This window comes from Rousettus aegyptiacus, unplaced genomic scaffold (genome assembly GCF_014176215.1).
Source record: "Rousettus aegyptiacus isolate mRouAeg1 unplaced genomic scaffold, mRouAeg1.p scaffold_m13_p_3, whole genome shotgun sequence".
Taxonomy (NCBI): Eukaryota; Metazoa; Chordata; class Mammalia; order Chiroptera; family Pteropodidae; genus Rousettus; species Rousettus aegyptiacus.
Window position 1 is genome coordinate 87,395,996 of NW_023416306.1, and position 144,179 is coordinate 87,540,174.

Sequence of the window (144,179 nt, forward strand, 5' to 3'; positions counted from 1 at the left end):
ACACCTAAATTTTGATGCAATCTCTTAATATTGTCAAATATCCAGTGTTCGAATTTGGAATTATCTTTTAAATATCACAAAATCAAAGTTAAATGACTTTGAATATGACCCAAATAAGGACCACACTTTGCTGCTGTTTGATATGGCTCTTAAAATTTCTTTAGATCCATAGGTTCTACTTTCATCATGTTTTTCTTCTTTTTCAGTTTATTTGTTAAAGAAACCAAGATATTTGTCCTGTAGAGTTTTCCACTATATGGATTTTGCTAATTGCATATCACAGTGCACTTCAAAATGTTTCTCTGTCATCTGTAGTTTGACTTAGAAGGTTAATAAGATACAGATACAAATGTTTTGGCAAGACTACTTTGTAAGTAGTGGGTATATTCTTCTACTTGCAAGCACGAAGTATCTGGTTGTCTCATATTATGGTTAACAGCCTTTGATGCCCAATGCCTGGATCCATTAAGTTATCAGAAGTTGTGAAACATTCTAATTATATAGCATTCCTTTTTCATTTATTAGGTGGAATACTTCTATAGAAAGAAACATTCTTAATTTACTATTGAATTTTACAGTGGTAATTTTTATAGAGGAAATAAAATAAATACTTGTTTTTTTCTCTTAAATTACCTATGTTTAAAATAACATTGCTTTACTAGTGTCCTTAAATTATGAACAATTATTTTCCATTGTTAGGAACTCATAGATTTGAACATATTTTACCTGCTTCAACCTGTTACAATTACTTTTCTTAACAATGTTGAAGAAATCGTTTCATCTTTGCTAGTGTGAGCTAGACTGAACCCAGAGAACTTTTGACAAGATTCAAAATTCCTTTACATTTAGAAGCTGTCAATTAGCATTCTATTATAAGAAGTCCTCTTGTCTACCTTTTATCTATTCATTTATCTATTTATGATGCTATATACTAATGAATTTTTATATTTCTCAAATTGTCCCAGATTTGGCTAATAGGTGTCACTTAACAACTATGTGTTGAGTCCTTATAATATGCCTCTGTTGTTGTCATTATTATTATTATTACTTAACATCTCCGTACTTTCTGGAATAACCAAGTTTTTAAGCTCATGTTGTGCCTACTCGGATCCAGCTTTGGAGTTTCATTTTATCGAATCGGAACAAATTTGACACCATAATCTGATAAGTACATTATTAGAAAGTGAAATTAGAAGTAAATCTCTGCTATGTATGTAGATGAAAAAATCCTTAACAGCATACTTAGATATTGAATTCAGCAATAGTTCTTGGTAACTAAGAATGGTGATTGCAAGAGAGCTACTTATCTCCAAAATTTTTCTCTCCAAATAAAAAGTGCACAGTTCTTTTTTATTCCTGATAATATCACAAGTGAAAAATAAATTTATGTAAAACTATGCCCATAGTACAATTCAAAGACAAAGAACACTGGAATTATAAATAACTGTAAATAAAAAGAGATAACATCACCAAACTCCAGTGCAGGACCCCTACTTTGACCCAGGAGCAAGGCTTTGTAGTAAGCAGAGTCAGAATGAGAAAACTGTGGGGAAGACATAAGAGGAAGACTAATCAGAGGAGCCTAAAGATGATTTTCAATAAGCACTGAAAATATTAAATCCATTCTAAATCTGAAAATACTGGCAATATGTCTGGGCAGATCAAGGCAGATAATCTAGAGAGAATAAATTTTTGAAGTATATATGATTTAAAGGAGGAGGTACTTTTTAAAGGGGTAAATGTGATTTAGAAGGGCAGATATCATTTTAAAGGATAGGAGAGACTTAAAAGGGATATTTCAAAAGGCACAGCTTCTGGGGGAGAAAAAAAGCAAAAAGGAAGGTAGAAGCCTTTCGGCAATAGGATGGTGAAGGAAAAAAAAGAATAAAAAGGTGATTATAGAGTTCTAGAAGGCAAACTGATCCGTAAAATCACAATACTTTCCCTACCAACCAACAACAAGCAAAAAAAACCTGGATTGTGCTATTTTGACTAAAGAGAGAAGGTGTTTATCGATCATTGTTTGGTAACATGGATAAACTTTGTCTAACCCTACATTGCAACTTTTTTTTTATCTTAATAGTTTTTTAATTATTTATTTAACATTTAGGTTTATAATCATTTTGAGTCAATTTTATATAAAGTGTTGAGTTCAGGTTGAGATTTAGTTATTTGTTCGTTTGCATATGGTAATCATCAAACAGCTTCTCTTTGCATTATGTCTAGGTTTTATAGTTTCTTTCAGTGGAAGAGACAGTGCAAAATTGCTTACTTTATGTTACTCAGAACTTTCAATATTCTCTTTAATAAAGAAACAAATTGAAGTAAAATAAAATTCATAAAGAAATATAAACATGTAAGAATAACCAAAAAAGGTGTCATCATAAAGATAGCGACACAGATTATTCTCAACTTCAGTTTCCCTCACAAGGAGACCAACTAGCAATTATCCAAAGACAAGAAACTCTTGTAAAACCCCCATAACCAGAAGTGAAGCCGAAGCACTTGCCTGGACCACCAAGACAAAGAAGAACCATGATAGAGGGGAAGAGAAATGGTTTCAGTTTGACTTCATCACCTCTCCCCAATACTGACACAATACCGCATATATGGGAGGTAGTGGGGGCTGGACTCTGGGAGTCAGACATGGACGAACAGTGGGACAGGACTTATAGCACATAGAACTCAGATCTCGGTGGACCAAATTTCTGCTTGCAACAGCAACCCAACAGAAATCCTAGCCACTGGCTCAGCTCATCTGCAAAGCTGAGCTGGTAGTCCCACTTAGTGAGGGAACTTTGTTAGTAGTTCGAACTGACTTGGGTCCCTAGTCAATGATCCACACTGGCTGTGGAGCCCATTTAGTTCTCTGCTAGTTAATATCTCCACTCAATTGCTGCAGATAACCTGCAGTCCTTCCCCACTGGGAAGCATGGTAACAAATGTCAGGCATCCAAAGAACACATTCTCTGGCCAGCCTGGCTAGGGAAGCAAATTTAAAACACTGCCCAACTTCTGAGTATTCTCTCCAGTTTTACCTAACCAAGAAGCCTGGTTAGAGAACACAAGTAGCTGTAGAGCACACACTACAGCCCCACTGGGGCAGGGAGCTAAGCCAGCAACCCTGCTCAACTGCTGAGCATGATTTCTGTCCCCTCACCCCCTATAAAGGGAATCTTAACAATGGCCCAGGTTATCCTCCTCAGAGACCAGTTTAGAACACTGAACTATAACTAATCCCAGTCTAAGGTCTTGCCCCATTGTTGAACACAGGCTGAGGCCTCACTCAAGCAGTGTGCATAGGCAGTGACTTTGCCCAATTATAGAGTATAGCCTGTGGCACCATCTGACCAGGATAGTGACCCTGTCCAATCTCAGAGCACAGTCTCCAGTCCCGCTCAACTGAAAGATACAGATGGAGGCCATGCCTGACCAGAAAGCTGGGTCAGTAGTCTAACCCAACAACAGAGTACAACTACTTGCCTTCCTGATCTTGAAGTCCAGCCTGCCATGCCCCCTAACTTCATGACACAGGATGCAATCCCTACTGAACTCAGAGCACATCCCTCTCTGAGCACTAAGAAACATTAGGTAAAAAGTAAGATCTCAAATATACAAACAAACTTTACACATAGAAGAACTGAAAAAAAAAAACAAGGAATGAAATAAGCTCAAAGTTAGGAGAAGGAAGGAAATATTAAAGATGAGAACAAAATTAAATGATATAGAGAAGAGAAAAATAACAAAAAGACATAACAATGAGAGTTGGTTCTTTGAAAAGATAAACAAAATTATCAAACCTTAGCCAGAATACCCAAGAAAAAAGAGAAAGTACTCAAGTAAATAGACAATATGACTGATAGTAAAGAAATACAAAGGATTGTAGAGACTATAAAAAAAATTATAAAACAACAAGTATATAACCTATAAGAGCTAAATTCCTAGAAATATACAACTTATAAGAAAAATAGAAAATAGAACAATAATGAGTAAATAGATTGAGTAGTAGTCACAATCACAGAATGAAAAAGTCCGGGACAGATGGTTTCATTGGTGAATTCTACCAAATATTTAAAGAAGAATAAATGCCAATCCTTCTCACATTGTGCCAAAAAAAAAAAAAAAAAAAATAGTTGAAGAGCCAGAAACACTCCCGAACACATTTAGTGAGGCCAGCATTACTCTGATACCAGATAAGAAAACTGAAAGAAAACTGCATGCCAATATCCCTGATGAACATACATGAAAAAGTCTCAACAAAATACTAACAAAGTGGAATCAACAACACATTAAGAGAATTGTACACCATGATAAAGTGGGATTTATCACTGGGATGCAAAGATGGTTCAATATATCCAAATCAATACATGAGATACACCACATTGTAAAAATAAAGATAAACGTCATATGATCACCCAGTAGATTCAGAATAAGCATAATAAACACCCTTAACAAATTGAATATAAAAGAAATGTACCTCAACATAATAAACTCTGTAATAAATATATGATAAGCCCACCGCTAACAATATACACATTGGTAAAAAGCTGAAAGCTTTTCTGCTAAGATTCGGTGCAAGAAAAAATTTACCGCTCTTACCACTCCTATTCAACATAGTACTGGACATCAGACAGGAAAAATAAATTAAAAATATCCAAATTAGATAGGAAGAATTAAAATGTATCTGTTTGTAGATTACACGATCTTAGAAAACCCTAAAGACTCCACCAAAAAAACTGTTAGAACTAGTAACCAAATTTAATAAAGTTGCAGGATATTAAAAATCAACATACAAAAATCAGTAGCATTTCTATAGATTAACAACAAAATTTCTGAAAAACAAATAAAGAAAATAATTCCATGTATAATATAATCAAAAATAATAAAATACTTAGAAATAAATTTAACCAAGTAGGTGAAAGATCTGTACATTGAAAATGAGAAGAAATTCTTGAAAGAATTTGAAGTCTCAAATAAATGAAAGATACTCTTTGTTCATCAATTAGAAGAATCAATATGATAAAAATGTCTACACTACTTAAAGCCATCTACAGATTTAGTGCAATTCCTATCAATATTTCAATGACTTTTTTATAAAAATAGAAAAACAGTTTTAAAATTTTTATGGACATAAGAGACATTGAATAGCCCAGAAATCTTGAGAAAGATGAAGAAAGCTGGAGGCATAATACTTCGTAACTTCGAATTGTATGACAAAACTATAGTAATACAACCACAAGGTACTGGCATGAAAACAGACACAAAGACCAAAGGAACAGAATTTATTCATATGTGGTTAGTTAATATTTGATAAAAATTTCAAGAATACATAGTGAGAAGAGAACAATAATGAATGGTGTTAGAAAAACTGGTACACACATGCAAAAGAACAAAACTAGACTTCTATATTACGCCATTCAAAAATCAACCTGAACTAAAGATTTAAATGTATGACCAAAGCCATAAAACTCCTAGAAGAAAATCTCTTTGACATAGGTCTTGACAATAATTTTTTGGATTTGACAGCAAAAGACAACCAAAGCAAAAATAAACAAGAGGGACTATATCAAACAAAAAAGCTTCTGCATAACAACAGAAATTCAATAAAATTAATAGACAACCTAAAGAGTGAAGAAAATATTTGCAAACTGTATTTTATAGGAGGTTCATATAAACATATATAAGGAATTCATACAACTAAATAGATAAAAACAAATACAATTAAATATGGGTAGAGAAAATGAATAGATATTTTTCAAGAAAGATATACAAATGGCCAACAGGCACATAAAAAAGATGCTCAACATCACTAATCATCATTTAAATGCAAATCAAAACAATAATGAGATATCACCTTACACCTGTTAAAATGGCTGTTAAAAAAAAAAGTAATAACAAGTGTTGGTGAGGATGTGGAGAAAAGGCAAATCTTGTGAGAAGGTAAGCTGGTACAGCCACAATAGGAAATAGTATGGAGTTTCTTGAAAAAGTAAACAAGAGCTATTGTATGATCCAGGATTCTCACTTCTAGATATATATTGAAAGGAGATATATATTCCTGTGTTCACTGCAGCATTATTCGCAATAACCAAAGTATGGAAACAACCCAAGTGTCTGTTTATAGATAAATGTATACACACACACTATCTCTCTCTCATAAATACACACACTGTACTATTATTTAGCCATTACAAAGAAGGAAATACTGCCATTTGCACTAAAATGGATGGACCTTGATTTGAGGCCATTGTGTATAATAAGTCAGAGAAAGACAAACACTGTTTGGTCTTATTTATCTGTGCAACCTAAAATAACCGAACTCATAGAAACATAGAGTAGATTGGTGGTTGACAGGGACAAAGTGGGAGGGTGGAGGTGGGAAAATGGGTGAAGATAGTCAAAGAGTACAAACTTCTAGTCGTAAATGAATACGTTCTGATGATACAAAGTACTACATGGTGGCTAAAGTTAACAACACTGTATAGTATATTTGGAATCTGCTAAGAGAGTAGATCCTAAAATTTTTCGCCATGCACATAAGAAATATACTAACTATGTGAAGTGATGGATGTGTTAACTAACATTATTATGGAAATCAGTTCACTAAATATATGTATATATCAAATCATTACCCTGTATATCTCAAACTTATACAATGCTGTATACCAATTATATCTCAGTACAGTTGAGAGGAAAAAAAAACCCTGACTTTCAGACCTAAACATTTTTTTAAATTAAATAAATAAATAAAAATAAAGCAACACTAAAAATCGTTTTTTTAAAAAAAGAATAATCAAATTTTCAAAAAAGAAATTTGTGAGAGAGGGCTTTCTCTACAGACATTATAGAAAAAACATCATTGGAATAAAATAGAAACTCCAGAAATGAACCTTGAAACATACAGATATTTAGTATATGATAAAGGTGGTATCCTGTCGGGGGACATTTTGAGGAAAACAAGACTGTTTATTAATCAGAATGTTTTTGCAAAGTTGGCCAGCTGTGCAGTCTGCTGACTCAGGAGGAAGCGCACCTGGTGTGGGGGCAGGAAACAGAATGTTTTTTGAATAGCTACAGAGTTTCAGTGATTGGTTGTTATTTAGAGGTTTTGCTGTTTACGCACTCAGTAGGGTATAAGTATGCATTGCAAAATAAACTCGAGGCCACTCAGTATTGACTTGGGGCCCTCTCGAATCTATCTCTTGTCTCTGTCTTTTTCTCAATCTTCACTCCCCACCTCGGGTGCTGTTTGACCTAGGCTGGCTGGCTCCGGCAGTATCCTAAACCACTGAGGTCAAGATAATCTTTTTATACATAATGTCGAAACAATTGTACAAGCATGTAGGTATTTGACACCACACATAAAAATAAACTCTAATTAGGGATCTCAAAGTAAGAATAAAACCATGCAAATACTAAAAGGAATCTGAGTGTATTAATATTTAAACATGGTATAGTAACACTTCTAAAATATGACAAAAAATAAGAGGAACAAAAGAGTGATGAATTTGATTACATTAAAATGCATGGCAAAATTCATCATAAACAAAAAGACAAAATTGACAAACTAGTAGATTTTATTCACAACCTATACCACATGTGGAAGGCTAACAATGTTTTACTAAAAGAACTCCGAAAAGTTGAAGGACAGAATTTCTATCAAGATGATGAAGCACATAAATGCTGTGCTCATCTTCTCTCATGACCACATCAAAATTACAATTGAAGTACTAAACAATCATCACTGAGAATTGCCTGAAGTCTAGTTGAACATAACTCTAACACTAAAGATGCACAGAAGAAGCCACCTTGAGACTGGTGGGAAGGATGGAGATACAAAACAGGTTGGTCCTCCCCACATAAGTGATGGTTAAAAACATGAAGGGATATCTCAATAGCTGAGATCTTTCCTGAGAAGTAAGAGGTCCCAGTCCCACACTGGGCCCTCCAGCCCAGAAGTCTAGTGCCAGGAATTGAAATCTCCACAACTTCAGGCAGTGAAAACTGGCAGAGATTGTGGCTGAGTTATACAGAAGGCAGCTGAATTCCAAGCACTCCTCTTAAAGGGCCTGCATACAAATTTACTCTCTGATGAATTCACTCGCTCTGAGCTTCAGTGCTGGAGCAGCAGCTTGAAAGGTACTGCAGGCAAATGGGAAGGAAATGAATTGTCTGGCTTCAGGGTGAGGGATGAAGGGACAGCTTTCTCCCAGATAGAAGTGCTGGTAATGGGCATTGTCTCTTTGGTTAGTCTTCCCTGCTCCTGGTGTGCAGACACAGAAGGTTGCCATATCTGAGTCTCCATCAAATTGGCTAACACTGGTTACCCTGCCCTAGTGATTCCCTGTAACCATGTCCCGCCCAACTTACTGTCCTACCCAACACGCTTATAGTGGCTTTTCCATACAAACAGCTTGTCTTGGCTTATGCTATAGACTTTCCTAAAATCTCTCAAAAATCACAAAATCCAAACAAGCAGCATCTGGCTACAATATGCTCTGTACTTCTTGCTGAGCAACCACAAACCTAGCACTAGTGGAAACTGGCCTTGGTAGTGGTTTGGCCTCTTGAGACACCTCCAAACCCAGCATGGGTGATGATCATCTGCGGATTGCTTGGTTTTTCATACCAGGTGATTCCAGGCTGGGCACAGGATTCAGCTAAACTTAGCCTGTGGTAGGGCCCTTCTTGGGAGGCACCCAAGCTGGCATGTTTTGGACTAGCTGGGGTACCATCCAGAGTCATATCCAAAGATGACACACCCAAAAGGCAGACTAAACAGGCACCAGAGCCCTGTTAGAGGAAATTCTGCTCCATGGGGTCATTCCCTGCATAACAGCTTCTTCACTGTAGCCATGAGCCAGTCCTCACAACCAATAAGCCTGAAGATAATCCCTCCTACTGACATTTAAAAAGCAACCAAGGGTCAACTACAACAAGAGGGCATACTACCTATTTAAGGGACACATCTGGAGGACCTGGGTTAGGTGCCCAGGTAGACTGAGCGCCACAGGATACCTACTACATAAAGGCACTCTACTAAGACCTGGAGACCTAGCCATTTTACCAATACATAGAAACAAACACAGGGAGGCAGCCAAAATGAGGAGACAGAGACATGTCTTAGATGAAAGAACAGAACAAAGCTCCAGAAGAAGAACTAAACAAAATGGAGGAAAGCAATCTACCAGATGCAGTTTAAAACGCTGGTTATAAAGATGTTCAATAAACTTAGGGAAAGAGTAGATGAACTCAGTGAAAACATTAATAAAAAGATAGAAAACATGAAAATGGAGATGGAAAACAAAATAAGGAGCCAGTCAGAAATGAATAAAAGAATACCTGAGATGAAGAGTACATTAGAGAGAATCAATGGAGTGGATTAAAAAAAGCATCAAATCAGCAATATCAATGATAGGGTAGCAGAGGACACCCAATCGGAGTAGCAAAAAGAAAAATATTCCAAAAAAAATGAGGATTGTTTAAGAAGCCTCCAGGACAACATCAAGCATAACAACATTCACATCATAGGGCTACCAGAAGGAGAAGAGAAAGAGCAAGGAATTGAAAATCTATTTCAATGTTGGAAAATTTCCTAACTTTCCTATTTTCTTTAAGGAAATAGACATACAACCACAGAAAATTCAGAGAGTCCCAAACAAGATGAACCCAAAGAGGACCACACCAAGACATATCATAATTAAAATGTCAAAGGTTAAATACAAAGAGAGAATCTTAAAAGCAGCAGGAGAAAAGCAGTTATGAACAAGGGAGCTCCCATAAGACTGTCAGCTGATTTTTCAACAGAACCTTTGTAAGCCAGAAAAGTTTGGCATGAAATATGCAAAGTGATGAAAAGCAAGAATTTACAACCAAGATTACTCTTTGCAATAAAGCTATCATTTAGAATCAAAGGACAAAGAACTCTTCCAAGATAAGAAAAAGCTAAAGGGATTCATCACCACCAAACCAGTATTGCAAGAAATGTTAGAAAGACTTATTTAAGGAGAAGGAAAAAAGTTTAAAAGGTCAAAAATATAAATAATAAAATGGTGGTAATTTCATATCTATCAACAATCACTTTAAATTTAAATGAATTTAATCCTATAATCAAGTGAAAGGGTAGCTAAATGGATAAGAAAACAAAACCTTACAAATGTTATCTACAAGAAAGTCACTTTACATTGAAAGTCACACACAGATTGAATAGAAAGGAATGGAAAAGGTATTTCATGAAAATGGAAAAAAAAAGTTAGGTTAGTAATACTTACACCAGACAAAATAGACTTTACAACAAAGGCTATAATAAGAGATAAAGAAGAATCCAGTAATTTCACTACTGGATATCTGAAGAAACCCAAAACACTACTTCAAAGAAACATGTGAATCTATATGTTTATTGAAGCATTATTTACAACACCCAAAGCAACCTTGGTGTCCATCGATGGATGAAATGGATAAAGAAGAGGTGGTATGTATATACAATGGAACATTACACAGTCATAAATAAGAGAATGAAATCTTACCATTTGAAACAACATGGTTGAAATATAAGACTATGAGACAGAATAAGATTACTTAGGAAAAGAATACAGATAGAGGACACCTAGAATGACTGAACACTGGAGTATTTATTTAAATGTTAGGAAGAGAAAAAGAAAATAGGATGTGTAATTGAAGAGAAGCCAGTTGATAAGAAAATTATGTATATCTTTTGTTCTTTTTCCATTTTAACGTCAAGCAATAGCTCAAAAGTGAGTCTTTAAATTACAAGACGTAAGAAGCTGCTAATAAATAATCTATTGAGAAGTTTATTTTTCAAGCTAGGTAGCTCATTATTATTTTGTATCATTTAAACAAACAACCATTATCATTTTGGGTTGAATTAATAATTCTAAATAGTAACTAAAATTAATTTGTATAATATCTAGATTACAGCTTCTACAATGTTATGTATCAACTCTTCACTATTTGTTCTACACACATTATTCTCTATGAGTAATTAAGTGACTTTTAGAACCATTTAGGAAATAGTTACCTTCTCTCTGCTGCAAAGAATCATGAAAATGCAGCTTTTTAAAGTAAAATATTTTTTCTGGAGCATAAAAAATCACAAAAGATCATGACTTACTAAAGAAAATATTTTAATTGATAAATGGTCATTTTTAAAACTATTCAAAGCAGATATTAAGTGAGGAATATAAAAACCCTAAACAACGTTTAATCTATGCTGTTGCATACTTGGTGGCCTATGTTAAAATGCAATGGCAATAAAGAGTCAGCTGTGTTTGACACACTATTTAGAGTAACTATAGAGAGTAGTGGAACATTTACTGTTTTTAATCATTAGCTTGAAATGATTGATCAGCAGTGTTACTGGAGTGCTAGTCATTTAAATATAAAAGTACTTTGAAGTTACTAATTTTAGAAAGAAATAATTGAGTAAACAGCCAAGTTAATCATCATGGATGTCTTAGTATCAAGACAGGCAATTTGTAATTTTGAAAAACAGTAGTATGAAGGAAAAAAGAAATCTCATCAAGTTAATGTGATTTGTTTCCTGAAATGTTATTTAAGTGGAAACTAAATTTGAGTCATTCTGACATAGATTGAGTAGAGCAAATAAAAGAAGGTTGACTTACTTCCAATTGTGAAGACAGTTGTCATTTGTACTTGTCCTTTCAGAAAGCAATTTATCTCTTCAGAAGAGTGTCTTCATATACATCATCTATTAGTATTTATAATAATCAAACCATGTATATTGAAAGGCTTGGATATTTTTACATCCAATGTTTTCTTGCTGTTATATTTAGATTGAAAAGTAAGATCAGGGAAAGTGAAATATTCCATCCGATGGTCAAAGAATTAGAGAAAGATTAGGTAAGTTAAAAATCAAAGTTTTAGTAATCTTTAAAATACTTTAAGATAGTTGTAGTTCTCCCCTGAGAACTTCTGTGATTTTCAAGAGTGAAGATCCACAGAGTTTCTAAACTTTGTGTAGATTTTCAAAAAAATTATCTCAAAATAGTTAGAATTCTTCTCACTTTAGAAGTTTTATCTCTACTTTTCGTGTAATTTTTCTCCATTTTAGGACCTGCCTTGCTTTCATGTTGTACCTATTAATGTTTAGTAAGAAAGGAAATTTTTATTGCATTGTTAACAACTTTCTTATATGACTATTCCTTAGAGTTGTTGGAATAATAAATTCTTAGAGGAGTTGGAATAAAAAAATTCTTACCCTAAATGAATATAACATTTCACAATTAGATTAGAGGAATACTAGACTATGTAACAGTAAACCCAAAACCAGATTGTAATTTTCAAGAGATGTTAATATAGTGAAATTGCTCATGCATAGAATGCTTTTTTAATGGAATAACAGGTTAGAGAAGCAAGTATAATTCAGATGGCATAGTTTGGAATGAGAGTGGGAGTTCCCAAAATATCTTAAAACATGGATAATGTCAAAATGTTTTAGAACTTTCACACAAAAATAGCTTCATTAATAGATAGTCTTGTTACACTAAAGTGTTGCTAAAAAGTTGAACATTGTTATATGAGTTTGTATTGAATTAAGCTAAAATATACTCGGAAACTAGTAAAGGTATTCCAAGTGAAATATGTTAATTTTTTCTAATGACAATGTCTGGAGCATTTGTAAGAATTTGAGGGCTCTTTTTAACACCAAGTACACCTAACACTCTCACCCCAAAATATCCACCTTTGCACCGCAAGTTTATGGCTCAGTAGTCAGAACACTGTTTTAGAAGCAATGCACATTGATACAAGGTATGATTATAAATGGCTGGTAAATAAATCGCTGATGGAAGAACAGGTTGTTAACATTTTAAACTCTTGAGAGGTAGAGCTAATATAGGTAGTCCTTATGTTATAAGAATATTGTTTTAATGAAGTATATTTTAAAATACTGCATAACTTGAAAATCATCTTCTCATGGAAACGACAGTTATTAGGGTTTTACACAGGCAATTTCACTTATGTATCTTTGAGACAATTTATTTCTAAAATTTCACTTGGGTGGCCAGAAGCACACCATTCCCTTCAGGAGAATAGCTAATCATCAATTTTGGTAACTATGAAAAGAGTAGGTTATAGAGGATTTTATCTATATATGTAGATGATTTTATATAATATATTTGTGTGTGTGTGTGTGTGTGTGTGTGTGTGTACGCATACTGTGGCCGGTAACTTGTTTCATTAATATTTGCATAACAAGAGACAACCTTCTATTCACTCCCTTGGAGTTTTATACTGCACATGTCTGTGGGGTAGGTGTAAGAGGTCATGTGTTTGTATCATAAACTCTCTGTGTTTCAAAGTGTTCTTAATTGTTCTTTGTTCCTTCAGTCAGTGAAGTATAAATAGTTTTACCAAGTGTATACAGAAGAATGTTTATTAAAGGAAGCATGTACCATGAGGGATGAGAGCCTCTGACACTATAGATTTAAATCTTCTGGTTTTCCAATGTATAACATGCATTCATGGTGAAATATTTCTGCTGGTGCATTTTAATTCGGATAAGAAGGCAGACAGCCTATGGAAGTTAAGACAGAGTTCATTGTCCATAGAATTTTACATTTGGCCTTTGTCCTGAGTTTTCCAGCAAGGTCTCTCATTAATATCAATTTTCCTGACAGCTTTCATGATGTAGACACATTAATACTAGGAACTGGACAGTGATCACTGACATAAACTACTGAACTGCTGTCAGAGAGCAGCGACTTCAGATCATTACAGAGGATTTAATGTAGTGAAGAAAATTAACCTCATCAAGAATTTAGCTTGTGTACGAAGTAAGAAATATATTTATTACTTCCTAGTAAAATGATTTGGGAGAGAACATGCTTTCATGGTTCTAACTGAATAGTGATCAGCAAAACATAGGATTTCCCCCATAGTTTCAACTAATGTGTGACTCCAGGCAAATTATTTTCTCAATTCCTTCTTTAATATCCCATCACCAGCAAGATATATCATGATAATTTAAAATAATGCATGTTATCATTGATAAGACATCTCACCTTGAGTCTGAGACTTAATGATGCATTTTCTTTCAAAGACTTCTGGTGAACATCATTTCATTCTTAAATCAAAAATAAGGATTTCTAAATATTCTATGAACATAAAAATGTAGCAATATATGAAATAGCTTTCAATTTCCATTTTGTAAGTGTTCTTCATTGTTCAACAACTTTTAATAATGTATGCAAATATATTCTTAGGTTTCTTATGATAACAACACTGAAGTCCAACCTGCTGACCCCTAGATCTATTCTCATTAGATGGGCTCGGCATTCTCTGACCGTAGGAAGAGGTCAGGAGCTACATCTATGATACAAGCTACTATAATTACTAGAATTTTAAGCCCAGTCACAGATCTCCCCAGTTCTATCTTTTCACATTTGAAGATCCCTCTAACAGACATACTGACACTAGAGGTAGTGAGGCAACGTGGATTTGGGACAATTGATTTTTTGGCACTAAGAACAACTAAGTCAGTAGGATAAAAAACAGGTTCTATCAGTTACCAATTTCACCCATAACCTAAAACGTGCTTAGAATTTCAATTTCCACCTTCTGTATGAACTCCTACCCAGATCTTTTTCTCAGATGAAGCTGCCAAGATAATGTGTTCTGCTTCACCTCTGGTTACTTAAATGGGGACTTTTCTTTTATAATTGTATTGACATGAGGAGAGGGTCACACTATCGAATATCAAGAGTGCCTATGTGAAGTGTAGTGATCACCAAGGCATTGCTTCCTTTATCAATGAGGTTCATCTCACTTATGACTGAACATAAGCAGAAACATTTTAAAAACCTCTTTGTATCTCTTATGTCTAGTAATATTTTCTTGACCAAGGCATTCATTGACTAGACTTGACAATCGTGGCTGTCTTTTCAACCAGGCCTATTCACTCAAAATTTCTAGATTTTCATTATTTTAATATAAAAGTAAAAGTATTCTCAATCTCACTAAACTTAGAAAGATCTTTGACCAAATGCAATTATTATTGTAATTCTGATAAATCAAAATAATACTTTCATATTTTCCTTAAAGAAGAATTATTCTTATATAAAACAATGAAATAGAATACAAAAACAAAATTCTCTTCCACATTCTATAGGTCCCATCAATTAATATCCATCGAAAGAATGTTATAATTTATTTGATTTATACTAACATCGTACCAAGTATATCTTCAAACTCGTTGCATTACCCAAAAGCTTACTTTTAGGTCTTAGGATTCTAACTGGGGACTGGAAAAAAATCGATTGCAATTTCCTTGCCCTAAGTATTATATTGCTGGTGAATTTCCACTCTTATAAGTTCTAAAAAAGAAAATAATTGTATAGCTTACCCAACTTACATAAAAAATATTTTTAAAAATTCAACATTTAAATTTATTAGAATTGTTCTGAAAATCAACTTCTATTCACTGAATGACTAAAAAGTCCAATCAGTAACTCTTTTCATTTATTCTTATACATAAAAAGCAAGACTTTATGGATAAGTATGTTTTATAAATTAAAGAGATATTTCATATTTTGAATTATCATTAAATAAAATAAAATTTATGCATTAAAGTAGTGATAATAGTTATAATAATAACTACCTCCTAATAAACTACCTGCATTTTCCATTTTGTAAATAATAGGTAAAATACATTTATACAACTCATTTTTTAAGATAGTTTCTTTAACATTTTTAGTTGTTGAATTAAGACTATGGAAATGGATCAACCACTACTCAGCTTAGAGTAACGAAGATAAATGTTAAATTGTCACCTTATAATAACAAAAATATTAAGACGTGTTTAATTTGATGTCTCTAGTCATTTTCTTATTGAGTGTACAGCGGACGGATACAACAATCTTTCTCAGTCAGAAAGGCATCAACATCCTTTAACCTAATTTTAACAGGGAGACTTACATGCGCTCAGGCCAGAGTAAAATCTACTATTCTGTACATGAGAAAACTGAGAAAAAGAGCAACACTAACACAAACAGATAAAGGATATTGACTACTCCCTTATCCATGCTGCTGTTCTTTTGTCGGCGAGAAGTATAATCAGGAGCAAGGCAAAGCAGAACACAGGGCTGGGTAGTAGATGTCGTGAAGAGCAACGTTAGTGGAAAGACGTGCCCTTGATAGTAGAAAAAAGGATGTTTTTGTGTTCTTTCATGCTTTCTAAGGGTTTGCTGCCTAAGGCACAACAACAGTTGTATTATTATACATGTCAAGTCAAAAATTGTATGTGTAGGAGGGTGTCCTGGGAGTAGGAACAAGAGTCATGCTCAGCATGAAAAAGACTTAAATAGGATTTGTGAGGACTGCTTCTCATTTGAGCTTCTCCCTGCTGTTAAAAAGTAAAATGATATTGTCTTTTGACAGGTGACGAACATAGATGCAGGTAAAAAAATGAAAGAGAAGCACAAAAAATGTCTTCCCCTTTCCACCTAAGGAGGTCTTTTATAGTATCCTGAGCTTATGATGAGATGAATTAAAATGTATTTGAATAATAGAATTTGAGAGTTGTTTTAAGGATAACACAATTAAAGATAGAAATCATCATGTTAAATACATATATTTATATATGTTCAGAAATATATATGTGGAAATATATGTACTTTTATGTCTATAGACACTTGGAAATATATATGTATATATATTCATACACATAAATACATGTGTGTGTATATATAAATTTATATTTATACAAAGAAATTGAAATTGTTTGGAGCAAAATAAGTTTGGCAGAATTTATTTCTTGTCTATCTAGTCTGTGAATTGCCTAAACTACAGATCACAGTAAATACACTTTGGTCATGATGGAGATTTAGCTCTTTTGGGATTTGTTCACTTCATAGCAGTTGAATCTGAAAGCTGGCATTGTGAGACTAGTGTAGAGATTCAAGAAAAATAGATATGAGCCACATTAATCATATCTTTCCTTGCGAATGGTTTCCCATTGCAATTAGAATAAAATCAGTCCAGAAAGTCCTATATGGTCTTGTTCTCTCTGCAGTCTCCACTTGCTCCTTCTTTTCCTGCTCCACACTTTCGTATCTGTTTTCTCTTGCTCTTCCTGCCCTAGTCACATTGGCTTTTTCTCCCTTCAAACGGGCCATGGCCATTCTCTCCACCTAGAAGCTCTTCTTCAGATCTGGGCATGTCTGCCTCCCTGCCATTCACTTCTTATCTTCAATAGCACTTCCTCCAGGAAGGCTTCTTGCATGTCCTACCTAAAATTCCTCCATACCTGTCCCCTCTCTATGTATAACCTTGTTTTATTTTCTAAATAGCACGTGTCCCTGTCTGAGAGGTTTTTTTCCTTATTGTTCATTGTCTAATTTCCTGCACTCTCAGTTTTACATGTGAGCTCCATGAGGGAAAAGTTTAGCTTATTTGTTTACCACAGCTCTGTCATAGTGTGAACCTTCAAATTAATGAGGAGGCAGAGATTTAATCATGTACATATCTGATATTTGCTATAAAAATTAGGCCCTAATAGAATTTATTATTTTTGAATAAAGAAATTCATAGAAATAAAATGGTTAAATGTAGCAGAATAATGGAATGATTTCATAAAGCTATAGTAAATATGTAATTTTACACAAGTCTTTTCAAATAAGATGTGATATTTTAACATATTTCAAACTAGCCTACAAATTATTCCTTGCTATTTCAACTCAACATAACTTTTTAGCTATTATCAATTTATCTACATATTTTTTAGAATTATTTCAAAAAAGTTTTGTTTCCCCATCCCCTATTCCAAAAGAAATTGATAAGGTGCACTTGTCACATTAAAGATGCCTAAGAAAATAAATGATTGACCTAATGATTTTGATTTTAAAGCAAAAAACAATAGGATGATATTATGCACAAATGTTTTTAACTGGATAAATGCGATTAGCTTTTCCAGAAGCAAATTTTAACATTTGCTTGGTTTATTTCCATATCAGATTGTTTAACCATGTCTGTTCTAGGCCCAGTTAAAAGGCATGAATGATAAATTTATGGCAGTTATCTTTAACCCCTTGTTCTCATTCACTTGGTCTAATTACAACAGATCCCTTCCCTGACTCTTGAACTCCAATTTGCCCCCAATACATTCCTCATTCCTTGAATATAATCCAGTCTCCTCAATGACTTCAGTGATGCAGGGTTGATCATATCTGTCCCCTTAGTACTATAAATTAATTGTCCCTGTCATTCCAAGGACAAATTCTTTATTGTAATGCAAAATCTCTTCAAGATTTGAACTTCTCTCTCTCTCAGGCCCTACTTCAAGCCATATTATTTTAATGACGCTTCTGTTCCTTGTCTCTATATATCTGAATGTGTTGTTTATTCTGCCTGAAACATTCCACTAATTCTTAACACCCCCAGATTCATATAACTAACTCCTAGTCATCATTGAAGCTTCAGATCTCCTTATCTTTTCTTTTGAGCAACTTTCTCTGAGCCCTATAAAGACTCTCACTATCTGTACATCCCCTTATCATAGCACACATTTTTTTTTAATTGCCAGTTTACTTGTCTGTTTGCATCACTGGACTTTGAAATCCTTGTGGAAAAGAGACTTTGCCATATATTTTATTTCCCTAGCACAGTAATTGAAACATGATAGATGGTTAATAATATATATTTTAAATAAATTAGTAAATATATCACAAGAAGATAAATCAATCAATTAAAAACTTAAAATTAAATATGATAGCCTTTAAGCTCCATGAAGATAGATGACATTTTATCTGGTTCACTGTATCCATTGGATCTAGCACAGATCTGGCACATAAATTGAATTCAATAAATATGGGTTAAATAAATGGACAAACTAAATTAACATTAGGCAATACATAGCTATGGTTATGCAGTTCAAGTGATTCTTTCTATGGAAAGTCTACCCATTCGAATAATAACAAAATGGCTTAAAATGAAACTCTGGATCCAGGGCTAAATGATGTCTCTAAAACTCATTCACATTTTCTAAAAAATGTAAGGTTTTCTGAAGACTAAGGAAGGCAGTTGACATAGTGTCCAGCATGCATTCTGACATCCAATAAGTGGTTAATGAATATAAGGTGTTCCCAGTGCTATTTCTACTACCATTCCTGCTTTTCCTCCTCTTCCTCCTCTTTTTTCCTGCATTGCTAGATGAAGGAGAGATACTTAAAAATGATAAGGATAAAGAAGAAACCATGTTTTAGTATGTACAATAGCAAAATGATACATTTGCTTAACTTCTCAGTTATTGTTAATTTAATGTCCACTTGACTGGGTTAAAGAAGGTTCAGAAAGCTTGTAAAACATTATTTCTGGCTGTGTCTGTGAAGGTGTTTCTGGAAGAGATTAGCATATGAATTGGTAGATTTTAAAGATCACCTTTATCAATATGGATAGATATCACCTTTATCAATATGGATAGATATCTTTGAGGGCTGATTAGAACAAAAAGGCAGGGAAAAGGCAAATTTGCTCTCTGCTTGAGCTGGTACTCCCTTTTTGTCCTGCCCTTGGACAATGATGCTCCTGATTTTTGGGCCTTTGGACTCAGACTGGATTGTGTACCATTGGCTCCTTAGTTCTTGAGCCTTTAGTTTTGGACTGGAACTAGACCACGAGCTTCCCTGGGCCTGCAGCTTGCAGATGGCAGATCGTGGGGCCTCTCAGCCTCCATAATCATGTGAGCCAATCCCTTATGATAAACTTCTATATATTTATATATAGTCTATCGGTTTTCTTTCTCTAGAGACCTCTGACGAATACAGTTATTAAAGCATAACCCTAAACACCAAATGAGTAATGTTTCCACAAAGTCTGAAATAGTGGAAAATCCTCTGTTACATCATTGAATTTTTATATATAAACAAATAATAATATATTGAAATTAGTATATTTGTAGTACACCTTTATAATAACATTAATTTCAGCCAAATGCATATTCTAAGAGAAATTTAATTGTAAATAATCAGCGATAATAGTAAATATTGAGACTATAAAATCATATGCCCATATGAATATAAATTATCAGGCCACACGCATATCAGCAATGAGATTCAAGAACTCTCAAGTAGTATGTTTGTTGCTTCCAGCCTCAAATTCATGACATTAATTTTCTAATTGAACATGTTTGTCTCACTGTATTTTTTGTTGCTACAATCTGATTTGGCACTAAACTAGTTCAAATTGTTTTATGTTTTCAGCCTTTTGATTCATTGATATGCATTATACAACACACTCTTTTTCTTTCTAGCACAAGCAGATAGGAAATTCTTCATTTGTATTCCATACAGTTTGGGTAGCAATCTGGATTTTCTGTCAACGTTCCATGTTAATATGTTCAGAAGACTCATTCTTCAGAATGCTGGAGATATTTATAGACCTGACTGGCAAGAAGGGCTGATGTGACTTTTCTGGTGTTCTAACAATCATTTGCAGTACTTACAAATGACTCATTTCATAAGTACCCCACCATCACAGAAGCTGATTGTTCATTATATTCACACGGTGATGATAATAAATAGCCTGTATATAAAGATGAACACAAACTTCGCTGCACTCATGTAGATTGCACTATAGTACTTTAAAACAACTAACTTTGAATTGCTAACACTGTTTTTGTGTGACCCTCCCCATTCTGGCAAAAATAGTTCATCTTCCCCTAATTCCCTACCATGATTTATATGACTTCTTTATGCTGGGAAAGAAAACTGCAAGATTAAGAAAGGAGTTGGAAAAAAACCTTAAGCTAGAACTTAGGTTTTTTAAATGGGAAATAATAAAGTTCTATAACCTAGAAGGTAAGTGAGTGGTGGGGAGGGAATGGAGTCGGGTGACTTTGAACCCTCAAAAAGTCCATCACATATATTCATTTTTATTTCTGTATATGGAAGTTGACTGTCATGGATTTGCTATGCCAAAGAAAGAGCAAGAACTTCTTAGCTATCACTTTTTCTTCTTCTCTCTGTGTTTTCTTTCTCCCTTATACCCAACTCCTTAACTTTCTACTAGTGCCTTCACATGGCTCTATTTAGAAAAATATTTTCCCTTTTTCTTTATTAGACAACTTTCAATGATTTTTTGAAGAACAAACTTTCCTAACTCTTTTTTTTATACTGATATCAAGGAAATCTAAGAAACTATGATAGTGAAAAAATATAACTTCTAGTTTCGAATAAGATGTCAGAAACCAGAACAGTGTTTTTACCAAAAATAAAAATAAAAAAATAAAAAAGAGGAAACATATCACAAGTATATGAAACTTTAAGATTAATATATAAGCTACATTATGGTAACATAAATATAATACTCGACATAGCAGAACATAAAATAGGTAAGCAGATGATAGACTTGATAAACATTCTCAGAAAAGAGAGAAAAAGCTTTAAAGGTGAAATTTATAGGGAAAAAAGTAATACCTGAGAGAAAAGACATGTATTTTAAAACCAAGAATATTTGAAGTCTCTGAAAGAGAGAATCAAACAAATGAAAGAGTTTAAGGTATAGTATGACAAAGCTTTCCTTATCTAAAAAAAAAGTCTGAAACCAGCACAGAATTTTATAAAAAGAAGTCTGTGCTTATATACGTATTTATAAGTAAATTTTTAAAAGCAAGAAGTTCATGCTTCTATATATATTATTTCAAAACAAAGAAATAATCCAATAATTCTTCAAGCATGCAAAGAAAAATGAACATTTGATTGTATCAAAGAAATTTTGCCTAGAAAAAAAAAAAAGCCAAACTGATTGAAGACTGATTAATCACATTAAAAGCCAGAAGAGAATGAGTAACCTTTAATATTTAGAAAGATTGAGCTGGTATTGAAGTCACGATGTAGCTTATATGTGAACAAACAAAAAGGTATTTTTAGATGTGCAAGTATTCAGAAAACTAATTATGATTTCTTCTTAATAAAATATTTGACTCCTTGTATGTTATTAGGTTCTAGAATAATGAATCAAAATATTCTTCATTTTATAAATTTGACAACTAATTTATATTATAGAGAAGAAACTCAATATTGGAAAACAATAACTAAAAAAAAGCTAGGCACAAAGAAGGAAAACATAAAATATGGAAATAAGAAGTAGGGTTACAACTTTAGATAAATAACATTCTTTGAAATGCGGTATGTGCGTGCGTGTGTGTGTGTGTGTGTGTGTGTGTGTGTGATTGTATGTGATTGTGTGTGTGTGTGTGTGTATACATACATACATATATATATGCTAAATACTTGGGGTTCTGTTTGGCAAACTGGTTCTCGCTTCTTTGGTCTTTTTCAACCATGATCTAGACTAGGGTTGTTCTTCGTTCATTCTGTCTGTTAGCTCTCATCAACTTGCTGTTTTCCATAAATTGGTTGAAAAGTTTAGTCCATTAGTGCAACACATTCTCATTCTCTTCATTGCAACTGATTTATTTTGTACACTTTTGTTCTGGAGAGATCAGATAAATAGGAAACATTTCCATTTGTCAATTTGTCAGCTATTAAAAACAAACTAGGGCCCTATTCTTCATTCATAAAAGCAGATTCTTTTCTTTGTGTATGAATTTGCAGTTAATTGCAGTAAATGAAATTGACATGTATTTAAGAGGTTGAAGTTTTAATAGAAATCTAAACATTTATCATTGAACAATCCATTTCACCTCTTTTTTTAATTTTTCAAATATTTTACAAATAAGTACGAATTTCTATCAGCACACTTACAGCAAGTGCCAGAGCTTTCTCTCCAGTTATACATGCTACACTGATAGAAATTATGTTTTAAAAATATTTTAGTCATACTTCAAATTTAAATTGTTTCTGTATTTAAAATGAGCCAGGGCTTAGCCATTTTACATGTTTTTCAAAATCAATGAAAGGAGCGACTTCATCTTTTGCAATCTTATCTACATCACATTTATTTAACTATAACACTTTCCCCTAAGCAGGTTTCATAAGATCTGTATACTCAAATATGTTATTTCATGGCAATCAGAACTCTTGGGGTTTAGCCATAGTTTTCCAATCTCTGGGTGGCTTGGGCATGTCTCAGCCTCTCCATGCTACAGTTATCTAATTTATAAAATGAAGAACATAAAGTAAATGATTTGTTAGGTCTTTTTCTTGTGTACTTTTCCCCAACATTTAAGAAAGTAGTTTGGCAAGTGTAACAATTTTTGAATACCGTTATGAACAAATTTATTATGATTTAATCAACAATAGACTAGTTTAATGAGTATATGTGATCATGTTAAGAAAATTCTGTAAGAAGCATAACTCAAATTAAAATTGAAATCATAGGAAAGAGACAATAAGAGATTAAAAATAATCTAAGAAATGGACTGCCCAGAAATAAAGATTAGATTCCAGCTTTGCTTCTGGAGTTGATTGGCAAAGATAAGAGATATTGCCAAGGGAAAGCAAATCCTATTACACTTCATCTTCTTAATTATTTTATTCTATTAAAAAATATGTATGCATTCCAGAACTCCATTGAATTCAAAATTAAAATGTTATATACATGGAAGTCATAATGTAAAGATATTTTAGCAGGATAATATTATAAACCTCTGCATTGGTTGTTTAGGAAAGAAATAAATTTTCCCTTCCTCTTGTTTCAGGACTGTTTCACTCCTCAAACATAGCATGGACATATTTTCTTCTTAAAGAAACATTTTAAATGACATATTTGTGTCTCAGTACCTGAATTTGGGGTCCAAGAATATGTAGTCTCTAAGAGGTAAAGGCTTTCATTTCAAATCTACTCCAAAGTGATTTGGTGTTATTATACCTTTAGGTACAATTGTTCTTTTTATTCTGTAAAAATTATGTTTAGATCTTTAAGAAATAAAAATTTAGTTTGAGAAGTCTAGCTTCTAGACCTGATGTGCCTCTGGGATATGGTCACATAGTTATAAGTTATAAGCAGAATTGTATTCTTTTAGTGAGTGCTTCTTAAGAAAAGAAAATAATTTTCAATCTAATAAAAGCATAAAGATGTCTGTGCCTAAAAATTAGAAGCTTTGTGTTCTCATTGAGTTGCAGAAGGTTGAGGTGCGAGAAGTTGCTAACATAATATAAGAAGCAGAAGACCAACAACTCAATGAGCGTGATAATTAATTTTATGCATCAACTTGACTGGGCCTCGGGTGCTGAGATTTTGGGTTAAACATTATTTTAGATGGGTATGTGAGGATTTTTCTAAATGAGATAGATGTTTGAATCTGTAAACTGACTAAAGAAGATTGCTCTCTTAAATGTGAGTGGGCCTCATTCAATCCATTGAAGTCCAAATACAACAAAAGTCTGAGAAAGAATTAGCTCTTTCTTCCTGAAGGTCTTCAAGCTAGGAGATCAGTCTTCTTCTGTCTTCAGACTTGGATTAGAATTTATACTGTCAGTTTTCCTGGTTCTTGCAGATTTGAAGACTTATCAACTTTTATAATTGTGTAAGCCAATTCCTTATAATAAAGGTCTTTACACACACACACACACACACACACACACACACACACCTATTGGTTATGTTCCTCTGGAGGTTCCTGACTAATACAGAACACTTTGTACCGGAGGACTTCCTCTAGACCTCAAGTGACAAAATTGAGAAGAGACCCATTCTCTTATATTTGTACAAAACTTTTCACCACCCGGGCATTCATGTTAGTGGTAGTCTTGGGAAATTGGGAACCTTCCTTCTTGGTATTCTAACAGAGGACAATGGAGAGAGTACCGGATACCTAATAGCTTGACGAAGAGGCCTGGTCAGAAATATTTAAGTGGATTGTTACAGAGATACAAATTCAGGGACTCAATAATAACTGGAAGTCACTTAGAAGGCTACCTGAATCTACGTGTAGTCTTAGTAATTTTTATTATTAAAGTACAAATTTAATGGGACTTAAATGGATTATCTTTGGACATAATAGTTACACTTTATATTTTTGAACTTGGGTGACTAATTGCCTAACTTATTTCATCCAAAATGTGTGTGGCCTCCTACCTTTTCTCTGTCATTGGTACAACCATCCAAAATACTCCCAGTGATCTTACCCACACTGAAAATGATTGAGAATTTCTACTTTTAGATACATAATTTTATTGAGTAGCCAAGTGAAGGAGGCAAATTGTCTTTGGTTAACAAAATGAAAAGGAAGAAAAAAATGTCATTTTACTTATTTTGGATAGAGACAAATATTACAGAACATTATTTTTACCAAGATGTTTTTTTCACCCACTACAAATGTAGCAAGTTAATCCAAAATGCTTCCTCATTAGGAATAAAGCAATTAAAAATAACTATAACTGCATAACTGTGCCACTGTTTTTAGATGCCTAATTACAGAATCTGTTCAGGGTGATACAAATGTCAGCTCATTAGAACACAGTTTTTATTATTTGAAATAGGCTACAACCAATATAAAGGTGCCATCTTAAAGTTATTCATTTTTTTATGACAGGACATTTGACTAAATTATTATTTCCAAGTCCTTAAATATACATTGATACAAATTTTGGATGAGGCTTATTCCTTACCAGAGCAATGTGAAGGTAAGAAGAAAAACTAAATCTAAGTTATGCCAAAGTGGTTACTAGAATGAGTTCAAATGCATACTTTAAGAAAAATTAACATATGCCATCATTTTACAAAGACCTAAGTTCTCTTTTACCTTATCTACATAATTTGAAGTTTTGCTGGTGCTGGGTAGTATTTCAATTAGGCAGCGATTTTCTCTCACTGTGATTCTTCTAGTATCTTTGACTATTTGTACTTAGTGAGGATGAGTATATTGAGCACATATACTCAGGAAAGGAAAATTGCATATTGTTTTATCTGGAACAAACATGACACATACCTCAGTGATTTTGAGGGCCCATCAGTAAACCTGGAAGGCCATGCAGATGATAGACCCTGACACTTGTTTTATCCTGGCAGAGGCACTGACAGCAATTCTTATAACTGTGTGGTGTTCAATATTGATTCCAACAAACGCTTTCATATTTTTCTCATCATAACCATGAGTGCATTAGTTCATTGAAGTATGTATGAACCTATCTGTTTGTGTTTAGTTTGACAGATCAACTTCAGAATTTCTGTGGAAATTATTTGTTGCCAAGCAGTCTGGTTTCTAATCCTCATCTTTCCAAAAGAGCTGAGGAACCTACAGCAAATCCCTCTCCCACTCTGGATGTTGGTTTTCTCCATTGTAAAATCAGACTTTACTTATAATGGTTTCTACATTCCCTCCCAGTGTAGACATTTGACAATGATGATTTTAAGAATTCGGTCTCTCCCAGATGTCAAAAGAATTGTGTTTCCCTTTTGAACGTATTAAAGTGACTTGTGCTCCTACTCTCCTCTTTAATTTGCTACATCTGAAGAGCAGAGGTCCTCACTCCTTCCCAATCAGAGGGAGCTCTGCATGCTCTGTAGAACAAGAGGATTTTGTTTTCATGGCATTGGTACCAGAGACTAAATATCCTCTGGCCATTTATAATAGCTAGGAGAAGGAGTGAGTCATATTAGGATTCTATCTCAAAGTGACTAATGAGCTCTGCTAGATTATCAAATGGGATTTTTTTCCGCTTTGCTAGAATTGATGTCATAGCCCAAAGCTGAAGACAAAATTACTATGTACCCCACAGACTAAGGTGAAAACTCCATGAGCAGGTGAGATCAGCCCATTTTCTTCAGGGTTAATTAAGAGGCATAATAACTCAGTGCTTTGCTCCTGCCTCCACCCTCAAGCTAATGTAAGAAGATTCCCAAGAATGTTACCAGCCTTGTAGGGAGTGCAGGGTCCATAGATGATAGGCCTAAAGCCAAGTGACTCCCAAAAAATCACTTGCCAAGACTAAGTATACTTTCAGAAAGTGACATCGGTATTCTTGTTCTCCAGCTTACTGCTTACTGAGCTTCAGAATCTGCTGACTTGGCATCCAGATTCAGAGCTAAAGGTAAGGAAATTATTTTTAAGATTATTTTTTGAGCTTGGCATTATGGTTTTATAATTTATTAATGCTTCTCCTTACTGTGGGGAAGAAAATTATGGTATATATTTGAACTAAGGAACAGTATTCACCTCTGATGTTGGGATTTCTGAACAAGGTAGGACTATTGAAGCAGACTGTGTCACAGTGCTAGAAGTGGAAGTGGTTTTCATATGCCTGGGAGGAAAAAATAGTAGGTCATTTACTCTTTGTGTCTGGTGCCAAGTTGAAGGTGAACAGAAGCTTCAGTTGTCCCTGTGATTTCTCAACTAAGATCAGTGGGCTTACCAGAGAGGAGAGGCTAAGGGCAGCTACGGAGCTAAGTAAAGGCATGACCAACTTGTTGGTGTATATACCAAGGGCCTCTCACTGAATAAACAAGAGTGCTAAAGATAAATAAGAGCGGATTAAATCAGAAAGGTCTTTACTGGTATGTCTGAAGAAGTTGACTTGACCTAGCACCTCTCTCTGCTCCTTTAAGCCCTCCTCTGCACAGAAAAAAGAGAGGGAAGAAGTGTCCTAAATCCAGAACTAGTCCTTTATTATTTCTGAGAACCACAACCAAGGATGTAGCCTGACTTCAGGTAGGGGGAAAGATCAAACTTTGAACTGAGTTGAGAATAAAGTTTTAAAAATAAAAATAACCAAATCTTTATATGCAAATTTTTATACAAAAAGAACCAAATAACTACTGAAATGAGCTATTCTATTAACACAAGGTAACAGAAATTTTGGAATGGAGCAAGATATCTTGATGCATTCACAGCTGAAAGGAGGATTCTTCAGAATATAGTTAAAAATGGTTATTTTTAAAAATCAAATTTATGCTGTTAAGAGTTACTATTCCTTCAAAATTCTGGAAAAGACCAAGCCTTTCTCTTCACTCAGTGTGGGGCACATATGAAATGGAACTCACTACTTTGGCTTTAAGCCACAGAATATATTTTTAATTTCTCAATTTTTCACAGCTGCTCCAAAATTCTCTTAAGCCAAAAAACTCAAAGAGAAAGGTGAGTATGCATGAGACACAAACCATTGATTAAGTCATGGTACAATTTCTTATTTTTAATCCTAAATTCATAGATAAATAATACTTTCAGTTTTCTAGAAATCTACTTTCATTTCCAATGTTTTTTTTTTTTTTTTTCTGGCAAGTATACAAATGTACTTGGTCTGTGACCAGTTTTGGAATAGCAGGTCTCACATATCAGGGAGCTCACTCAAGAACTCATTGTTTTGTTCTTGATTATACTTGAATTTTAGAAGTGAATTCTGTTTCATTCTCATGCTAATGTTACACAGACTAAGGTCTGTATACTTACAGCTCATGCTTACCACCAGTACACTGTGACTCATTACTTGGTATTTTTAAAGAACATCTTTGGCCAAATATAACATAACTCACTGGTCCCCATGGGAAATAGGATTCAGGATATAGAGACTGCTTCTTTAATCAATACAGGATCTCCCATGCAACATTAACATCTAAAGATTATAAAAGGAAAAATCAGAAGTAAGAAAGTTACTATCTAAAAGATAGAAAAATCTTGGTAGAAACTTATTAACTAAAATTGGATACTCGGACAAGCTGTGAAATTGAATATAGGTGAGAAAAAAATATATTTTAAACTAGATCAGCTGTATTAATATACTTTTAATCATCAGATCTGAATGAAATAATTAATCTTGAAAAATTATCTTAAAACGAAAACACTTCTAGGCATTGTGGTTGTCAAAACCTACACTGAGTCAACTGAATTTTTTCATAGCTCAGAGGTTAAATTTAAATCTCAGTTCTGCCTTTTTCTAGCTGTCTAAATTTGAGCTTAGTTTCATTTCTTTCTAAATTATCTTCAAATCATTTACTACAGAATATGGCACATAGAAAATACTCGACAAAATTAGTTGTAAATATTAGATTGGTAACTCAATAATATATGATTTTAATAGATGTCAATATTCACCTACACATAACCTGAATATAGGTTTCTTTCATGCTGTGCTTGTGTGTGTGATCTGTGGCTTCGATTAATTTTTTGAAGACTACTTAGTCATAGATGGATACAAGTCCTATCATTTTAAAGAGGATTGAATTACTTATATTTTGTACAAGCTCCTAACACATTACAGTGCTTTCAGAAGAATATTGTTGAGAATTCAGAGCGTTACGTGTAAAAGGCCATTTGAAATAGAAGTACATTAATGTTCATGCTATAAACATTGTAAGCAATTATAGAAAATTTGTTTTCTCTGTATTTCTGACATTACGCCATTGGCATCTATATCCCTGGGTTATTACTAATCCAGTAATAATAGAACTCCTGTGCATCCTATTGCTATTAAGTGAACAGACTATGAAACAATTGGTTGGTTGAGAAATCATAGAAAGCAATAGCAGCCTCAAAATGTACTTTGTCTCTGTTGTTAAGGTTGAGGCTAAATGGCTGTAAAAAGAGACCTAAAATTTCAGTGATTTAAACAAGAAAAGGCCATTTATTCCTCTCTCAAGTAACTATTAGAAAGGATGCATGTCAGCCCAGGTGGGAGGCTTGATCATTCTATAATCATGGCTTTTGTATGTGAACCCATGGAGACTGGTCCAATTTCCATCTCATACCCAGAAGAAGGAGGAAATAACCAGAGAAGAATGCAGTCCTTCCGAGGACAATTTCTCCATTTGGGACATGTCATTTCACAGATGTTCTGAGGACCAAAACTTGGGCACATGTAGCCACACAATATGGCCTTTTAGCTTGGTGCTTAGTGATACTACCATTGAAGACAGAGATGATAGAAATGTCAGCTTAAAATTCATGTCCAAATAACTCTAGAGTTATGGTTACATTCTCAAAGAACTGATTGAAAACAAGACAGATTGGAAAGTTACTGAGTTTTCAAACACAGTATATTACCAACCATGCCAGAAAGTTGGCATGTAAAAGCCAATAATTCCACCTCTAAAATAATCTCAGGCCCCAATCCCACAAAATCAAAGTCTGAAATGTAATATAATAAAAACAATACTGCACAATGTCTAAGTAATATGTAAAATGTGAAAAAATAGAAAAAGATTTATCCAGGTGGAAAATCTAAGATTACAAAGGACAATGAACAAAAATTCCTCCTTCAGATCAGCACTTGGGTCTTAAAAAGAAATTTAACTCCATGTCCATGGCAGGAAGGCCTTATGGTTCTGCTCTGTATGTTATTAGGCAATAATAACTGTTCAAAGCCTTCTCTTATCTAAAGAAGAAAGCTATTTTGTTTTATTTTTATTTGTTTTGTTTTGCTTCTCTCTTTGTTTTGGTGGTCATTCTGTTTCTTCTCTATCAAACATCACTGAATGTTAATTTTTAATTATTTATAAATCACTGGACCAGGAGACAAATCCAGACATGAGAGTGAGGGAGGCTGTGACCGACTCAGATTTGAGGATGACGTGGCCTCTTGACCAGCACAGAACTGCTTAACTCTGGAAAGTTATACTGAAGATGAGTGGATATGTGTCTTGAATAAACTACTGTGTTTGGAGATCTCTTTATCATGACAGTTGAGTCTATGCCTAATTGTTACAGTCTCCATGTTATATGCCAACAGTCTGAAAATATGGCCCCTGGGCTAAATCCAATCTGACACTTATTTTCGTAAACAGACTTCCTTGGAACACAGCCATGCCCATTCATTTAAGTACTTTCATGGCTTTTTTTATGTTTCATGTGCAGAGTTGAGTAGTTTGTTAATAGAGTATTGGCCTTTTAAATCTAAAATATCTTTTCTTCGATGCTTTACAGAAAAAGTTTGCTGACCCCTGCTTGAAACTCTGAAAAATGTAAATTAATGGGGAAAAAATATAAATACGATGGCTAAAATAGCTATTTCCCTGAGTCATGAAAATCTGTGTATCTCCTTTTCAAAGGTTTCTGGCAGAAAAGTGAAGAAAGAGAGCAAGAGCAAGAAGAGAGAGTAGGACAGGGAGAAAGCTTTGTACTCTTCTTGAAGTGAAACAATGAGTTTAGTTAGTTTAATTAATATTTTATTAAATGCAATTCAATATTAATTAATATTTATTGTCTTTAATTAAATATCAATATTTAATTAATATTTTTCTTTATTACTGCCAAGGTCCTAGATTTGCCTAGGCTTTGGCTTTCTTTGCTACTTCAGGAGAGAAAATGATCTCAGAGTCCCATGCCATGTATAAACTTTAGCATTTTCCAGGAGTGAACAACTTTGACAAATCCTAATGCTCAGGGGAAATTTTCCAGGTAAATGGAAATAATTTCCCTTACTCCAGGAGCCTACCTCCTCTTTATTATTTTTATAGTCCTCTTAGTATTCAGCATAATCTGGGAAACTTTTCTTCAATCACCCAGGAACCTTTCTAGGAACCATTGCTATATCTTGATTTGAGCCTATTGAAGCATATTGAATCTAGCCTCTTTTAAATTTTTTTTTGCCTAAACTTTTACTTATCTCTCTATGGCCTTCATCCAATGGAGCTGTATATCTGGTAGCACACATGACCTTAAATCATCATAATCATAATCAATTTGACTCTTTTTATCATACACAGCATTGCTTCCAATTCATTTTTATTATTTCAGTTACTTACCTATCACTTTAAGAAAATCTTGCCATCTGACCACTTTATAAAGCCAATTTAATAGGGACCACTTAATAAAGCCAATTTGATAGGTACTGTACTATGTTAAATTCAATAAAATATTCACTTTGTCCTTTCAAATTATTGTTGTATACCTAATGTAACTGAGAGGATAGTCAGGGGGAGTAAACTTCAATAAGCTTATTGAAAGCCTTAAAGTTTAATCCTCATTAGCACTTGGGAATAATTGCTTCTCTATATTACTGGGAAATGCTTGGATTTGGTTGCCTTCTTGGCAAGGTGGTTAAGCTAATGATATCTTATGCTGGGCTCTTTCAAAGATAATGAATACATTCTCTTAATGTTTTTAACATTTAATTCGATCACTGATAAACATAATCCTCTACTGAATTTTTATTTAAATAGATAGTGCTACACCGTCTACATTGTCTTCTGATACAGTTGTATGTCTCCAGGCAAGATGCCTTAGTTTATCTAATAATAGCTGAAACTTTTCATCAAACAGTATCAAAAAGAATATGTTAACATTAGTAAGCGTAAAGAAAATTAATACATAATAACTGAATATAAACCAGGTTATATTGAATCAAAATATATTGAATCCTTTTTCAAACCAAAAGAAAGCTATTTTTTGGTATTTTTCAAAAATTTTTAGCATATAATATTCAATTATATGATAATACATCCTATAAACTCAAACTGATTTAATATACATTTTGGACAATTTTTGCATATGACGTATTTTAACAAAAATATTTTAGATTTGACTCCTTAAAGCATAATACATTAGTATTTGAGTAAGAGTTTGATTTTTATAAGTAATTAACATATTTATTTTTTTCAAAAAAGATTTTATGACCAAAATAGATAAGAGCCAATGGTTATCAGAAATAATAATCTAAAATATATCAAAATAGCTTATTCACATTTTGACACTTGTCCTTTGAGACAAAACTGTATAAATATGAATTTTATTTAATTCATATTAGGCTGTATATGTAGCTATGCTCTATGCTTTTTGTATTTCTACATGATTAACTTTTTGTGTAAATTAAAACAGATATGATGTATTTTCTTTCTTTTATTTCACACTGAGCTAAATGTGATACACAAACCACCTTACTTATGTAAATATTATGAACAGCCAACATTGGTGAGGTTAAGAAAATCTACAGCTGATGAGTAATAGAGATGGGATCAAACCAGTTCATCAGATGACAGCATCTGTATTCATAACCACTACTTGTTTCTTCTAGCTTACAATTCAATATTCCTTTTTTCTTATTGAAGTATAACTGACATACTATATTTTATTACTTTTAGGTGTACAATATAGAGGTTTGACATTTATATACCTTATGAAGTGATCACCATGGTAAATCTAGCACCCATCTAGGACCATACATAGTTATTACAATGTTATTGACTATGTTTCCTATGCTTTACTTTATAGTCCCATAACTATTTTTATAACTAGCAATATATACTTCTTAGTCCCTTTGACCTTTTTTCCCTGTCTCCCACCCCTCTTCCATCTATCAGTTTTTCTCTGTATTTATGAGTTTATTTCTATTTTATTTTATTTTAGATTCCACATAAAAGTGAAATCATAGGTATTTGCCTTTCTCTGCTTGACTTATTTCACTTCGCATAATACCCTCTAGGTCCATCTATGTCGTCTCAAATGTCAAGATCTCATTCTTTTTTATGGCTGAGTAATATTACATTGCACAACATACCACTGCCTCTTTATCTATTCGTATCAGTACCATACTGTTTTGATTAAGATAGCTTTGGAGTTCCATTCAAGGTGGCATATAGCATAGAGGCTTTGTGCACCTCCTCTTGCAACCACACCAAAATCATGATGAAACCATGTACCAAAGAGCAAGCAGAGTCGCCTGGGATCTGGATGAAGAGAAGCCCTACAACAAGGGAGAGAAATAAGAAATCACCTTAAAATGGTAAGAGGGGCCAGAGATGCTAGACTGCCTAGTCCACTTGGGCTGAGTGAGACAGAGGTTATGGCAGCTGCAGCTGAGAGGTGCAGATTTTCCTCTTAAAGGGGCTGTGACTGCAACTGGACTTTCACAGTGACAAACTTACTTTCTCTGATTTCCGGCTCTGGAGTGGCAGCTTGGGGGCACCAAGGACATAAAGGGGAACACTGATATGTAGGGCTTCGAGGTGAGGGACAGAGGGGCAGCTTTCTTTTGGACAGAAGTGCTGGCAGTATTCATTGATCCTTGGTTGAGCTCTCCCTCTTCCTAGGGTGCAGACACAGGCAACGCCATACCTGAGTTATCATCAAACTGGATAACAGAAGTCATTCTACCCAGAGGATACCCTGAAGCTTCACCCCTCCCAAATTGGGGTCCTACTCAAGCCACATCCAGTGGTGTCCTCGGAATTCCCTGTGCACCTTACTGAGCAGCTCCAAGCCTCACCTTGGTAGCAGCCAGCCTTGGTTTCTGACATGGCCTCTTAAAATGATTATAAGCATAGCATGGGTGGTAGCCAGCTGTGGATTGCTTGCTGACTCTTACCAGGTAACCCTGGAGGGGCACAGACTGTAGCACTGGGTCTCACAAAGCCACTCTAAGACTGGGAAATTTAGGAGCTTTATATTGTACATAGAATCACACAGAAAAAGACAGCCAAAATGAGAGACAATAAGAATGTCCCACAGGAAAAAACAAAACAGCTCCCCCCCCCCCAAAAAAAAATCTAAACAAAGTGGAGTCAAGAAATCTAGCAGATTCAGAGTTCATAACACTGGTTATAAGAATGCTCAATGAACTTAGGGGAGGGGTAGATGAGCTCAGTGAGAACTTTAGCAAAGAGATAAACATAAAAATAGAGATGGAAATTATAATAGAGAACCAGTCAGAAATTAAGAATACAATATTTGAGATGAAGAGCACATTAGAATCAACAGAGTAGACGAAGAGGAGGATCAAGTCACTGATATAGAGGATGAAGTACCGGAGGATACCCAATCAGAACAACAAGAAAAAGAATCCCCCAAATGAAGATAATTTAAGAAGACTACGTAATAACATCAAGCTTAACTACAGAAGAGAGAGACCAAGAAGTTGAAAACCTGTTTGAAGAAGTAATGATGGGAAACTTCTCTAACCTGGTGAAGGAAATAGACATAGAACCCCAGGAAGCTCAGAGAGTCCTCAAAAGATGAACTCAAAGAGACCCACAGAGAGAAACAACACAATTAAAATACCAAAGATTAAATACAAAGAGAGAATCTTAAAAGCAGCAAGAGAAAAGGGAGCTTCCATAAGACTGTCAGCCGATTTCTCAAAAGAAACTTTTTAAGTCAGAAGGGCTTGGCATAAAATATTCAAAGTGATGAAAACTCAGTATCTACAACCAAGATTACTTTATTTAGCAAAACTGTCATTTAGAATTGAAGGACAGATAAAGAACTTCCCAGACAAGAAAAAGCTAAAGGATTTCATCGCCACTGAGGCAATGTTACAGAAACTTCTTCAAGAAGAAGAAAAAATATGTATCAAAAATATGAATAAAGAATGGCAATAACTACATATCTATCAACAAGTTCTTCAAATGAAAAAGAATTAAGTGCTCCAATCACAAAATAGGGTGGTCGAGTGGACAAGAAAACAAAAACCATTACATATGATATTATAAGAGACTCACTTCAGATTAAAAGACAAACACAGACTAAAAGTAAAGGGATGGAAAAAGATATTGCATGATGGACCTAGAGGGTATTGTGCTGAATGGAGTAAGTTGGATAGAGGAAGACAAATGCCATATGATTTCACATACATGTGGAATCTAAAGAACAAAATAATAATAATAAAAAATACATAGAAGCAAACTCATAGATACTGAGAACACTTTGAGAGTCACCAGAGGGGAGGGAGTTGCGGCAGGGCGGGGGTGGGGAGGTGTTGATGAAAAAGGGGAAAGGGATTAAGAAGTACAAATGGGTAGTCACAAAATGGTCATAGAGATACAAAGTATAGCATAAGAAATACAGTCAATAATATTGTAATAAATATGTATGAGGCAGAAGGATAATAGGGTTAATGGATGATTACTTTTGAGTTATATAAATCTCTAATCACTATACTGTACACCTGAAACTAATATAATATTGTATCCCAACTATAATTGAAAATAAGAAAATATCAAAAAAGAGATAGTTTTGTAGTATAGTATGAAAACAGGAAGTATGACATCTCCAGATTTGTTTTTCTTTCTCAAGATTGCTTTTGCTAGTCTAGGTCTTTTGTAATCCCATACAAATATTAGGATTACTTGTTTTAGTTCTGTGAATACCACTAACATTTTGATAGGAAATGCACTGAATCTGTAGATTGCTTTCTGTAGTATGAACATTTTACAATATTAATTCTTTCAATCTGTAATCACAGTATATTTTTCTTTTATTTGTGTTATCGTCAATTTTTTTTCATTCATGTCTTATAGTTTTCATGTATAGGTCTTTTACCTGTTTGGTTAAATTTATTACCAGTTATTATTCTTTTTGATACAGTTGTAAATGGTATTTTCTTAATTTCTTTCTGCTAATTTTTTATTAGTATACAAAAGTGAAACAGATTTCCGTATACTAATTTTATCTTGCATCTTTACTGAATTTGTTTATTAGTTCTAATTGTTTTTGGTGGAGTCTTTAGAGTTTTCCACATATAGTAACGTCATCTGCAAATAATGACACTTTTATTTCTTTTTTTTTCATTTGAATGCCTTTATTTTGTTTGTTTCTTGTTTGATTGATGTACCTAGGACTACTAATACTATGTTGAATCAAAGTGGCAAGAGTAGATGGGGGGGGGGTAGGAGTGGGGATGGGGGGGATGGGGATACAAAGTGGCAAGAGTGGACATTCTTGTCTTGTTCCTGATCTTAGAGAAAAAGCTTTTAGCTTTTCATTGTTAAGTATGATGTTAACTGTGGCCTTTATTATATTAAGGTATGTTTTCTCTATACCTATTTTGTTGAAAGATTTTATTACAAATTGGTGTTGAATTTTGTCAAATATTTTTTCTGCATCTATTGATATATGATTTTTTTGCTTTGTTTTGTTAATATGGTGTATCATGTTGATCGGTTTCTGGATTTTAAACTAGCCTTGCATCCTTGGAACAACTCCCACTCAATCATGGTATATGATCTTTTTAATGTATTGTTTAATTTGATTTGCTAATATATTGCTGAGGATTTTTACATCTATGTCTATCAGGGATATTAGCTTGTAACTTTTTTTTTTTTGTAGTGTTGTCTAGTTTTGTTTTCAGGGTAATTCTGGCTTCTTCAAATGAGTTTGGAAGTGTTCCTCCTCTACAATGTTTTCACTAGTTTGAGGAGGATACATATTAACTCTTCTCTAAATGTTTGGTAGAATTAACCTGTGAAGCCGTCTGGTCCTGGACTTTTGTTTGTTGGTAGCTTTTAAATTACTAATTTGATTTTATTAAAGATCTAATTGGTCTTTTTAGATTTTCTATTTCTTCCCGATTCAGTCTTAGGAGGTTGTATGTTTTTAGAAATTTATTCATGAGATTCATGAGCTAATATGAACAATCTGTTGACATATAATTGTTCATATTAGCTCATGAATCTCATATTTCTGTGGTGGTGGTTGCAACTTCTCTTTCTGTTTTATTTATTTGATCACACTCTTTCTTAATTATTGATGAGTCTGGCTAATGGTTTGTCAATTTTGTTTATTTTTTCAAAGAACCAGTGTTAATTTTATTGATCTTTTCCTTTGTTTTATTTTACTTATTTCAGTTCTGATATTTATTACTTTCCTTCATTTACTAACTTTGGGCTTTGTAAGATTTTTCTGTTTTAAATTCCTTTGTCAGCTAAGATCATTTTGCCTCTTGAGGTAGCCCTGAATTACTACAAATTTTCCTTTTAGAACTGCTTTTGCTGCATTCTATAGATTTGAGGATGTTATGTAGATTTGGGGGTGTTATGTTTCTATTTTCATTTGTCTCAAAGTATTTTTTGTTTTCCTCTTTAATTTCTCCATTGACCCATCGATTATTTAGTAGCATGTTGTTTAGCCTCTACATATTTGATGTTTGTGTTTTTACCAGTTTTCTTTAAGTAATTGATTTGTAGTTTCTTACTGTTTTGGTTAGAATAGATGCTTGATTTGGTTTTGATCTTCTAAAATTTATTGAGACTTGTTTTGTGGCCTAATATATAATCTATTCCGGAGAATATTTTATGTACACTTGAAAAGAATGTGTATTCTGCTATTTTGAATACATACACACACATACATTTAGTCTAATGTTTCTTTATCGATTTTGTTTGGGTGATCTATCCATTGATGTAAGTACAGTGTTAAAATCCTTTACTATTATTGTTAAACTGTCAATTTCTCCTTTTATATTTATTCATATTTGCTTTATGTATCTAGGTGCTCCTATTTCTAGGTCTAGTGAGTCTGTGTGTGAGCCCTTTAAGGGAAGATTTTCCTTTTCCTATAGTTCTATAGTTCCCGGATATATTCTCTCTTGGTTTTCAAAGGCAAGTGTTTCTGAGTACATCTCTCCTGGGCAGGTTCTAAGGGTTGGGACGCCTTATGTGGAGTTTAAATCCCTTGTTTCTCAGAGAAAAGTTGCATATCTTTGAAATACCTCTGGATGGTGATCCAGGTAGGGTATGTTTTCCTCTTAGCGGGAGAGCATCTCTGCCTTTCCTACCATTCTTCATGCTGACGATTTTTGTGGAGGCTCAGTGCATTCAGTGTCCAAATCCCCTTCAAAGGGAATTATTCCATATGTAGTTGTAGATTTCTTGAGTCCATAAGAAGAGATGATATTAAGATCTTCTACACAATCATCTTTAACTTCTTTATTATATATTTCTTTAATTTTAATCTTAACTTGGATATTTTTTACATTATTAAAAGTTGAGATAAATTAATGAATATATTACCGCATAGATACTTGCTCATTTTCCTTTTTTGTCAAATGTTTTCTTGCTCGTATATTAGTTTGTATAATTTTTACATAATACCAAAAGTGGAATTATTAATATTAAACATTGATAAGATTCTTTACTTAGGATTTAAGAATGTAATGCCCTAACAAGTAACCTGGACCTGTTACTAGTATTTCTGGCATGATCCCTTAAAATATAGACAAAATGACGACCTTTTGGCATATATATTTTTTTGCAATATTTATCTAGCATCTGATTTAATATATTGGCTGCAAAGGGCAATTTCCAAGATTTCCACTTTATTCTTTCTATAATAGTGGCTCTTATTCTAAATGTACAGGAAATTCTTACAAAAACATCTCTGCTAAAAACGAGGTCAAATTACTGTATCTTGAACTATTGACCATTAAAAGGCATAGCAGTATGTGGGCTTCTATGGAATTTGAAAAGCATATAGCACATGGTAATATTGTTTCCATCAATTATCAGATGAACTGGAAATTTGGCAATTTTGGTGAGATTCCAAAAAAGAGAGCTTATCTAGTTAGGTCCAAGTGCTGGTGTAAGATCACATGTAATTTTATAAGAAAAATTCCATGTTTAATGAGGATTTTGTAATCTCTGACAAAATCCAACTGGAGAGTCACAGAACAGACTTTCCAAGTTCTTGAAAAGACTAGGACTTTTTAAAGAGAAAACTATTCGCTACGTGAAAGCTACTTTTGGGCATACTACTAAACACAAATTGATACTGAAAATCTGACCATTAGACAAATGACGGTGTGTTCAAAGCCACTCATCATAAAATGGATATTTTCAGATCCACCAAATAATCATTTTAGGCAGGAGCATCAACGATCTGTTATAAAATTGTGCCATGAGAATAGGACCCAAGCACTTAAAGGGCGGCCAAGAAAATTTTATAAAAAATTGATTCAGAACTCTATTATTTCTGCTGCAATGATCTCTCTTCCATTACTTAAATCATTGGCCTCATGGAGAAAAACTTACTAAGAAGAGATATGTCCTGCTACAAGAATATACATGGGTTACTAGGTAGTGCAAATGCCTGGTTGGTCAGGATCCAGAGGAACAAAACTAAAATATTAAAGAAAAGAGGTTCTAGAGTAGAGGCATTTCGATAGACCTATTATAGAGGATCCAATGCAGAAGGGCTTCCAACAGAAGGGTGGGTATATGACATATTCTAGTGGATGGTAGACATACTCTATGTCAAGCTATACCAAATGCTTGTGAAATGAACTCATATTTGTAAAGATGGAGACTATGCATGCAGCCAAAAGCATGTGTTTTTTCTCATCAATGCTGACCTAATTACTGTTGTATTTGATGGTTCATTAGCAGTGAGCCCTAAAGGAGAACAACAAGCTATTTAATGGAAAGACAAATACATTAGATTCTATCCACTCTAACATGGGCTCCAATTTTCCTTGTTGAAACCAGTGCCGCACTCCAAACATGAATTTCTTTTCCTACTCCAGTGTTTCTTCAGTCACCTCTATTCAAAGAATTACAAAAATGACTGATATACTGACATGGAATCTCACATAATTCAGCCTCAAACAAAAGGAATCATTTTATAGTGAAGTATGTGCAATAACGGTCACAGGTCTAAATGATCCACTCTTTTAGCTACATATCAAATTATCAGAAAATATCTGGGCTAAGAAATGTATCATTTCTTGCACTTGTTACTTATTATATGAGTATTTAATTTATTTGTAAAAAGAATAAGTAAAAAATGATAGTTGACAAAAAATACATGAACTTATTCATCGTAATTGTTTAACTGCAGAAAAAAAGATTTTTGTGGACCATCAGAGATGACAGAAATGTGTTAGAGCAATATGAAAGTGCTGAAATCCATTAGTATTCAATTTGGAATACTAATTAATTCAAATCTATTTGTTGCAATATAAATGCAATTATGCAGAGAGAATTTATGCACAATTCTAATATTTTTTAAATGTCATAAAATGTTTTTGAACATGATTAAATTAATCAAATTAGAAAGGCAAGCAATGTCTTTTATGTTAATGCAGGGTTAATTACATTAAATGGAACAATAACTTTTTACTTAGAACAGCACAGTCCACCTAAAAGACAAGTAAATGATGAATGATATAAATGCTAGGAATTTTGATGAAATTTACACGACATTTTGCTAGTTTATTGAAATACACATATCTTGAAACTTTAAGCTGTATATAACTCCGTATAAATTTTTTACTCTGATAAGCATAAATTTTTTATAAAGCACATTGTTACTTTTTATTTTATGCAACATTAATAATAGATTTACATGGCAACATAGAAGCTATTCATGGTTACTTGCAGACTATGGGTGGCGACATACAATACTAGACAACAGAAACTAGAGCTGGGAAGTAGACCAGATATAAAAGGGTCTTACAGGTACATTAGATTAAGTAGTTCAATGGGCAAGCCCAGAAAAAACAATTGAGGGCAGAAGGTAATAACACACTTACTCAACACTCAGAAATGAAAAACACTGGAGAAGTAGCAAAATTAATAAGAGGATAGTGTTGTTAGTGTGATATTGGCAGGGTTTGAGGAGAAGATGGCAGAATTGGAAGAGATGGCAGTGTTTGAGAAGAATGTTGCAAAACATTCAAGTGGAAAAGTCCAATAAATGACCTGATATATACATCTGAAGTTTAGCTGAGATGTTTCAGATGACAATCAGTATGTAAAAGACAATTGAAGCAAGAGGAGACAGTGGAGTTCGGGAAGAATAATCAAAGCAAGAAGGGAAGATTAACTAGGTGTAAGAGTACCAATATGTAAAGGGATAATAGGGGAGGAAGAATTATCCACAAAGGAGACTGAATAGGATAAGACAGAGAAATTGGGGGTAGGGGGATGCGGATTAGAAGCATGGGGTATCAAGAAGGATAAAGTTGTATATTTTTCAGCCACTGCTTAAAGGATAAGACATATATAAAGTGATAAACTATGTGGTGAATATAGAACATTGGTAATATTGGCAAAAAGAAATTTAGTGAAGCACAGTGAACATGGCAGTGGGAAAACAGTAGAATAAGATCTTTAAAATACTGAAAGAAGAAATGGGAAGATATTCTGTATTCTTGGATTGGAAGAATCAACATAATTAAAATGTTATACATTTAATTATACAGATTTAATGCAATCCCCATCAAAATCTCATTGATATTTTTTAAAGAAATGAAAAAAAAATCATCAGATTTGTATGGAAGCAGAAAAGATCCCAAATCACCAAAGCCATCCTGAGAAAAAAGAACAAGGCTAGAGACCTCACTCTGCCCAACTTCAAAGTATACTACAGAGTGACAGTAATCAAACAGCATGGTATTGGCAGAAAAATAGACACATGGACCAGTGATACAGAATAAAGAGTCTAAAGAAAACCCATGTTTATATGGACAAATAATTTTCAATAAAAGAGCCAAAAATGTACAATGGAACGAGGAAAGCTTCTTCGATAAATGGTCCTGGGAAAACTGGAAAACCACTTGCAAAAGAATAAAACTAGACTGTTGTCTATCACCACACATCAAAATTAACTCGAAATGGATTAAGGACCTGAATATAAGACTTGAAACAATAAATTGCATAGAAGAAAACATAGGAACTAAACTCATGGACCTCGGACTTAAAGAAGATTTTATAAATTTGACCTCAAAGGCAAGAGAAGTAAAAGCAAAAATAAATGAATGTGACTACATCAAACTAAAAACCTTCTGCTTAGCAAAAGAAACCTTCAGCAAAGTAAAGAGATAACCATCTAAATAGGAAAATATATTTTCAAGAAATGCTTTCAATAAATGCCTAATATCCAAAATATACAAAGAACTCATACAACTCAATAACAATAACAATGACAATAACAACAAAAACAATCCAGTCAAAAAATGGGCAGAGGACGTGAACAGACTCTTCTATGAAGACATGCAAATGACCAACAAACATATGAAATGATGCTCAACATCACTACCTATTAGGGAAATGCAAAGCAAAACTACAATGAGATACCATCTCACACCTGTTAGAATAGCTGTTCTCAACAGAACAAGTAATAACAAATGTTGGAGAGGATGCGGAGGAAAAGGAACCCAAATTGGTACAGCCACTATGGAAAACAGTATGGAAGTTCCTCGTAAAACTAAGAATTGATCTACCATATGATCCAGCAATCCCTCTACTGGGTATTTACCCCCCAAAACTTGAAAACATATATCCAAAAAGATATTTGCGCATAGATGTTCATAGCCACATTATTCATGGTGGCCAGGACATGGAAGTAACTAAAGTGTCCTATGATAGATGATTGGCTAAAGAAGCTGTGGTAAATATATACAATGAAATATTACTTAGCCATAAGAAGAGATGAAATATTGCCATTTGCAACCACATAGATGGACCTTGAGATAATCATGCTAAACGAAATAAGCCAGATAGAAAAAGTTGAAAATCACATAATATCACTTGTATGTGGTATATAAACCTAAAAGCAACAAACAAACATGACAAACAAACAGAGATTCATGGACATGGACAATAGATTAGTGGCTACCAGAGGGTGGGAGGTGGGGAGAATATATGTGTGTTTACGTACTGCATTGTGTGTTCATCATTCATAGTTAGATTTATATATATACATGTATATATATGTATATATCTATATTTCTATATCTATTTCTATATATCTATATATGCCTTACTTTTGAATTGTGCACTTGAAACTTATTGGATTTCATTAACCAATGTCACCATATAAATAAATAAAATACTGAAAGAAAAAAGAAAATCTAAAATTTATACCCTTTGTATTATTTTTCAAAAATGAAGATGAAATACACACATTTTAAGACATATAAAATTTGAAAGAATTTATCAAAAGCATATCTTCACCACAAAAAAATAAATGTTTAAGAATAGCTTGTCAGGCAGAAGCATAGAAATGTCAGAAAGAAATATGTATCTACACAAAGAAAGGGCGATCTCTAGAAATGGTAGTTAATGTTTTAGCCATTGCAGTCCTAGGTTTTTACTCAAGAGAAAGAAAGTGTACGTCTATAGAAAGACTTATACAGAAGTATTTAGTGCATTTTTCTTTGTAACACTCCTAACCTGTAAGCATTCCCATGTTTATCAACAGACAAGTGGGTAAACAACCTGTAGTATGGAACACCACACAGAAATACAAAGAAATAAGCTAGTGATGCATATACATCAGCATAAATGAATCTCAAAATAATTATTCCAAGTAAAAAAAAATTAGGTGATAAAGAGTACAGACTATAAAGTTTCATTTTTACAAACTCTATAAAAATTGAACTAATCTATAGTACAGGAAACAAATTAGTAGTTGTTCCAAAGCCCTGCATTATTAATTTCAACATTGTATAAAGAATCATAAAAAAAAATTAGCAGGTAAACACATATGCACCAACAAAGAGCTAAAACAGTTGTCTAGCTGAAAGATGCCTTATAATTTTAATAGAGTAAAAATTTGAATTTCAAAGCCCAAAAGAAAAGAAGAAGACTTCCATAAGAAAAGTTTCTGTGATAAAATGGGGAATTATACACAACATCCAAAGAAAAGAATGATTAAAACAATTATTTGGCTACAATACATACTTTGTAAAATGATTAAATCATGTTCAGATATAGGCATTGAAGTCTTGATTGTGATATTACTCTTATTATAAACAGAATTTTACTTATTTCATGGTTAGAAGCACTTTTGATTCACTTCTTTCACTGTCTATGCTGGTTAATCAAAGAGACTTTAAAATGATTTTTCTTTCTCATTCTTTTTCCATGGCACTGAAATCTGCATGTATATCAAATGGGAAAGTTGTGTCTCTCTAATTAAAAAGTTATACTTGTAAAGGTATCAGGAAGTGTGTAGTGAGAATGTAATTTCTTTAAATAGGTCTTATGTAAAATGTATCTTACATAAAATGAGGTGGCTGCCCCATTACTTAGCATTTTTTATTCACAGATAATAAATAATAAAACAATATTCTTTCCATCCAATTTTCGAACATTTATGTGATGGAGCAGGTTTATTTTTAGATGCTTGCTTATTAGTGCAATAAAGTGTAAACATTATATACCATTTTGTGGTTTACTAATTCCTTCAATGAGATTCAGGGCAGGCACTATGACTTTGAATCACAAAATTATGTTCATTAACAAACACACAGTATGTCAAAGTCCCTTTCATACTGATATCTGACCATTTCCCGAGTTTTTCATGCACAAGAAACTTTTAATTGATAAAATGACTTTTGACTTCTTCACTTCCCAGTTGCTCTTACTTGTTTTTGACAAAGCGGTTTAATAACCACCTTCAGGTGAGCTCAGCTGTGTCTGTAATGAATTTACTGGTCTCTGTAGGGATGAATCACATGATGCACAAAGATTATAGAAATTAGCCAACATATTACCAGTCATTTTTGCATCCTGGAATAGCAACAAAAAGGCTAGAGTGAGTATTAACATTCTTGTGTTCCAGAGACTCATGGCATGGCTAGTTTCACAGCTGGTGTCCCCCTTCCCTCACACTCACATAAATACACACCAACAATAAACATAGAAAGAACAGAAAGAAGATAATGCACATGCTATTTTTTTTTCAAGAAGGGTGGGGGGGGGGGGATGAAAAGAAATACCAAGCTATCAACTTTTCTGTCAAATCCAGTCAAACTCTACTGTTAGAATTTCTTCTGTATTTATTTAATAGATTACCTTCTTCACTAAAATAAGACCAGGTACAAGTTATTCTGGAAAGGAAGTTTGGTGAGATTTTGGGTTTCAATGTATTTAACAAATTAAAGCAATTTTAAAAAAGATTTTACACAAAGTAAAAATTCTGACATACAATGAATAAAATTCCTTTTAAAATGCATTTTATTTATTTTTTAAATTAATTTTTATGATGACATTGGTTAATGAAATCAATAAGTTTCTGTTGTACACTTTAACAGTAAGGCATATTTATATTTACACTGTGTATTCTCTTCCCATAGTTAGATTTCTTTATGTCACCACATATTTGACCCCCTTTACCCTGTCTACCTTCTCCCTCTGCCACCCTCACCTCTCTGGTAAACACTAGTTTATATTCCATGTCCATGAGTCTCTATTTGTTTGTCCTGTCATTTGTTGCTTTTAGGTTTATATCCCACATATAAGTGATATCATGTGTTTTCAACTTTTTTTGTCTGGTTTATTTCGCTTAGCATGATTACCTTGAGTTCCATTCATGTCGTCACTAATGGCAGTATTTCATCTCTTCTTATGGCTGAGCAGTATTCCATTGTATATATGTACCACAGCTTCTTTAGCCAATCATCTATCATAGGACACTTTAGTTACTTACACGTCCTGGCCACCATGAATAATGTGGCTATGAACATCTATGCGCAAATATCTTTTCAGATATATGTTTTCAAGTCTTTGGGATAAATACTCAGTAGAGAGATTGCTGGATCATATGGTAGATCAATTCTTAGTTTTATGAGGAACCTCCATACTGTTTTCCATAGTGGCTGTAGCAATTTGCAGTCCCATCAGCAGTGTATGAGGGTTCCTTTTCCTCCGCATCCTCTCCAACATTTGTTATTACTTGTCCTGTTGATGATAGCTATTCTATCAGGTGAGAGGTGGTATCTCATTGTGGTTTTGACTTGCACTTCCCTAATAACTGGTGATGATGAACTAAAGTGCATTTGAGAGCACTACATGGTACAGAGGAGAATTCTCAGAAACTCAAAATTTCACTCATGTAGATAAATACCTATCAACTTTATGAAATCACCAGAAAACCTGGACATATTACTTTGAAATTATGAAGGAAGGTTGAAGTTCATGGAGCTTTTGGAAAAACTCAAGCGAAGTACTTTTTGATGCCAAAACAATAAAAATGAGAATGTCAAGGTTATATTGAAAATTAGTTTTGATTACAAAATATTTGGAAATGTAGTAATGGAAATGTGTAGTGCATTGCTATCTCACTGTGAATCTTAGTATTCAAAATTCTATGACTCATTCAGTTTTACATCTTAGAATACCTATTTTAATGAAATAATAGTAATCACTACTAAGTATGTTTCTATTATTTTTTCTGTTGAGTAGTAATCTAATATAATATGAATTTTTTAAAGTACAAATGTTTTTTTCAGATGAAATTATCTCTCATGTAAATGTTTGTTTATACCAAATGTTGTTTGCATACTTATAACAAGGTTACATGAGTACTATATTGCTATTTTTTACTAATGAATTTTGAATAATGGTATTTTAAATCATAAGGAAATATCAACACAGCACTAAATCAGTCTACCAATGTCTCTATTAAATTAGAAGTGTTATATTCTATTTGTCTCACCATCCTCCCTAAATCAATTCCTGAATAAAATGTACTAAGTTATTAAATCAATAGTTTGAAAAAGCACATCTCCAGATAAAACAGTGCAAGTGATGACAAGAGTAAATAAATCTCATTATATCTTTGATATAAAATTTTCTCTAAGGCCAGTAAGACATACGTAAATGACTAATTGCTTTTATTAAACAAAGATATTTAATAATTTAAGAGACTTACAAACATTATTTTATCCCTAACAGATAGATAGTAAAGCAGAGAGAAATTCAATTTCTGTATTTTCACCATCTTGGGAAGTACTGCAAGAAAAAATTCCAAATATTTGAATGTGCACACATTTTGACTAAATAGCTGTGTACTATTGGGCTGCAGGAATAAAGCAGAGAGCCAAGAAAAAATACTTGTATAGATTGTAAAAAATAACAGTTTTTCAAGTCCGAGTACTAAAAAAATATCTGCTTCAAATAGATCTTTCCAAAGATACATTACATGAAGATCAAGTTGTTGTTTTTTTAATGTCAGTGTATATATAGAGAATAGATACTCTATTAAATATTTATGAAAAAAAATTGTCACACATTTCTAGTGGAAGAGAATTATTTTATAATACACAAATCTGCAAAAATATGTGTACACATTGATCTATTAATTTCACCCTCTGTATATTTATCTTAAGAAAATAATCTTCGCTATGTACAAACCATTACCTATGAGAATGTAAATTTTAAGTACTTCAAATGCCAAATATAGTACTGGTTAAATAATGTGATGTATTTATACAGTAAAATACTGTGAGACTGAAAAATGATGTGAAAGGTTTTTATTAAGACAAATATGTTAAAAAATATTGTTAATTGAAAAAATATAACAATATTTATTTCCTTATATTTGAAGTTGTTACAAATTAAATAATAACAGAAACATATATTGAATTATTTTCTAGCAGAAAATTAACTGCCCTTTTTACTTAGCTATCCCTCTACCCAAATCCTCAGGATTAATTTCAGGAATTCCCTGGGGGGAAATCATAGGATCTCATCCGAACCACAACTGATTGATCCAGGCAGCCAGTCTGGACCTAGTACATTTTTCTCAAAATACCTTCTGAGAGAAAAAAAAATTATCTATAATAAATGTGTAAACTCATAATATGTCAGAAATAATATCTGCTATATAATCTGGAAAGTAGTGAAAGATATTCTGTAGAGAAGGAGATTGACAATGAATAAAGATCAGAGGTTGAGCAGAAGAACTTGCAGCATTACAGTCTGTGAACCTAGCCCATGTCTGAGCCCTAACTGCAGTCTTGAGTTTAACTCAATAAAAACCTAGTATTCATATAATAAACTCTTCATTTTAGCTTATGTTACCTTCAGTGAATTTCTATTGCATGTCAATGAACATGTTCTCTGCAAAATTTCTGAACAGATATTCATTCAAATGTTAATAATGGTTATTAATGTGTAGTGGAATAATAGGCATTTTTTCTTATTATACGTTTCCACAATTGCAAAATTGTAGAAAGTCATTTATTATTTTGCACATAATATTACTGAAGTTTAGAAATTTAAATGTATAAAATATTTAGATATTTTTGAAGAAATGTAAATTTATAGAATAATGATGGAAAACACTTATTTATCAGAAAACTTAAAATGTTTTTTAAAACTTGGTATATAGAATTATGCACCATATAAAAGTTTAATCAACTATGAACTACATATGTGATGATGGTCCCATAGATTATAATCTGAAACATTAAGCTGAAAAATTCCTACAACCTAGTGACATTATTGCCATCCTAACATCTTGGTGCAATTCATTACTTATGTGTTTGTGGTGTTGCTCTTGTAAACAAACCTACTGCACTGCGAGTTGTGTAAAAAGTAAGCACATATAGTTATGTATAATACATAATATAAGATAATAGTAAATGACTGTGTTACAGGTTTACATATTTACAAAATCATACTTTTCATTGTTATTTTTGAATGTACTCTTTCTATTTATATACAAAAAAAGTTTGTGCTGCATTGAGCCTCATACACCTTGTGTTTGCATCTTGTTTGTATTATTTTCTCTTGTGCTTTCATATATTTTTTCAATTTTTATATGCCATAATCTTATATTTTTCACTAGTGTCATTTTAAAATTGGGACAAATATACTTTGCCATAAATCATATAAAAAATCCTGAAGGCAGAGAGAGGGAAAGAGACAGACACGGAGACAGAGATGAGAGACAAAGAAAGGCAGAGAAATGAAGCAAGGAAAAAAGGGCAATGAATGGAAATAGCTTCTCTCAGACTTTTGGACACATGCATTGATTCTGTGTGATATATACAGAGAACACTTAAATTCCATTAGGAATATGGAAAAAATGAATTTGTTATTTTAAGTAAAGAAGATGTGATCATTTCTTTCATCAGTATACTAAGGTATTTTCATTGTACACAAATGAAGAATTTATTTCCACCATATACAATTATATTCTCAAAGTAGTCATGAAAAGAAAACTAGTTATAATTTTCAGCATTTACTAGAAAACAAATTAACCCTACAAAATACTATTTCAATTCCACTTCTATGTCTCTGCTAATGGATTATGTGATTATGTAGGAGGCTGCACAATGAAGCTTTCAGCTGCTACATGTTTTAAAAATCCATTTTTAAGATTAAAAAGCTATAGAACTGAAATATATTTGTTTATGTGTCAAAAATAGTGGTACACTTATAAACAAGAGGAGAATTTTATAGATATATTAAAACAAAAATTATTCTTTCTGTAATTTCTAAATTAATGTTATTCTCACTTTATAGAATGATAAAAATATTAAAACTATTATATTCTAGAGATGAAAATTTCCTGATGTAACCTAGGAACTGGCAGCAAATCCTAACAAAAAAAACAAAATAAAATTTTGTCTAGTGATTTTCTTGAGATTAAGAGGTACATTGAAAAACCTAGATATCCATTAATCTCTGATTAGAAATGTACTTATTGAATTTTTTTCCCTTTAAAGTAATTTGTTTTGAGAAAAATATATCTACTATTCTTGACATGAATTCAATCTACTCTTTTTTTAGATACAATGTGACAGTAGGGATTTACTGTGAACATCAGCTAAATCCATTTGCCTATTTTGCAAACACTCTTTTATTCTCCATAACCATGAGAGGTAAGACACTTATTTTATGTTAATGAACTTCTCAATCTATCTTCTGTTGTAAAACAGTGTATTGTTCCTATGAGATGAAGCAATGAGTATATTCAATAAAGTTGCAGTGTATGCAAATTATGTAGATCAGATAACAAATGCATGATGCTGATTAAGTATCTCTCCACATAGTATCTAAATATTTAAAATTTGTAAAAAGCATGCTGGCACACAGAAAACTGCTAATGCATATCTTTTCTAAAATTTCACTATTCCGAGCAATGAGAAAAAGCTTAGCAAATCCCTTGACTCACCTCTATCTATGCTGCATATTTCAATAAAGAGATGGCTTAAGAATTAATATTTACAATCAAAATATTATAACTGCATTTTCAAATAAGAAATGGTACTCTTTTTTTTTTTTTTTTTTTTTTTTTTTACCATTTTTTCTGAGTCATAGGAGCCATATTTTCAAAACTTTTTCCAAAAGTTTATTGAAATATAAATTTTTCTCTTTGGAACATGTCTCCTTATCATTGTCATTCCTGAACTATTGCTCCTCACATTTATTCATTCTCACCAGAAATTTGTTGAATTTAGTTTAATTTAATAGAAATATGTTGGGGTTCCACTGTTACGGATTCTACTGAAGTAATGTAATTTTCAGCAATCATTCATGCACCTTCTATAAGCCCAACTCATAATTGTGTGCATACTTTGTTTTCATTTTGTTAAGGATGACAAAATAATGTTTTATTCTAACATTAAAAAAACTAAATCTTGGTCATATAAAATAATTTTTTAAAAAAATCTATATACCTCATCATAAATGCTCCCCTTATATAATTGTATTTGATTTGGTATGACATTTCAAAATCAAGATTTATTTTGCCATGTAAACTTAATCTTTGCCTGTTTTCACACAGCCACTTCCCTTCTGTCTCCATGCCTCCTCTTCTCTCTTATAAGGGAAGCAGTTACATTGGATTAAGGGCCCACTCTACTCCAATATAACCTTGTTTTGGCTTGATTACTTCTGCAAATACTAACTGTACAAACAGTTAGAACTTCAACATATATATTTTAGGGAATAATATCTAATTCATAAGACCTTCCATGACACCACAAAATTCATAAATTTTCTCACCTATGGCCGATTATAAAAGAGAAAGCAGCTATCAGGAAGGAGTTAAAAATCAATCAGCTAATATTTTAACATATAGTTAAAGGCCAAACGTGAACTGATATTTCAAAGGGGAGTAATTATGGCCCCAGAGACAAGAGCAGTTCACACTTTTCCATGACTCTCTAATGAGTGTTCATGAAAAAATTTAGGGAATAAAAGAATTCAGATGAAAGCTTCCTCTTGGATTTGCCCGTAGGAGTTGACCAGCAGCTATTGGGAGAAAGGCACAAAGTGCACATGTTTTCTTTTAACTTTCTTTCCTAAAGAAGCAAAAACAGTAAACCACTGAGGGAAAGCCATCATTTTGTTTCATCCTAAGGACTAGACAATGACCCTCCACACCTCTACTCCACACAGAAGTTAGGAAACATCCTGGGATCAGGATCTACACTGCCACCAAGCAGAGGCCTTTTCCTGTTGACCTCAGGAGGAATGGGAAAATCTTGTTCCAAACCAGCTACAGATGGACTGAGTATGGCTGTCATGGGGAGGAGGAGAAGATATGCTGAGAAAGTCCTACATAGTATACCCAGGTATAAAGGGCATGCCCAAGGCTGAGGCTGGACAAGGACAACAGAAAGTTATTCTGACTTTATACTTGGCTAACACCAAGTAACAAGCAATAATACTCACTAATGGAGAAGAGCCAGAAATCTTTGACAGATATATAGACACCTGAAAATTGAAAGTGGAGCATAAACACTAGGAATCACTTTCTGGAACCCAGGTCCTACTCTAAGTACGAGGTAATAGATGCTCACCACTGGATGACTGAAAACTGTAGTGCGCTAAAGATAATGATAGCAATAATGGTACCCAAACAGAGATCATCTCCTAACTAGATCGATACAAGTTCCTGCACTAATACTCTAATAGGAGAGGAGATATATAAATACTAATTTACCTCATTCTTTACTGTCCTATGTTTAATGTCTTGCATGAAATCAAAATTATGAGACATGCATAAAATAAAAATTAAGACAAAAAACCATTATTAAGGGATAAACAGATTTGAAGCTGATTCAGATGTTGGAATAATCTCAGAGGAAAATTAAAATAACAACGAATATATTAATAGATCTAGCAGAAAGGACATCAAGTTTAAGAGTAGAGAAAAGGAAACTAAGAAAGACTCAAATGGAAATGTCAGAAATGAAAAATAAAAAATATCGATAATAAGAATATCAACTGTGATCACACATAATTGGTGAGTACCTTGAACAGGAAGACATTCACAGAAGGACATCCTGTGGTTTATTGTAAATATTGCTTTCAGGGTCCAAATATCCTGAGAAATATGGTCCTTTATGGCTCTCCTTGGCAAATTGTCCCTGCAAACTAATCCAGGACACTGATAAATTATCACATTTTCACAGAAAAATTGGACTTAACTCCTTCTAAGTCTTTATGATTTTATAAAACTTATCAAAGCTAGATGTCAGTTTTTCCAATGAACAACCGATCAAATAAATGCTGTTTAACTGATTGATTTTATATGTATATGTATGTGTGTTTACATATATGTTTATAGGCATACAGACATATATATTATGGAAGAGAATTCTCCAGTCCTAGTCAAACCTTAATGCGATCCTGAGAGATAACTTAAAACAGAACCAACCAGCTGAGTCCCTTCAGACTTTTAGAAATTATTTGAGTTTGTAAATATTTATTGCTTTAAGTCACTAAATTTTAGATTGCAGTAATTTGTTCTTCAGCAATTGAAAACCAACAGCCCAGCAAACCTACACATATATCACCACCCAATCAATATCAATTATACTTTACTTTCTTAATATGTATAGAAAGTGTTAGCTGTCAGGTCATTTTACATGTCCTTGACTTCATCCCTGAGAGCCTAGCCAGGTGCTGTGCTAGATCTGGTTCTAAGCTTGACAGTAAAATTTTTTGCTCAATACTCAATCTTTAGTAACTACTAGTCTTTTTCATTGATAGCATGATACTGTAGCCAGACTCTTTTAGCATGTTGAATTACTTCTTTTTTTTCTGGCTAATATCCTTCCTTTCTCAAGACAATTACATCATTTTTTTTTTAACTGGAGGTTATATGTCAAATCTATCTTTTCATATCACCAACAATTATTGCTGTAGAATGCATTACCTTAGAAGCACCTATGTATCTAGGCTAAACAGATATTAAATTGTGTATTTTCTTTATTTGACCCCCAATAAGTCTTTGAATAAGAACTATATCTCATTTAATTTTGTATCCTCATGTCTACTACCAACTACTTTCCTCTCTCTCTCTCCCCACCCCTTTTCTTCCTTCCTTCCTTCCTTCCTTCCTTCCTTCCTTCCTTCCTTCCTCCCTCCCTCCCTCCCTCCCTCCCTCTCTCTCTCTTCTGTCTCCCTTCCTCCCTCTCTCTCCCTCCCTCCCTCTCCCTTCCTTCTTCCCCCTTCCTACCTCTCTCTCCTTCCCTCCCTCTCTCCCTCCTTTCCTCCCTCACTCCCTCCTCTCTCTCTCTCTTTCCTTCTTTCTTTTTCTTATTTTCTTTCCACATTCATTCAGGATATATTTGAGAATAGTTTGGTAGTCCCTGAGTTCCTCATGATTACAGCTAATGGAGGAAATTAAGTAATAAACAATTATGTAAATAAATATATCACTTTAAAATATGAAAAAGTTAAAGATAATGGACAGAAGTATGTAATAAAGAAAAAGAGAGAATATGTAGGACCTATTAGATGGAGTGACAGGAAAACCTGTCTGAGGAGGGGATATTTAAATAGACTTCTGAAGAGAGATTATAATTAGAACAAACAAGAAGCCAGAGAGAGAAGCCAGAGATGAAAAAGGATACTATGACTGCAGATTAAAGAGTGATCTCCTTAAAGATCACTAAAATAACCTATTGATTAAGCTGTCCTTGTAGATTAATTACTTTGTGAAGAGAGACACCAACCTTAACAGATCTTTCATAGCACCTCTGAAGGGCCAGGTTAATGACAAGATATATTTGATATTATTATGGTCTGATTTAAGGCAGAACTTTCAATGTGGGGTTTATTATCATGGACAAAGTTCCTTTCATGAAAATTTAAGGTTAATGAAAATAGAGAGTTGAGAGTTTGAAATGAACAAAGAATAAACAATTGTTTGATAAACACAGCTGAGTGAACATCACTCTGATGAAAGAATCCTTTACCCTAGTAAGGTCAAGTTGAGTAACCTGTTTTTTAGTTCTAGAAGTTCTTGACACATAAAGCTATTTTTCTTCCAAGACAAGGACTCCCTGGATAGTAAAATCATGTTTATGAAGCCAGACTTTATTTTTTTGTCTTTTTAAGCTGTGTAGCTTTTGTCTAGATGGTTTCAATTTTCACTATGAGTTAAGATTGCAAAACAGTAAAAGGCCAGATTCTATAAAACACTCCATAGAGCATGGTGAGGAATATATGTCTAGTGCACGAAAACATCATTGCGGTGTTTTAATGTTAATGGTGAACCTGCTTGCATTCTACAAAGATTATTCTAGCTTTTGGGTAGAGAATAGATCAAAAAGTGAATAAGAAAACAAATGTGGCATTTTGCCTTCAGTTTAGCTCTATACTAGGTAGAATACATTAAGTTTCTCAATCTATAAGAGTTCCATATTTCTGAAATGTATTTCTAACAGCCCTACATTTCAGGATAAACTCAGAGAAGCAGAATTTTCCAAAAGCCATCTTGAATTAAAATCCTTCATAAATAGCAGGAATCAAGACTTACCAAAACCATATTCAATCAGAATTATTCACTGACTTGAAATAATTAGAGATAGACTTCATTGCTGACTTCATTGGCTGTTTCTGCATGCAAGACTTAGTTTTCCCTTTTAAGTATAGTTTCCCTGTGTGAAATCGATCACTCACTCCCTCATTATTCCAAACCTGTTTGTGAGAAATTTTTTTTTTTGCTGGTTTAACAATAGAAAGAGAAATGGGACAGCAAATTGAGAGGTTATTATAATTGTATAGGCAAAATAACTATGATGGTTTGGACTACTTTGGAGGAAAGGTAATGGAAAGAAATGAATGCAGTATGCCAGACACTAAAGGGTTTATTGTGGGACTTTAATTCTAACATTATCTCCTCTGTCCATAGATTAATGAATGTAAGAAATATTAGAAATGAGCCTGAAATAATGCAGAAATCACCATTCTCTTTTTATTCTATTCAATTTTTACAATGAGCAAGTTTACAAGTGTGAAAGTTTTCATTCACATCATCACAGCCAATATACTTGTGTGGTCCTGAAGTACGACTTCGATTCTTCTACTTGCTCTTGCCTCCAGCTATGGAAAGAAAGAACACTGAGTTTCCCATTCTTGTGGTTGTCACAGAAAGGCAGGATGGCCACTTCATGAGGATATTGCTCAATGAAACATTGAAGTTCTAATGCCTCAAATATTATAATAAACTACAGTAAAGTAAAAATACTTAAAAAATCACCCTTCTCAAAATTCATAATATCTTTTCCTCCCATTTATTTGTTATTATAGAGTTTAAAACAGATGGGGTAGTGTGACCTGAAGGCCAAATTAACTTTGTGAAATCCAAGATTGGTATTGATTATGTCTATGCCAGTAGCTAGGAACTGTAGAAATAACTCCAAATAGCGGTAAAGACAGAGGGTGTTGTTGAGCTACTGCCAGAGGCTGGTCGCCAGTCCAAATGTCCTGGTGTGTCACCATCTGGCACAAATGTTAAAGGTTGCCAACCCCTTAAGTTATAGCAATCATATGTATCAGCAGGTTTTCTGTCTTCTCTGATAGCCAACAGATTGGTTCAATGCTACATTTTATTAAAATATGGTGCTGAGATACTTTATAAAATAATTTGTTTTATTGTCCTTGAAATTAACCCTCATGTAGATAGTAAGTAAATGCCTTTGTAAAGTGTAAAGGAAGTATTATTGTTGCCTTTTTGTAATGATGAAATTGCTTATTATCAGTAAGAAGTACAGCTTTGTTGGAAGAAACTTAAAAAAAAAACATTTTTTTCCAATAACATTTTTTCTTTTTAATAAATTGTCATTTATAAGATTAAATTAATGTGTTATTATATGCTTATAGGCATATAAAGAAGAGCCATTGTCAACATTACTGAAATAAATTTCTGACCATTTTTTTTATTTGATGGAAGACCTACTTTGAAATTTTGATAATTATATTGAAATAACTGTTAAAATAAATGTTTTGTTTTCTCACAAAGAATAAAAAAAATATCCTGGAATTACAATATTCAAGGGATTCATCTTTATGAATGTAAAATGAACTCAAAAAGATTTATGGTAAATAATTAATTAGAAATGAGGCTTTTTTCCTATGATTTTAAAAGGCACTACTTAATTTTCTTATAAAAATGATAGAATTAGAGTTAGTGACATTTAATCTATTAAATACAAAATGTTTTTGCCATTGCCCAATGTCAATATGAATATATGTACTTTATCATAAAAATGATGATTATCCTCAAACACATATTTCTTTGGCATATAAAGTAATGTCATTGAAGACAAAGTCAAAATTTATAATGCAAGATTTAAAAACACAAAGACAAAAAATAAAATTGGTAAAGAGGAAATAATGATCTTTTCATAGCAATTCTTCTAAAGGCTCAAGGACTAAAGATAGAATGAGTTCACTTCATTCTTAAAATAAAAGTCTTTGGGGATTAGCTGAAAATTATTTCTTGGGTCTCTGGAAATAGACCTGAAATTAATAAGAAGTCTTTATAGTACCTGAATTGTGAGCATGTATAACATCAATACTCCAACAAGATAATGAAAAAGAATAGAGCATATTAATATAAAGAAAGCTTCTAGTTATCAACTTGGTAAGATAAAATAGTAATAATTTACATTTGTCTTCTAGTTTTCGACTGTCAAATATTTTCCCAGATATCTCCCCAAATCTGAAATTCTAAAGAGTAAACACAATCATCTTAAGAATAAAGGAGAAAAGTTTAAATTAAATATAATTCACTTAAAAATTATCAGTGTGTACAATTATGAACTAGAAGATTTAGCAAAAGAAGATTCCCATCAAAATTATTCTCCCTAAAAATGTTTTAATAGGAAAATTTCCAGATGTACTTTTCTCTGCCATGAGTACCTTCATCGTATCACATTCCACTGATGGGGAGTTGGAATAATTTGGGATATTTTAATAATTTTTTCCTATTTTTAGTTCTATATATAATATTAATATTTATTAAACTATACATTTTAAATATTAAGAAACATATCTCATATAAATCAACTAGTTAAAATTTATTCAGATAATTAAATGATGGAGACAATGTGAGATATACAATTTAATAAATAAAGAGCTGTTAGTATATGATTGCTATATAAGATACAAAACTGATCAAGTCCATAATCTATAACCATTGGAATTACCTCTTCCACTTGAAAAAATTTAATTGCTTTACTGGGGAAAACTCTATAAATTAGCATATAGAATTATCAAGTCTGGACTGATTTAGTAAACAATGCTATGCATAAGTCATTCTCCTAGGTAATCCTTGAGTTATTTTCAATATAAAACACTGAAAAACACCTTTTCCATTAAATTTTGATTTTTTAAAATTTTATATCACTTTGTGATCATAAATAATCTCCAGAGATTATTCTTGTTCACAAAATAAATTTGTGGATTTAGCTTCGACCTGATTATTTACATAGGTTTTAGAAGACTATTCATCAGTCGGATGAGGCTTCTTGAGTTTGCTCTGGAAATCCAGAGCCATTCAGTACTGAGCAAGAACAAATGACAAATAATTAACTTCTATCTGAAAATTTTGGCACCAAATCTCATATTGGGTTTGGAAAAGCTTCTCTTATTTGCTCTTCCTTTCCAAAGCTATAAAACTAACCTCAAAACATTTCCCTACCAGATTTCATGTGCAGTACTCATAAATTTGGATAAATTTCTCTTTTTTTTTTGAGGTTCTCCAGATATGCTGACATCATTTAACCTGCCAGGAAATCACTTCTTTTACCACTTGTGAAAATATGTCTTTGCAAACCAGGTAATAAGCCAATTTAGTGACATTTTGACAATTTGAGCCAATTTAGTGACATTTTCATATGCCACATGCCAAAGCATTTTACAAAACACAGGTGAGTATGGGCTCAAAGTGTCAACTCTACATATGAAGTCAACCATTATTTTAATAGTGGTATTGACATGCCTGATTAAATGAGAATCATTCTCAATTGTGACACTTCAGATATGGCCTTGGTTATGTAATCAATTTGTCCAATCACATGCTGGTAAATAGGAAGACAGATTTTTATTGAATGGATGTAAATGACTATATTGCGCTAAGATGTAAGGAGTTAATCTTATTTAACTTCGTTAACTTAAATAACTTAGTTAAATAAATTAAATCTTATTTAATCTTAGTTAAAATTATTTAACACTTGAAACAATTCAAAACAATTTGTTTCTGAGTTCAGGCAAGAGGAAGAAGGGGGTCAGTGACAATCAGATACCATTAAAAATGTTTTATCTCAGTTTAAGATACATAGTCTACTAAATTGAGTACTAGAGGTAGTGACTTCTTTATATATCCATAAAAATAGAATGTTAAAATGTTATAATATTTTAATAACCACGGGCATAACCACAAATTCCACTGGGCAGTTATTCAGTCCTGGGTACTTAATTCTGCTAGATTGTGGGTCAGCAGTGTGTTTTTATTGAGTACATTTGCTTCTGGACAATAAAGAAATTTGAATATATTAGCTTAGCCAACTGATACAGTCTAAAAACTGCCTAAGCCATGTCAGTTTGAAAGCCTGAATATAACAATTGGTTTTCTGAAGTATCAGTATTTCTTAAGTACTTAACGCTATTCTTTCCAAAGCACATCATGATTGCCCTTTTACTGTTAAATACAAAAATTCTAGATGCAGCTTATAACAGAGCCTTCAGGCTATCATCACTGGCAAGCAAAGGCCTGTTTGACAATGATACTAAATGGCTGTGGTCAATTTATTATACTTGCCAACAATATCAGAACATGGAAGAGTAAAATTTTTATTGGGATAAAGTATATAAGCTATTTATAAGGATTTGATCAATGTTTCCCATAGGCATAAGAACAAATGATTGAGTTCAAAGTCATTGACAAATCTTTGAGATATTTGTAGAGAAATATTTCTATTAATGATATTTTAACTCTACAGTCTTAATGTAGGGTAGTCTAAGCATCTTTTCTGGTTTGACAATTCCTATGCAAATCTTAAATTGTATTTAGCTAATTAAAAAATATGAAGGATAACAAACAAATATATTTCTAGTATCTGTTTTATAAAGTGAAAAAGCAGTATTATGTGATTTCTTAGCAGCTTTCTGGGAAACATAAAAGATTTTTTAGGTGTAAACATTTTCCTTATTATTTTTATTTTTATTTTTTCTTGAATGGAGGGCCTGACCATGGTACAGTAAAATCAAGATTTACCATAAGATATTTGGTCACTAAATTAAGATAGGAACATAGATGCCTAGGCAACAAATTTTAAGGTAACTTAGCTCTTCCACATGGGAGGAAACTTAGTTCTATTTTTAACAATGAAGGGCATGATAAAATTATCTCAAAAATATAAAATCATTGTAGTATGCCACAGAATCTCTTCTATTTCTGGGCACATTGCACAGAAGGTAAAAAAAATGATCATTTATCATTTTAATAGCGAGAAAGCCAAATTCCAGTTTGGCATTAATATTTGGCAGTTAATGCTTTGTAGCATTTTAAAAATAAATACATCAAACTGAGCCAACTTCAGCAAAAATATTTATACAACCCTTTGTGTCTTTACAGACCCAGTATTTGCAGATATTTTAAATGAAGACAAGTAAAAAATCACCTTTCTGTGTGCAATTGCAAACATTTTTATAATTATTAACGATTTGTTTTTCACTATCCTCTTTCAAATTGTGGAATAATCAAATGTTTTAAGACTATCTCTCCATATATTGATTTTTAAAAAGAACATGTTATTACTTTGTCTACACATTCATGCTTCTTAATCACTATTTTTCCTAGGATAATCTCAACTATTCATATCAATTATAACTTTAAAAAAAGAAATTATCAATTTCAGAGAAAAATTCTTGGTGGTGGTTCATTGAGAAATGTCTATCACATTCAAGCACCTTACCAAATAATTAAAATACATAAATATGAATATGTATACTACAAGTTACTATTGCCACACATATTTTAAAGTATATTTTTAAGGTAAAACAATTAACATCTTCATTAAGATAGTCCAAAGGTATAGTCTCTTGAAACATAAAAATAGAAGTAAAATATTTGTTCAAAATTATGCTTAGTAATCAGTTTTAGTATTTACTACTGAAAAATTAAACAGAATTTAAAGAATATTTGTATATTAACTTTAATATCTACTCACATTTTTAGGTTATTTAAAATCTTAGGAATAATGTTTGAGCTAACACACAACAAATATATATATATACTGCTATAAAAATGTTTATCAAAATTGTTATTTAATTTTGTAGAACACTAATTTACTTTTTTAAATTCTTAAATATTATTAGATGAGTAATGCCAACTTATATGGTAAGTAAGCCAATATAAGACCTTTAAGAAATTGCAATAAAAGAGGATACTTTATTATAAAACAAACTTAAATCTTATAAAAATGAAATGTATTATTGTGTTATACTTAATAATAAAGAAGATAAAATATATAATGCTTCCAGAGAGAAGGAGAAAGCATATGGCTTCAAAGCTACAGCTTTAGCCCCAAATAAAAGCTAAACCTAATCAAGACCTTCCAGTAGAAACAAATACACAAAGGAAAATAAACACAAACTAGATTTTCTGTAATTTTTCATGTGACAAAAGGATTGGTCTCCATTATTTATCTGATAGAGATGACCAAATGGTCAATTATAATAACTCAGTGTCCATCCATGGTTCCCACTAATGGAAAACAACTTTTGAGTCTGCATAAATCAGAAACAAACTAACAAGAAACACAATCTCAGTAAAAAAAAAAAAAAAAAAAAAAAAAAAAAAATCCTTGGGGTTCCCAGTCATTAAAATTAAAGCTTTTTAATGAATACAGTTATTAATTTTATTAGTGATAAAGATCTCTTACGTATTAATCTTTACATGCAGTTTTTCCCCTTCTTTATTAAAATAGAATAGACAGTTGCTTGTATTTACATCATACAATTCAATGTGGTTTTTTTTTTTCAATTATAGTTGGCATACAATAATATACCAGTTTCAGTTGTATAGCATAACGATCAGAGATCCACATAACTTGCAAAGTGTTCAACCCCACTAAATCTAGTACTCCTCTTCCCCCTTACATATTTATTACAACATTATTAACCATCTTCCCCATGCTACACTCTGCATCTCCATGTCTATTCTCCAACTATCCATCTGTACCTCTTAATCTTTTGGCCTTTTTTTGTCTCCCCAACTCCCCTCTCATCTAGTATCCCTCCAAATATTCTTTGTATCTTTGAGTTTATTTCCACTTTTGTTGTTGTTGTTTATTTTGTTCTTTAAATTACACATGTATGCGAAATTATGCTATATTTGTCTTTCTCTATCCAATCCATTTCATTCAGCGCAATACCCTCTAGGTCTATCAAGGTAATATTTTTTTTTCCATTTCTTCCTTTTAGTTTGTTTGTGTCTTTTAATCTGAAGTGAATCTCTTGCAGGCAACATATGTAGAGGTATTGTTCTCATCCATTTAGCCACTCTATCTTTTGGTTGGGGCATTTAATTCTTTTCCATTTGAGGTGCTTGTTGATAGAAATGTAGTTATCAGCACTCTTTATTCCTGTTTTCGATACATATTCTTTCATCTTAAAGAAGTTCCTCCAACATTTCTTGTAATACTGGTTTTGTGGAGATAAACTCCTTTAGCTTATTTGTCTGGGAAGCTCTTCTATCTGTCCTTCAACTCTAAACGATAGTTTTGCTGGATAAAGTATTCCCAGGTTGTAGATCCTAGGTTTTCATCATGTTGAATATTTTGTGACACATTCTTCTGCCTAGTTGTTTTCTGAGAAATCAGCTGCCAGTTTTATAGGTGCTCCCTTGTAGGTAACTATTTGTTTTTCTCTTACTACTTTTAAGATTCTCTTTTCATATTTAACCTTTGGCATTTTAATTAAGATGTGTCTTGGTGTGGGCCTCTTTAGGTTCCTGGTTTTGGGGACTCTCTGAGCTTCCTAAGGTTTTATGTCCCTTTTCTCAACCTATTTTTTTATGTCACTTTTCTTGACCTATTTTTTTTTTTTTTTTTCCAAATAGCTCTTCAATGTCTTGTTTACCTTCTGGCATCCTTATGACATGGATATTTTTACCTTTAATAGTGTCCCAGAGGCTCCTTAAATTATTAGTATAGTCTTGGCTTCTTTTCTTTTGCCATTCTTATTAAGTGTCCTTGGCTTTCCCATCCTCTATATAGGTCATTTGATCATCTTCTTTATTCACTTTGTTTATTCTATTTAACACACTTCTCATCTCAGATAATGTGTTCTTCAGTTCTAACTGGTTCCCTTTTATGTCTATTTCCAATTTTATATTTTTTATCTCTTTGTTAAAGTTCTCACTGAATTCATCTACACTTGCCATATATTCATTATCTTTATATCCAGTATTTTGAACTCTGCATCTGTTAGATTGCTTGACTCCATTATTTATAGATCTCTGTTCCATTCTCTCAAACAATTTCTGCTTCTTTGTCTTCCCATTTTGGCTGCCTTTCCACGTCCATTTCTACATACTAAGCAAAACTCTTAAACATCCCAGTCTTATTAGTGCAGCTTTGTGTGGTAGGTGTTCAGTGACACAGTCTGAGAGGAGTTCAGCTTCAGGCCAGGTTTAGCCCAGCCTGTGCCCCTCTGGGACCGCCTGTTAAAATTCACCAAGCAATCCACAGATGTGCTTATAGTTACCTCAAAATGCCATACCAGAAACCGAGGCCAGCTGCCACCAGTGTGAGTCTAGGTGCTTGCTCAGCAAGGGGCACCTAAGTGAGGACACACCTGGATGTGGCTTGGGTGGGGCTGTGAATTGGTGTAGGCAGGGTTTAAGGGAATCCTCTGGGTGGAAAGACCTCTGTTATCCAGTTTGATGAGGTCTCCAGTATGGCAGAGCTGAGTCTGCTCACTCGGTCAAGGGAGTGCTTGAAAGAAGAATAGATACCTCTCATACTTTTGTACAGAACCAATCTAACCTTGGCCCTTGCACCAACAATTCAATTTCCACTGTAAGTCCCCTGGTGACCCTTGCACAGCCAAACCAGTGTTGATGTTCAAAGCAAACAGATCCATCACCACAAAAGTCTGCTTGCAGATGCATTCCCTTTAAGAGGCTTCTGCTGCTGCAGCAGCCTCTGTCCCACTCTACTGCTCAGGTAGGGCAGCCTCATGTCTTTGCCTCATCTTACCTTCTGCTGTGGCAGGGTGATTTCTTAGATTTCTCTCTAGCTGTATGGCTTGCTCATCTAGATTCCAGGCTATTTTCCTTGTTGATTGCTCCTTGTTTCCATCACAACTTTGATTTGGTCATCAGAGGGGCAAACAGAGCCTCTATCATGTACACCATTTTTTTTTCCAAAAGCAAAATTAAAGTTTTATTGTACTTAGATTTTACTTTAGAAGCAAAGAAAAGATGTGCTCAAGCTTAAATAGTCCTGTAAGTATATACGCTTCTCTAGCAAGGCATTTTACTTGGCCCCATCAGGTAGGCACACTTGCATATTTCAGTAGATGACCTACCAAAGTACCAAACTCTAATTATTAAGATTAGACTCCCGTGTAAATATAAAATGAATGTATTTCACATTTTTTAACTTATTAATTAATGAAGTGAGCCAGATGATATTAAAACTGGTCTAAAGAGTATTTAAGAATTTTATATAGATGATAGAAAAAGACAGATAAATTTAATAAAAATAGAAAGAAAGAAAGAAAGAAAGAAAGAAAGAAAGAAAGAAAGAAAGAAAGAAAGAAAGGAAGAAGAAAGAAAAAGAGAAAAAAGGAAGGAATGATTACTTAATGCATTGCTGTCTTTAAATTTTTTTAAAAAAGAAAGATAATAAGGTATCTGAATCGGATATAAATTGAGTTTTTGAAAGATTTTGTTTCTAAGCCACAGAGCTTTGGCCATGTATTTCTGATAGTACTATTGTTCCCTGATAACCCCTACCTGAATTGCAGGCTTAATTGTAAAATGGAAGCATTAAGAGGGTAACCTGGACAATTCATTCTTATTTCAGTGCAGGAAAAATATATAACCAATGGTTTGTATCGGTGTCAATTTTATTGAATCACTTAAGGATTCCCCACATAAGGGGATTTTTAAATTACATATAAGCTAGTTAAAGAGTTTATTAATATGATCAGATATATTTTTGCCAGTTCATAATGCTTTGTCCCCGTTTTCACTCTTGGGGAAAAAAGTTTCTTGAAACTGAAGATGTTTGATGTAAGAATAACAGATTTAAGCTCTTGCCTTTGTCCTTTATGGTGATAATAGAAAGGATAGAAAACCTGGTTTGGCATTGTTTCATTTATCAGTTAGGACCAAGTGAGACAGTTTTTTATTTTAGGTGTGAAGAACAATTTAAGAAGAATGCATTGACTTTTTTGCTACATACACTTTATTCAGTAGACCAACAAATCTCACTTTCCACCTTTAAAAGAGACATTAAGTAGCTTGGAGTATATCAATGGGCAGTATCTAGCAGCCTCTATCTTCTCTTGGTCATTCTTCAGTAAATATTCCGAGTATTTACCTCATGAAAGACACCGTGAAAAATGAGAATCTGTGATAGCAGTTTTCTTAGACTTGTCTGAGAGGTTCTGTTGTCCTTCAAACAGAGCTTAACGAAGGGCTTTACTGAAGCTGGCCTGGTACAATAAGTACCCTTTAGCCATAGGGATTTAATCATACTTATTTACATCTAATTAGATTTTCTCATTATCCTATTTTCTCAAATGGAAAATTCACCTTAACCAGATAGATAGGAAACCTTGGAAGAGCATTGGAAGAACCCTCAGATAATTTTTCAAGCCTTCTCAAGGACAGGTAGGTACTCAAAATATTACCATGGTATTTAAGAAAAATACAGTAAAGGAAAAACAGAAGACTGTCCTCTACAGTAATAAAGAATCTATGCTTGTGTATATATTTATTATAAGAACAACTTTAAAATAGAGAATGAGAGCATCTTAATATACATATTTACTATGATAACCACAGTCATCCGAGGCCCATTACAATATTTATTGTTTGTATTAGTGTCCTATTGCTTCTAATTAAAAAGGTACCCAAAGTTGGTGGGTTAAAACAATATCAATTTATTATCTTAATAGTTCTGGAGGTCAGAAGTCTAAAATGAGTCAGCAGGGTTGCATTCCTTTGACGCTTCTAGGAAAGAATCTGCCTCCTTGCCTTTTCCAACATCTAGAGGTTGCCTGCGTTTCTCTGGCTTTTGGCACTTTCTTCATCTGCAAAGCTGGGAGAGTAACATTTTCAAATTTCTCTCTCATTTCTGCCTCCACTTTTAAGGACCCTTGCAACTACATTAAGCACACCTAGATAATCCAGGATAATATTCCCATCTCAAGATATTTAATTTACTCACATTTGCAAAAGTCCATTTTTCCATATAAGGTAATAAATTCAGACAGCACTGGGCATCTTTGGGAAGACTCTTTTTTTTGTCTTCCACACTAGTCTCTCATCAATTGCTTCTCAACAACATATACGGATGATAGTTTTGTGTAAATAGATCATGTTTTTTATTGCTACTTTGATGCTCACCTTAATATACTCACTGGCATACAAATTTTGTCATACGTAAACTTTGTTGGGAAGTAAAGAAAGAAAAAAAGGAATTATCAAAATATGCAAGAGACCTCAGAGTGAAAAGAGTTAAGGGTGAAAAAGGATGAAAATTGCTTTGATAAACCAATTTTGGGTCACAAATATAGCTAAGGTAATAAATTATTAGTGTAATGTTTTCACTCCAATTTCTAAACTTTTTTTTTAATGTTTCCCTTTGCTGCATAGCAAACTATTTAATGACTTAAAACACCATGCATTTATTTAATAGGTTGCATGATCAAGTGTCTGGGAAAAGTTAGTGTGGTCCTCTGCTCAGGGTTGGATGAAGCTACAATCAAGGTATCATCTGGGATGTGTTCTTATCTGGTGGCTTCCCTGTTGGAAAACTTATTACTATGTTCATTTAGATAATTGGCAGAATACATTTCCTTGTGGCTATACGACTTAGGGTGCTTGATTCTTTCTTTGTTTCTTTCTTTGTTTCTTTGTTTCTTTGTTTCTTTGTTTGTTTGTTTGTTTCTTTCTTTCTTTCTTTCTTTCTTTCTTTCTTTCTTTCTTTCTTTCTTTCTTTTCTTTTCTTTTCTTTATCATCTTTGGGTGTCTGCCACATAGATGTACAGTTCTTTTAAATAATGTAACATAATTTTTAAAGAACTTTTATAGCTGATGCTATCACATAGTTAAAGATAAGAGGGCACACAGAGAAAATATTGACACCATAGTTAAAGGCGTGGGGTATTGAGTTTTCAGTAATTTGGTTATTAACAATCCTCATCAATCTATGGTAAAGTGCACTTGATTCTCAATAGTATTATTCTTTTGTTATCAATACAGTCATTTGTTCAAATAATGCTATTGAGTACTTAATTATAGGCCAACTATCAAATGTTAAAACATGGACATGAGTACAATAAGTGTCACTACTGTCAAAAGTTGAGTCTGCTAAAATACATAAAGATATAATTATAATGCAATGTAATAAATATTGTAATGGTGTTTTGTGCTGGCATAAAGGAGGGAAATATTAAACACTTTGGTGTCAAGAAAGGCCTCACTGGAAAAGTTTATCGTTTACTGGGCTGAGTTCTTAAGGATAAATTCTATAAAGATTAGGAAAAATTTATAGTGCGGTGATAAAACTTTAAGCTGAGCAGAGAGAACAGGATACCAGTAACATGAGAGCAAGTTATACATTGGGATCCCCAAGACTGAGATAAGGAATTTTGAGTAGGTATATTACTTAGGAGGTGGTTCTGAGATCCAGAAGCAAGGGACTAGAATGAGAAAAATGATATAAGGAGGCAGTGATTAAATAACTGCTGTAAGAAATAGGAGTTTGATTCTGCCAGGATCCTCTTAGCAAAGAATAGAATGCCTCCATGCATTGTCTACATTGTCTATGGGCTCAGGGGGCTGCGTGGGGGAATATTTCTCTCCTGCCTTTCTGATGCCAGTGATTAAAAGTTGCTCAAGGGCTCTTTAGACACCCTCAATTTATGACTGTTCTTGCTTGTGACCTAAGGTGGGACCCATGACACCTAATAAAGTACTGGAGTAAAACAGATGTCATTTATGATTAATTGATAACAGTGTCAGAAGTATTCCCACAACACTGTACAGGCATCTGCAGGTAAAATTGAAGATGGGGCAAGGTATATAAAGTGGGGCACAAGAGGTGTCTACTACTGAGATTAAAACAATAATGTGCGTTCAGGAATTTATAGTAATTTTATATAGCCGAAGCACTATATAGATAGAAATAGTATAAGAGAACAATTTTCAGTGGTAGTGCAGTAAGATATAAAGATATAGGTAATTTGGCCAAAAGAAAAGATCATAGAACTAGGAATTGATAAAGGGGTTAAAAAATACCTCATAATTTCACTAATTTACCAATATTGACATACTAATTCCCTTCAGTATACTTTAATATATATGTTTCTTGATTAGTTCTAAATATATCATTATAATGGATTATTATATTATTCTAAAGGTATATATAATACATATACATGCCATGTAAAAATATTGTTATGTTAACATTTAAAACAAAAATTTTGTCTCTCAAAATTGATCAAAACCATCAAAAAGTACTAGTATTAATTTTTGAGAATTCATGTAATCACAATAGCCAATATATGGAAACAACCTGAATGGCCATCAATGGATGAATGTATAAAGAGAATATGTATATATATAGATAGTATTCAACCTTAGAAAAGAGAGAAATCCTGCTGTATATAACAGTATGGATGTTTCTGTAGGACTTTATTCTAAGTGAAATATACCAGTCACAGGAGGATAAATGCAGAATGATACCACTTACATAAGGTATCTAAAATAGTTAAACTCATAGAAATAGACAGTAAAATGGTGGTTGCCAGGGATGGGAGGAAGGAAAATAAGGAGTTGCTGTTCATTGGATATAAAGTTTCATTTATGCGAAATCAATAAGTTCTAGAGATATGCTGTGTCTGTAGCTTATAATGCTGTACACTTGAAAATTTGTTAAGAAGGTAGATCTTATGTATAGTGTTTGTACCACAACAACAAAAAAGCAATTTATGTAATCATGCCTTGTGATTAGAAATTAAGAATATACTCAATACCACATATTTTAGATGATAAGATATAAAAGGTGACATGCCTACAAAACATATCTATGCCATTTTAACTTTTAGTAATCTCCAAAACTCTTGAGAGAAAAATTTTTGTTTTGTTGTTGCTATTACTATTGTTTTTCTGAGTCTAAGAGTAAATGAAATCCTGGTAAATTTGCAAGGTATGTAAGATGTATCTAAGGAATTACAGAAATCAAGTCCTATCAGCCTAACATAATTCTTTATTAGTACATGATTAAATCTGTATAGTGTTTCATTGATTACCTGCTGTGCAGGCAGCAAAGGCTCAGTGTTTATTGAATGCAGATTTATGATTGGAGATGAGTAGTGAACCTAAGAGATAGAGTGTTTTTTAATAGTATTGGTATTTGAATTTCATATGTCCTCAGTTTAAACAAGGGCAGTGATATATCACCAAGACTTTTATTGGTGAGGCTCAGCATTTTCCAGGGCAAATAAATGAAAAGCAGTTACAATGTCAGGCTGAAATAAAACATTGATTCCCATTTAGCAGATTTCATGTATAAGACACCTGACTATTTGCCTAAATGCTTCCTTTTCCAGCCAGTCATTTAATTTTCCTTTTCAAACCTAGGTTCACCACCTGTGTACTTGTGCATACAATTAGAAGTTTACTTGAATTGTAAACTACCCCTTTAAAAAAGAATAATTCAAATTGTATTATAATACTTAGTTCCAAAAGCCTACTGTATTAGTTGTCTAGGGCTTTCATAACAAAGAACTGCAGACTAAGTGGCTTTAACAATAGAAATTCTTTGCTTATAAATGGCTATCTTCTCACCATATCTTCACATTGTCTTCCTTGTGCATGTTGGTGTCTTTTATAAGGACATCAGTCATATTAGATTAGAGCCAATTGCAATGATTATATTTAACCTTAATTATCCCTTTAAGGATCATATCTCAAAAATCACATTCAGAGATACTGGGGGCTAGGACTTCAAAATATGAATTGTGTGGGAGGGCCAAGTTCAGCCTTTATCAGCTACCCTCTCTCAGTTGCTGCTCAATCCTATCAACTGTAAGTGTTTCATATTTCCTATAAATTAAAGAATCCACAACTCAGGAAGCTGATCCTGTAGGAAATTCTGCTTCCTTTAAATCAGTTAATACATAAATGTGAAAAATGGCCAGAGGGAGAAAAAAATAAAGGAAGTTATTGAATACTTTTTCAAAGGCTTCCAAAATACAAGAACTTCCCAAATATTACTAAACTGATCTACCCACCCAATTGGTTCCAACCATGATGATTAACTTCTGTAAAAGTTTTCCACAAGGAGCAGATTAAAATTTTTAAATGATACCTGACATTTTATATTAAGGAAATAGCACAAGTTATTTATCAAATTGTGTAGTTGTTTTTCAGTAAATAAACTATTCTTGAATATTGTGAAAGAGAAATGTTAAATTAGTAAATGAAGCCATAGGATTTTACAATGTCCAAAGTATGTTTAAAGAAATTACAGAGTATAATGGGAAAAATAAAAATGATATTTGGGAAAAATGAAAATTATAAAGGCAATCAAATTGGCTTTATAAACTTTGAAAGCTGATGGCAATTACACTCAGAATCTCCTAAATGCCTGTTAATAATTCAGCGTCTATCTTTTCTCCCTATATTCAAAAAATCTGCAAGTTCCTGAGGACAAATCAGTACATCTAAGTATTTTTAAATTTGTTTCTTCCCTATCCTATTTCAATATATTGCATAGATTTCTTTGCAATATAAAATTCCTTTGCTCAAAATTTGCTTTTGGGCAAAATTCTCCATGGATAATTTTTTTAATATAAAAGTTTTCCATCACAGCCACTTTTAATGGAAGCAGTAAAGACACATGGAGAACTTAAAAATAGAATACTGAAACTTTCTTTTATACTATTTAATTAAGTACTTTTCTTGAAATATTGGAGTAATTATTTTGATCTACCCCTGAAAAGAAAGCCAATGGTGTTCTGCCTCTATTTTCTGCTGTCATTTTGCTGTTAAAGCTAAATTTTGAACTTTCATAACACATTGAATATCAGAAATTGAAAACAACAGCATGGGTACAAACACCTTTGAACATCAAATTTAAATAATAATAATAATAATAAAAAACAGTGAATTAAAGACACATTTACTAATTGTTATAGGCAAGGAGTTTCCTTAACATATTTGTCATTCTATGTATATTTGTGTCTTTGAATTTTCAAAACATCTGTAGGCTTATCATCCTTAGGTGGAGCCTAAGGTGTTTATATTTTTTCATATTTCTTGTCTTTGGTGGTTTTAACTGAGTACATTACCTGACCTCTGGGACTCAAGAATGAATTATCAATTATCTTCTAATAATTTTTGTACTTCACATATCTCTGCGGTTACAAAATTAACTGGTCATAAATGGATAAATTATTTATCTTATTTTAAATTTTAAAGATTGATCCAAGAAGTATTGCAAGATTCTCTGAGAATTCATATTATGGAAATTTTACAAAACCTATAATGGCAGAGAACATTAAGTCACAAAATTGCAGCTTAGCCTGAGGATAATCTTTATGAAGTCTAGTAATGTAAAACTATATTTCTGAAAATATGATGCTTTGAGTGACAAATGGAACTTTCTCTTCTTATTTTCACTGTTTATGACACAATAATCCAATATATAACCATGTAATATTGTGTACACTGTTATCAGGCTGGAAAAAACCACTTCTACTTTAAGAAAATTGTGTCACTTAAAATATGGAAACTGATTAGCAAAAACTATGACTTTCAAAGTACATTTCAATCATATTGCTGTTATATTTATAACTTGCTCATTCATATATATTCATTATTTCTCCTTAAAATGTATTTCTGTGATTTTTTAAATAATGTGTTAAATAGATGAGAACAGACAAAAAATGCATTGATTATGTTAACATCATTATTTGAATTTTTAACTCTAATTAAAAACATTACTTCTAGGGAAATATTTATTTAAACCCACATTTTATGATATTGCATATTAACATTCTAGATATAATTTTATTGCAGTATTATTTGTAACACTTATTTTATTACATACCTTTTGTGTAACTTTTAATCAAAGAACTATAATTCTAAGGTTCAAATATCTGAACATGTATTACTGCTCCCCCACTGTTTATTTATATCTATTGCTCAATCTAGGATAAGGAGCTTACTATTGCTAAGGTAGATTCTTTTTCTTCTGATTAAGAATGAAAGTTCTTCTGCAAATTAAGCTAAAATTGGCTTATCTAAATTCATAACCATTGATTTAATGCCTCTCCATATAAATGTATTAGGTATCTGAAATCCCCTAAAGTTGTTTTCATATTACTTTATAATCTTTTTATTATAACTAATATTTATTGAACATCTGAACCAGATCTTCAAAAATTTAAAGATGGAGTAGACACAGAACTTGATCTCTAGAAATTTAAAATTATAGTAAATTAATAATAACCACTCCTTACCCCTATATTTTTTCTTTCTTAGTTTCTTATTCAGGAAAAAAATATCCTGATCAATGGTTTTTGAGGTCTAGATATCCTACTCCCAATTAGTATATTAATGCCTGGTTAATTTTCCCTCCCTTCATCCATCCTCTTTCCTTTTTCTTCATTGTTTCCTCCCTCCCTCCTTCCCTCCATCACTCCTTCCCTCCCTTCCTTCTTTCTTTCCTTCCTTCCTTCCTTCCTTCCTTCCTTCCTTCCTTCCTTCCTTCCTTCCTTCCTTCCTTCCTTCTTTCCTTCTTCTTTCCCTCTCTTCTTCGCTCCCTTCTATCTTTTTTTTCCTTTCCTGTCCTTTTAATTTTCTTTCAACCAATTAATTGCTATTCATTGGGATGAATTAATTTATTATTTACCATTTCATTTTCTTCATGGATCACACAATGATACTGATTTTACCAATTATATTCAATCAAGATGTGATAGTTTTCCTATTTTTAAATTTTTTTCTTGAGCTTTCCCAATTAAAAATAATATATATTAAAAATACAGAAAAATAGATCTCATTTATATCAACAAAATTGCATTTACATCCCTCAAATTAAGACATGCAAATGAATTAAAACTTGTTTCTACACATTTGTGATAATACGTGGAAAATAAATAAATATGATTGTAGTAACCTTTATATAGTCAGAGAAACACATTTATAAAAATACCTTAATATTATTTTTCAAATTAGTATTACATATTTTCAAGTAATTGACTAATATAATGTAATTTTCTTTTATTGCTCAATATTCTTGGCATTTTCTTAGTAAGTTTGCATAGCTATATTTCTGACTATAGTTACCAGTGAAAGATTGAAACTTTAGTATTAACCTTATTATAAAGAAAGTTTAGGAAAATATATATGAATATAGAAGAGTACCCATGTCCTTCAACTGTGGTAATGAACTGAGGAAGAGCGAAGTATGCTAATATCAGACTATGCTAGTCCTTTGAATACTGCTTAGATAGGACTTTTCATTGTGGCTGATCAGCACAATGGCTCCAGGAAGACCATCCTGATGAGACTGCTATTTGACTGTATGTTCCAAATTACAAATTGCATCCTACATAAAATTCTTTCTCCTTTCTTAGGTTCAGATCAATTTGGTTTGATAATGCCGCACGCATCATTCTGCACAATTCTGCTAATCCCTCTTTCACAGGTATAAGAAATTGGAATATCTCAATAAATAACTGAAAAAAATGAAAGGATTTGCCATTTAAGATGTCTTAAATTTTAGGAAACTAAATCTATATTAAAATAAATTAATAATTTACAGGATATGAAAATAAATTACTTTGAAGACTAGCAAAGCTAGTTTGCCCTGCTTTTCTTAGAGTTTGCAGAAAAATGAGAAAGTCTCATCCTAAGGGAAAACCAAGAATGAACTTACTCTCAGTTGAGGTCTTCTCTGTTCTACAAACTTTTTCTTTATGAAGTGAAAGAGAAAAGTGAAACAACAAATAGTAAGTTTTCATTTTAGAAAACCGTTTGTGGTCCTGGCATAAAGAAACTTGTCTGCTGTATTTCAACCTTTGTTAGAAGTAAGAATACTTACTAGACTTGCAAGGTTGTAAGCTTGCTTCTGCAGTGTCCCTGCTCTGTCCAAGGACACACCCTCCTCTGGAGCCACTAGCCCAAGATAAGCTCAGCTAAGCTAAACATAGAAAAAGCATAATGTTTATTCTCGAGAGGAGACTAAATATACTTTCTCCCCATCTCCCACACTTCTCTTTTTCCTTTTGTGACTTTAAATGCATTTTTTAATGTGTCACATATAAACTAGCATCCCAATACAGTGTACTAGAAATTTTCCTAATCAATAAAAACAACAACAAAAAAATCACTTTCATTGCACAATCTTCAAGAAACAAGGCCCCACAAGAATATATTTGCATGTTAGAAAAATGTGAAGTTCAGCAGTATTGTTAAATAATAACTGATTAACCACAGTTATGACACTTTTGGAATTACATGAAGATAGTTTTAACCTCAATATTATTTATATGTCATTGTTTGATCAGCGGTAAGATCACCAATTTTGAAACATATTTATATAGATAGGTACTTTTCTCAAAACTCTGGATAATCATGCTATTTATATGTTTTTTGGGAAATAATGAACTGACTTTAACAGGGCTTTTTGAATACAAATATTCTAATGTGGTGCTCCTCGAAGTAAACATGTCCCACAACTCATTAGTACTGTTCACTCTACCCTGCTAGGCCAAAGTTGACTGAGATTTAATATTTAACTAAGAAGTCTGATGAACAATTATTAATATTTAAGTATCAGGGTGGCTTTTTGAAATATCTGTCTTTATATTTTATTAATAATCGTTGTGGAGCTCTGGATTCTGATGTAGAAAGCTTCACTCTGACATGAAGACAAATGTTAATAATTGTGGTTCAACTTACTGTGCTGTTGTTTTCAATGAGTTTGCCGTTGGAAAATCTGTGTAGCAGTTTGATTTTAGTGTCCTTTTCTATATTCTTGGATTATGGAACATGTTTTGTACTTTCTGGGTAATAAGATTGTATTTAACAAGGGCTTCCTGAGGATAGTATCTTAAGTTGTGAATAATGACACAGGGCCGGTTGGTGTAGAAGATATTTGTATTCAGGCCAGAGGTCTTTGCATTCTGTTTAAATTATAATAGATAAGCAGCTTCCTACTCTGCCCATTTCAATATTTGCAGGTTTTCTCTTGAATGCTAAAAGTACTTATAAGGTCTTCTCTACTAATTTTTTTTTAATTTGCATGTTTATATATGATTCCATTAAAAGTTGGAAATAATACTCTTCCTTTAAAATAAAAGTTTCATGTCAAGTATTATAGCAAAAGAAATTTTTTTAAGTTTCACCTAAAATAAACTGATGATAAGGTTTACCTAAAACTCAGCATGATTCATGGTCATATTGAAAATAGTCCACATGACAATATGACACATGTTAAGTACAATTATTAAAATACACTTAAGTATTTTTAAAGTTAAAAAAAGAAAATGTTTTGTCATAGAATACAGAGATCTCAAGTTCAAAACTAATATGACCATTATCACACTACTGGACATATACTTTCTTTTCTCATTTTTAAACTAATTTAACAGTGCAATATGTATGTGTGTGTGTGTATGCCTTACTGTTAAATTGTATACCTGAAATTTACTGTATTTTGTTAACCAATGTCACCATATCAACTATATATATATATTTAATACATGTAAAATTAATAAATAAAGTTGCAATAACAATTCTGTGTTTTTATGCGAATTTGTAAAGAAGCAGAAAACTTGACTGATAGCTTTAGAAAGCAGAATAATCAGTTATTACCTCCTGCCATTTGGTTCAATAAAGTTGGCATGCATTAGCGGTAGAAGATGCAGACAGAGTTAAATGCAGAGAAGTCCATGTTACCCATTTCTGGTGAATTGCCTTTCTTGGTAAAGAAGTTAACAAAAAAGGGTAGAAAATTCACTTTTTTTTTCTTTACTTGTCTACCTATGAGCACTAAATAAATATATGGGTTCAAAGAATGCAGAGAACATTTAGGGATTAAATATTTAGTAACTTAAAAACATTGAAAGAGTCTTATTATGGCAGGCTCAAATGCCAGCTGGGTGGTTCTACAGCAAAGCCAAAAAAGGGACAGATTTGGGAAACAATCATAATCATAGAAGAGGGAACCTAGTGAAAAGCAGATTTCTGAAAGAGCAATTGAAAAATAATTTATACTGAGGATGGTAGGAAATGAGGCCAGGGCTAGGCTCTAAAATAAGATCTCAGAGGAACATTCATGCCAGTTCTGCACCTGCCTATCCCTAGCCATCCTGCATGCACCAGTGCCCAAGGGAGATGCTTCTGTAAGCAAGTCCAAAAGACATCATCCTCCATTGCAGGTTTGTGGTTACAAACCTTTCTTAGCTTGGAACATCTGTGGTGATGAAATAAAGAAGAAAGGAACATTTTCTCTCATATATCAAAGAAATACTTCATGACAATAGTTTGCAGGGACCACTGGGAAATATGGCAGAGTTGGTGTCACACCAAATGGACTGTTGCCTGTCTACTAGGGTTAATGCTAAGACTGGTTTTGACAGTTGAAATAATAACACTTTAAGAATGAGTCAATATTAAAAAAATATGTTATCCCCGTTGTGTAACAGAGTTTGGTGCCTGGCTAGGAATAGTGTTGAGAGCAAGAATAATTTCACTATAGGGCCGACACACTTCAGATGTTCACTCTGAGTATTTGGAGACTCACTTTACTGCTTTCATCACCTTGTACTCCTCAGTTCCCAACTCCCTGGAAACTCCTTACCTCTTGTTAAGCAAATATAACATAGAGGGAGCTATAATTCATATATCTCTCTACTGATGCCTAGTAAGGAACTTCTCATTTTATCAACCATTTAGCCAATGATATGAGATTCCGTAGGCATAGATGAAATTTTCTCCAGTAGCTTACAGGGTGGAAGACCAGAACTGACTAGACACCTATAGGGTGCCTCAAAAGAATCAGCTGTTAAACGATGGGTGAAGGATAGGAAAATATTACCTTTGGGTCAGTTAAGAGCTCAGAACAGCTGTCTTTGAAAGTACAAGTATAAAAATGACATTGATTGTTTACCCATATTAAAGAATACCAAGTAAATGAACTACACACTAAAGATTTTAGTGAGTCTCAAGTAGGTTTTAAATGTTATCACTTTAACATTAGTTTGGCTAAATGTAGGATACTAGGTTTGAAATTATTTTTTCATGGAATTTTAATTTATTATCTATTGTTTACTTACATCTTTACTTAGGGTTGTAGTTAAATTATGAGAACTAAGAAAATGGGAAGGAACTTGTGATTATGAAGATGATAATATGTGTTAGAATCATTGGTGTTAAAATGTTCTCAATATGAATAAAAAGTCTATAATTATCCAGCTCCTCAAATATTCAAAAACAACAAAAATCAACATAATAGCATCACAGTGTGTGAGCTGCAACATGATTTAAACAGATGGAACACCACCTAGAATGAGAGGTATCTGAGACAGAGTTGAGACTGAATTAGGATAGGCTATAGATTTAGACTGAATAGACTAGGATATGTCAAATTTGAGAGCCCACAGGAGTAGTAAAATAGGGGAAGTATGTGAATTTCAGGAAAAATTGAACAACCACTATTGTCCATCATGTTTTATTATGTTATTCTAGGTGCCTCCAGATTAAAAATATCTTTCATAGTTACAAATCCCTAAACTAGCCTCAATATCCAATAAGGTTTTCATAAGAGCCTAAGGCTTTCTCCAAGTCTAATAAATATGTATGTGAATGTTTTCACCAGAAATTCTACTAAAATAGCCAGATGGCCAGAGATGATGTAAAATATCTCTGCAAACAGTTTTTTTTTTTCTGTCTATATATATGACATTGTTGAGGACCATCACTCTGAAGTGGGGAAATATTAAGTTTTAATTATCAGTGTCTCATCCTCCCCTTGGTGTTACCTTAAATGTCCGCTGGCATCTTCTATCTATAAAAGTACTCAGTACCTCTTCTACTATTTGACAGTATCCTGCTTACTTAGATTGAAATCCATTCAGAAAGTTTATCCTTAAAGAACTTTGTATTTTCATATTTTAAATTCATGATTATAAAATGAAAATAATATTAAACATTAAGAAGTCACATTTTAAGAGGGTAGATGAGCTTTTTTTTTTTTTTTTAACCTTAAACCCTAAAATACAAAGTGTGACATGGAGAGTTAATTCTTTAATAAATATTGTATTTATATATTAAGTGCAGAGTGAGCAGAGAACATTACATTTTTCTATGTCTAGATATTCACCTCAATTATTTATCTATACTAGAGATCCATTCCTGAAAACTCTTATAGGTAAATTATTTTAGCAGTTGCTAAGGTACAAATATACAGGGCATGTAATTTGTGAAGGTGGAAAAAAAATAAATGATCACATTTACACAAAAAGAGTTTTAGATACTAGTAAGAGTCCAAGAGGAAATATAGGATCAAATATAGGGAAAGAAGTATAGATTTGAGATAAAATTGTGCAGAAACCTATATAAAAGTACTAACCGAATATATGAATGAATGGTATAGAGAAAATAGAAAAAGAAAAAAACCTCCTAAGATCCAATTATATAGAGTGTCCACATTGACAATGTAAAGGGAAGTAAAGAAGCCAATAAATTAGGCAAAAAAATGATAACAGAGGTAGGAAGACAACCAGTAGTGGGTCAAAGAAACCAAAAGTGAATAGTGTATCATAAATGAAACAAGACAATAGAGAACAAAGGCAGAGAGTAGAGAAACTGTGTGACAGTCAAGAAGGTAAGGTAAAGGAGAATATATGTAATAAAATTAAGATAATAATTTACATAAATTTTCTACTTTGTAAATGGGCAATTTGGGCCTGGTATATTATAAGCGGACACTATAAATTTCAAATAGATTAATTAACAAATGAATATTATAACAAATGTGATAGAGTTGCAAAAGAATTAATTAATGAAAAGTCCTATTAGAGACTGGATGACAAAGTTTTCAGAGATCTAACATACCACTCTGCTGTGACATTCACCAGCAATGTTCAACAACCTGAAATCAGTCAAAAAGAACTCTAAACAAGAGAATGACAAAGGCTAAAATGTAGAATAGTGGGTGAGCCAGGTCAACAAAGGAGTGAAATTTTTGTAGGCATTGAATAAACCAGTTAAGTGACCAGGCTGACCATAAATTACAGGACAGACAGGAAGGCATAAAAGACCGAAAAGAAAAAAAAAAAAGGAAAAAGAAAAAAAAAAAAGGAAAAAAAAGGCCTAAGCAGTTGGAAAACTTGGAAAAGAAGATAAAATATGAGGATTTCATGACATTCTTCTACAGTTTCATGCATATTCTTTGAGAGTTCAGAGTACACTTTCCCCTACTCATACCCTTAACTGCCCATACACACGGACTCTTCTTAACAGGCGTAATTCTTCCTCCATCCTCCTTCCCTAGTGTCGATAGCAATCAGCCACGTGTAATACTAACATAACACTTAGTAAAGAAAAATGTAAAGTCTGCATTTCTAGAACATAGAAACCTTGGCTTGTTGATTTACTTACTATAGATTTTATTGGTTGATTACCACAATAATATTCAACTTAAATGTAGAATATATTGAAAAGTATGAAGAATAATACATCGAGACAAAACTAGATAATATTTCATGTATACAGTAGAAAGAATATGTAAATAAATAAGATTAAAAGTGACTTCAAAAATAACACTCTAATGTCAGATTCCAGAGAAAATCCCAAGATTAACAAACTTATAATTAATATTCGTATATTGGTATATTTGTATATCATGATATCTATGGCTATATAAGTATCACACTGCGCAAATGACCAACAATCCATTTAAAAGTCACAAAAGGTACATTCACCCATTTAGTAAACATATATACTTAGTACTCTGCTAGATACTAGAAAATACAAAAATAAATACTACTTTGTAATCTCATAATCTTGTTTCACTGAGTATATCATTAATATCTTCACATGTTTATAAGTACATCACCATGGTTTGGTTTTATGTGAAATATAAATCTATACGTGTAAAATATTAATACATGAAATATAAATATATGTACACATAAAGCAGTCACCATCTTTTTTGGTGCATAAGGCTTATTTCCTATATTGCTTTTTGTTTATAATAAACATCTTTGAAATTAAATTGCTCATTTCTGAGGGAATCTATTAGGTTAATTTCCAGAAGGTAAATTGACCTATGGAGACATTTTAAAGCTTTTCATGTTTATTATCAAACTATGTTATTAAAAGCTTATACTATTTATTTTCCATTCAGCAATATATGAGATTTTCTATTTTCTTCTGTTATTGCCAATATTGAGAGTTATTACATAAAATTTTTGATGATTTGATTATTAAAGAGTGGTGGCTCATTAACATATATATGTATATTTCTTGGCTTATTAGTGAGCTTTAAAATGTCTCCACACATTTGTTAACTATTTAAATTTCTTTTTTGTGTATTGCTCATACATGTCCTTTTAAAATTTTCTACTGAGGGTCTTTCAGATTTGTAAAAACTTTTTGTTATTTAATATTTACTTACTTTAAAAATAGATTTATTATACAACTAATAAAAAGTGTTCCATAAGAACATTTGTTTTTATTTTAATTATTTTACTGTTCTACAAATTCTTGCACTAATGTTTTAGGTAATATATATCATTTTCCCTTTTCTTTTTTCTGTGTCTTTAGTCTAAATACTAGATTGACAGTTTAGCTCAAGGGTAGCATTTTGTGATTGAATTCTCTTGCCAATTACTTGGTAAAGTTAAGCTTTGGGGGAAAAAACCCCTGACAGAACTGAGAAAAATCCATTTTAAATTATAAAAAAAAAGAATATAGTTTAAGAAATTTAACTTTCTGATGGAGAAAATATTCAAATGTATGTTGGACATCATTCCATATAGTGGAATAGCCAAAAACACGTGGTTAGAATAGAAATTGTAATGTGCTTATTAAGGTGAGACAGGAGCCTCTGGTGAGTAACTCAAGTGGAAGGATAATTTCTCAAGCAAATAATTTGTTAGCAGCCATATAACTAAAAGGATCTGCATGTCTGAATTAAGTTTTTTATGAAGCAGTGAACATGATAGTCCAGAAATCTCAGAATTTTCTTGTAATATTCCTTCATATTCAGGAGGAGACATTTCTGTGGCATACAGGGAGAAATCCTGCCTAATTTTAAGTCACACTTTCTGGGATGCTTTTGACCACTCTCAGTGACATTTACTTATATAGAAATGCTAACTTGGGGTGAATCCACTTGCCTTCTCCCAGTTTCTCTGCTTGTTATTAACAGTTGTGATAAGGGGAATGTTCAATATACATCCCCATAGGCAGATTAAATGTAAAAATTTTACCTCTTGGTTCTAATAAAGATAGACACTGCTATTTGTTTACCTGCTGCCAGGTATTCATAGCAATATATCGATATTTTTTATTTTTCCTAACTAGAGTACGTATTTTATCAATGAGATGTCAAAAACAAATAAATTAAATATAAGAAAGACCAACATTGAAGGAACGTGCTCTGAAGTTTGTCAGACAGATGTTAATTTTTAAAAAAATATATTTGTAGAATATCTTGTCCTTCAATTCTACTACAAATATACAGAATGGTTAGTGATTCATGAATTTTTACAGAAATTTCCCTTAATGAGAAACTATTAAGAATGGCCTGTAGTGAAATTTAAGGATTAGAAAACACTTGTACATATAAAGAATCTGCTCTAACTGTCTATTTCTGTTCTTCAACACTAGTTTCTATGTACTGCAATTCTGTAGGAGTTATTTCAATCAAGTTCTCTATATTTTGATTTAGTTGCAGATTTAGTTGAACACTGTTAGAGATCATTTAGTTCAAACTTCTCATTTTACACATGAGAAAACAGAGATCTTAGAGGTTAAGTGTTTTGCCCAAGGTCACTCAGCTAGTTAGTGACAACATAGAAACTAAAATACAGGACTCCTGATTCCCAATCAACCTTTCCCACTTTACTGTGATGACTTTCTAGAATAGTACAAGACCTTAAATTAACCTTCTAAATAGTTAACTTTCTTAAGGTTAGTGAGAATTTCTGCAAAGCATGTAGAAAATTATATTGATTTAACTCGTTTTACTATTGAGATTACCTGTGCGATTTGCTTTTCTTTTATAAAAAGAAAACAAAACGTTATAATCATTATCAACAACAACAAACTCACATTACACCTGTGGCCTAGGAAATCTGCATGTTTATTGTAAAACTCAAAAATAACAGCTTATTAAATTCATAGTTGTTTTATTTATTTTGTTTTTATTTTGAGTTGATTTGCACATTATACCTTGTGAATAGTTCATAATTGTTAACTGCAACCTAGATGTATGTTTGGGTTGCAAGACCTTTCCTTGCCCTTCCATTCTCCCTTCTACCACACACCTTAATAACTGTCATCTACCTACAACCTCCATTAGGTCCTCAGATAAATTATAGTATACAAAAATCAATTTGGCATAGAAAATTAAGGTTTTATAGACCTCAAGATGCCTGCCAGCATTCTATGAACTCATTGCACAACAAGATCAGAGGTTTGAACATTCCCAGAAATTTGTAGATATTATCCCCCTAATAACATTACAATATATTTTCTAATCCCCTTCTAATTAACCTCTGTCTTGCCACCAAAGGATTTAAAATAATTAATAGGTGGAATCATTATTAAGAGAACATCAGTGTTTCTCTACAGTATCCCACACTGGCTCATATCTTCTTCATTATAGCTTCTAAGTGCACATTATGATACACACTACTTGATAACTAGTTCTCAGGAAGATTTACTATTACAACAATCTTTTAGACATAGATTTCAATTACAACCATAATCGTTCTGCTTAATAGCCGGGCTCTAAAACACTGAAAGCAATTACCCCCATATGTAAAATGCTACAACAAAAATGATAGAAAAAAAAATGAAGGTTTCTCTTTTTGATTTTCTTGCTATATACTAATTTAAAAATGAGATTTTAAAGAATTAAGGCAACAAAAAATAAATAAAAATGACCTTTGAGGCAAGAAGGAAATTAAGCATTTTAAAGTATAAAAGAGAGGAGCATAAATAAAACTAGTGAGGTTTGTTAGGGTATCCAGTGTAAAAAGAAACTCAATGCCAGAGATTTCTCAGAGCTAGAAGATGAGGACTGTTGCTTTGTCTTTTGACCTTAAGTTGTTCAGAATGATTCACCCTGAGTTCTATTGGAGTATGCCACTTATTTAAGATCATATTCACTTGGTATAGATTCCGAGATGGAGGATATAGACAGATGGCATACTGTGAAGTGCTCTTGGAAACATAACTAGCATAAAATGAAGAAGTATTATTGGGCAGCAAGAAGAACTAACCTGTAATGTAGTGGTGACTGAGTCTTCACTCAATCATTTGTAGAGCTTTGGAGCTGGGATGACAGAATTGCCCCAAATTAAGGGAAAGAAGATAAGATTTTATATTCTTTAACTTTGAGCCACCCTCTTGGAGGAGGTGGAAATTTGTGTGAGCCAATTCCCTGTGGACCAAATAACTCCTAGTGAACAAAAACACTGTAATTCCTCTGAATCTAATGCAACTAGCACTGTGGGATGGATGCTTAAATCTCAAAGAGATTCAGGTCTAGAAACTGAACAAGAAAGCATGAGATTTTTTTGAGGTGGCTGCCCTCCCAATTATTCACTCTTGATTTCTTTTTGTGAAAATATTAGGTCCGCTTCCCTCTCGCATCAATCCTGCCTTCCTTACCTTTTCACAGGTCATATCTTGAGTATTCACAAGTAAATCTTCTCACACGACTCTTTTATTCAGGGTCTATGAAGACTTAACCAAATTTAATTGCACTGGTACCAGGAGTGGAGCTTTAAAGCAGGTTCTTAGATGAAATTTTGGAGAGTGATCACTTACTAGCTGGCTGTCAATGAAGAATCCAACACTCAGAAGGTGGAGTATGAACAGCCCTGGAATAACACATCAGTGAGATTTTTAAAACTTCTGTTGGTAGTAAATCGGCATGTGATAAAATTAGAAGGGGATATGCTAGCTTATGCAATGGAGAGGTAGGACAGCAATGACACCATTGATTTATTGAAGAAAGATAGTGAGAAACTCATATTTATTAACCACTAATGCAAGGTAAAATGTTAAAGTTAAAGGAGTTTCTTAAAGCGTTTATGTAAATCCTAATTTTTCTAGTTCTATCTGAGAACAGACAAAGTTAGAACCATAATCATAAAGGCTGACAGTTTTATCACCTAGAGATTTTAGCAGATAAGGTAGTTAGTTCCCTTATAGAAGCAACAAGAACCTAGAAGGATAGCATAGAAATCCAATGTGGACAATGAGCAGCACATTTGGTAAATATGTTGCCAGTCTAAGTATTTCATTACAATCATTGTTTAAAAGTTTGATACTGAAAACTCAATTGTGCTAATATACTTAGGCAACAAACAATGAATATGTATTTTCCAAATATGTGTCTGTAAATATGTATAAACCATAAGCACTAAATCTGATCATGTTGCATTTCTGCTTTATACCATTCAAAGACTTTCTATTTTATAGTAAAAGTCAAACTCTATAAAATGGCTTCAAGGTCCGTCCATCACTAACTTCTGTATCATCTCTTAACAGTCTTCTCTTTACTAATTTCACACAGCTACTATAACATCCACATGACTATAGAATAAATAACTTTATGTACTTTTATGGCTTTCAAAACAAATTAGCCTGCACCTTAGGACCTGGGCTAAATGACCAATCTGGAAGTAAAATTACAACTGATTAACTTGATTTACTCAAAAGAGTAAAAAATTAAATTAGCAATTAAATAATTTTTCAGAAAGTAAAGTGCAAGTCCAAATGAATTTAGTCATGCATTCTATCAAATATTTAAAAATTAAATAATGCAGATGTCTCAGAAACTCTTCCAGAAAACAGAGGATCTCACAACTCATTCTATGAGGCCTGTTCCAACAAAATACCAAAGCCAGAAAAATAAGACAAACAAATAAACAGAAACTACAGAGCTACATATCTCATGACCATAGATGCAAAAATTCTAAACAAAATTTCAGCAAACTGAATCAAATAACACATAAAAATAATTACATACCATGGCCAAATAAAACTTATTTCAACAATGTAAGGTAAATTTAACTTTAAAAATCAATTAATATGATAAACCATTTTAATAGAACAAAGGAAAAAGTACAAGATCATCTCAATGAACACAAATAAAGCATTTGGTAAAATTCAACATTCATTACTGACAAAAAAAAAAAAACAATCAACAAACAGGGAATAGATGGGGACTTTTCATTCTCATAAAGACTCATGTGAAAAATGCTTTCAAAACATCACACTTGATGAAAGACTGAAGGCTTTTTCTCTAAGATTTGGAATAAGGCATGGGTGCCTGCTCTTGCTGTTATTTCCAATATTGTCCTGGAAAACAGCCATTACAATCATGCAAGAAAAACAATAAAGGCATCGGATTGGAAAGGAAGACTTTATTTGTAGACAATGTGATCTAAAAGTTCCTAAGAAATTCACAGGAAAATTATTAGAATTAATAAGCAGTTACAATAAGGTTTCCTGGTAAAAAGATCAATATAAAAATTTAATTGTATTTCTACATATGAAAAATGAATAATTCATAAGTGAATCAAGAAAACAATTCCTTCACAATAGTATCATAAAGAATAAAATAGGAAGAAATTTAACAAAAGAAGTGCAAAACTTGTACTCAAAGTTCAAAAACACTGATGAGAAAATTAAAGATCTAAATAAATAAGACATCCAGTTTTCATAGATTTGAAGACTTAATATTGTTAAGGTGGCAATTTTATCAAAACCGAGTCACAGATTCAATGCAATCGTTATGAGAATTCCAGCAGGTTGTGTGTGTGTGTGTGTGTGTGTGTGTGTGTGTGTGTAAATTGACAAGTTGATCCTAAAATTTATGCGGAAAAGCACAAGATCTCACATAGCCAAACTCAGAGGGTAAGAATTGAGACACACAGAAACTGCACAGTTATTATACCCTCAAAATCATCATCATCATCATCATTCACTCTGTTCTAGAAACCTTACATGTGAATTCCAGATAACATTAATAAATACAAATATTAAAAAATTAACAGCCTCTTTGGTGTTCTTGAACATGCTATGCATGTTTTTGGTTTTGATCTTTAAGTTGTCTCTATCCGAACTTCTTTTCCCCAAATGCATATACAAATGGCTGGCATCTTCACATCATTTAGACCTATGATCGAATTCATTAGAAGTTAATCTTCTCTTGCCCTCTTCCTACAAAAGGAGTTTCCTCTACCCTGGCATGCTCTATAGTTTGCCCTGGTTTCTCCTTCACAATACTTATCACCATCTGAAATATGTATTTGGTAGTTTATGCATCTCCTATATTCCTTCATGTGACTCAGTGAGAGAAAGGGCTCTATACATTTTTGCTTACTGCTGTGTCCTCAGTATCGTATTGAGCACTAGTGCATTGTTGTACCTCAAAGATTATTTGTTAAATTAATGCTGGGTGAAGAAAGAGCCACTAGCAAGGATCAAGATATCAAGGAGGCTTTATAGAGGAGCTGACATTTAAACTAGATATCGAAGAAAGGACAGAGCATTATCCAAAAATGATGGCATGAATGGACTTTTCAGCTGGCTGCATGAAAGAAAGGGAAATATAATTAATACTGTCAGTGTCTTATGAAAATTTTGATGTGGTCTGATGACTTGGTGAAAGTAACCTCAGGAGGAAAAAATGGATTATTCTCCAACATATTCCTTAATATCTATAATATTTAATATATAATAATGTAAGATAATTCATAATATACACATATATGATATACATTTCTGTATAAAGAATCTATATAGTTGCTGGCTAAATCTTTATATTAGTTACTTTAGGTTAGCCTTTTGCTGGCAGGAATATTAAGCTTCTTAAAACTTGTGCTTATTATAAGAGTCATTATTAACAAGCATTTTACAAAAACACAAAAATGAACCAAAAAATTTTTATTTTTTTCTCCTTTACAAGTAAAAATATGCTTTCATAAATAATGATGTGGTTGGTAGTAAAGTGAAAATCTATCAACTTTCTTTATAGTCAAAGGAATTTAGCTTTCGGTTAACCAGCTTAGTAAAATGTTTCTTAAATTCTATTCAAATAACTATTAAAAAATAGCATTAGCTAGTAAAAATATAATACAAATATTGACGTTTTTTCATATAACCATATTAAATGTTGGGAGAGTTCCTTTGACTGGAATCATCAGGGGATTTTTATTTTCCCAAGCCTAAAGTCAAAAAGTATTCAGATTAATGCTATGAACTTTCCAAGTGACTAAGTAATTACTAGTTGCATTACAGACAAATCTTAAATGCTCAGTGGCATCACACAAAAAGAGTCTATTATTCATTTATGCTCAGTTTAATATGAGCTGACAGGAAGAAAGGGGCAGGCTCTCCTCAACCTAGTAACTTTGGGATCTGGGCTTCCTCCATCTTCTGTTCTTGGCACCTCAACATATGACCTCCATGTTTATAGTGTCAGGGAAAGAGTCTTTAGTACTTTGTTCTGGAAATGATATACTACATTTCCATTCACAGTGTGTTACATAAATTTATATGACACCCTTTTATTTTCAAAAAGGCTAAGAAGTTTACTCTTCCAAAATGCCCAAGAAAAAGTGATGTAAATGAAATCTAGTTGTCTCTACTACTCTTGGGAAAAGTGTGGTAATGTCAGGGACATCATACAAAAGTAAATACTCTCTGCTCAATTTTCAATTATCCCAATAATGTTTTTATTTAGCAATTTTTCCAAACTCATGATTTAAATAATGTTAGATAATTAGATTATTCTCACCTACTAGTCATTGACTTTCTCAACAATACAGAGAGGCTTTCTGCCAACACAAAGTGTAAATTCTACACTTCCCTTCTGTAATTATACCATCTCAGTTACAACAATTTCATATCTTAGTTTTTAAAGGAACCACAAATAAATATATTTTAATTGTTTATTGTTCAAAATTATAAGCCAAATTTCTCCATAAAGGGAAATGTCAATTGTTTTGCTGATATTTTTTTAATATCATGTTTGTTTAGGTGGAGAATGCAGAATTGAGAATACTGTCTATTCAAATAGGCTACAATTTTACTAAAAGCAAAACTCAACCACATGTAATAATTTGTAAGTAACACAAGACACAGCCGGCATATAATTAAGTACTAAATTTTTAGAAAAGAGAAAGGTAAATGAAGTTCCTAAGTAAAGTAAGCTTTGTGAGGATGTAGTGATTTTACCAGACCTTAAGTAATATGAATGGCTAGATTCAGGTGATTTGTACATTCAAGTTTTGAGTAATTAATAGAGGTAGGGATGTTCTTTATACTCAAAAAAATAAATAAGTAAATAAAGTATATCACAGTGGTTAAATCAACATTTGTAATTTAAATAAAGAATTAGACAAATGACACAGATTATTGCAGATCAAAATAATTCTTTAATATGCCAATTTGGCTGTTGGTGGTTAATTTCAAGAGCAAAGGCCTTAATCCTTATTTATAAAGCAGTTAATCCCATTTTCCATTCTACTTTGAATTACAGATGTAGCCAAGGTGAGAAAATTTATTCTGATTCATGATCAGATGCTATGATATCTAGATTCTAAAACATAAGTTAAAATATGAGAACAAAAAACATTTCCTGATTTAGTTTTTAAGATAGTGGCATAATTATAATCAAGTAAGAGAAACAAACAGTCATTTTTTCTGATTCTATAGATTATTTCTCAAGTTAAAATGATTATAGGCATATTTTATCAAGTAATTTAAATCATTTTAATTTTAATCGAAAGCATATTAGTGTATTCACAAATATTCTCTCCAGCTACTGCAAAATACAAAAATAAAATATCAGGGTCTCAAGTGATAATTTGGCAGGTTTATTTTGATGTGCAGTTCATTTTGGTTACTTAAACTGCTTTTGCTAGTATATCTACCATTTTAGTAAGGACCCAGCTTCTATAAATAGATACAAATTACTTCTGAACAAGATAATATTTCCAGTATTACAAACAGTGTACATGTTTACAGATAGATAATATATAATAATGTGTGGCCATGTTTATTTCTAAAAATACGCACACAACTAAACATTGTCTTTATTGTTGAATCTGAGAGACTAGTATTAATATAAATTTTGCATATATCATCATTTTGCTGATTTTACATGAAAACATGGAGACTCGAGTTCTGAAATGACCAAAAAGACATTTTCATATTTTAATGAGAGAAACAAATTACTGAGTGGTTACTATTTATTCATGTAAGAATAAATGTTTGTCAAGCATCACATGTAATGACAAGCACTAGGATTATTTAATTAGATGTAAAAATAAGCTTTACTATTACAAGAGGCAAGTAAAGGGTAATTATTTTGTCTTCTCTGGCCAAGTAAGAGTATATTAAATTTTGGCTGAAATCAATACAATATCTGTAGTACAAAGAGTAAGTGCCCTGTGACCATTATTAGTTACAGGGTGGCAATAAATTCTTAGCATGAATATTTTACTGTTTCAAATGAACATTTATAAAATAAATTAGAGATAAATTTCTCCTGCTTGATTGTCATTTTCTTTAGTGTTGTAGTATAGCAATGCAATATATATATATATATATATATTAGCAATGCTTATATGTACACACACACACACACACACACACACACATATATATGAAACATTTCTAGAACAATTCCAAAAGTATAAAATATAAAAGAGAAAAAGAAGAAAATATCAAAAAGACAGAACTCATAATTAATTATCACCATGTGCACATCACAACTTTTTTTGTTTTTACAACCAATCAAGAATAGGTTTGCTTCAAAACTAAAATTTTATCAAAGGTTACTCTAACTAGTCTGACCATAAATATGTAAAATGCAGCTTTCTAAATTTTAAAAAAATATTTGCTTAAATGAATAACATTCTTAACCCATAAATAATTACATGTTCCCTTGTAGTTAAAATGATCAAAAGCCCAAGAAAATTTTGGATAAAAAATACAAGTATCAGGGCAAAGAAGAAAAAGGATCAGAGTTGTATTTGTAGGTACACCATAATGGTAGGACAGAAAATATGTATGTTTATTTATTTAAGAAAATATATATTTACATTAAAAAAAAAAACCCACTACAGATAAAATACTGAATTCATGAGCCAAGACTTTACAGAACACTGTTTTGTTATTGCTATTTATCATGGTAATTTATTAACATTAAATAATTTAATTCACAAAAGTATTTGTGTGTTTAAACCATGTTAGACATTATGAATGATACATAACATGATGTATCATTGACTTTAAGTTGCTCACTATCTAGTTAGAGATAAAAAGTTATATTTCTGGAAACTATAAAGGGTGATATAAAGCATAATTACTCATAGTTAAGAACAAATATAGTTTTTAGATTGTATAATGTTGGAAGGTAAAATATAGGAGAGATAAATGTAACCCAAAATGTTCAGATAAGGAAAGCCACATGGATAAGGACATTTTGAATATATCCTTAAAAATAAATAAGATAGACTTAGGGAAATAGAAGCAGTTTAAGAAAGCAATAGTTTTATCTGTTCACATGTTACCTAGGGTGATCTAAGTATCTAACTGAAGGTGCATAAATGGTCAAATTCACCCCAAAATATTAATAAATACAATAAAAGAAGTCATTAATAATAGAGGAATAAACTTATGGCCATTTCATTTTCTGAAGTATGATTTAACGTGTTTACCTATAACTAGAAGAAACAAACAAATAAAAAATATTAATATAAAAGAAGTCAAGAATAGAAAAATCCCAGGTACATTTTTAGGATAAGAAGGCATAAATAAAAGAAAGAAAATGAAATAGCATTAAAAATTAATAGTAAAAATGAGAACAAACTGATAGTTACTAGAGGTAAACAGGAGGGGGAATGAGTGAAAAAGAAGGAGAAAGAGAACTGCAAACTTCCAGTTATAAAATAAATAAGTTATGTAATGTACAGCATATGGAATATAATATTGTTATAACTTTGTATAGTGGTAGATGGTTACTAGGCTTATCTTAGTGATCACATCATAAGATGTATAAATGTAAAATCACTATGTTGTACACCTGAAACTAGTATAATATTGTATGTAGACTACACGGTCAAAAAAACAAAAACAAAAACCAAAAAAGTGAAAATATTTCCAAGAAGATTAAATTGTTGTCACAGAGCTAGGATATGGACATATAGATCTAAGGATATATATTAAATATGTACCACATCTATACTTGTAGGAGAAGGCCCAATGAGCATCATAGTCCCAAAGGTACTAATTACAGGACAAAATATTTTAAGTTTCTACCAGGGGAGGAAAGCCACCATGGACCCTGAGTATCCCTAGATGTCACTGCTGAATATACCAAAAACTCAGGGCCCACCTCACTCTTTACCCAAAGCCATTTCTCATGGTTATGTTTGCAAAATAACTTTGAGAAATGAGGTAACGTTTTAACCTGAGTAAAGAGCAGGCTTGTTTCCACTCACCGTAAAAGTAGTGGATCCCAAAGTTCATGATTCCACTATTGTAATGCAACCCACTGAGGGTATAGACATCTATCAGGGCCCTTTATATTATCTACTATGGGAATTGGGGGTCCTGGAGAACCAAAGCAAATGAACATCAAACTCTGGATACTGTTTATCCTGTGAGTAATAAAATTGTTTGTCTTTGGCACAGGAGTTTTGCATATCTTGTTAAGATCCAAGAAACAGTAACTAACAAGTTGACTCGTCAGTAGGGTAAAATTTCAGACCCTGGCAGTTAAGACTTAAAGTTAAAAAATTCTCTTGACACACAAATAATAAGAACAGATAAAATAACAATGACAATAATAACATAATAAATACTTACAGAGTGATAATTATATGGCCATCACTGTACTAAATAATTCACCTACATTAACTTTTTTCCTAATAAAATTTTAATTAGTAGGTACCATTTATTAATCCCCATTTTCTGATAGAGAAAATGAGACTCCAGGAGGTTTAGTAATTCATCCAAATCATAGAGCTAGTAAGTGAAAAAATATAGATCTACATGTAAACACTCTAGTTCTACATATTAAGAAGCACTTTACTAGTGAGCTATATTGTCTTAATTAGAGAATAAAGCTTTCAAGTGCTTTTAATCCTATTAACGCTGATGATGGAGCTGATGGTGATAACAATTATTTCATAGATTTACACTAAAAGTTATATTTATTTTTTAATTTTTATTTTTCAGTTAAAATTGACTTTAAATTTTATTTTATACTAGTTTGAATTGTTTAGCATAGTGGTTAGACATTTATATAATTTATAAAGTGATCCCTCCAGTAGGTCTGGTACCCACCTGGCACTATAAATAGTTATTACAATATTATTGACTATATTCCACATGCTGTACTTTACATCCTGGTGACTATCTTGTAACTACAATTTTCTACTTCTAAGTCCATTCACCTTTTTCATCCAGCTCCTCAACCCTCCTCCTATCTGACAATCACCAGTTTGTTCTATCTATCGGTCTATTTTTTAAATTAGATTTTTTGTTGTTTGGTTTTCGATGTTGAGTAGTGTGGGTTCATTTAAAATAGTTTTTATTGTTTTATTGTTTGATTTTTGCCTGTGACTAAAATCCACAAGCCTCTTCCAAAACCTATGAAATCAAACAGAATTGAGCATTTATATAATCTGTACTATTTAAATATCTCCTTTTAGTTTTATTCTATCTACTAATTGTATTATTCATTTAGAATTCATATGTTCATGCTTTTAAAGACTTTAAATCACTAAACAAATTAATCAAGGATTATACTAATATTAACTTTGGTTATTCAAAGACTTGTATAGTGCTTTTTGTTATAGTTGGCTCTAATAATATGAAGTCCCTATAAATAAGCAATCTACCATATTCCAGAGAGTAAAGTCCTACATGGCATATAGATACAGGGTTGGTGGTTTTATACTGACATCTTTCTGTTCAGCAAGATGGGATTTTTTTTTTCTAAGAAAAAATAGGACTAGAGCTTCAGAAATAATATCTATCCTTTGGAAATGATTCACGATAGCCTTAGGCTAAATCTTTGACATTCATTTTTAGTTAAAGATTCTGATGATAATATAAAACAGGCTGTGCATGTTCAGAACTGCCTCGAAAAGAAATGGGAGTATGAAGTTTCAATAAATTGAACCAAGTGAGGTGATTTTTAAAAAATTAAGCAGGTCTTGATATATTTATTAAAAATATAAGAAGCATTGATATTAACATGCAGTCTTCTAACAGACAACTATATCAAGGACCCAGGAAGGGATACACTCTGATTACAGCTATTAGCAATGCAATACTACCATTTTATTTCCTACCAATTGTTCATGTAGCAAAGTGCAAAGTACATCTCTGCTTTGTAAGCAATGCCACAAAATCTGTATTTTTGCCATCGAAACAAATAACAGAAACCGTGAGTGTAAAATAGTCCAATTTTAGAGGTAAACTTGTTTATAAATTGACAGTATTTTGTTCAAATATTCCCTCTCATTGTATCTACATAAAAGAGAATTGAAATGAAAGTCCTAATTGATCATGTTTCTTCCTTTTACCTCAACAAAGGAAGAACTAGTTTCTTGTGTATATTAATTATATCAAGGATATCTTGGAAAAAATATTTTTTAAAGATTATCTATTTTTCTAATTTTTTACATTAAAATTATTTTTATAATTAGCACTTTAGTTTTATTTTTATAAATAAAATAAGATGAGATTAGAGAGGGAGAAAAAATGCTTGATACGAAACACACAAAAAAGCAAAACTAGGAAAAGAGAGGTAAAGCTCGGAAGTAAAACAGGGGAGGTGATAAGGGCTGTGCCTTAAATGTCATACTAAGGGATTTCTTCCATGCTTCAGTAACTATTAGCTGAAAAATCTAGAGATGCTGCTGAGTGAAAACATTAGTCAAATTTGATAAGGGTTATGATTTTTTATTTCCTGATTATTAGCAGTATTCTGTGTGAATTGATGTCATTCTAAAGCTTACTCTTAATATGGACACAAGTTAGCTGCATTAGGCACATATGAATATTTAGTATAATCTACAAAAAAAAAAGACCTATTGAATACAAATCTTGGGAGTCATTCCAACTGGACTGATTAGGACACATGTTCAACAACATGGTAAAATAAATAAGGTTATACTGGTTAGTTAAAAACAAGTAATATCTCCCCATGAAGTGTCAATTTTAGAGGATGAGATCAGTCTTATATAGTTAAAATGAGATATGAGAGAAATAAATTCAGGAGGGAACAGTGAGCGAGTAATAATCACCAAGGTCCATTTACATCTCAAAAGTGAGCAATACAGAATAACTGGGATGTTGTAAATTGAAGAATGGCATGGTGCAATTTGGGTTTTAGAATCATTTTGGTGTCTCTATAACAAATTTTTGGTGAAAGCAAGACTTACTTTGGGGACTTTCTAATTGTTGCTTTCCTCTTTCTTTTTTTATTTCTATATAGCATCTTATTTATTCTCTCTGTTAGAAAAATCATAAATTTATATTAAGTACTCTGAGATGTGCTAGATGCTCTTCTGGGATGTCAGGTTCCAGGCATGAACAGAGCAGACTCAGCCCTTGTTCCCATATAATCTTGAATATACTGATGTCAGGGACTCTTTTCTACTCCCATATCTTCAGCTACCGAGAATATTCTGACAATTCTCTAATATCTCTATTTAGCCTTAAAGGGAAGTAGAGTTTTCCTCCTTAAAAATACACCTTTTGGCATGTTGATTTTAAGCTGGTTATTAAAGAACAAACGACTCAATAAAAACTTTTGAACTTGTTCCTAACTGCCTAAAATGAATTTAGATAGAGGACCTGCACTAGGAAGGGAGATATCATCACAGATAACTATAGTTTAATATGAAATAATATATGATAGACAGAAAGAAACCTAGCAAGGCTCATTTATTTGTTCAAAGTCCTCTCTGTGTCCCATTGTTAAAGATAACTCAGCAAACATTTTTTTTATCAAACATTTACTTTTCCATCTCCACATGAATTGACTTCCTACCCTTTGAAGTCCCAAACTGTAAATGACTCTCCTTCCCTCTAGCTCTAGAATAACATATAAGCCTCAATTTCCCAATCTGTCCTTAAGTCTCATGTTACCAGTTCAAAATCCACATACTTGACACTTTAATATGCCAAAACTCAAAGCATCGGAGTTTGGAGTAAGGAAAGTTTGGTCAAGAAAACCAACCAAGAGAATGGGAGACCTAGTGGTACCTCAACTCCATCTTAAGAAGGAAGAGAGTTCAGGCTTATTTTATGTCAAGGAAAAGGAAAATGGGAGGGACAAGAAGGGATTAATGACTATAGACATCTGGGTGCCAGCAGGGGTCTGTGGAAGATTGTACTTACTCTATTGAAACTAGTTGATGTGAGTCTGGTCAGGAAGTTCTTGCAAGTCTTTAATAAAAAATACATATTTTCCATACCTCTTTTGGAGAAGCGCTTTCTGGTAAGGGGCTGTTTTTGTAACTCAAGCCACAAGCAGAATTCCTCTAATGATTATCATGTCTATATGGAAGAAGCTATTAACCTAAAACCCATGGGAAATCAACAGGCTTGAACAAGATGGATTCAGAGAAGCCAAGCATACACTCTATTACAATTATGGCACCCCCAAATGTACATTTGTTAAAATAAACTTTGACTATTTTCTCCTGTTAATTTGTCTAATATTAATTTGATTATTAGCCCAGCTAGAATAATTTAAAAGGTGGGAGGAACTTTTTTTTTTCTATGCCTCCACTGCCCTTCTCTTAAGTACCATACATATATAACCAATTTCTTACTGAGAAACTTCCCTTGAATTTTCTTAAATGCACTTCAATTGCAAACTAAACTCTATTTTTTCTTAAAATCTACTCTTCTTCTAGACTTCCTCATTTCAGTAATTGATATCCCAACCTAACCAGTTGTTCAAGCCCAATCCTGAGTGTTATCCATCTCCAGTGGTGTCACCTAAATCTAGGACACCTTTGTCTCTCAACTGTGTCACAGCAATAATATTCTCATGGGCTTCACTGCCTCCAGGTTTGCTACCTCCATTTCTCTCTATAGCCAAAAGTTATTTTTCAATGTGGAGATATAATCATGTCACCTCCACCATTAAAATGCTCTAATAAAAGTCTATTATCTTTAGGAAAAATGTCCAGAGTTTTTAAATGGCTTATGAAACCCTCTACATTTTAATCTTGTCTTCCTTTCTATCTTCAAATTATTTACCAGAGTTAATTATTACAGATACGTGAGTTTCCTTTTTGTTGACCAATAGCAATTTTTCTTCATGCTTTCAACTATTGTTACTTTTTATAGAACTCTATCTTCCTGTTCATATAACTAAGTCATTTTTATTGTGTTGTTGTTAAGGTTTCAGCACTCATATTTTCTAAATCAAGTTAGTTCCCTTTTTAATGTTTCCCATAGCACAGTATTCTGATTTTGTGATAATTAACATATTAATTAATCATTCATTCCTATACACTTGGTATTTAGAAGTGGCTTACATAAAATGCTCAATATAAAGTTGATAAAGATGATTGAGCAATGTTGATGGGTCAGTTGTGGTTACAGAGCATGTTTGGTAATAGCTTACATCTTTAAGGTTCTTAACTTTTATTATTCTATATTTATTATTTTTATTATAAATGTGTTATATTTTCAATTTCTTATTATGGTTGTTTTATTATTCTTTAAATTGTATTATGGTTGCTATTTATTATTTCCAAGTGCCCTTAGCATCTAAGCTGATGAGCAAATGAAGGAAGGCACGTGTATTAATAAGAGATTAAGATTGTATTTTCCACATAGTTTTAGAAAAAAGATAATGAAGAAGGAGCAAAGACTGGTTGAAAAGTGGAGCATGAGATTTAAGTTAGTAAAGAAAAGAAGCAGAGGCATAAATACGCTGATAATTAAACTGTGGAGGGATCAAAGTGCCTTATGAAGTAAGAAACATAATGAAATGAGAGATACAGATCTGTTAATGATCAAAGAACAAGATGTTTAAAATTCAGATTTCTGAAGCAGAGTAATTTTCAGTGATAACCAGATTCAAAGTGTGGCCATGGAATACACTGTTTGGGACAGAGTAATTGTTAAGTTCACTGGAGATGAAGAGGCTAATGAATTGAAAGATTTGAGTCTTATTTCAGTACCCTATTAACAATTTAAAAAACAAAAGCTTCCTGAATATTTTTTACAAAGCCAGATATATGTAGTTCTTGTTATCTTACCGATTCAGTCTATACCAGTTGTAAACTCCTCTGCAGGCCAAATTTTGTTTACTGCTTGATTTGTATAGCTCACGAGAATGGTTTTTATATTTTAAAATGTTTGGAAAAAATAAAAATACTATTTTGTAAAATATAATAATTATATTATTATAAATATATAGAAGTCATACTTTAGTTTCCACAAATAACATTTTATTCGGACATAGTCACATCTATTATTCCCCATGTTGTCTGTGGCTGTTTTTGTGCTACTACAGTAGAGTAGAGTGAAATAATTACCATAAAGACCACGAAGTCTAAAATATTTGTAATCTGATCTTTTACAAAAAGATTTGAAAGGTTTGCAGACCTATAGACTAGATCAAGTTAGTAAAGCCTAAATAGTAAGATGTCATTAGATTTTCACTACAAGTACTACATAACGGTCAGTACTGTCACAGATGTTTTACTAGTATTAAATATGTAAAGCCTTCTGGTAATTTTATCATTGACTTCACTCTACATTTTTGTTTCTTTCATACATATTGTATGTTGCTTCCTGCTATTTTCATACTCTTAAAAACTATGAGAAATATATTTGGCTTTTGTTTTATAATTGATAAAACAGAGGTCGACAGAACCTAAGTAAATCACTCAAGATCAAGATACAGAAATAGCATAGTCTGAAACCAAAAAAATATAATATTTCAACCTCAAAGTCTGTGTTCTCATTAAATATGCTACATTGTTTTCTGCAACATTCTCTGATATTATTCTGGAACTACTCTTTTTAAGGAATAATGGTACTCTCATCCCAGCATGTGACTAAGCAAATCATTTTGCCCAGTTCATGAGCAACAGTAATCATCAGAGAGAAATCAACTATATCCAGCTTCTGTGTCATTTATTAAAGCAACTACAATAATCAAAAAAGCTGTGCTAAAGCTCAGCACTAAAAAATATAGAGTTTCTTGTGTAGATAACTCTTGATTATTTTTTTAATTATTTATTTTAATTAGTTTCAAGTATATAGTACATTGATTAGACATCTATCTAGTTCATAAAACGATACCCCCAATTGCTCCACCCCTGCCCTGACTCTCTACCTAGCCAACATATTAATGCTAACTGCAATCCCTATGCCATGCCTCGCCATCCCTGTGACCATTTTTCAGCTACTAATTTGTACTTCTTTAACCCTTCACACCATTCTCCCCTCCCCTCAATCCCCTCTGTCTGTCACTAACTCGTCCATTATAACTGTGAGTCCTTTTTTGATTAGTGTGCTCTTTTTATGCCTTAGATTCTGCATATAAGTGAAGTCATATAGTGTTTATCTTTCTCTGTCTGACTTAAATGCCTTCTAGGTCCATCAAAGCAATATCTTTTTCCATCCTCTTCCTTTTAGTCTGTGCGTGTCTTTTAATCTGAAGTGAGTCTCTTATAGGCAACATTTAGGGGTCTTGTTTTCCTTTCCATTCATCCACTCTATCTTTTAGTTGGAGCACTTGATTCTTTTCTATTTAAGGTACTTATTTATAGGAATATAGTTGTTACCATACTTTATTCCTGTTTTGATACATGTTTTTTTCTTCTTCAAGAAGTGCCTCCAATATTTCCTATAATACTGGCTTGGTGGTGAGGTGGTCTATAACTCTTGTTTTTTTTTAAAACCTTTAGCTATTGATGACTTGCTGGTTAACACTGAATTTAGAAGTATCCTAATTTGATAATGTTAAGAAAATGTTTTGGAACATATAAATTGGTATTTTAATGGAATATTTTAGTATTTTCATCATATTCTGAAATTATAAATTGATCTAAGAGAAATTGTATTTTAAGTTAAGCTTCTACTCCTAATTTCTCTGATTCTCTTAATGCAGGGTTTCTACCATAATGCATAAGTGCTTTTAGTGACAAAAGTTTTAAATAGTTCCTAAGTTGCACAGTATTATTTGTCTAATAAATTCTTTAAAATATTAAATAGTTTGTGTCAACAATTAAGAGTTTTCAAATGAACACTCTCTTCTTTGAGGGTGAATTCAGCAATATTAGCAATTTTTAAATTGCCAATTATATATTTAAAAAAAAAATCTATGCTCATGAAAGCATGGCACTAAATGCTATGAATGATACAATAATTTTGCAGGGCCTTCCAGAAATGTATATAGGATCTCACACACTGAGACAAAATTAAAAGCAACATACAAGTTAATAAACATTCAAAGCTATAATTTGTTAGTCCATTTATGATTATAGACTCTATAATAACTGAGTTTAGAATCTAACTTCAGTCTACATAAAGGACAAAATATTTTGTGTGTGAGTTAATATACACTCCAGAAATATATTACTATAAAAATTGGCAAAAAAACCCACAAACATTTTATACATTGGTTATAATGTTATCAAGACTTGTTTACTATATTAGGTAACCTTGTCATTGAATATGAAGCCAATTTCAATTAGGACTCTATTTTATTTTAGTTGTTTATTATTTATTTATTTGTTTGTTTTATTTATTTTTAATTAAGTTTATTGGAGTAACATCAATTAATACAATTACATAGTTTTCAGGTGTACATTTTAATTTGTATATTCTATTGTGTGTTTACCATCCAAAGTCAAGTTTCCTTCAGCTACCACATATTTGATCCCCTTTACCCACTTCACCCTCCCCCTACCTCCCTATATTTGACCCCCTTTATCACATCTACCTCTCCCCTCCTCCTCCACCCCCTACCCTCTGGTAAACACTAGCCCATTGTCCATGTCCATGATTATCTATTTGTTTGTAGGGCTCAATTTATTTGAGTCACAAATACAAAACATCTGTATTGGTCTGCAATTTTTCTTTCTTATTCAGAGTAAATTTACAAAACTCTGACTCTTTCTTAGTGCTTTTCAGCAATGAAGTATTGGGATCTTTACATATTAAGTAGAGATTATTTAAAAATAATTTATATTTTTATCAATCTTATACAATTCAACTAGCATATTATACTACCTTTTGAAATCATACTTATAGTTTGATGATATTTTTAAATAATACAGGGCGAAAGGGGTATGAAATTTTTTTATAAAAGTAGATAAAAATGGACTTTGAGTCTGAATGACTGATAACTACATTTAGATACAATGTATCTTATGAGTTCAGAGCAAAGAGATTTACTGTGGGTTTAGAGTGAGCTAGAAAGAGTTTACAGAAATTTGAACTGACTTCAGAATCAGATAAAATGTGACTATTAAAAAGAGCGGAGAGTCCATTATAGACAGATTAACTGGCTTGAATAATTGGGGTATAAATGCCAAAACACTTTCAGGGCCTGTATAGATGGTCCCACTGAATGAAGAGCTCTTATGAAAAATTAAGAATAGTAGAAAACTCAAGAGCTTGGAAAATCAACAAATAGATGTTGTTATATAGAAAAGGGTTATAAGTGAAAGTGGTTGATTTATGCTTACTGCTGCTATTGGCAAATAGATGACATATTCAAAATGTTCTTTTCAAACATTAATCAAGAAGAAGAATATAAACACACTAAACTTAAATGCTGTCTGGGGAAAAGAAAGGATAATATAACAACAGACACATTTCAAAAGAGAAATGGGTAGGATTTAGGAAACAATTTTATAACTAGATATTGATTGTGAATGAGAGAAAAGAAAAAATACTCCTCCACTGGCAGCCTAGTCTTGGATAAGGGATTTAAATTCTGAGGTTACTGTGGATTATTTTCTTTCTTACATAAAAGTCTATAAAAAGCAGACAAAAAAAAAAAAAAGCCTGTTCTTTTTAGCCAAATGGCCAGGAAAGAGGGTTTCCAGCAACACAGAAGACATCAGGACAATGAAATTGTCTACTTCAGCCAAATACTATAGAAAAAACTACAGCTTCTTCCACCCAGTTCAGGAAAAGCCCAAAAGGGAGCCAAGATTTCTACCCAGCTGTGGCAGCAATAAGACTCTATACCTGATAGGGTATTATCGAAAGAAGCCAACTGGGGGACTTGGGCATTCATCAACTCCAGACAGAAAGAAGTGCCCCTCTTCTCTTCCTACCTCACTTCACATCAGTGGAGAGGCCTACTCAGGAGCCTAAACATCCACCCCCATCAGGTGGGAATGAGGTGAGACTCTACCCTTCTATTGCCAGCACAGTGTCAGAAGAGACTTACTATAAAAGAAGATAAAAATAAAATTCAGAATCTCGTAACATAATACTTGTAATGTTCAAAACTCAATGAAAAATCGGTTATACCAGAAACCAGGGACTCACTTAAATGAGAAAAGATAACTGGTAAAAACAATGATCCCAATATTAGAATTATCTGACAAAGATTTTAAAGCTGGGAGAATAGGGTGAACTGTTAAACAAGTACAAATTAGTAGTTGATAGATGGTCACAGGGATGGGGCACACGGCATAAGGAATGCAGACAGCATTAATGTAATGGCAAGGTGGAGAGCCAGAAGAGAGGAAAAGCAATTAGGAGGATTGTTTTATAAACTATATAAATGTCTAACCAATGTACTATATACTTGAAACTAATAAAATAAAATAAAAATTTTTAAAAATCAGGTACAAATAGCAAATTTCAGCAAAGAAAAAAGATATAAAGAATCAAATGAAAATTTAAAACTGAAAAGTATAACAACAACAACAAACAACAACAAAACCTCTCAATGTTGGACTCAGTAGGAGAATGGAAAGAACACATTAAAGAATCTGTGAACTTGATAAAACAATAGAAATTACCTAATAGACTGAACAGAGAAAATAGATCGAATGTCTCAAGGACTATAATTAATATCTAATATTCTAGTCATTAGAGACCCAGAAGGAAAGAAGAAAGAAAGCAGAGCTGAAAGAGTACTAGAAAAAATAACGGCTGAAATTTCTTCAATTTTAACAAAAGATAGACCAATAGATGCCAGAAGCTGAGCAAATTCTAAACAGGATAAACCCAAAGATATTCATGAAAGGACACATCATAATCAAAATTATGAAAACTATAGATAAAGAAATTTCTTAAAGGAGCAAGAAAGAAATGAAACTTTAAACTGGGAGGATGTAACAAACAACAGTATTTGCAATAATACTTTAACTGATTCGAACCATACTGACAACAAGAGACAAATTAAAATAATATTTCACACATAAATATAATTTAGTGAAAAATATTTGCCACTGTGGTTCATCTTTTTTGAGAATATATTTGCCAAAGTCTTCAAATATTCTGATAATCCCATTAAAATATAAAAAGAAATAGTTAAAAATAAATATAATAATATATTTAACCAAAATTATCTAAAATGTTTATTTTTAAAATATTGTCATTATAAAAATTAACAATAAGAGAGTTTATATTCTTTTTTATACTGTTATAAAAACTCAATAGCCACGTGTGTCTTGTAGCTATTATATTGCACAGCACAGGTCTATAGTGATGACATAAGAAACGGTGTGGGAAAACAACAAGAGAGTTTGCTGCTCATATCAAGCTATTGTTATGAGATTTTCTAATATCACTATAAATCTCATTAACAAATATTAACAATGAAAAATCCCAGCATCATTTAAATAATCTTGAATAATGCCACAAAGACTGTCACTTTTATTGAGATAAAATTTTAAATTGTAGACTCATTAGCTAACTCACAATGATGTAGTGAGTGAATTCCAGAATTATCTTTATGTCAATGTTTGTTGGCTGGATTGAGGTTGCTTTCACAAATAATTTATAAATTAGACCTCCAATATGTCATGGTTATATAAACTTGATATTTTTAAGATATTTTTAAAAGCTTTCAGACCTCAATTTGGAAAACCAAGGTTACTGTATTATCTCTCTGAAAGTGCAGATAAAAGGTAATGATGCATTAAAATTTAAACAGCCATGACTTGAAAATGTTGAATACAGTCTTTAGAAATGTTGAATTTATATCTGACATAGAATAGCTAAGTTTGTTTTAGAAAATTTTTGAACTTCTGAAATACTATGACATATTTATAAATATTTTCTATTCAAATTTTTAACACTTAAATGTCTATTAAACCCAATTATTGTCTCCCTGTAAGTTGAACACTCATTAAGATATGAAAGCAATTATTAAATAGTGGTGCTAATTCAGCCTTAAGATAAAAATATCCTAAAATTCATTTTTGAAGCTTCAGGTCAGTTCATTAGAAGAGTTTTCACCAGATATAATGCGGATAGTTAAAAACTTATTTTAGAAACACTTATTTGTATAGAATTTCTCTTCCTGCTTTGCAACAACAAAAGTATGGCAGTAGATTAGCTAATGAAACAGAAAGAACTGCTGCTCTCACTTGAAATCACTATTAAAATGTGGTGCTAATTAAAGTTACCTCATAGTTCCTCTGACCTCTTAGCAAATAAATATCAAAATGTGAATGTAATCATTAAAATTAGACTCACTTTTGTCCAGTGAGTACATTAAGTTTGCTTATATGTTTTTACTTGCAAACAGGGTTTAAATAATAAAACTAAAAGCCAGGAATTAGTTGATAATTACAGATTTTATATATATATATATATATATATATATATATACTGAATACAAACACTACTCTCTTGTATTTTTCTCCATTTAGCATGCAAAGCTTGGCTTACATTAAGTACTCAATAAATTATCACTAATTACCATTATTTGTGCATTTTTGATCCTGTTTTTCACAAACATGGCTATAAAATCTTCCCAAATTTCAAGAGTATTTGGGGGCTTGTTCTGACAAAATTGTAGACTATGAAATGAGCTATAATCAGTACAAATTATTAGTTGAAAGATGATTCTGGCAAAGGAGAGTACAGCATAGGGAATGTAGTCAGTAGTATTGTAATGGCTATGTTTAGAGCCAGATAGGTGACAGAGTCATTAGGGAGATCTTTTATATACTATATAAATGTCTAACCAATGTACTATATACTTGAAACTAATAACAATATTTAAAAATTATTTTTGAAGGATCTCAGGAAGCACCTTGAGACTGAGGTTATACAGTTATAATACAATATAGAGAATGGTAGTTAAGATGGGGTAGAGACAAGATCACTGGTAATGAGGAGGTCCCACAATTGAAGAGGTTGTGCTACTGAAAGGGTGGTTTAATGAGAGCACTATGACATGATTTATGATGACAAAAATGAGGAAATGTAAACACATGGTTAATTATTAATTTAATAGCTGCAATAGTCTACAGCCATACCACCCTGAATGCTCCTGATCTCATCTGAATATCCACAATATATTTTATTAGTCTTGAGATTTAGGTTCTGATATTATCTGCCAGGAAAGAGGAGTCAAGAGTAAGTTGATGACAGAGAAATAGGGACCTGAGAGCTATTAAAGCCCAAGGAAAGAATGAAAATAACAAGCAATTAGGAAATATGGGAGAAAGTTGAAGCTACCCAATTGTTTGTGTTCGTGTGGAAAAATATTATAAATATATTTATTTATAGATAATCAGAATATCACTTTGAACAGGTTTTATGATGTCAGTATTAAATAATTCTACAGAACATAATTTTCATAATTTTTTAGCAAAGTGAAATCTTCAAATTTGTTGATAAAAAGCTTTCCAATGCAGAAATTATATTTATTTAAAGAACATCAAATTTGGCTCCAAGGAACACATTTAACTTCCATGAATGTGAGATTTATCTGAACCGATGTGCTGATACTTTTATTTGAAGTAGCATATGAGGACACATGTATTTGCAAGATTAGCGCATATAACAGATGAAAATTGGACTTTGTACCCATTTTCACTGTTATGGGGATTGTGCTATGAGACACTCCAGATGTTACTCTTTGACAAACAGTTGTTATTTTTTGCTCGAGTCTCAGAAGATTATCTTCTGATTCTGGCTATGTCCCAAACCTACTCTCCAAGCATCTGGCCTAATTCAGCCAAGCATTTAATATAAATAGATTTCCTTACTAACAAAGTAATGTGTAAAATGACAGTTCACATGGTTTGGGAATCCTTTATGAATAACACTACCTTTCTCATGCAGTGCAATGTACTTCACTGTTTAATGAATGATGGCTCTTGGTTGAACAGAAGGCTCCATGTTCACCATGAAGAGAAATTTCTTAATTTATAGTGTGTTACAACTTCCTTTGGGCTCTACTTGCTTTTATGATAGTATGAGATTTTAAGATTTTAATTGAGCCTGAAAAACAGGATGCTTCCGGTCCAACAACAGTAGTTTGTTAGGTTTAAGTGTTTACGTTATCATATTTCTTTTCATAACTTCCATCTGTATTTGTGATTTTATTTATGCTTTATTTATTCATTCAGAATTCACAGTACTTATGAAGCTTGGCAATGGATCAGATAGTTGCTGTGACCATATGCGTGTTCTTCATTCTTCCATTTAGTCAGATGTAAAGGTGGTTCCATCTAGCCAACATGTGTCAGATGTAGAGACTTTCTTTTTTGCTTTCACTAATTTCCTAGCTAGATGAGGACACACCCTTTATTCCAAAGACTTAAACGTTTCTCTGGACTAGTGGATGATATTTCTTCACTTAGGTCAGATAAGGCTAATTTGTCCAGTCACCACATGGAAAGAACCAGTGGTTTATCTGTTTCGGTAAGGAAAGCACAACCAGTGCAATATACACTACTGGAGCTACCACTTAATTAGTCTCAGGGTAGTCCCTTTTAGTTTATCATGATCCACCTATTTTTGCAGAGACCATGCAGATAAAATGAACAGTTATATGCTGGGAATCACTTCCCAGCATAACTTCCATTCTGCATCCAAGGTACTGAATATGACTAATCTCTGCAAAGCTACCCCACATGTAATACAGCATCTCTTGAATAGGGAGAGAGTAGTTTTAGGCATTTCTATTTGACTGTTTCTGGTGCTTGTTGGTGCAGGGAACCAACATGATGGTTCTGTTAGCTGCAAAATATATCTCTACCAGTTCTGTGCTCAGAACACAGGTAAATAATCAGAGGTTGGAGCTACAGATTCATTATACTTCCTGTGGGAAAAATTTTGGCAATAGCACATTTGTCAATAATATTTCATACTTTGCCGATCTAACTTGGCGGTCATAATAGTGTTTTATAAAATCTAGCATTGAAGTCAGTTTGCACATTGTATGCATGACCTTTAAAAGATCTAGGCATTCTTTCTTCCCCAGTATATACAGTTAGTTTGATAAATGGCAGCAGGTACTTTGGAAAAAGATTGGAAGAACACTCATTTGTGGTGGTATTGCAGGGTTATTTTTCAAGGGAAGTCAATCTTCCTTTCAACTCATGCCATCTGTCTCAGAACTGACCAAGATTTCTGAGTAACTAGATGGAACTTCTATTCAGTAGATTTTGTTTTTCTCCTGTTTCTACAATTCAAGTTACCCTTGTTAGCTATCTACTCATGTTGTACTATAGTTTATTGATGGATCTTAGGTTTTCATTTCAACCTTGCTACTTATGGTGGCAATTATATCCACATTGCTTCTGATATATAAGTAGTTTGAGTATCTTTTCTTTTCCAAAATTCTATGACTCACATTGAACTAGTGAGATCAGTTCCAAGGCAAGATCTCTTCTGTCAACTCTGGGTTATAGGAAGCAGCCACCACAGACCTTCTCAAATATGCCAACACATTAATTAATTCAGTATTGATTTAATAAAAGGAATATCCCGAGACCTCCTGATGAATATAGTAGCTAGGGAATCCTTTGGTCTCAAATAAAAAAGCAATTCTAACATGTTCATCACCTGGAACTTTTAGATCCCTTTAATGACACAGTAGGTATTATCACTACAGACAAGACAGTACTTATTGTCACGTGACTGACACATTTTTAGGACCCCATCTTAGCATCTGCTTTATGAAACAATTTCTTGTACTAGCTCTCTTAGTTTGCATTTTCCTGAGACAGAAGCTGAGACAAGCACTTAATTGCAGTTTAAATTACTTGGAAAGTGACACCTGAAAGTTAGAGGGAAGGGATAGGGAGAATAATTAAGGAAACACTTAAAGCCCAAGAGTGCATTACTGAGGTACTTCTATGAGCAGTGGGGACCTAATTCACCACATTTCCTGAGGGGTATTTAGAATGCCTCTCAGAGGTGTCTGCTCAAAGGCGGGGAGCCTGAAACATTTATCCACTACTCACATTGACTTTTGTTTGAGCTTTAACTGAGGTGTTATTTCTTTTTCTTTCTGGTCTGTTATTTCTTTTGATTTCGACATCAAGGAAAATCGGTGGGAGAAAAAAAAATACATGCCATGCCTGGTCTGTACTTTAGGATCAAATGTCAGTACAAGATGAGTCTGAGCTTATGTATAACTGTTTTTTGTACCTGTGGATAAAATAAAAAGTGCATCAATAAATGTGAGGCTTGTCTTTTACCTGAGACTTAAGGAGAAAAAAAGAACTCAGAGAATACTGAATTATTCAAGCTTTCCTGAAGAATGTTTTATAAGATGTGTTTACATACATAGAGATTGAAGGTGAAGAAGCAAGTGCTGATGTAGAAGCTATAGCAAGCTGAAGATATAGCTAAGATATTTGATGAAGGTAGCTATAATAAACAACAGATTTTCAATGTAGACAAAAAAGCTTTATATTGAAAGAAGATGCCATCTGGGACTTTCATAACTAGAGAAATGAAATCAATGTCTGGCTTCAAAGCTTCAAAGACAGGCTAAATTATTTTTAGGGGTTAATGAAGCTGGTGACTTCAAGATGAAGTCAATGTTCATTTACCATTTCCAAAATCCTAGCGCTCTTATAATTAGGCTAAATCTACTCTGCCTGTGCTTTAAAAATGGAAGAAAAAAAAAAGACTGAATGATAGCACATATGTTTATAGCATGGTTTACTGAGTATTTTAAGCCTACTGCTCAGAAAAAAAGATTCCTTTCAAAATATTACTGCTCACTAACAATGTATCTGGCCACCCAAGAGCTTTGATGAAGATGTACAGGACTGTTTTAATGCCTGCTAATGCAATATCCATCCTGGAGCCCAAGGGTCAAAGAGTAATTTTGACTTTGAAGTATTATTATTTAAGAAATACATTTTGTAAGACTATAGTTGTCATATATAGTGATTCTTCTGATGGATATGAGCAGCACACATTGAAAAACTCTTGGAAAGGATTCACCATTCTAGATGCCAATGAGGACATTTGTGATTCATGGGAAGAGGTCAAAATATTAACATTAACTGGAGTTTAGAAGAACTTGATTCCAACCCTCATGGATAACATTCGAAGGTTTTAGACTTCAGCAGGGGAAGTAACTGTAGATGTGGTGGAAATAGCAAGAGAATTAGAAGTGGAGCCTTTAGATGTGACTAAATTTCTACAATGTCATGATAAAACTTGAACAGATGAGGAGATGCTTCTTGTGGATGAGCAGGGAAAGTGGTTTCTTGAGATAAAATCTACTCCTGGTGAAAATGCTACAGAGATTGTTGAAGTGACAACAAAGAATGTAAAATATTACATAAACTTAGTTGGTAAAGCAGTAGCAGGGTTTGCCGGGATTGACTCCAATTGTGAAGGAATATCTACTGTGGGTAAAACAATATCAAACAGCATCACATGCTACAAATAAATTGCTCACGAAAGGAAGAGTAAATCAATGAGGCAAACCTCTTTGTGGTCTTAAGAAATTACCACAGCCACCCCAACCTTCAGCAACCACTATGCTAATCGGTCAGCACACATCAACATTAAGGCAAGACCCACAATGGAAAAAGATTATGACTCGCTGAAAGCTCAAGTGATGGTTAACATTTTTTTACAATAAAGCTAATAAGGATTGATAGAGACAAATTCCCTGTCGTTACTATTTTATATTCCCATCCTTTTTATTATCATGGTGTAATAATGTTCAAACTCTTTAAATTTAGATGTAGATCATATCAAGTTCTTAATAAAAATCAGTTTATAGAAACACAAATATATTATTCATAATTTGGTTTTTCTCCTTTAGATTTATTTTCTTTTATTCTTGTTTATTTCCACAATGCCAGAGTGTCAGTGTACTAATACCTACTGAATTGAATTCTATATCGACATTGAATATTTGAGTCAAAAAACGTTTTGCCTATAAGACATTTTGCTTAGCACTGGACTGAATGCCTCAAGAAAAATATTACACAGAAAAATGCTACTAAAGTTTAAACATCCACAGTTTTAGTAAAAATAGGGGTAGTGTCGGGGATACAATGGCAAAAATTATTTAAGCAGTAGTTTCCAATCTGCACTGCACAGAGTGCCTAAAATTCTAATCTAATCTTCCCAATTTTTGGCTTGACGAAATAGAAGACATGGTTTGGGCAACAACAACCACTGAGAAAATCCTCGAAAAGAAAGAGACAGAGTCCCTGGGATTATCCCTCACTTTACAGTGGTCCAACACTATAGTATATTTTTACTGAGGTATCACACTTAAACTACAGGCTCTCCAGATTATGGGCAGTGCTGTGGATAGTGAATAGTATAAGATACTATAATAGTATAACTGGATAGTGGATAGTATAAGATTGTCATTTTCACGCCCATGTTTGTGAGATGGATTGAAGTTAGCTGTTGGAACAAATATTTAATTACTGCCTGTTTAAGTTTTCATTATGGCTTTTCCTTGGAACATATTGAATTTTCTCTGAGTTAATAGGAAACAATTTAAATAAGTTTGATTTCCAAGTATATGCATAAACTAATAGGAAATAAGAAGTCCAAAATGTTCTGCTAATAAAAAATATCCATTTACTATCAAATAAATTATACCAATATTTTGGAAAGGTGAGGTGATAGACTAAAACAAGGATTAATTATAACAGAACTTTTTGGTCATGTCTATAAAATATAAAGAAAAAAGTCATTTTATGGTGATTTTAATTTTTTATCTTCTATGCAATTAATTGTCACAATTATAAGAGCGCCGCATAGCTAATTTAGTTCAACTCCTGTTACATGCCAAGTTACAAAATCGGTTATGTAAATTTGGTAATTTTGAAGAATGCAACAACACATTTTATCAACTAATGATAGTCACCTGGCTTAAGGACGCCATTACTTGTTTGAGTAAATATGGTCACTATGCATTTAAATTGCAAATTTCAGAGAAATCTCTACCTACCTAGCTTTTGAAAACTTTCACTAAGCAAAATTTAGAGACTTAAGTTTATTTTACTTAAGTAGCCGCAGCATAAGGAATACAGGAGTTTGAAAGAAGTTGATTCCAATCGTCATAGATGACTTTGAGGAGTTCTAGACTTCAGCGGAGCAAATAACTGCAGATGGTGGAAACAGCAAGCAAGAGAACTAGAATTAGAAGTAGAGCCTGAATACATAACTAAATTGTTGCAATCTCATGATAAAACTTGAATGGATGAGGAGGCTTCCTGTTGAGGCACAAGTAAAAAGACATATACTTTTTACAGTTCTTTTAATGTGTTTAATTATTTTATTATTACAAATGCACTTCGTAGTCTCTTAGAAGAATGTAGGAAAATCTTTATGAGCATTTTATTCCTTGCACTAGCAGCTAAAATGAAAGGTACCTAGAGGTATGAAAATCCTAAATTAGATGCAAGACATTATTGAAGAGTCTGGAACTGGAAGTAAATATATATATATATATATATATATATATATATATATATATATATATATATATATTATAAGCTATTTGAATGCTGCTTTCTCAAATAAATGGTAAGATGACCTAACATATATTGTTTTCACTATTTCAGTCTTAATTTCTAAATAACTTTATAATAAACAATTGACTATTTTTTAGCTGACAGAGCTCCTGAAACTCAACAAACAAAAATATAAAACAGAAGCCTAATACAAGCTCTTAATTAGGAAGTTGGTTCCTAAGAGCAGATTTTCTTTCAGCCCAAAGGATTGTTTTATAGCTAGATCATCACTGTTTTTATCTTAGTTGGTTTTTCTAATTTGTGTGCATGTGCACCATGCACAATGCAAAGACATTTTCTTTGAAGACAATTAAAATATAACCAATTATTTTGCAAGTCAGTTTAACTATCCAGATGTTCTTTTATACATGTCACATATTTTTTCTTTACTAACATATTATTTTAGAATAAGAAAAGCCTTCAAAATGTAGAGTTTAAAATAATCTTAATGAATAGAATTCCTATATTTTTACACAGAGCCTCCTTTATCCTACAAAGAGAATTATGACATATTTTTCAATATGTTTAATTTTTCTATTATCTACACTGAACATAAAGACACAAAGATATATTTTTCTTTTTATTCTATCATCATCTACAATTTATGTATTAAATTTGATCTGTATATTTATATTTTTTATTAATGATCTATGCTTTTATAATAAAAATGTTTATTAAATATAACAGCATGACGAATATTGTCAGATCAATATTATTTACAATATTCGAATATTTTTCAGGATATAAAAATAAATTGATAAGTTCAGATAAAATATTCTGCTTGAACAAATTTTGTTAAACTTTTAATAATAGTTTGGGTGTGTAGAACTTAGTTGAGTTTTCAATGTGCAATGAGGAAATGAGAAAGTAGAGGGCTATGCTAAGGTTTTGTAAATAAGTAATATGAAACAACTGCTATTAATAATATTAGTGTGCTTTATCTAATCTCATGAATTAACTTTCATTTTATTTTGATGATGTATAATATACAACTATTATTTTCTAACTGTAATAGATTTTCTTACTGGTTAAGTTTAATAAAATGGTATTTTGGATAAGTGATAGTCTTGCATAATGAAGGGATGCTATATTGCAAAGATCCTATGTAATAAAATACACTGAATATATTTTTGTACTTATTATTTAAAGTTAAATTATTAAAAATTATTCTTTTTTCATTCAAATCTGAAATTTTTTAGATTATTTTCTTTCATAAATATCAAAATACCTATTATTTTTTAGAACAGTAAAGAGATTTAACTTTTATGTGGATAAAATATCGAAGTAATAAAATTTTGAAGAAATGTCATACTGATATGTGAATTACCTGAGGTCTCATCTCTTCTTGTAGTGATCAAATTCACTTTATTTCAAACTCTTTATTTCTGCCCTCCATCCTCATTTTTTTTGTAATGTACATAATAGAAAATCAATATATTCTTTCTTTCAAAAATTGCAATTCAGGGAATTAATCACAAAATAATCACTGCAGATTGGACTTTGTAGTATCAGCATAAGTAAAAACAAAATAATAAATCTACCAGACATTTTGACAATTTATCATATCGTTTATTTTCAATAAGATACTCTATCTATCTGCCCGAGTTCCCCAATTAAAATAAATTTTCATATCAACTTTATAACAGTATTTTTTTCAGTAAATTTAATAGATCAAATAAGTTAATGTTAAATGAGATTAATTTTTGTGAAGATACTCTTGAGAATTTTATTTTATTTTACATAAGTAAATTTAGAAATCTTCTTTATAAAATTGATTATATATGTACCTATAGAAAAAAAAAAATCCAAGCAAAACCCACATATATAGCCAGAGGACCTGCTTTAAAAATTCTGCCCCAGAAAACATTTCTTTTTTAATAAAATAAAATCTTAATATTTATGATAAATTATCAAGTTGAAAGTAATTAAATTTAATTCAATGTAAAGAGTCAATACATTACCACTTTACTATGAAACAATGGACAATAAAACTTGCTGAACTGAAAGACTACATTCTTAATCTTCTAAATTTATTAAATCCTAAAATATTTTTGTTTTAAATTCAGTCCTCAAATTGTTCGCCATAAATGTGTATATGCTATATAAAGATGGAAAATCGTAAAGTTTAAAAGCATACTCTCCAAATTCAAGACAACTGAATTAATATTATAATTACTATTAATTACGTAGACATAGGGATTTTGTTGCTTTAACACTAGCAATTTAAAATGTAAGGTTTAGGAACCCAAATAATCTGTCAACTTCTTATAAAATGAATTGTTGAATTTTATTCTCTATCTTTTTTTTCATTCTTGCCCTTCCTGCATCCTTGTCTCACCAAAATAAAAAAAAATAAATAAAAAAGGTAAGGGGCAAATAAATGTGCTGTTAATGGAATCTGGAAAATTGCTATTGAAATCCCATAGACTTGGTTTGAATAAGATTTCATCACTTACTAGTTACATGAGTTGGTCAGTTTGCTTAATTTCTGTGACTATCAGTTTTGTTCATTTTTACTTTGAAAAGTTGTTAAATCAATACAACTATACTTTCTATGCTTTAGAATGGTTAAAAATAATGCCTGTAAAATAAATAGCATAATGACTACATTTGGTACTCATTCAATATTTGTTATTAATTAAATTATTTTAAAACTATTATTGTAATATACTCTAATTATATTTCTATGCTCATTTATTATAATTATGATGAAAATCATAAATCAAAAATTGGAGCCCAAGTAGGCCAATAATAGAAAAAGAAACAATATGAATTATATGGCTTGAAAGTACATTATTTTTTTTGTAGAACTAAAGTGTGTATACTGTTTTGTCTCTTGCCTAACTTGTACCAATAAGGTGAATTTACAATAGAGAGAGATTTTTACAATAAAGTGACTTTTATTAGTAATGTCAAAAGCAAAGCTCCTTTTAAGCTAGGCTCAAAGTTGTATGCATTGTGTATTGCTTTATCTTCTGGTGGAAGCAAAAAAACAATTTCTAGCGGGTCACTAGGGGTAATAGTAGTGCCACTCCCTATTTCTATTCTTTGATTTCTAAGACCCATAAGTCCTATCTATGTGAGAAAAAAAAAATACCATATGTTGGATGCTTATTTAGGGCACATAGAGACATTTGGAAAACCTTGCTCAAGTTCTACAAGGCATTGCCACCTAGTTAGGGCCATAAATGAGTCTTTAAAAGCCATTCCACCATCCCATCAAGCCAGCTGCAGATGGCAGAGAACATGGTATGACCAGTGAATTCTATGAGAATGGGACCATTTATTCACTTCTGCTGCTGTAAAGTGAGTATTTTAATCAAAGGCGATGCTGTATGGAACATTATGAAAGTGAATAAAGGCATTCTAAGGCATTGCAAGTTACCATTGTTGGCATATGATTGTTCATAGTATTTTTTTATCCTTTGTATTTCCATGGTGGTTATTGTTATTTCTCCCCTTTTATTTCTGATTTTATTTATTTGGGCACTCTCTGTTTTTGTTTGTTTGTTTGTTTTGTTTTGTTTTGTTTTCACGATGAATCTGGTTAAATATTTACCCATATTGTTGATCTTTTCAAAGAACAAATTCTTGGTTTCATTAATCCTTTGAACTGTTTTCTTGACTCTATTTTGTTTATTGATACTCTTATCTTTATTATTTTCTTCCTTTTGCTCACTTGGACTCTTTTTTTCTAGTTCCTTTAGTTGTAAGGTAAGATTGAGATTTTTCTTATTTCTTGAGGTTGGCCTATATTGTTAAGAATTTCTCACTTAGGACTGCTTTTGCTATGTCCCATAGATATTAGGGCATTGTGTTTTTATTTTCATTTGTCTTAAGATATTTTTTTATTCTTTTCTTGATCTCATTGTTAACTCATTCATTTTTTAGTAGCATGTTATTTAGGTTTTATGTGTTTGTGTGCTTTTCAGTTTTCTTCTTGTAGTTATTTCATACCATTATGGCTAAAGATGTTTGATATAATTTCAATCTTGTTAAGTTTATTGAGACTTGTTTTGTGGCCTAATGTGGTTCATCCTAGAAAATATTTCATGTGTGCTTAAAAATAATGTATGTCTTGCTGCTTTGGGGTGAAATGCTCTAAAAATATCAATTAAATCCATTGCATCTAATGTATCATAAGGCATATTATTTCCTTGTGAAGTTTTTGTCTTGATAATCTATTTATTGATGCCAGTGGGATGTTACAGTCCCCCACAGTTCTTATATTACTTTTTATCTCTCCCTTTATCTGTCAGTGTTTGAGTTCTAAATTTAGATATTCCTATATTAGATGCATAAATGTTTATAAGGTTATATCCTCTTGCTGCATTGATCCTTTTATCATTATGTTGTACCCTTCCCCGTCTCTTGTTATAGCCTTTGTTTTAAAGTCTATTTTGTCTGATATACATACTGCTACCCTAGCATTTTTTCCATTTCTGTCTACATAAAATATCTTTTTCCATCCCTTTATATTCAGTCTGTATGTGTCTTTCAATTTGAAGTGGTTCTCTTGTAGACAGGTTTTGTTTTTTTATTCATTCGCCCACCCTATGTTTTTTGATTGAAGCATTTAATCCACTTACATTTAAAGTGATTATTGACAGGTACATAGATATTGTCATTTTATTATTCACTTTTATGTTTTCTATCTTCTTCTTTTTAAAGAAGTCCCTTCAACATTTCTTGTAATACTAGCTTAGTGTGGTGAATTTTTTTAGCTTTTTTCTGTCTGGGAAGCAATTTATATCACCTTCAATTTTAATTGATAGACTTGCTGAGTAGAACAGTCTTTTTTGAAGGTCCTTGCTTTTCATCACTTTGAATATTTTGTTCCAATCTCTTTTGGCCTACAAAGTTTCTGTTGAGAAGACAGCTGACAGTCTTATGGGAACTCATTCATAGGTAACTAACTGTTTTTCTCTTGACATTTTTAAGATTCTCTCTTTGTCTTTAACTTTTGGCATTATAATTACACTGTGTCTTGCTGTGAGCCTCTTTAGTTTCATTTACTTTGGGACTAGATGTGCTTCCTAGATTCGTATGATTGTTTCCTTCATCGGAGTAGAAAAGTTTTTTGTCATTAATCCTTCAAATAGGTTTTTAATCCCTCACTTTCTCTCTTCTTCTGGTACCCCCCGATGATGCAAATGTTGTTTTGCTTGATGTTCCAGAGGTCTCTTAAACTATCCTCGTTGTTTTCGATTCATTTTTTATTGTTGCTATTCCAATCAGGTGTTTCTCACTACTTTGTTTTCCAAATCACTTATTTGATTCTCTGCTTTATCTAATCTACCATTGATTCCTTCTAGTGTATTCTTTATTTCAGCTGTTGCAATATTAATTTCTGACTGTTTCTTTTAATGGTTTCTATGTTCTTTTTATGTTTACTATCTCTTCGTTGAAGTTCTCACTGAGTTCATCTATTCTTCCCCTAAGTTCATTGAACATCCTTATAACCAGTATTTTAAATTCTACATCTTATAGATTGCTTGCCCCCATTTCATTTGATTCTTTTTCTAGCATGTTTTCCTGTTCTTTCATTTGGTACAAATTTCTTCATCTCCTCATTTGGTTGTCTCTCCGTATGTTTCTATGAACTAGGTAGATCAGCTACAACTTCCAGTCTCAGCAGTGTGGCCTTATGTAGTAGGTATCCTGTGGGGTTCAGTGGTTTAGCCTCTCCGGTTATCTGAGCCAAATATTCCAGGAGTGTCTCTTTTAGAAATTATGTGTGACCTCCTGTTGTAGTTGACCCTTAATCGCTGTTGGCACATCAATGGGTGGGGTTAACCGTTAGTTTGACTGACTTTGAGGACTGGCTATGACCGCAGCAGACAAGCTGCTGTGCAGGGGCTGACCACATGGAGTGGGATTCATCCCAGTGGAGCTCTCGTGCCTGCAGAGACCATTCTTTGGGTGTGCCATGTGTGGAGCTAATTGGGTCTAAAGCCAGCCACCAGATATGTTGTTTCTGTGGTCTCTTAAGAGGGGGTTTAGTGCAGGTCTACATCTGTCACTACCTGTACCCAGCCTGGGGCTACCTGGAAGAAGCTACAAAGCAATTCATGGTTGGTAGGTACCTGTGTTAATTCACATTTAGTACAGTCATGTAATGCAATACTATAAAGCAATGAAAATGGGCAAAATCATACAAGATATAATAGTTTCTGTGGATTTCATAGATATGTTGAGCAGAAGAAGCCTAACTCGTATGTATTATTACATTCTTATAAAGTTCCTGTGTAGGCAAAGCTAACTTATCATTATAAATATTATAATATTTGTTTCCTATTTGAGCTGACAATGATAAGGTATGCTGGTAATGTTTTATATCTTTATTTTGGTTTGGTTACCTCAGTCTTTAAAGAAAAAATCAGTTTTATTGGGATATTATTTGTCTTTTTAGACTATAATCATTCATCAAGCTGTACAGTTTTAATTTTGTTCCTTTTAATGTTCAAATTCTAAAAACATTTCATTTTTTAATTATTAGAAAATCAAAAATTATCGACTAAGCAGAAATATATTTAAATCAGAAGTATACGGAAACCAGCTCTATGAGTTATTAAAATACTCTATAAATCTACCATGACTTCCTAGGGTTTATATGATATTGATACATTAAGAGAATGACATAACATAGGTACAGTATAGAAATGTAAGAGTATTAGTAGATGAGATGGGAAGGTAAAATATATATAATCCTAATGTTGAAAATTTCACTGTAAGAAAAAGACAAATCCAGAAGCAATAGTCATAATGATAAATTTGACTCTATATACTTTGAAAATGTCTGAATAAACAAATAAAAACACTATAGACAAATAGGGATAATACTTATAAAATACGTGATAGACAAATATCCATTTTACAGAGAAATAAGAAAAATATTAACCACTTAATAGAAAAATATTTAAATAATATAATCAGAGCTCACTGTAATAGAAATACACACCTTTGAATATAACATACCCAGTTCTACTCATGATTAGATTATCTAATTCTTTTTTTTTTTTTTTTGCTGATTCATTCTATAATAAGCATGCATTTTCTATGTAATATGAGAAAATATTAATAAAACTATAAAAACACGATTTTTATTTCAGTAAGATTTATAACTTAAATTTTGCTTTGCTTGGACTTTTTTTCCCATTAAAATTTGCTATTATGTTGTACAATTCCTGAAAGTAAGTCTCTATTTTACCATATGAAACTTAAGTTTTTTAAGTTGCAGCCAACAGTAAGACATTTCTATTACAATATTGCACACATAAATATTCACACTCATTTGCCAAACAACATTTAACCCTACTACCTGTGATACATGTAGAAGTACTCTGCTCTGTCCCATCCTAGTTTAGCCTAATCTGCTTTATTAAAATAAATGCCATCTCAAGCCGCTAAGTTGCTGCCATCAGACTGTGATCCATAGTTTAAAAACACTGCTCTAGCAGGTGACAAATGAGCTTATATTTAGTCTAAATAAATTAACTAAAATTTCATGATATAGTAAGAATATAATTATTTATGATCATTCAATTTGAAAGCCTAATATAGCAAAGTATAGCTGTGATCAAAAGATTCCAACAAAAGCAAGCATCAGTGAAGCACCCAACCTTGTGCCAATCAGTATATAATTGTTGACTTTGATTACAGGTCTGTGGAATAAATGAGTACTTTCTAAAAATTCTTTCTGAAAAAAGATAACATCTTAAATTATGTTACCCTGAAAAGAGAAAAAAAAGTCGTGGCTTCAAGTCTTTGTATCTTTTATAGGAAAGGATGAATATTTTCATCATGTTAATATGGTCCAAAATAGTGAACATGTAAAACTTCATAATTCTTTTAGGGATTTTCACAGTAATCGCTCAATTCTAAGTAAAAAGAGTATTATTCACTTTCAGCTGTAAGTAACAGGGTAGTGCTAAGCAGTTTTTCTGTTCCAAAACCACAAAGTAAACTCCTCCTCTCTCTCTGTCTTCAAAATGATATAATCAATGACTTATTGTATGTCCGAATATTAAAATTTTCTTTATACTTTTAACTCTATTATGCCATTTTCAAACCTGCCATGCTTCAAAGTTTATAGTCATTTTCTATTACTTCCTATTTTCTATTACTCTAAGAAATAATGTGCTACTCTGAATATAGATTGGAAATTGTCACAGTCTATTCTGAACTAAAATATAATTAGGGCCTTATTTTAATCAAAACTGCCATGAAAACATTAATTCATTATTGAATGAATTTGTTTTATATCATTATAAAAATAGCAGCTATATTTCTAAATTCAGGTCAAAATTGAAATGGAATTATGCATGGAATAATAACCTTTTCATAATAAAATGAGATAGGGAAAGAAACTATATAGGTCATTGTGAGGAGAGGGGATATTATGTTTGTAAGTGTTGGTTTGTATTTCATTACTGCTTTAAAAATATGACTCACAGTGTCTTGTGAAACTTTTTATCACAGTAAATATCTTTGCTTGTATTAAAATTATCATGAAAAATAAGAGTTTGGAAACAAAATGGTTAGGTTTCATAAAGATAAAACTTAGGAATTATACAATTCTGCAGATTGTTATTTTTCATACTTGCCTTATATATTTTTTTACTTTGAAAAATGTCAAACTTACAGAAAAGTTGAAGGAAAAGTCATATTTTAATGATATTAATTTACCCCTTATAGAATTCATCAATTGTTAACTTTTAGCACATTTATTTTCTCTTTCTCTTTTGCCAAATATTCAGAGGTAAATCACTGACATGATGTCACTCACTTCTAAATATTCCCTGTGTTCCTTCTAAGATCAAGAACAACTTCCTGCATAACCATGATTCCTTTTTAACACCAAGGAATATAACTTTGATGCAGTAATATATAAAATGCAATCTATCTTTAAATTATTTAATAGTTTACAAAATCAGCTGCCAACTTTGTTTTGTTTTAATACAAGTTTCCACCAAGAATTATACATTTTATTTGTGTACATGTACCTTTGGTCTTTTTTAATCCTCTTGCCTTTATTGTTTTTCATAACATTGACATTTTTTGAGTTGAGGCCACTTATTTTGTAAAATGCTCCACAACCTAAATTTGCCTTTTTGTTATCTCATGATTATATTAAGATTAACTATTTGCAAAGAATATTACAAGGTGATATATACATTCTCTGGCATTATATCAAGAGACATAGGTCAATTTTTCTGGTTAATGGGAATGCTAGTTGTTAATTTGACATGATGCTTTCAGGCTATGTGAATATCTGCTTCCCAGTAACTATTTACAGTGGTTCAGCATTTGTTTATGGATTCTGGCCTAAATCAACATTCTACATCAGTGTAATTTGTTATTTTTCTATATTTGCTAGTTTACACTTTTTGGTAAAGACAAGCTTTCACAGCAGGTCTCAAAATGGAGCCTGCGTACTTCATGAAGTGTTAAATAAAGTTTGTTTTGCATCACCAAAATTGTCTTCTTTAATAACTTTATAACAGTTTTTGCTAATTCAGAATGGATGCTCAGAAGCTGACTGCTAACAGCCTTTGGGGCAACAACATGCACAGGGTAGGTTCCTGCGGAACCCTTTGAATTCACTCTTCTGTTGGTTACCGAGGGCCATGGGTAAGTCACTCTCAGATTTAGCTCTGCTTCTTTGTGTGCAGGACTCTGATCCAAACAAATATAGAAGATCTGCAATGAGTAGCAGCCTTTAGCAAACTAAGGGCTCCAGAAAAAGAAATTCATCATTGCAATGAGTGGCAGCTGTTAGGGTACTCACAAAACTGCAAAGTAAATCCACAGTATAAACCACCAGGGGATTTGGGAAAACAAATTAATATAAACAATTTGGACTGTTTAACCAATGGCACATTAAAATCTAAGTAGGCACAAGTCAGATTATTAAAAGTCAGCAGGATCTGCCACTCTCAAGAAATCCTCTTGTGAAAGGGATAATAGATCTATTGCTAATGGAAGCCTTGGAAGCCAAAGCCACAAAGTTGGTGGACATGAATCGAGCACTTAAACATTGTTAGAGAGCTTGCCACCTAACTCTAAGACTCCTGTACTAGAAAAAGTTGGTCATGGGATGAGTTAGATAGACAATAGGTCATCTACCAACCTCAAGAAAATTTCCATGCAACAAGATATATTGTAAAACACCATAAAATGACACATTTGAGAAGTACACTTAAAAGCAAAAGTTCCCAAATCAAATAACAGAATGGGATACTTATTTTAATTGGTGTGCAGGAGCTTCCAAAAGGCTTCAAGATCCCAAAATTGCTTCATTGAAAAATTCGTTGCAAAAAAACTAATGAAAAATTAAAGCTACAAGGGTATCCCCCCAAAAAAGACTATACGATATGCAACTCCTACTATGTTTATCTGACTTTACCTTAGTACGCACGGCCTACTGATCCTCTATCTGAATTGTCTTTCCACTCTGAAAAGACTATAAGACCATAAACAAAAATCCACCAAGTTAATGATTTTATAACTGAACTAGAAACCAAAACTAGAAACCTAAAACAACACCTGGGCCTCCCTAGTTGCGTACTCCTAAAGGTCCATCATCAAAACACTGGCTAGAAATTTGTGTCTCGTTTGCAAACTGGACACTGGAGAAAGACTGTCCTTGGAGGATTTTTGCAAATTTTTTTACACCACCTCAAATCCTCCATATCTACCCTCAAAGGACCCTAGTATGGGCCCCTTCCAGGGGTAATAAGACTTCAAGGTGTTCTCTGGTAAACTGCCACAAGTTATTCCCTAAAACAGCTAGTGGAAACTAAAATTAAAAGGAATGGAAAATCTTGCCAGATTCTGGTAGATACCGAGGCTATACTTTCTACTTTAAACCTCATTAGTTCTGAAGTCTGTGGATGGGATCCTGGGAAAACTGGCAGAAGCCAGGGAAGGGCGAGAATTCTTACCAGAGTCAGCTCTTCCAGATCTGTGTAGCACCTAATCGAGAAAGAAAGGTAAAAATTTTCACTTCTCATTGTTGATTATCTACCCTTTTCTCTCCCAGAGAAAAGGCAGCTACTGCCTTCTTGTTTCATTCATTCTCCTGAGAACTCTGCTTGACTTGGAGGTAAACTAGCTAAAGCTGAGTTAGAGAATTGTGATTGGTCAGGATTTCTTGATAGGCATTTCACATATTGCAGGATGATTTAGGTTTAGTTTTGTGATACCAGCCAGGCCACTGGGATGGCCTCCATTTTGCATGTCCTTATATAGAATTAACTTCTTCAGGTCCTACAGACTATTCCCAGCTCTCAGGGAATGGTCTAATTCTTTTTATTTATTTTTCTTTTATTATTTTTACAAGTAACTCTGGATCTTGACAGTATTTTTGCATCCTCTTTGGGGATGCCTCTTGCATCCAAGAGGTCATTCAGTACTGCCAGTAATATTTTCTGTTTGTCCCAGCTGAAACCTGAGGAGATATTAGAAAAGATTTTTTGTTTCATTTTTTAAAGTAGCTCTATGGTCAGAAGTGGAACAAACTGAAAGATGATATTCAGAACTTGGTAGGAATTATTTTTAAGGCCTTCTCCTAAAAATGAAACTTTAGTCTATGGCCATGCTACCCTGAATAAGCCTGATCTCGGAAGCTATGCAGGGTCGAACCTGGTTAGTACTTGGATGAGAGACCACCTAGGAAGACTAGGTGCTGTAGGCATAAAAAATTAAAAAATAAAATAGGGAACTGTAAGCTTACAAATTCCTGGTAATCTCTGAGGTCAACCAAGAGTTGCCTCACCTAAAAACAAACAAACAAACAAACAAATAAATAAAAATAAAAATGAAACGGTACACCCAGGGAGAGGGAAAATAAAACATTCCAAAAGACAAATAGCTCTAAATGTAGAACATAGAGATCTTTTGATTTCTATCTTAGTTTCAGATCTTCTCTCTGATATTAAAAAAAAATAATAATAAAGATAATATATTGCGGTGGTTGGCACTTAGTTGCAAACCAATGCTTTGAAGAATTAAAAAACAATTGTGTAACTTGTCTTATAAAGCGAGCTTTAGGAACAGAAAAACCCCACCTATTCTCTTTATCAATTCCAAAACCTTGCCTATTCACGTTAAAAGGCTAATTAGTATTGTAAAAGTTCTAAACTTAGGAAACAAAGCTGTTAACCCATTTCTGATGCAATTCTTTTTACCACCCACTGAATATATGTATCAAAAAATAAACATGCAAAATACTAAGCAAAGTTTCCTTCATGGATGTTTTAATGTGCATAATTACTTTGATGCAATATGCTATTTCCCTCAATTTTGTCTGCTATACATTTGATTCTATTACAGCTGCATATTTTTTTTCAATAGATAACATGATCCTTAAAACACTCTCATATATTTCTCAAAATGTCTTTACTACACATTTTACCATCAAACACAAATTAGTCAACTCTTTAATATCCACCCCCAATCCATCTACATTGTAATGACAATGCTTAATCTTTCTTGAAACTCAATTAGAAAAGATATATTTTGATGACCTTAAAATCTTTCTTGCTGGTATAATTTGATTTTCATATTAGCCTACTTGTTTACAAGTCAGAAAATTATACATAGGTTGATTTCTTAAGTTCATTATTGATTTAATTAGTTATATTGTAACTTGCTACAATGCATATACATATTATTTTAAACACTATCTATTATGATTTTAAACATTTTATGTATTATGACGACTGAATATCTTGATATTAAAATCATCTTTAATGCTAGCAAAACATTATGTTATTATGATTATTTAGTACCATATTCCTGTGGTACTATGCATGACTCTCTAAAAGACCAATTATTATTACAGTCATATAAGATTTCCGGAAATGGTTATTTCTCTGTGGAGGTGTTGAAATGATGAAAGGAGATTATCAAGAATCTTTAGTGAAGGCATTCTGAAAAATACAGGGAGGAGGCTAAATCGAATCATTAAACAATTTTATATTGACTCTTCTTTCAATGTCCAAGATGTATGAAAAGAAACAAAAATCTGGTTTGCAAAGAGCTTTAAAAGTCTGATCCAATAGTAAAGCACCAATTTAGCTTGAAATGATCTCCCCCCCCCACTTATTTCTGAGAATGGAAAGATGAGAGGGGTTGATTGCAGTGCCTAGTGTTAGCAAGTTGACACCTTCTTTTCTACAAATATTTAAAAGCCGCAATTTTACCTCTCATTCTTGATCTTCACTGCAACTCAAACTGACAGCAGCAGGAGCCTCATTCTCAAAGTAATAGGTAGTTCCTTAAGCAAGCCAAGCTATGTTTGAAAATACCCATCTTAAGGGTCTTGCAAACTAACCAATGGAACAAGAAGAGAAAAATGAATTCACTTTGAATATTGAGCTCAAAGCAAAAATAACAGACCCAAATGTGAAATACATAGAGGCTTGAGTATGTATGTGAGATGTTTTAACTAAATGAATTTTTGCATTAGCTAGAGATAATTGACTCAAGTAAAAACAATACAACTTTGTTAATTCTTTGTGTCTTATATCTATATAATAAATTTCAACAAAAGACTCTAAGGAGATGATTGTTATAAAACACTCTCTAAAGTATGTCAAGTGATGCAAATGACATTTTATTAGAAAAGTAAAGTTTATTTTCAAAATCACATTTTTGGCTTGTATCTGAGTACCAAAGTAGTATATCATAGGTCATTTGATACTATAAAGAACATAAAGAGAAAAATAATTCCACAGTTACTTGTAACTTTCAATCTTTTTATAAAATATTTATGTACTATTAATACAGAATGGGGTATCAAACAGTGACCTGATATTTCTTAAAATAAAATGAGATCTTTTCATGTTATTAAGTCTCTAGGAAGTTATTATTCAAGCATGTTTTTCTGTAATGTATGTTAACTTTCTTCCATTATTGGACTTCATATTTTTCTCTAAAATTCACTTTTATAAATAATGTCTGTATAGATGTTTAAAATAATTTTCAGGACAAATTTTGTTATACATAATTTGAACCATGAATGGTGGTAACACTATGCTTCAAATCCTTAATTTACTTTTTAAAGTATTTTGTGTAATGTTATGTTAAAACCTCAAACTATAATTTATATTTTTATCAGTTTATTTACATATTGTTCCTGAAATTTAAAAAATTTTTTTTGACCTTATATTATTTGATACATAAAATATTGTGAATATTTTCTTTATGGATACAATTTTACTTATATAAAATGACTTTTTCCATTTAATAATTTTGACCCTCAATTCTTCATAGTATTAATAATAATAAATAATAATAGCACTATCAAGAGGTTTTAGACTCTTCATGGGAAGATAGTGGACTAGGTAAAAGCAGGGTTCACCTCCTCCTAGGTCTGCATTGAAATTGCAGCCAAATTATAAAATAATCAGCATGGAGAATCACCTGATTATAACATGTACATCTGATAATATAAAGAAAGAGCTACATCAAAGCTGGTAGGAGAGGCAAAGTTGTGAATTGGGCTGGACCTGCACCCCAGGATGGTGGAGGATCACCAGGAAAGAGAGCAAGGCTGCAGAGGCTCTCCTGAAGTAGACAGAGGTCCTGGTCTCATTTGGGAGCTCCCTAGTACAAAGTACCAGCTCAGGGAAGAAGAGATTCAAATAACTCTGACTGTAAAAACCAGAGGGAATTTCAGCCATCTGGATGAGATAGAAGGAAAATGAAACCCTAGACGCCACTTTAAAGGACCCATGCGCAGACTTTCTGACCTGTGGACACTCACCTGAGACACCAGCGGTGGGGTCAGAGTCTTATGCAGGATTCATATTGAGAAAGTCTGCATTATCTGGAGCCAGAAGGAGAGGTGGATGGACAGTTACCATTGAGCCTTAGTCCAAGCCCCAAGAGGAAATCTATAGACCACCAGACCACATCAGCTTTACTATGCAGACCCCTCCCACAGGGCCATTCAGAAGCACTGGGCTGAGAAGATCAGCTTGCTCAACGACTTAACCTGCAGATTGCCTGGGGCTTTTGTTGCCCTTTGGCTGCCACACCTTGCACCAATTCAAGGCCAAACATTTGCAACAAGAAGCCAGCACTGTGAGAACCCATTTTGGAGACAGTTCCAGGCAAATTACTGCTACCAACACAAACTTGGGCAGATCTCGGGGATCTGTTGGCCAGTCGTCTTGCTGTGATCTGCGACTTCTGTGGGAACACGCGATCAGTTACTGAAGTTGCACTGCACAGAAATCAGTGGCAGGCAAACCTCTGCTGCCTGCAAGAGCTGCAATATTGTACAGGGGAATGGCAGGGATCTGTGGGACCGCCCCAGACGGCAGCTGGTGTCACTGTGATCAGAAGTTGCAGTAAAACTGTGGCTGTATTGGCCTGACTGTCCTTGTCTCCCTGAGATCCCACTTCGTCAAAGCCACAAAGTGCCATGCAGCCCATTGGCAGGCAGCCCCCCTCGCCCTGCTTGGCTCTGGGTGTGTGCATCCTGCACAGGCAACAGACCTTGGCTAACATAGTGAGTGCATTTCAGGGAAAATAGAAGTTGGAAGACCACAGCTCCATGAACTGCAATATCTCTTGAGAGGATCACAGGGGTCTGTGGGACTGCCCTAGAGAGCTACTTGTCTCACCATATAATCTATGACTACTGCGGGATCATGCAGACACAGAAATTGCAGAAAACTCAGGCTATTGGCCTGACAGTCTTTGACTTTCCTAGCTCCTGCCTCATCCTGTTGTAGCCACCAGCTCCCGAAAGACACACAGACCACCAGAACTCAGTGAGTTATAGGAAACACACTCTTTATTCAGCCAGCTAGGTCTGCCAGGAATATGCAGACCCCAAATTAAGCAGCCCCCAAATGTAGAGTTACAGGGTTTTTAAGCACAAAATTCCATTCTTCATTCTGTCTGAACACGAAAGGCTATCTTTCTTCTATTCACTACCTGTCAACTCACAGGTCAGGTGAGTGAGCGGGGTTACAGAAGCAGAAAGCCTGTTTAGAATGTTATGTTCCTATAATTAAAGGCTTCTGTTCCTATAGCGATAGTCGAACAGTAATTTTCAGTAAGAGTCATTTTTTTAGCCACTACAATCCAATACACAAAGTGCCCACTGCATGTTGATAGGTAGCTGCCCTTGCTCTGGGGTGGTGCACTCAGGCCTGAGGTGAGCAGCAACTGACCTTGCTACAATTGGAAACTTGCACAAGGAGCAACAGAGGCAGCATTGGCATGTAAACTAACACTGCAATAGCAAGTGGATATTTGCTCAATAGAGCCTAGAGACCCCTGTGGTCCCTGCACCACCCAATATCGTATTGTGCAGAAACTCTTCCAATTTCAGACTTACAGGCAACTGACCTGCAATGTCAGACCTTGAAGAACACTGCTCATTCTGCTAAACTTCCCTAGGTCAAGGATGGGAGATAACCAGACCACTGCCTACAGCATTGTTCTTCCACTTACCTATAGGAAATAACCATCTGTGGCTCACTTTGTAGCTTCCACAAGGTAGCCCTGAGCAATCAAAAGCAGTGGCAGACCTTGGCCTACTGGGGAGCCCTTTCAAGGGGACCACAAAACCAGCACACTAGACCACAACAGCAAATCCAGACTAGCCCCATTAGTGGTACACACAAAGGGTGGCTGCAGCTACTACAAAAGCCTTCTAGGGCAAATCCCACTCAAATAAATAAAATCAGAAATGAAAGAAGGCAAATATCCATGGACTCCACAGAAATACAAAGGATCATAAGAAAACACTATGAGCCAACAAATTGGACAATGAGAAAGAAATGGACACATTTCTAGAAACATACAATCTCCCAAGACTGAGTCAAGAAGAAACAGAAAATCTGAACCTACTGATTACTACCAATGAAATATAATCAGTAATCAAAAACCTCCTAAAAAACAAGTCCTGGATCAGATGGCTTCATAGGTGAATTTTACCAAACATTCAAAGAATTAACACCTATTCTTCTCAAACTATTCCAAAAACTTCAAGAAGAGGGAAGGCTGTCTACCTCCTTTTATGAGGCTACCATTACATTGATTCCAAAACCAGACAAATACATTACAAAAAAAAAAAAAAAAATCATAGGCTGATATCTCTTGTGAACACTGACACAAAAATCTTCAACAAAATATTAGCAAAATGAATTTAGCAATACATTAACAATATCATACGGCATGATCAAGTTGGGATACAACTTGACCATGATCCTGGAATGCAAAGTTGATACAATATTCAAAAACCAATTAGAGTGATACACCACATTAACAAATCAAAAGATAAAAACCATATAATCATATCAATAGATACAGAAAAAGCATTCAACAAAATCTAGCATCCATTTATGATAAATCTCTCAGCAAAGTGGGGATAAAGGGAATATAACTCAACATAATAAAGGCTATATATGACAAACCTACAGCTAACATCATACTCTATGGGGAAAGGCTAAAAGCGTTTTACTTAAGATCAGAAGCAAGACAAGGATGCCCACTTTCACCACTCTTCTTCATCATTTTATTGGAAGTCTTAGCAACAGTAGTAAGACAAGAAAGAGAAATAAAGTTATCCAAATTGGAAAGGAAGAAGTAAAACTCTCTTTATTTGCCAATGACATGACACTATATAGAGAGAACCCTAAAGATTCCTTCAAAAAACTGTTAGGACTGATCAATGAATTAAGTAAAGTAGAGGGTTACAAAATAAATGTTCAGAAGTCAGTGGCATTTCTATATACCAATGATGAACTTCTGGAAAGAGAAATTAAGAAAACAATCCCATTTACAATTACATCATAAATAATAAAATACCTGGGAATCAAATTAACCAAGAAGGAAAAACACTTATTCTCAGAAAATTATGTCATCGAAAAAAGAGATTGAAGAAGATACAAATAAATGGGAGCATATATCATGCTCATAAGTAGGAAGAATCAACATCATTAAAATGGCCATACTACCCAATCTATAGATTCAATGCAATCCCTATCAAAATACCAATGGCATTTTTCAGAGAGCTAGATCAAATAATCCTAAAATTTATATGGAACCATAAAAGACCCCAAATAGCCATGGCTATTCTTTTTGAGAAAGAAGAGCAATGTTGGAAGTATCACACTACCTGATATCAAACTACACTACAAGGCTACAGTAATCAAAACAGCATGGTATGGGCATAAAAATGGATACATTGATCAATGGAACAGAATAGAGAGTCCAGAAATAAATCACTTAATATATGAAAAGGGAGGCAAGAATATACAATCGGGTAAAGAAAGTCTCTTCAATAAATGGTGTTGGGAAAATTGGAAAGATATATGCAAAAAATAAAAAAAAGAAAGAAAGAAACTGGACCACTTTCTTACACTATCTACAAGAATAGATTCAAAATAGATTAAAGACATAATTTAAGATCTGAAACCATAAAACTTCTAGAAAAAAACATAGGCAATAAACTCTCGATATTGCTAGCAGTATTTTCTTTTTGGATATATCTCTCCCGGGCAAGGGAAACAAACAAAAAATAAACAAATGGAACTACATCAACAAAACAAAAAGACAACTAAGTAATTGGGATAAGATATTCACTAATGATACATCTGATAAGAGGTTAATATCCAAAATATATAAAGAATTCATACAACTCAACATCGAAAAACAAACAATCCAATTAAAAATGGACAGAAAACTTGAACAAATACTTCTCTAAAGAAGAAATAGAGATGGCCAATAGACATATACAAAGATGCTCAAAGTCACTAATCATCATTGCAATACAAATGAAAACCACAATGAAATATCATCTCACACCTGTCAGAATGGATATAATCAATAAATCATAGAACAACAAGTGTTGGTGAGGATACAGAGAAAAGGGAACCCTCATACATTGTTAGTGGGATTGCAAATTGGTACAGCCAAAAAAATAAAAATGGATATGCCTTTGACCCAGCAATTGCACCCCTTGGTATTTACCCAAAGAAAAGCAAAACAATAATTTATAAAGATCTATGCACCCTTGTATTCATCACAGCACAATTTATAATAGCCAAGATATGGAAGTGAGCTAAATGCCCATCGATAGATGATTGAATAAAAAAGTTATGGGTCATATACACAATGAAATATTACTCAGCCATTAAGAAAAATGAAATCCTACCATTTGTAATGACATGGTTGGAATTGGAGGTTATTAGGCCAAGGGAAATAAGGCAGACGGATAAAGATAAATATCATACAATTTCAATTATATACAGAATCTAAAGAACAAAAAGAACAAAATAACCAAAAACAGACTCACAAATATAGAAGACAATCTGGTGACAGCCAGAGGGAGGGGATTTAGGGGGTTAGGAGGTTGAGGTGAAGAGTTAAAAAGTACAAATTTGTAGCTGATAGATGTTCACAGGGATTGGGAGCATGGAATAGGGAATGCAGTTAGCATTAACACATTGGCTAGGTGGAGGGTCAGGAGAGGGAGGGAGCAATTGGGGGGATCGTTTCATGAACTATATAGATGTCTAACCAATGTACTGTAGACTTGAAACTAATAAAATTAAAAAAAAAAAGAGGATTTAGATTGAATTTGAGAAATACTGATATATAATTATGCTTCTTATCCATCATTTATTTGCTTTCATGTGTAAGAAGGTTTTCAAGGCATTCTATTGTCTTGTCTTCTAATCGTTTTCCAGCTTTACTGTTTTTTCACAGGCAGAAAATTTCAAATAGAAGAATCTTTTATCTAATAGGTTTGATGTGTCCTATAACTTTTGATTTTGCTGAGGGTCTTGGCATGTAGATAATATAGTTGTTTCTTCTTTATACAAATAGCACTACATTTTTCTTGTTTTTATATTAATACTATCAATTCAAAAAGAATGATCTTGAGGAGAGGAAGTAGCATTAAACATGTAAGCTCAAGCTTCCATTTTTGATCAGTTGTCCAAATAAATTATTTTTTCAAAGAGAATAATAATGCAAATAGGATAAAGTGTTCAATTCATACCCATAAAAAATATTTATCATTTTATCGACTGTGTCCAGAAATAATTTTGGCTCTAAATAAAAATGAGAGAAAAAATTTTTTAATAACTACCTTATTATTTCCTAAATATGTGAATAGGCAGATCTCTGAAGATTTCTATTCTGATCTTGTGCTGTCTCTATATATGTGATCCATTCATGTGACCTAGAATAGGTCTAATGGTTTGTTTCTAGCATTCACACTGTCTCAGAAATACATACACACATACATATGTATGTATTTATGTCCATCTTATCACTTTCCAATCCACCATAACTATTTCTCCTCAAGTCAATAAGAGTACATAGTTTTTAAAGTAACTTTGTTTGTAAATTTAAAATACAGTCATACGATAGCTCCATTATTACAAAAGCAGACTTTGTTTAGGAAGAACCTGTAACTCATTACATGGTAAAATTTGATACTATTTTTCTTTTATGTACCTTACTTTATTACTTGCTACATAATGAGATGATCTTGTAATGTTACTTAAAAAGAAAAAATTATGACAATTTATTTTATTCATAAGTTATTTTCTCTAATCATTGTTGCATTTATTTATGTATTTGAAAATATATTTACAACCAAACTACTTCTAAGTATCAATCAATATAGAGTCCTCAACTGCCTAGTAACAAGAGTGAGAGACTGAATACTTTTTGTTCTCTGGATTTTTTTTTCTCACTCACTGCTCATCTGAAAATTGTAGTCACGTTTTCTGGGATTCTGTGTGTTACCAAGTGAAGCTTAAGCTTGCTTTGACTTAAAAACTTCAGAAATAAAAATGACAAAATAACAGCTAAACAACAAACACCATCATTGAGAATCTCCTGAAGCTAGCTGAACAAAAGTCCTACAACTAAGAATATACAGAAGAAGCCACATCAAGGCGTGGAGGAGGAGCCGAGCCATGAAATAGACTGGTCTCACATCCACATATGTTGATTAAAAATCAAAAGGAATATTTTGGCTGCACAGATTCCCACTGAGAAGCAAGGGGTCCTAGCCCCACATCAGCTTCCCCAGTCCAGGGTTCCATGCTAGGAAGGAGTCTCCACAACTTCTGGCTATAAAAACCAGCAGAGATTGTGGCTGAGTAAGGTGGAGTACAACTGGAGTCCCCAGACCTTCCTCTTAAAGGGCTCACACATGGACTTACTCACTGGCAGATTTATTCTCTCTGACCTGCAGCACTGAAACAGCAGCTCAAAAGGCTCCAGAGACATAAAGGGAGGAAATCAATTATCTATCTTTGGAACTGGAGGGGTAGCTTTCTCCAAGACAGGTATACTGGCAGAAGCCATTGTTGCCATGTGGAGCCCTCTCCTCACACAGAGTGAAAATACAGGTGGGAGCCATATCTGAGTCTCCATCAACCTGGCTAACACCATTCCCCTGCCCTGGTGATTACTTGAGACCATGCCATACCCAACTAGCAGGTCCACCAAAGCCTCTTCCTGTGGCTTTTCCATAAAGATGGCCTGTCTTGGCTCATGCTATAGACTTTTCTAAAATCTCTCAAAGGATCACATACTCCAAAGAAGTAGCATCTGGCCTCAGTGTGCCCCATAACTCTTGCAATGCAGTCTTAATTCTGGCAGTAGTGGCAGGTGGCCTCAGTTTACAGCTTAGCCTCTCTCAGATACCACCAAGCCCAACAGAAGTGGCAAATATCTTTAGATCACTTTGTAGCCTTTACCAAGTGGCCCCAGGTAGGGAACAGGCAGCAGCTAAACTTGACCTGCAACATAGACCTATCCAAGAAGCCCCAGAACCAACACACCCGATGGCTAACTTCAGACCACACAAGAGCACCCATTCCCCAATCACCTCCACAAATGACACACCCAAAGGGCAAACAGGGCAGGTACCAGAGCCATGGCAAAGCAAAACCTGCTTTGCAAGGTCAGCCCCTGCACAATAGCTCTTCCTCTATAGTCATATCCAGTCCTCACAACCAATCGACCTGAATGTCAGTTTCTCCCTCTAACATGCAAACAGCAACCAAAGCTCAACTACAACAAGGAAGCACACAGAACCCACACAAGAGACACACTTGGAACACTCAGCTCAAGTGAACAGGGAGACTGCCACTGAACCCCACAGGATACCTACTATAGAAGGCCACTCTACTAAGGCTGGGAAATATAGCAGCCCTACCTAATACATAGAAACAAACACAAAGAGATGACCAAAATGGGGAGACAAAAAGATATGCCCTAAATAAAAGAACAGAACAAAGATCAAGAAAAAGAATTAAATAAGAGACAAGCAATCTACCAGATGCAGTTTAAAATGCTGATTATAAAGATGTTCAATGGGCTCAATGAGAACATCAAAAAAGAGAAAGGAAACATAAAAACAAAGATAGAAAACACAAAAATGAACTAGTCAGAAATGAAGAATACAATAACTTAAATGAAAAATACATTAGAGAAAATCGACAGTATATTAGATGAAGCAAAAAATCTAATCACTGATTTGGAAGGAAGCAGAAACAGCCAATTAGGCAGTAACAAGAAAAAAGAATTTTAAAAATGAAGATATTTTAAGGGACCTCTGCGACAACATTAAGCAAAACATTCACATCTTGGGGTTACCAGAAGAAGAGAGAGAACAAGGAATTAAAAACCTATTTCAACAAATAATGATGGAAAACTTCCCTAAACTGGCAAAGGAAAACATATAAGCCCAGGAAGCACAGAGAATTCCAAACAAAATGGACCCAAAGAGGTCCACGCCAAGACACATAATAATTAAAATGCCAAAGATTAAGACAAAGAGAGAATATTAAAAGCAGCAAGAGAAAAACATATAATAATTTACAAGGGGACTCTTATAAGACTGTCAGTTGATTTCTCAACAAAAAAATTTGCAGACTGGAAGAGATTAGCACAAAACATTCAAAGTGATGGAATAAAAAACCTGTAGCTAAGATGACTCTACCCAGCAATGCTATCATTTAAAATGAAAGGAGAAATAAAGAGCTTCCAAGACAAGAAAAAGTTAAAAGAGTTCAACACCAAATCAATATGTTAGAAATGTTAGAGGGATTTCTTAAGGAAGAAGGAGAAAAAGAGGAGGAGGAGGAGAAGGAAGAGATAAAAATATGAATGATAAAATGGCAATAATTACACATCTATCAACAATTACTTTAAATGTAAATAAATTAAACACTCCAATCAAAAGATATTGTGGCTGAATGGATGAGGAAACAAACACCTTACATATGCTGCCTATAAGAGACTCATTTCAGATTGAAAGACACACAGACTGAAAATAAAGTCATGAAAAAAGATATTTCATGAAAATGAAAATAGCAACAACAACAAAAAGCTTAATTTGCAATATTTATATCAGACAAAATAGACTTTAAAACAAAATCTATAACAAGTGACAAAAAAGAACCCAGTAATCACCTTTTTGAGTGTTTATCTGAGGAAGCCCAAAACACTACTTTGAAGGGACATGTGAATCTATATATTTATTGCAACGTTATTTACAATAGACAAGATATGGAGGCAACCTGAGTGTTCATCAATAGATAAATGTATAAAGAAGAGATGGTACTTATAATATATACATAGACAGTAGAATATTGCTTAGCCATAAAAAAGAATGAAATCTGGACATCTGCAATAACGTAGGTAGAACTAGAGGGTATTGTGATGAGTGGAAAAAGTCAGACAGAAGTAGATAAATGTCATATGATTTCACTTATATATGGAATCAAGAGAACAGGGTAAATAAACAGGCAAAACATTGACAGACACATAGATACAGAGAGCATTTTGATGATTACTGGATGAAGGTAAGGGTGAGGACGGCTGAAGGGGAAAAGGGATTAAGAGGTACCGGTGGTAGTTACAGAATAGTCATGGGGATGTAGAGCATAGCGTAGGGAATAGAGTTGATAGTATCATAATAACTATGTATAATATCAGAAGGGTGCTAGATTTATTGGGGTGATCACTATGTGGGTTTTGTAAATGTCTAACCACTGTGTGGTACACCTGAAACTAATATAGTTTTGAATGACAACAGTAATCAAATAATAAAATACTAAAATATAAAAATAAATAAAAAATACAGCAAGAATACTAGCTCATTAATATCTCAAAGTTCTCAAAATACCTAAAGAATAATATAATTAATGACACTAACATTTAAATTGACTAGAAATTTTGAATAAGGACTATTATTGACTCACAAAAGATCATGGTATTAACAATATATTTGTATTTTAAAGTACTCTGTTGGATAAAGACCAGAAAATGAAATAAAATAATGACATAAAAAAGACAATATATGAAATATATTTTATTAGTGGATTTTGTTCAGAATGTAGACTTTCCAATAAAAAAATTAAAATATCAACTTTGACACTTTTAACTGTGTGACACTGTACACGCATGGATTTGCCATTTTTTCTCATCTATAAAAGGGTATTTAAAACATAATTTTAAATATAATGGTATTATTAAATGAAATAATGTAGATTGTCTAGCATATAGTAAGTTCTCAATAACTTATTATCACATATAAACAAAACAAGACAAGATTAGATTTCTTTTATTTTATTTAATATTAGTTTCAGATATACAGTACATTGGTTGGACATTTATAAAATTTATGAAATGATCCCCTTGATTTCTCTAGCACTCATCTGGCTCTATAAGTAGCTATTATGATACCATTGACTATTTTCCTTACGCTATACTATAAATCCCTGTGACTTTAGTTTTGTAACTACTAATTTGTACTTCTTCATCCCTTCACCTTTTTCACTCATCCCCCAAATACCTCTTTCCTCTGGCAGTCACCAGTTTGTTCTCTGTCTCTGTGAGTCTGTTTCTGTTTATTTATATAGTTAGTTCATTTATTTTGTTCCTTAGATTCTGAATATAAGTGAAATCACATGGTATTTGCCTTTCTTTTACTTACTTCACTCAGCTTAACACCCTCTAGGTCCATCCATGTCATCGTAAATGGTAAGATTTCCTTTTTTTTTTTTCATGACTGGGTAATATTTTATTGCATATATGTACCATAATTACTCTATCCTAATCATCTATTGATGGGTGCTTAGGTTGCTTTCATATCTTAGCTACTGTGAATAGCACTGCAGTGAACATAAGGGTGTATAAATCTTTACAAATTTAGTGGTGTGGTTTTCTTTGGATAAATACCCAGAAGCAGAATTGCTGGGCCAAAGGTAGTTCTATTTTTTATTTTTTGAGGAACCTCTAAATTGTTTTCCATAGTGGCTTTACCAATCTGCAATCCCACCAACAATGTATGAAGGTTCTCTTTCCTCCATATCCTCGCCAACACATCATTTGTTGATTTATTGATGATAGCCATTCTGACAGATGTGAGGTGATATCTCATCATGGTTTAAATTCACATATATCTGATGATTAGTGACCTTGTGCATCTTTTCATATGCCTGTTGGTCATGTCTTTAGAGATATACCTATTCAAGTCTTCTGCCCATATTTTAATTGGATTTTTTTTTTTTTTTTTTTTGTCAAAACAAGATAGATTCTTAAAACTGTGATCTCTTCTGGAGAATTTGAAACATTTAAATTCTCAGTAAGGTAGACTTTTTAGAATATATTTATTTTTACTATATTTGCATTAGCACAATAAATTAAATATAAGTATTTATATAAACTTAAATACGGCAAATAACTTTTTTTTAATTTGAGAAGATGATGATTGCCACATTTAAAACAAAGTATAAGAATTAAACTAAAACATCTTATTTAAATCTTTTACCTTTTATTTTTAAAGTAACTGTAGTTAACTATACATACCATAAAATATACATTATTATTTGTTGTGCCGCATAGCTAATTTTGTTTACTTTTTGTACCATAATGCCCTTTAATTAAGAACATTTCCAGAGGACCATAACACCAAAATTTTACTTTTCTAATTAAAAGAAAAAGCATAGAAAAATGTTTTATTAGTAATGTCAATGACATTATTAAGAGCAGGTAATGATTTGGGAAAGTAAACTAAGAAGAAGATGAACTAGAGCTGCAGTCTCCAACCTTTTCAGGACCAGGGGCCAGTGTTCCTATGAGAATCTAAGGCCTGGTGATCTGAGGTGGAGCAAAGGAGGTGATGTGAGTGCTGGGGAGCAGCTGAAAATAAAGATGAAGCTTCGCTCACTGGCCTACCAATCATCTCCTGCTGTGTGGCCCAGTTCCTAACAGGCCACACACAGGAACCAGTCCTCGGTCTGGGGGTTGGAAACTACTGAACTACAGCACACAAAGCAAAAACAAAGTGCACAGTAATTCATTCTTGAAAGTGGATAGTTTATTTTATGGTTGCCAAATACTTTTACATAGATACATAAGGTTTTGCTATTGTTACATATTCTAAAACCCCACATCTCAAAATTGGAGAATGTATAATTTAGTGTCATATAATGGAAAGTATAATTTAATGTCACCTAATAGAATGTCATATAATAGAAAGAAAATTGCATGTTTGTATGTGTGTGTTTGAATGAGAGAGAGAGAGAGAGAGAGAGAGAGAGAAAGAGAGAGAAAGAGAAAGAGAGAGAGAGACATGTAAATATACATTCATAATAGTACAGAGAAATCATTGTGGTATTATTTTTTTAAAGCAATGGAGAGCAAAATAACTGAAATCAACAACATAATCAGGCTGGCTAGATGATTTATAATAGATTTATACAAAGAATTATTATGTTGTCAATAAATATATGCAAGATTTATTATTAAGAGAGGGGAAAAATGAGGGGGCAAGGTGTAGAACAGTTTGTATTATATATTGCTGTTTATAATATCCACATAAAATTTTAGAATACTTTCGGAATCTGAGTAATCAGTTTTGAAGGGTACTTGGTAAGCTAGGTATGCATACTCTGTAAGAGTAAGTATTTCTATTCCAGGTTGTAGCAATTATATAGTAAAGGCATATATAATGCTTAATTTCTTTTTTGGAATGTAGGATGTATAAGAAACTCTAAAGAGTGGGAAGTTGAAAATAAGATTTTAATTTTTATTATTATTTGAATTTTTAAAACTTGTTTGTTTCAATGAATGATTTAGCTTTTAAAATAAAAGATCTTACAGAAATATTATTTTTATCATTAATTAAGTGTTTTAGTGTCTACTAGACAGATATTTTAATACAAATCTGAATTTATCCAGCTTCGCTAACAGGCAACTATCAATCAAGAATCAAAAGTTTCTCTCTTAGCAACTTTCAAATATACAATACGATATTAGTAACTATGGTCACTATTCTATACATTTCACAATATATACTTATAGAAAATCATTATGTTCTACATTCAAAACTAATGTATCAACTATATTTCAATAAAAATAATTAAAAGTTTAATAATTGTTATATTTTCTAAGTTACCTTTGTTACATAAAAACAAATTAGTTTTTTCTTCTTACAATTATTTTATCATGAAAAGAAAAATACGTAGTTCTGTAAATCCATAGAGAGAATCCGTAACAAGATTTAAAGACTATTTGATCATATCCTGTTAGAATTCCTAAATACTCTCTAGGACTAAAATACTTCTAAAATAGATGTGAAAACATGCTAACATAAAAGGATTTATTTCTAACATTCTTCTGCTACATAAGTCAGTGTCAGGTTGACAGGCTTTGGCACAGTGAAGCCCAAGCTAACAAATTCACATCGACCTTTGTTGGATTTTCAAAAGTGGTTTTCATTCCTGCTAAAAAGGGAATAAAAAATTATTGTCGATACGCACATATACAGGACTAGACTCAAATAGCTGTAATGAAATAGAAATATCTGTACTAATCATAAATTTTCTACAATATAAATAAAAATGTAACATGTTAAAATGATCCTAAATGCACATATGTATTATTCTCACCAAATGTACATAAAGGCATGTTTACAGAAGCATGAGGGTCCACAGAAGCATACATGTTTAAGAAACAGCATATTTACACTGGTCAAGATGGCAGAGTAGGTAAATGTTGTGCTTGCTACCTCTCACAACCACATTAAAATCACAACTAAACTGCAAGACAGCCATCAATAGGAGTCACCTAAAGTCTCGCTTAACAGAAGTCCTAGAACTGAAGATACACAGAAGAGGCCAACTCAAGACTGGTAGGAGGAATGGAGACTGGAAAAGGGCTGGTCCCACAACCACATATAGCAGCTGAAAATTGGGAGTGATATCTTGGAGCCTGGTCCCACACCAGGCTCTCCAGTCCAGAAGTCAGACATAGATAAGTGCCATATAATTTCACTTACAGGTAAAACCTATAGAACAAAATAAACAAACAAAACAGAAGAAGCTCATAGATACAGAGAGTATTTTGATGGTTGCCAGTTGGCAGAGCAGTTGTGAGGGTGGGTGAAAAAGGTAAAGGGATTAAGAAGTACAAATTGGTAGTTATAAAATAGTCATGGATATGTAAAGCATAGCATAAAAATATAGTCAATAATATCATAATAACTATGTATGATGTTATGTGGGTACTAGATTTATCAAAGAGATCACTTCATAAGTTAGTAAATGTCTACTTGCTACACCTGAAACTAATATAATATTATATATCTACTGTAATTAAAAAATAAAAAAGTTATTTAAAAAGACAATAAGAGCATATTTACAGAAACATTAGAGAACTTAAAGTGAGGAGATATATTGGTAAATTTATTTATATACAGAAGGCACTTGTTATCTACAAGGCACCAGGTAAAGCTGTGGGCATCAGGTAGGTGCTGTGTCAGTGTAGGTTACCTGGAAATTGCCTACCAGCTGAGGAGTTTGTATGCTTTTGAATCCTTATACTGAATATACGTATGCGTTTGTGTAGAGAAGATAAAAATAAGCATCATGGGGCAGAGCTTCAAAATATAATCTCTTAAAGTGAGAAGTCTTTCTCCACAATCTCAGGATTGAATTTCTCACTTTGTTAATAATTGTAAAAGGTCTGAAATTTTACCCTGCTTACATGTTATGAACTGGCCTGCCATGATCTCACAGACATTGACAGATGTCACAAGATTCCTGGCCTAGAAATAAACACCTTTATTTATCATGGCACAGCAAACAATTTGAGTATAATGTATATATTTTCCTTGCCTTCCAAATCCCATGACGGTGATGCTCAGGTGAATGCTGCACATACAGTGGCTTGGCATTATAGCTGACAAAACCTGTCCTTAGGACACCCGAATATTTTCAAGGGAGCTGCTACTGTATCTGCTCAGCCTTTGGTTCAAAGGAAGATGTTGTCTTTATTATCTCAAAGAGCAAGTAATTCTGAACTTTGCCCTAGAGAAGATACTATCTTTGGAAGACGTGCAGAAGTATGAGAGGCCCTTGGAGAACTATCTCCCAACACATTATTCCTGAATAATCTTCTGAAAATAATAAGAATGCTAGTCTTTTTAAAGAAGTTTTAAATTATTTCATATTAGAATATAATTCCACCTATACTTTCTCACTGTTAGATTTGTGTGCGATTTCATGATACAGATAATTCTCTCTTATCTATACAGAAAAGACTGGTTTGAAATATTCTTCCAACTTCAGTAAACATCATTTCTCAAGAATCTGTTGAATCCATGGAACAGAATATTAGCCTCTACTCAATTAGTATTCAATTCTTAGATTGATTCCACTGTTTCTTTTGAGATTGGATTTTTTTTTTTGTAATGACACATGTAACCTGTTAAGTGTTGGATAGCCTTTTACTCTGATTATAGTATGGAATTATAATAAATAATAATATGACTGTAGAATGTTATTGAAATCATTCTAATTTTATTCTGTCAAAATAAAAAAAAGTGGAAATATATCCTAAAATATATAAAAATATTTTTAAAATTTCTTTTTTCATTTTTGCCACTCTCTGGGTGGTCATATATTGATATGTGTATGTATTTAGACCATAAATGTCTACCTTTAAGTATGTTTGTAAGTTTGCCTATGTTACAAATGGGAGGTTGAAAGATTTAACAATATTTAAACATAATAGATAAATCACCTAATAAGTACTTCACTAAAAATGTTGAAAAAGCTTTGATATTTCTTATTTATTCTTTGATTTTCTTTCTAGAAAATTAACATATTCTTTGAAAAGTAATGGTAACTATTTGGCTCTTTATAGATCTTATATTCTTTTGTTTCTTCTTCCATTCTTTATTCTCTCATGATAATTGCTCTAATTTACATAAATTGGTTGCCAAATATTCTTTTTTTACCTAAACTTCATATTTTCCCCCCAAAATTAATAGACTATAACACCGTGTCTCAAGAGGATATTCACAGTAAAGAAGATAAGAATAGGCCTGAAGTGAAGCAGTTGCTTTTTGGATAATCAAATGAGGCATGGTTGTCAATAAATTAAACCTCAATAGAGTATTCCAGAGAATAAGCAAAAGGAGGTATAGAATACTTTGTTAGTGGATACCTTTTGTTTGAATTTAGATGAACAAACTTCTATTATATTTTTAAATGTTATACGAGAAGAATAAAAATATTGTTCCCTTTTTATATATTTAGAAAAAAAATGTGTCTGCTTTTAAACATGCAGTTTACTAATAGCAGTCAAACTATTAAAAGGATGAGGCTATAGTAAACTGAGTATAGTTACAATCTTTTTTCCTGAAATAACCTATCATCCATATGTATTTCACTTTTTCTATGGTCTTTTTGTGTCTAACCATTTCATACTTTTCTATTCTGCTCCTTTTGTTTCTTCAGTCTGAGAAACTACCTGCTGGGCACTCTGGGGTCTCAATTATTCCTGCTCTAATTTCTGGATTTTATATAAGCATTTTAAAAATGGCTCAACACTCTTTGCTTGAGCTTCAAGAATTACCCTAGAAATATCCATGTTCTTGTGATTTCCTTAAAAGAAACAGAAGAGCCTCCAAGCTCTGCAATGTGGCTCTGAGATATTAATACCATTCAAGACCAGGTAGTCACAGAAACTGATGTCCTTAATGTTTAAACTTTTTATTTGTAAGAAAAAAATGTAATAGGATGAAATGTATAGAGGATTTGGTTTAATATGGACTGAAGGACAATTTACTGGTAAAAAAGATGTGGTTAAGATGATAAGGTTGTATAAGAAATGAGTGTGCAAATTTTGTTATCTCTGAAAAGGAACAGAACGAAGTCATAAATAATAACTCAGAAGGAAAAAAGACAGTATTTTTTATAGTTGAGAGAAAGTCTCTTTGTTTTCTGTGGTACAAGTGTAATGTTTCTAAGGTTATCAGAGAAACAGATTTGAAATGTAGTGCCTTTCCATAGCAAAAGAGATCAGAGGCATATAGAATACATTAATTTTCAAGGTGAAAGTAGTCATATTTTGTACCTCAGCCTTCATATCTGAATGGCAGAGCTATTAATACTCATCGCAAAGTAAATTATTTCTTTTTATTAATATTATAAGCCTAAGCAAGTCTCTTAAAGGTTAGAAACATGGCACATTACAGTTTTCCTAGAAGTACTTCAATCTGATTGCGGGGAAACTATGTATGAACTTTCCATATTTTAATCTATCCCATCCAAATCCAAACTATCTAAAATAATTTTTTAACTTTTCAAAATGTTTATTCATTTTAAAAAATTTGAGTCTGCAAGGTAAGGTTTATAGTTCTTTTTCTGTTTCCTAATGCAATAAAATGGAAATAAATATATTAGAAAATAAACCATTAAATATCTAGAAGAATACATTAAAAAGAATGAGGTGACAATACATGATAATCAAGAAAGAATTCCTTGACATATTTTCCATCCTGGTAATATGAATTTCTTTAGCTTTCCACATTGTATGGTTATGTAAATTAAATGTATTTAAATGTTTTTAGTAAACATTTATGGTTTAGTCACTGTGTATGATAGAGAAATGCACAAGGCAGAAATTCTAACCATAAGAACTTTGAAATCTGACAGAAACCATAAAATATACATATGGAGGTGTGGAGAGTAAAAAAATATAAATATATGTATACGATATCAATATATAATATATATAATAAAAGGCAGAATATCATTTCTTATGTAAATTGTAAGATAAGGATAAAATTAAATTACAAATTTAAATGTCAGACATTTCCTGGTAATAAAGTAAATGTAAATTAAATAATGCCATGTATATTAAAAGCTGTTAAAATTATTGTGTTTCCCATTGCTAAGAAGTTCTAACAAAACCATCTAAGCAATAAAAAACGTATACACCTAAAATTTGCTTTTCTATAAGAGTTCAAAAGAACTTAAATGTTAAACAATAGCAGAAAATATTTTTATAATTTGTCTCAATGAGATCTAATGCTGTTTTAAAAGGATTGCTTTAAAGATTGTAGTAACAAAAAATATGTTAAGTAAACATGACTTTAATTTCACTAAATCATGATAAAATTTCTTTAGAATTAAAAAGAATAAAAAAATGATCCTAAAATACAGCAAGCAACAGATAAAAAACATTAAACACCATTATCAATTTAAAATGAATAACATGATATAGTTTTGATTTTTCCCCTTTAGTAAATAGATAATAACATCTTGATTCTCTCCCCAACCTTATTTTTGTATATGATTTAAAATATTTAACTGCTCATTCTTTGAGAAGTTTTTCTAAGATTAATACCTAGTAGTTTTTTTTTTTTAAATAAAGATTTGTGGATTCTTTCTTGTTGTGTAGAATAAATAAATTTTTGGCTGTAATATTTCTCAAATATATACTTTTGTCATGTAACTTTTTTTATATCTGCATCTGTAGGCATACTATATCTTTCTATACCTTTGTACCATATTGTGAATAGTCAAATCAGCATCATTCTTCCCTATATTGCATGGAAGAAACCTTGGAAATACACTTCCCAGAACCTTTGTCAGCAGGATCCTAGGTTAGATTTTATCAGTAAGAGACACTTACATAAGGTTTAGAAGACTGAAGAAAAGGAGAAGCCATTAACCTCCTCTGGCAGTGGTAGGCAAACACACAAGATTTGTATGACCTCTCAAGCACATATGTGAGTGAATCACTCACTCACTTTGATATTG